Source organism: Ipomoea triloba, chromosome 4 (genome assembly GCF_003576645.1).
Source record: "Ipomoea triloba cultivar NCNSP0323 chromosome 4, ASM357664v1".
Lineage (NCBI taxonomy): Eukaryota > Viridiplantae > Streptophyta > Magnoliopsida > Solanales > Convolvulaceae > Ipomoea > Ipomoea triloba.
Genome location: NC_044919.1, coordinates 29,785,608 through 29,896,714, shown reverse-complemented (window position 1 = coordinate 29,896,714; position 111,107 = coordinate 29,785,608). Strand labels below are relative to the sequence as shown.

At 36.4% G+C, this 111,107-nt stretch overlaps 18 protein-coding genes and 1 long non-coding RNA gene across 31 annotated transcripts; 12 read left to right on the top strand and 7 right to left on the bottom strand.

The window, feature by feature from the left end:
- Nucleotides 1-8,624: 8,624 nt before the first annotated feature.
- On the top strand, nucleotides 8,625-12,054 carry LOC116016912 (40S ribosomal protein S15). The gene is made up of 4 exons (XM_031257362.1): nucleotides 8,625-8,704; nucleotides 8,785-8,930; nucleotides 9,014-9,071; nucleotides 11,519-12,054. Exons 1-4 carry the CDS (start codon nucleotides 8,702-8,704, stop codon nucleotides 11,765-11,767), a joined length of 456 nt encoding a protein of 151 aa, XP_031113222.1. The 5' UTR covers nucleotides 8,625-8,701; the 3' UTR covers nucleotides 11,768-12,054.
- Nucleotides 12,055-17,941: 5,887 nt separating this feature from the next.
- Nucleotides 17,942-18,745, top strand: LOC116016359 (ethylene-responsive transcription factor 3-like). Its single transcript, XM_031256594.1, has one exon. It carries the CDS (start codon nucleotides 17,996-17,998, stop codon nucleotides 18,512-18,514), a length of 519 nt encoding a protein of 172 aa, XP_031112454.1. The 5' UTR covers nucleotides 17,942-17,995; the 3' UTR covers nucleotides 18,515-18,745.
- Nucleotides 18,746-18,943: 198 nt separating this feature from the next.
- Nucleotides 18,944-19,706, top strand: LOC116016358 (PRA1 family protein F3-like). Its single transcript, XM_031256593.1, has one exon. The coding sequence runs from the start codon at nucleotides 19,052-19,054 to the stop codon at nucleotides 19,637-19,639; it is 588 nt and encodes a 195-aa protein (XP_031112453.1). The 5' UTR covers nucleotides 18,944-19,051; the 3' UTR covers nucleotides 19,640-19,706.
- A 59-nt stretch (nucleotides 19,707-19,765) lies between these two features.
- On the bottom strand, nucleotides 19,766-25,057 carry LOC116016356 (E3 ubiquitin protein ligase DRIP2). Of its 3 annotated transcripts, XM_031256591.1 has the most exons (8): nucleotides 24,881-25,055; nucleotides 24,496-24,737; nucleotides 23,891-23,990; nucleotides 22,759-23,083; nucleotides 22,207-22,652; nucleotides 22,043-22,093; nucleotides 20,587-20,659; nucleotides 19,766-20,264 (listed from the first exon to the last, which is right to left on the bottom strand). In XM_031256591.1, the coding sequence occupies exons 2-8, from the start codon at nucleotides 24,608-24,610 to the stop codon at nucleotides 20,094-20,096; spliced, it is 1,281 nt and encodes a 426-aa protein (XP_031112451.1). In that variant the 5' UTR covers nucleotides 24,611-24,737; nucleotides 24,881-25,055; the 3' UTR covers nucleotides 19,766-20,093. The 3 variants fall into 3 exon arrangements, with proteins under 3 accessions (XP_031112451.1, XP_031112452.1, XP_031112450.1); XM_031256592.1 differs by having other exon boundaries at nucleotides 23,891-24,045; nucleotides 24,496-25,057; XM_031256590.1 differs by having other exon boundaries at nucleotides 24,496-25,055.
- Nucleotides 25,058-26,287: 1,230 nt separating this feature from the next.
- LOC116014682 (magnesium transporter MRS2-I-like) lies at nucleotides 26,288-30,755 on the bottom strand. The gene is made up of 11 exons (XM_031254623.1): nucleotides 30,347-30,755; nucleotides 30,224-30,253; nucleotides 29,986-30,130; nucleotides 29,757-29,878; nucleotides 28,564-28,638; nucleotides 28,092-28,319; nucleotides 27,951-27,995; nucleotides 27,767-27,811; nucleotides 27,538-27,567; nucleotides 26,798-26,917; nucleotides 26,288-26,690 (listed from the first exon to the last, which is right to left on the bottom strand). Exons 1-11 carry the CDS (start codon nucleotides 30,596-30,598, stop codon nucleotides 26,604-26,606), a joined length of 1,179 nt encoding a protein of 392 aa, XP_031110483.1. The 5' UTR covers nucleotides 30,599-30,755; the 3' UTR covers nucleotides 26,288-26,603.
- Nucleotides 30,756-42,265: 11,510 nt separating this feature from the next.
- Nucleotides 42,266-43,093, top strand: LOC116016135. Its single transcript, XM_031256298.1, has one exon. It carries the CDS (start codon nucleotides 42,266-42,268, stop codon nucleotides 43,091-43,093), a length of 828 nt encoding a protein of 275 aa, XP_031112158.1.
- A 1,575-nt stretch (nucleotides 43,094-44,668) lies between these two features.
- Nucleotides 44,669-49,800, top strand: LOC116015965 (probable galacturonosyltransferase 6). Of its 3 annotated transcripts, none has more exons than XM_031256133.1 (10): nucleotides 44,669-45,103; nucleotides 45,203-45,237; nucleotides 45,673-45,714; nucleotides 45,806-45,938; nucleotides 46,038-46,087; nucleotides 46,819-47,051; nucleotides 47,319-47,685; nucleotides 48,130-48,651; nucleotides 48,799-49,661; nucleotides 49,730-49,800. In XM_031256133.1, exons 1-9 carry the CDS (start codon nucleotides 44,992-44,994, stop codon nucleotides 49,072-49,074), a joined length of 1,770 nt encoding a protein of 589 aa, XP_031111993.1. In that variant the 5' UTR covers nucleotides 44,669-44,991; the 3' UTR covers nucleotides 49,075-49,661; nucleotides 49,730-49,800. The 3 variants fall into 3 exon arrangements, with proteins under 3 accessions (XP_031111993.1, XP_031111991.1, XP_031111992.1); XM_031256131.1 differs by having other exon boundaries at nucleotides 46,014-46,087; XM_031256132.1 differs by having other exon boundaries at nucleotides 44,670-45,103; nucleotides 46,014-46,087; nucleotides 47,328-47,685.
- On the top strand, nucleotides 49,547-50,034 carry LOC116016134 (photosystem II reaction center W protein, chloroplastic). Its single transcript, XM_031256297.1, has 2 exons — nucleotides 49,547-49,640; nucleotides 49,730-50,034. Exons 1-2 carry the CDS (start codon nucleotides 49,547-49,549, stop codon nucleotides 50,032-50,034), a joined length of 399 nt encoding a protein of 132 aa, XP_031112157.1.
- Nucleotides 50,035-51,690: 1,656 nt separating this feature from the next.
- On the top strand, nucleotides 51,691-56,593 carry LOC116016635 (glutathione reductase, chloroplastic). Of its 7 annotated transcripts, none has more exons than XR_004097771.1 (11): nucleotides 51,691-52,146; nucleotides 52,652-52,877; nucleotides 52,963-53,241; nucleotides 53,325-53,501; nucleotides 54,419-54,472; nucleotides 54,582-54,730; nucleotides 55,022-55,085; nucleotides 55,160-55,330; nucleotides 55,434-55,568; nucleotides 56,003-56,097; nucleotides 56,262-56,593. XR_004097771.1 is itself a non-coding variant. In XM_031256990.1 (10 exons), exons 1-10 carry the CDS (start codon nucleotides 51,770-51,772, stop codon nucleotides 56,042-56,044), a joined length of 1,674 nt encoding a protein of 557 aa, XP_031112850.1. In that variant the 5' UTR covers nucleotides 51,692-51,769; the 3' UTR covers nucleotides 56,045-56,593. The 7 variants fall into 7 exon arrangements, 1 of the variants encoding a protein (XP_031112850.1); XR_004097766.1 differs by having other exon boundaries at nucleotides 56,249-56,593; XR_004097769.1 differs by having other exon boundaries at nucleotides 56,242-56,593.
- Nucleotides 56,594-58,058: 1,465 nt separating this feature from the next.
- Nucleotides 58,059-63,438, top strand: LOC116017259 (F-box/LRR-repeat protein 17-like). The gene is made up of 11 exons (XM_031257807.1): nucleotides 58,059-58,749; nucleotides 59,003-59,104; nucleotides 60,489-60,633; nucleotides 60,719-60,903; nucleotides 61,025-61,129; nucleotides 61,412-61,509; nucleotides 61,597-61,811; nucleotides 61,921-61,987; nucleotides 62,102-62,187; nucleotides 62,914-63,018; nucleotides 63,189-63,438. The coding sequence occupies exons 1-11, from the start codon at nucleotides 58,151-58,153 to the stop codon at nucleotides 63,255-63,257; spliced, it is 1,776 nt and encodes a 591-aa protein (XP_031113667.1). The 5' UTR covers nucleotides 58,059-58,150; the 3' UTR covers nucleotides 63,258-63,438.
- Nucleotides 63,439-66,438: 3,000 nt separating this feature from the next.
- On the top strand, nucleotides 66,439-67,561 carry LOC116015229 (auxin-induced protein 22D-like). The gene is made up of 2 exons (XM_031255256.1): nucleotides 66,439-66,791; nucleotides 66,908-67,561. The coding sequence occupies exons 1-2, from the start codon at nucleotides 66,604-66,606 to the stop codon at nucleotides 67,299-67,301; spliced, it is 582 nt and encodes a 193-aa protein (XP_031111116.1). The 5' UTR covers nucleotides 66,439-66,603; the 3' UTR covers nucleotides 67,302-67,561.
- A 558-nt stretch (nucleotides 67,562-68,119) lies between these two features.
- LOC116016938 lies at nucleotides 68,120-71,350 on the top strand. 3 transcript variants are annotated; one of them, XM_031257406.1, is made up of 6 exons: nucleotides 68,120-68,470; nucleotides 69,012-69,136; nucleotides 69,457-69,534; nucleotides 69,999-70,083; nucleotides 70,458-70,507; nucleotides 70,615-71,350. In XM_031257406.1, the coding sequence occupies exons 1-4, from the start codon at nucleotides 68,252-68,254 to the stop codon at nucleotides 70,009-70,011; spliced, it is 435 nt and encodes a 144-aa protein (XP_031113266.1). In that variant the 5' UTR covers nucleotides 68,120-68,251; the 3' UTR covers nucleotides 70,012-70,083; nucleotides 70,458-70,507; nucleotides 70,615-71,350. The 3 variants fall into 3 exon arrangements, with proteins under 3 accessions (XP_031113266.1, XP_031113265.1, XP_031113267.1); XM_031257405.1 differs by having other exon boundaries at nucleotides 70,612-71,350; XM_031257407.1 differs by lacking the exons at nucleotides 69,999-70,083; nucleotides 70,458-70,507; nucleotides 70,615-71,350 and having other exon boundaries at nucleotides 69,012-69,128; nucleotides 69,457-69,677.
- LOC116016937 (transcription factor UNE12) lies at nucleotides 70,831-74,294 on the bottom strand. Its single transcript, XM_031257404.1, has 6 exons — nucleotides 73,718-74,294; nucleotides 73,076-73,195; nucleotides 72,937-73,002; nucleotides 72,285-72,350; nucleotides 71,661-71,738; nucleotides 70,831-71,529 (listed from the first exon to the last, which is right to left on the bottom strand). Exons 1-6 carry the CDS (start codon nucleotides 74,048-74,050, stop codon nucleotides 71,296-71,298), a joined length of 897 nt encoding a protein of 298 aa, XP_031113264.1. The 5' UTR covers nucleotides 74,051-74,294; the 3' UTR covers nucleotides 70,831-71,295.
- Nucleotides 74,295-77,850: 3,556 nt separating this feature from the next.
- Nucleotides 77,851-78,985, bottom strand: LOC116016753 (protein ELC-like). The gene has a single exon (XM_031257142.1). It carries the CDS (start codon nucleotides 78,983-78,985, stop codon nucleotides 77,903-77,905), a length of 1,083 nt encoding a protein of 360 aa, XP_031113002.1. The 3' UTR covers nucleotides 77,851-77,902.
- Nucleotides 78,986-79,195: 210 nt separating this feature from the next.
- On the bottom strand, nucleotides 79,196-82,624 carry LOC116016752 (pyruvate kinase isozyme A, chloroplastic-like). The gene is made up of 6 exons (XM_031257141.1): nucleotides 81,878-82,624; nucleotides 81,637-81,727; nucleotides 81,358-81,551; nucleotides 81,118-81,239; nucleotides 80,444-80,922; nucleotides 79,196-79,719 (listed from the first exon to the last, which is right to left on the bottom strand). Exons 1-6 carry the CDS (start codon nucleotides 82,373-82,375, stop codon nucleotides 79,418-79,420), a joined length of 1,686 nt encoding a protein of 561 aa, XP_031113001.1. The 5' UTR covers nucleotides 82,376-82,624; the 3' UTR covers nucleotides 79,196-79,417.
- Nucleotides 82,625-86,147: 3,523 nt separating this feature from the next.
- Nucleotides 86,148-88,534, top strand: LOC116016939 (probable histone H2A variant 1). Its single transcript, XM_031257408.1, has 3 exons — nucleotides 86,148-86,304; nucleotides 86,671-86,794; nucleotides 88,013-88,534. The coding sequence occupies exons 2-3, from the start codon at nucleotides 86,672-86,674 to the stop codon at nucleotides 88,310-88,312; spliced, it is 423 nt and encodes a 140-aa protein (XP_031113268.1). The 5' UTR covers nucleotides 86,148-86,304; nucleotide 86,671; the 3' UTR covers nucleotides 88,313-88,534.
- Nucleotides 88,406-89,487, bottom strand: LOC116016940. The gene is made up of 2 exons (XR_004097823.1): nucleotides 89,267-89,487; nucleotides 88,406-88,968 (listed from the first exon to the last, which is right to left on the bottom strand). It is a non-coding gene; the product is annotated as an uncharacterized LOC116016940 (long non-coding RNA).
- An 11,025-nt stretch (nucleotides 89,488-100,512) lies between these two features.
- LOC116016133 lies at nucleotides 100,513-101,270 on the top strand. Its single transcript, XM_031256296.1, has 3 exons — nucleotides 100,513-100,517; nucleotides 100,570-100,643; nucleotides 100,780-101,270. Exons 1-3 carry the CDS (start codon nucleotides 100,513-100,515, stop codon nucleotides 101,268-101,270), a joined length of 570 nt encoding a protein of 189 aa, XP_031112156.1.
- An 8,115-nt stretch (nucleotides 101,271-109,385) lies between these two features.
- Nucleotides 109,386-110,091, bottom strand: LOC116016132 (pentatricopeptide repeat-containing protein DWY1, chloroplastic-like). Its single transcript, XM_031256295.1, has 3 exons — nucleotides 109,828-110,091; nucleotides 109,725-109,731; nucleotides 109,386-109,456 (listed from the first exon to the last, which is right to left on the bottom strand). Exons 1-3 carry the CDS (start codon nucleotides 110,089-110,091, stop codon nucleotides 109,386-109,388), a joined length of 342 nt encoding a protein of 113 aa, XP_031112155.1.
- Nucleotides 110,092-111,107: the final 1,016 nt, after the last annotated feature.

The following is a 111,107-nucleotide window of genomic DNA, read 5'->3' as shown; positions in this document are numbered from 1 at the left end:
TATATATATATATATATATATATATATATATATATATATATATATATATATATATATATATATATATATTCATTCATGTGTACAGTACGTGTACACATGAATATAAATATATATAATTTTTATATAAAAAAATGGCGGGTCGCGGACCTTAGCGAGCTAGTTTCGTTAGGCCCGCTCCTTCGCGGGCCATCTTTTTTGTAGCCTTATCCTACCCCACCGCGGGGCAAGTGCGGGCCAGCCCGCGAGTTCCGACCCACTTTGACCGTACTAACTAGGGTTTATCGAACCCACAACCTCAAGCAAAATAGAATAAGTTCCAAATCACAAAACAATTCAAGATCTTGTGTACTAAAGGGCAGGAAGCTCCACTTATGCATGAGAGTGCGCTGGAAACAAAGTAGTGGGGGGACACGTATGTGGCCAAGAATGAAGGTTGTTTGATGTCGTCCATTTGTCAACCATCCATGAATACTTCAACAATATAAAAGGCATCATTCCCTCCTTTTAAAAGGCATCTCTTGGCTCACCAAACTCCTTCTAGTCCATTGGTCTAAGTCTTCTCTAGGGATAACAATGGGTTGGGTGGGTCGGGGAGGGTTACATTCATCATCCGACCCACTTTATATTTTCTCCACCCACCTCCACCAACACACCCGCATCGGGTGGACTTTTCAAAATCCACCCCACCCCACCGAATGTGGGTGCCCACTACGTGTATCCGCCACTTATCATCTTATTAATTTTTTAAAAATAATATTTAAATTACTTACACATAATAAAATCATAAAATACATTAGTTAAACTAAAAACAAAAAATAATAAAATATCCAAATATAATAACTAAATTGTTAATTTTTAAAAATAAACTTAGTAGTTTAAATATAAAAATAGTAAAAAGCCACCTAAACTTATAGAAACTTTTATAATAAAGTACATACTAGTACTTGTTTTACTATTATATATATACATGTACACACATGGTGGGTCGGGTTTGGTTCTAGACGAGTTTTATGCATAGGACATGGATCCAACCCGACCCACTACGGGTTTACTCTTTTTAAGACCCACCCGACCCACCACCCACTATAATTAAAAAAAAAAATTGATGTAAGGGTGGATATCCACGGGGTGAATTGAAATTGTCATCCCTAGTCTTCTCCCTCCTACTATATACCAGGGTTTGAGTCATGTTAGTAACATATTTAATTCCCTAGCTTGTTTATTTATTTATTTATTATTCAGGACGTCATTTTAGACCATATTCAATTCTTTAGGGTTATACTATTTATTATTTATGTATTATTTGGGTTGCCGTTTTGGGCCTAGCGCCTTAGATAATAAAGCTGCTATTTTCCTACCCCCATTATGTACCTCTATACTCAATTTATGGTGGACTTGGTTCCAACAAAATCATCATTAATTGGCGCCATCTGTGGGAAATTCTACGAAAAACATATGATCTTAGCTTATGCCCATTGTTTGTAGCATGGAAGAATTATTATTCTTGAATACTCTGGCTAAGACGATGGTTTTTAAGTAAACCTCGGTTTCACCATTCTACTTGGGAGTATATATTTTAAGAAGTAGGGTGTTGATCATGCAGGCTAGTTGAAGTGCCACTTGATCCTCACCTGAAATGATTAAGACTTTCACTTTATGTTAAAAATCATTTGTTCCTAGTTCCTACCCGTTTTACTCTTTCTCTTTATGTAATCAAACTCCGAGATACGCTAAAATGGCCGAGTCACAAAGCCAACATTCCATGGATCCGCAATAACACCTTAGTAAGCAAGCCGAGACTCAGTCTGATTCACGAAGGCCGGTTCCACATCCAAAGCACATGAGAAATCTCACCAGCACATTTGTCGCCGCCGAAGACCCTACAATCGGTGTGACCAATTAGGGTCCCTCGGCGGTCAGACCTAATGTCCAGCTCCCATGAGATAGCTAATGTCATTGGCAACTAGGCCAGCCACCCAACAGGAGGCGAGACGCACCCATGACCTGGCCCGATAGCCGACTGTTGGTCCGAACACTCGGGCAAACCCTCTTCTCACTTGGCTCAACACTTCACAAGCAAGGAAAAGAGCGCCACTAGCGATAGGGCATCAAAATGGAGTCCGCGTAAAGCCGTGGTTAGGGGCAAGATGGAAAGATCTATAAGGGAGGAGCCAGAGCCCATCTTCAAAGAAGCCATGAGCGAAAGTACTAATCACAACCAGATCATGAAGAGGCCATGGATGAGAGTATTGGTCGTACCCCCGACCATAAAGGGTCTATAAGTGGCCCCGGACCAAATAACAGCACCTTTGTGAGCTTGCAAGCAGTCCGAGGAAATAAGAAAAATATTTCTACAATGGAAAAATGTTAGCATATATTTTTTGTTGTGCTTGCAGGCTAAGCAAGCCGCTAAAAAAAAAAACTAGATGCGATAGTGGACTTGTAAACATGATAAGCGGTTCTGACGCGAGTTGGAAGCTCCGTAGTTAAAATAAGAAACGCTAAAGCAAACAACAACACCCAAATTTTCTCACAGGCTTGGTAAGCTATTTGAGGAAGTAAGAAAACAAAAACATTTATGCATTTTTTTGGGCGCGCATGTAAAGGCTGCCCAACGAGGAATCACGCCTCAAGAAAAAAAAAAGATGAATAAAAGAGAGAAAAAAAATAGTCTTACGGGACTGCATGTAGAGAAGGCGGCCAAACACTATCTATTATGGGCCCGAGAGTATGGAAGGCGGCCAAACAAGGCATCACGCCTCAAGAAAAAAAGAAAAAAGAAAAAATCATACGGGCCTGCATACAAGGAAGGTGGCTTATCATCCCGTAAGTAGAGAAGGAAGCCTAGCAAGGTATCATGACTCAAGAAAAAAAAAAGAGAAAAAAAAATTATACGGGCCTGCATGCAGGTAAGGCGGCCCAGCAAGGCATCACACCTAAAAAAAAAAAGAAGAAAAAATGTGGGCCTGCATGTAGAGAATGCGACCCAATGAGCCTACATTTAGGAAAGACAGCTCATCGGCCTGCATGTAGGAAAGGCGGTCGAGCACTATCTCTTCTAGGCCCGCAAGTATGGAAGGCGGCCCAGTGAGGCATCGCGCCGCTAAAGAAATATCTTTCCTTTTTGTAGAAAGTGCGGGACATTGGACTCCGGGAGGCGCATTTTATTGGGAAAGTCTTGACCCAAGCGGGGTGTCCTTTTTATTGCCAAGGAAAGAAGGAAGTTTGGAGCTTTTATTGCCAAGGAAAGAAGGAAGTTTGGAGCTTTTATTGCTAAGGAAAGAAGGAAGTTTGGAGCAAAACATTAAAAAAAGTGTTATTAGGGGATATTGAACCCACAACCTCAAGCATAACAACATAAGTTCCAGACCACCAAACAACTCAAGATCTAGCAAGGCATCATGACTCAAGAAAAAAAAAAGAGAAAAAAAATCATACTCCACTTATACACGGGAGTGCATTGGAAACAAAGTAGTGGGGGGGGGGGCGAATACGTGTGTAGCCAAGAATGAAGGTTGCTTGATGCTGTCCATTTGTGAACCATTCGTGAGTCCTTCAACAATATAAATAAGCACCCTTCTCTCCCTTTAAAAGACATTTTGGCTCAGCAAACCCCTTATGGTCCATTTGTTTGATTCTTTTTCGTCCTACTAGTATATTAGGGTTTGAGTCATGTTGGTAATATATTTGGTTCTATTTTATTCATTAGTTCCCTAACTTGTTTATTTATTTAGTATTCAGGCCGTCATTTTGGGCTCTATTCATCGCGATTTGGGGTCAATATCTTGGGTTTTGTACGTATTATTTTGGGGCTAGTGCCCCGGGTAATAAAATTGTTATTTTCCTACATTCGTTCTGTACATCTATACCCGATTTATTGTGGACTTGATTCCAACAAAACCATCACAAATAAACAAAAGAGCATAACATTGGAGATTATAACCAAACTAAAGTGGAAGATGAAAATGGATTGCAAATGTGATTTTATTGAATATTATAACCTTTGTCACCCAATTTTATTTCTACAACTCATCTTCAATTACGAGATTTAAAAAATAGCGAATATTATATACAATTTGGAGTATTTTTAATCATCAATAACTTTCTACTTATTCTCATTATCGTGTTCTCTAATTAAAAAAAACAATAGCATTTATTTTTATTGAAAAAAATAGATTTTTATAACAAATTGAGAAAGTTATCAAATTTAGTTTACCATCTGCAATTTAAAGTATCAAACACGTCAATGTTAAGCTTTAATAGATATGTAGCGCGACTCTTAATGGCGAAGTGTTGAGATATTATGATGAGCTTTTCACGACTGCTGCCCCTACGATATCTTTTTTCTTCCAAAATGTCCAAAGTCGTATTACTGAGGAGATGAATGTGCGTTTGCTCAGACCTTTTACAATGGAGGAAGTAAAGTTGGCAATATTTGATATGGCTCCAGATAAGGCACGAGACCGGATGGTATGACCCCTACGTTTTATCAGCGACTTTGGTCTGTGATAAGCCATGACTTGTCTTGTTTGGTCTTGAATTGTCTGCATAACACCTCTATTCCCCAAGGATTGATTGACATAAATATTGTTTTAATTCCGGAAAAAAAAAGTGTCGGAGAGGGTTTATGACCTTCGACATATAGCATTGTGTAATGTTGCATATAAAGTTTTGGCTAAGGTTGTGGCAAATCGAATGAAGGAGGTGCTGGATTGTATTATATCTCCGAGTCAGAATGCTTTTGTGAAAGACAGACTTCTGTCTGATAATATTATTGTGGCTGGGGAGATAAGGCATTATCTTAGGCGTACAAGGCAAGGGAATGTAGGGTGGGTTGCTTTAAAGTTTGACATGTCCAAGGCTTATGACAAAATGGAGTGGAAGTTTCTGGAAGGAATGTTAAATGCACTTGGCTTTCATCCTAATTGGACTAAGCTTGTGATGCTTTGTGTAACAACAATTCGGTATAACATAATGGTAAATGGAGAGGCAGTGGGAACAATTGTGCCATCAAGGGGTATTCGTCAAGGCGACCCCCTTTTACCTTATTTATTCATTATTTACGCTAAAAGGTTTTTCGATTTTGTTGAACAAAGCTGATAATAGGGGTGATATTCATGGGATTAAAGTGGCGAGGGATGCTCCAGCGGTCTCGTATCTTTTATTTGCTAACGATAGTCTCATTTTCTTTAAAGCTAGTCACAGGGAGGTGCAAGTGATTAAAGATGTCTTGGATTTGTATTGTGGGGCATCAGGTCAAGCAATTAATTTTGACAAATCCAGTATTATGTTCAGTTCTAGTACGACGACCAACACAAGGGAGTTTGTGGCAGATTTCTTGGGTGTTCGGTTGGCTAATGATATGGGGAAGTATCTCAGTTTGCCATTCTTCTTGGGGCGTAATAAATCAGTTACGCTTCGGTACATTTAACAAAGAATTAGTGAGAGGCTTCATTCATGGCGTAATAAATTCATATCTAGGGCGGGAAAGGAAATTCTTTTAAAGTGTGTTGCTCAGGCCCTTCCCATTTTTACTATGTCAGTGTATTTGCTGCCAAAAGCCATGTTTGATAGGTTGGAGAGGACGATGAATCGATTCTGGTGGGAAAGCAGTGGAGGGAATAGTAGAGTTGTTCATTGGTTGAGCTGGGACCGAATGTGCTTGCCTAAATGCTATGGGGGACTGGGTTTTAAAAAGTTACACGAGTTTAATGTTGCCCTACTAGCTAAACAGGGATAGCGGTTGTCACTGCATTCGGAGTCAATGGTGGGCAGATTATTGAAATCACGACATTTTCCTAATTGTGATTTCCTGGATGCACAACTCGGGGCCAATCCAAGTTATATTTGGAGGAGTATCTTAGCAGGTCAACCATTGCTTAGAGAGGGTGTTGCGAAGAAAATCGGGGATGGTGCGGATACTGCGATTTGGGGCTGACATTGGCTTTTTAACAATGTCAATCCAGTCTTGGACACGCAATGTGTGGACTGTTTGAGAGAGGCAAAGGTATGCAGTTTACTTGATGGGGCAGGAAACTGTGATGGAGAAATTGTGAGGGATTTATTTGTGGAATTTGATGTCGCTCGTATTCTAGCTTCATTTAAGGGACAGGTGATCTGAGAGTTGTTTATTCGGTTAGACATGGTTATAGACTTTTAAATTCTTCAACTTCTTCTGCAGATCCTCGGCTGGAATTTATTGAATGGCGTAAACTCTGGAGATTACCAGTTCTCCCTAAGATCAAAAACTTCTTATGGCGATGCATGCGTAATGTCCTTCCTGTTCGTGAAATGCTTAAAACCCGTCATGTTTGGATAGGAGGTGGATGCCCTTTTTGTGCTTCTGATTCGGAAACCATGTAGCATCATTTTTGTGCAAGTCCGGTGACAAAGCAGGTACGTGATGACTCATTACTATTATTTGACGGTAGCTTGTCTTTTTTGCTGAATAAAATAATAGGTGGTGGTTGTTTGATCACAGCAGTGCATGCTACTGCTAGCTTGTGGGTTATTTGGTCTACTAGGAATGATGTGATCAGGAAAGAACTCAAAGAAGTAACATGGTCTATTATTGGAATGCAAAGGCAAATTGCTGGTTTATGTGAATTGTGGCATGCGATGTACTCACGAACTAATCATGTGCATGAGGCCTCTCCTTCTATTGCTAGTTGGTTTCCAATGACGGCAAATACCTTCAAGGCTCACGTTTGGAAAGCAGGAAAATGACTTATGGAAAATGAGTCATTTTCGGGAAAACAGTTTCATTTCTAGTATTTGGATGTGTTATGGAAATCTGTCTTGGTGTGTTTGGTTCATTTTCTGAAAAATTGATAGAATTTTATAATTAAACATTGTAATTATTTTATTTAAAATATAAACAATTATAATAATATTAAAATAATGTTATTTATTAAAAAAAACAGAGTTTATTAAAAAAAAAAAAGCGTAGCAAAGGTTTCACGTGGTTTCCCCAACTCCTTGGTCCATGGTCATGGGTAATATGACTTGGTTTTGGTCGAGAACATGCGAAACGACCATTTTGGCGATTCCGGAAAATGACTTACGGAAAAAAATCCCGTAAGTAATTTTTCGGAAAAATGAACTGATTTTTCTTGGTCAATGGAAAATATTGACCACATTTTTTTTTATGTTGCCAAACACCGAAAAACTCGGAAAACATTTTCAAGAAGCCATTTTACGGGTTACCAAACACACCCTAAATGCAATGATGATGCTGCAGTCTTTGAAGATGTGGCTGGTTATGGACTTATGGTTTAATTGTTAGGGACCATGATGGGAGGTTTGTTGCATCGTGTAATGGGCGAATTGGGGTTGTTCGTGATCCGTTGTTGGCTGAAGTTATGGCAGCAAAGGAAGCGCTTTCATGGTTGAAGTCTAATGGTTATTCTAATTTAATTATTGAATCTGATTTTCTTAATTTTTGTCATAGTTTTAATTCGAATACTTTGGATCTTTCTTATGTGGGTTTGTTAGTTAAGCAATGTCGTGATATTGCTAGTGACATTGGAAACGTGTCTGTTCGCCATGTCAAGGAGATCAATGAATCATGTGGCTCATATTCTTGCAACGGCAACTGGTTCTTCGTCTGTCTTAGGGTCGTGGTTGTCTGTTCCACCAGCCTGTATTTCCCATTTGGTTGTTTATTAATGCAAATATGATGTTTCCTTTCAAAAAAAAAAAAAGAAGATATGTAGCACGAGAGACAAAAAATAACCATCATGACACCACACAAACGATTCAGAAACGAAATGGGGCAACAATTATAATTAATTGATTGAGTTTTCTATTATGCCAAGTTCAGCGATTAAAAATTTAATTTTTAATTGTAAAGATATCTTAACATAATAAATTTTTTTTAAAAAAAAAAAAAGGCAAAAAATATCCCTTAAGAGAGGTCAGGAGTTCAAACTCTCCCTCCGGTATGAAAAAATCAATTGGTCATCACTTTTCCTCTGAATTGGGTCGACTCTTTCTTTTTTGGTGGGGGAGAGACCCTACAGGTCCCAACTATTAATGCCATCTACTATGGGAAACACCACGCGCATCACGGGTAAGGAGAACATTCAACCCTTCCTGAGGGTGATCCAAAATCGTCGTACCCCAAGTAGTATTCTGCCCGAGGTTGGCGAGGAAATCAGCGCATTGATTCCCTTCCCGAAAAACATGCATGATCTTGACCACTTGAAAAGCCCGCATCAACGATTTGCAATCAGAAATAAGAGTGGAGTCGTTAGGATCCATACTCATCCCGCTAGCGAGCACTTGTACCAAGGATTATGAGTCAGATTCGGCAATGACATGATTGAACCCGCGGCTTTTAGCTATACGAAAATCCTCACGGAAACCCCAAAGTTCAGCCATGAAGCTATTGGTATGACCAATGTTAACAACAAAGCCGACGATCCAGTTCCCTCTTTCGTCCTGAATACGACCCATTGGGTCGACTCTGTGCGAGTGGGGTAGTTAAGATATGCTCAAGACACCCCATGGTTTGACAAAAAACCGAGTGAAAATTTGTAGGCTTGTAGCAGACCGCCGGTCGAGACTCCCGGTTCAGTCCGGGTAATGTAAGCTACAAAATCACCCGCGCTCACCGAGGTCTGTAAAACCCTAGTACAGTGCAGTGTTTAGCAGGGGAGAACGATCGTCTATCTGTCATCTTCACATCTGCAAAATTACCATGGTGAGATCATAGCAAGCGTTGTTGCCAAAAATTGGTTTTACTGTAATCATTTAGCTTACGATTAACCTCACGATTGTCAGGTGGACGTTGAGGCTGATGTTGCTACTGGACAGCCGAAGAAGAGAACGTTTAAAAAGTTCAGTTACAGAGGCGTGGATTTGGATGCTCTCCTCGATATGCCGACCGATCAGCTTGTTAACCTCTTCGTGGCTCGTGCTCGCCGGAGGTGATCTTCTGAGCAGACCGATTTTCTCTTAGTGTATAGTTCTACATTTCTGTTTATTTATAAGTGGATTTATTTAATGATAGGTTTCGACGAGGTCTGAAGAGAAAACCAATGGCTCTCATCAAGAAGTTGCGCAAAGCCGTATGTATTCTCTATAACCTTTTCATTTATTCACAGATCTTCAGGAGTATCTGTTTATATAGGTATGTGTATGTGTCATGTGTGTATGTATATCTGTACGCTAAAACATGCATTTTCAAATTATCATGTTGTGCAATCTCTTGAATGTGGTACTTTGTATTGCCAGAGGTTCCTATATGGACCAGTGAGTGTGCTTCACTTCTAGGTGTAATTGTTCTGTCAATACAATTATGGTGGATGCTTTGCCATTGATTTTTAATTTCTTCAATGGATAGTCTTACTACGTCAATTGGAAATTTTGTATTTCTTACTTTTTATTTATTTATTTTTATTTTAGTACAGAGTATATAAAATGCTAGTATTTGCATTTCCATTAATGATACTATAAATTTGGTGTTGAAATATTTCACAAAATTCTTATGTTGCATTCAATCAATCCATTGGGTTTCACTTATAGAATGAGTAGAGAAGTGTATAATTTATAATAATCTGTCTATACCATTTCTTCTTTCTCACATATATCCTTTGAAAAACAAAAGCACGAATTCATGGCAAGCTATCATTTTTGTAATAGTTCATGAGGTGATAGGGATATTAAATTACTTTGGATGTAGTTGACAGTAATTTCAACAACTTGTTTCATTGGCATGAATTCAACTATGAGGTATACTAGAACTGAATATTGTTCACTTAAACTGGCATTCACTTGATTGCTTTCCTAATTTATTGTTTTCAACTTAGTGAACGAAATGGCATTAATGGAACTTGATGTAGTCAAGCCTGTTTTATGTTCTTAGTGTGTTGACTTTGACCTGGCTATAGAAAACTAGACGAGGCTTTATCGAGTTGTTAATCCTGTCTACTTGGACGAGAAAGAAATGAAAGCAAATGATTACGATGATTTGAAAGCAAATGATTATGATGATTTGAAAGCAATAATATTACCTACCAAATATTTTCCCCCTCCTCAAATGGGAATAACATGAAGAGAGAATTAGCAGTCTATTCTTTAAAGCACATAGTATTTGGAAGCCTCTCTTAATGCAATTTTGATTCTCTATATTCCATTATTTCCATTTCCTTAACCATTATCTCCACTCTCTACTCATCGACTGCTTTAGATAATCTATAGTAGGTAGTAATTGCTATTAATCTTAATCTTGGATGATTCTATGTGGTCAGGTTCCATCTTTTGGTGTGTTGTAATAGAAACTCCTAACTTATCTATGGGAAATCTTTCAAACAATCAAACATGATGATATTCAAAATTACATTGGTGGACTGGCTCCATGTCCATGTGTATAGACCATATGAATGAGATTCAACCACATTAGTCTTTTACTATAAAAATATTTTATATTCTTTCTATATATATATATATATATATGGGTCCGGCTCTCATGAGAACCATGCCCTAGGTGAGAACCTGTGGACAAATCCAAATCATCAATCTAGTACATCTAACGGTTGAAAATAAAGAAAAAGAGAAAAAACGGTTTGGATTTGTCCACAGGTTCTCACATGGGGATTGGTTCTCATATGAACCGGATTCTATATATATATATATATATATATATATATCGACACATTTGTTTCCAAATTTTAATCACAAAGTCCACATGTTTCATTTTCAACCGGTCTACCCAAGATCAATGATTTATATGGAAGCTTTATATGATTTAGATTCATATGAGAATAATAATATTAGGGTCTATGATGCAAACTCATAATAACTAACCAATAGCTATCTAGAGCAGAAAGTGAAATGAGATGGCGATCAGATAGTTGATCTCATTAGTCTTTTTTGATACCTAGTTTGGCTGGCTTCAAAAATAACATTGTTGGGAGCTTATTTGTTAAAAATATAAATACAAAGTAGTATCATAGCAACATCAAACCATGCTCTTGCTTGGAACAATTTAACACAGGCTTGTGTGTTGCGATACTTGAGACATGATTAAGCTGGCAAATCGTTAGCTCAGTTTATTAATCTCCATCTCCATCCTATGGCCAGAATAACTGAGCCAAACCTAGATCTCAAAGACTTTGACTCTACTGGTGTTTGTCAAATAGTTTTCTGTTACTTGTGTGTTTAGCTTTGCAATATAGCTACATGATTAATATTAACTTGAAAATGAGATGAGCACTGGAAGATTTGACAGTTTTCCACTACTGTCCTTCCACAAAAGCACAATATGCTGTAGAAAGTAAAAACATCATTTTTCCAGATGGGATGCCAATGCAAGACTAGTTACATTGTATTTAGAGTGTCTAGTAGTTGCCTAAATGCTTCCTTCCAAATTTTGGCAAGATGGCCACTTGGATGCAGAGTGGCAACTAATGCCGACAATTAGACACTCCTATGTTTTGGTTACTTTTGTTGTTTATCTGAATATTCATTCTTCTAGTACTTTAGCAATCATCTCTAATATTGTGGCTCCATGCAGAAACTCGACGCACCACCTGGTGAGAAACCAGAGCCTGTTAAGACTCACCTCCGGAACATGATCATTGTTCCTGAAATGATTGGAAGTATCATCGGTGTTTACAATGGCAAGACCTTCAATCAAATAGAGGTGAAACCTGAAATGATTGGTCACTACCTAGCCGAATTCTCCATCAGTTATAAGCCTGTGAAGCACGGCAGGCCTGGTATTGGTGCCACCCACTCTTCCCGGTTCATCCCTCTCAAGTGAGATGCATTTACTCCATTATATACTTATGCTATAATAACATGCCTGCCATTCGAACCTTCCTTTTTGCAATTTGTGATTTTGAGCTGTTTTTACCTAATCTGAATTCAGGAAAGACTTTAACCCTTTCGTTTTCTGTTGGGATGGTTATTGTACTTTGATGTTGGAATGTTGATCTTTTGATTAGTGTAGGATTCACAAACCGCCATGAGTAGAGGATTAATGTCATACAAAAAAGATATCGAATTTATGAAAGCTAAACTATAATGGTTACGTAGAAATTTGCTATTTAATCTACGGAAGCTGTTTTCACTATTAATGTGAGGTTAACTATATCATGCTGAATATTAATATGTATTAAGAGTAGGTAAAAAATGGATTGAAAGAGAGTTTGTAATTAAAGATGTGAAATTAATTTTATAATTATACTTTTAACATATTTGTACATGCCATTTGATTTTTAATAATTTTTCAAAGTACAAATCAGTAATATTAAAATGACTTGCATTTTAATCTGACATATCCATTAACTAATTTGATTTGATTGGAATACGAAATGACATAAATTTTCTGTTTTGGTGCTCTAAATTCTCTAAAATTTAAAGAAGCATGTCCTTGGCCATTGGCCTAGTGGATGAAAATTGGATTGAATTTTTTATGTTTTTTGTGCAAATCAAACTTTTAGTTAAGAACATATCTTTCTAAAGATGTGTTGATAGTTTGACTACATATTTATATTTTATATTATATTATACTCAATACATATCATTTTAATTGTAATTTGTGACTATTTTCTTTATATCTCTGATTCTCCGCAATTCCGGATTACTAAAAAAATCTTCACATTTAAAATAAAATGTTAAAATAAAAAATAAAATTGGGTCCCACATAAGATTGAAAACAACATCCTTAGAAGGGGTGCGAATAACCTAACATACATTTTGAAACGTGTTTGTGTACCTTTTTTTTTTTTTGGTTTTGTTTTGTTTTTTCTTTTTTCTCAATTGAATTGAAATTTAGTCACTAGCTAAATTGATAATTGTATTTTGACAAACTAAAATGCAATATAAGTGTGTGAAGGCATGCTTGCTAGTAGACAGGGGCGGACTCATAATTTATTTTTTTTCAATGGGGTCAAATATTAAAACTAAAGAGATAGTTTAAAAAAATAAATAAAACACTTAGAAAGCATAACCATAAATATTGTTGGATATGGACAAAAAATCAAATACATCAAAACTTTATAAAAATCATAACAAAATATGAAATATAATTTCTTTGATAAAATGATTCGAATATAAAATACATTATAAATAACACATATCATTATTAATATAAATATTAAAACAAACGTGATATTTTAAAAATAAATAAATAAATAAAACACTTATGAAACATAGCCATAAATATTGTCAAATATAGATAAAAAATAAAATACATCAAAACTTTATAAAAATAATCATAACAAAATATGAAACATAATTACTTTGATAAAATGGATCGAATATAAAATACATTATAAACCACACGTCTCATTATTAATATTTAATATAAATGTTAAAACAAAAGTGATAGTTTAAAAAAATAAATAAAACACTTATGAAGCATAGCCACAAATATTATTGAATATGGATAAAAATAAAATACATCAAAACTTTATAAAAATATTCATAACAAAATATGAAACATAATTATTTGATAAAATGATTCGAATATAAAACACATTATAAATCACACATCTCATTATTAATATATTAAAAAATAATAATTGTTGGATATATGTGAAAAAATATTAATATATAATTATTGATTTTTTTTGAAGATTAATATATAATTATTGATAATTATTTGATACGAGTGAAAAATAAAATACATAATAAATGAGAAAATTTGAACCTAAAACTTTCCATAAACTACATGCATGCTTTACCAACTTAACTAGCTCAGCTTTTTTTCTTCTTTTTATTTTATATTTATACCTCTCTCTCTCTCTCTCTCTATATATATATATATATATATATATATATATATATATATATATATATATATATATATATATATATATATATATATATATATATATATATATATAGAGAGAGAGAGAGAGAGAGATTTCTATTCAAATGTGGTCACGCCTTCCCGTGCGGTCGGTGCGGTTTACACCACTCAATGTTAAGAAATGCACAACTCAATGTTAAGAAACGCACCACAATAAAAATAGATAAAAACACCTCATAACTCCCCGGCTTGTTTATAATTATGCATTTCTGAACACTGTGTGGTGTATTTTTCATATCTAGTGGTGTGTTTTTTTGTGATGTGTACCTAATAGTGCATATCTTAACATTCAATGGTGTATTTCTTAACATTCAGTGGTGCATTTTTTAATATTGAGTGGTGTAAAACGTCCGACCACACGGGAAGGCGTAGTCGCACCTGAACTTTACTCTATATATATATATATATATATATATATATATATATGAGGTGGAGTGGGGAAGGAAACGGTTGTCCCCAGTGTGGCTCCACTCCTCGGTACTAAAGTAGGGTGACATTACACAATGCTGGGTAGACTAAAGTAGAGGGACATTACACAATGTTGGACTCAAGCTTGTTTGAAGCCGCCATTGACTCGTCCCCGGAGTGTACTTTGGGGTGGGAATCTTTCTTTTTTTCCTCGTGCTCTAATCTACCAATATAGCCCACTTATTCAATTAATAAATAAATAGTGCATGGAATGACTTGTGTCAGTTGTGTGGCAGAAGAAATAGATGCCCAACCTACTTGATTGAATGACTTTAGAGCGAGACAATTTTTTTTTTTAAACACGTGATCAAATTTTAGAATATATTAATATTGAATTAATTATGACATAAATAACAAAGATAAAAGATGGGAACAACCGCAACCAAATTAATCAGACAATTAACATAATAATTATAAAATTTTATGTTAAATCCCTATAAGAGCTTCTTGATTTGAGTCATGTACCTAGTTGGTTAGTTTCAACCGTTTACCATTCCGTGATAAATTCACATGTTGATTGTAAGTTTGTAACTATAGAATTAAAAATGTCATTTTTCTTTGAGAAATTAATTTGTGAAATCAATCATGTAAACACATCATCTATCTGGCATACTCAACGTTTTTGAGTGTTTGCTCAGTCTTTGGATCTTTAGCAGAATTTGTTAGATGATAAGGTGTGCGTCTATTGACTGTCCGAAGATTTTACTTTTTAAGTTACTAGTTTAGTTTGAGTATAATCTTTCCCCTTTACGGCTCTACCCATTCAAAATTAAATAAATAAAAAATGAAAAAATAAAACAAAGAGTCAAAACATATATATACATACAAAGAATTATATAAATAATTTAACTTCATTTCCACAATAAGATTTTAGTAACTTTAATCTTCTCCAAGTTTGATTATTTTTAACATGCCATGTTTAATTATTATTTTTAATTTTATTTTAAAATAAAAGTATTTGGTTTTGTTAAAAACGTGACAGAATGAGACTAAAGCATCTACTTCTAATGCCATTTATTCCTTCTATATCAGATTATATTAAGGCACTTTGGATGATCTAAATTCCAAACTTTTACGTAAATGATGACGCAATTCTATACACGTCCACGTCTGTTTTTTTTTTTTTTTTTAATAAAAAATTATTTGTTGGATGACAAGGCAAACACTCTATCATTATTTTAAGGTGTGAAAAATATGCTACTACTAATAACTTTGAAATCATACAAAAACATGTAAACTGCACTTAAAAGATCATATGTGTCAAACTTAAAAGATATGAGATTCATATCACACATGCTCGATAACTCTTTCATTACTTTTTTCAAAGAATTTAATGTACACTTATTAATTTTATGGTGGGCCATCACACACATTGACCGGTACCTTCAAATTCATTTGTGTGTACTTTGTACCTGCACATAAGTAGACAACTTCTTTTCTCCCACATTTTAAAAATTTGTATGACAAAACGATAATATTATGTTGACTAAATAATTATAAAAATGTTATTTAAAAAAAAATTAAATTCACTTCTTGATGTTTACCGATATTGATAATGTTAATTAGGTCAACATCGAGCTACTTGTGGGAGGTAATTGTGACATATCTTACCTACCGATATTGATAATGTTAATTAGGTCAACATCGAGCTACTTGTGGGAGGTAATTGTGACATATCTTACCGATTGTATGTAAATTGTAATAATGCTTATTTATTTTTAATCCGATCATTTTATGTTATCATTCTATACTTCTGCTCATAAATATAAATAATAATAATAATAATAATAATAATAATATTATTATTATTATTATTAAGCAAAGAAAATTATCAATTCTTATGGCATGTTTGGTTGTTAGCGGATTCGTCAATTTTTTACAAATTTGAGCATCTTTAATAATTTGATTGAATCGTATTATATTAGTGTTATGTTGCATGTGAAACTAGTAGAATGTAGGTAGAATTTGTCTAATACTTAACTTTTGTGCAATTAGATGGTGTTTTTTTGGGAGCAATGAAGGAAGTCTATTGTCGGTCATTACGAAAAAGTATTCACGAGATAAATCATGTTCTATTTAATAGCTTATCAAAGAGTTTATTACCAAAATGGTCCCTCGACTATTGCGAAATTACCAATTTGGTCATCGACAATTTTTCGTGCCCAATTAAGTCCCTCGACTTTGAAAATTTTAACCAATTTGGTCCTCCATTTATTTTGCCGTTAAAATCGGGACTAAATTGGTAATTTTGCTATAGTCAAGGGACCAAATTGATAATTTTGCTATAGTCAATGGACTATTTCAGTTAAAAATTAACTACCAATTTGGTCCCTTGACTATGGAAAAATTACCAATTTGGTTCCTTGACTATAGAGAAATTATCAATTTGGTCCCAATTTTAACGGCAAAATAAACGGATGACTAAATTGGTTAAAATTTTCAAAGTCGAGGGACTTAATTGGGTACGAAAAATTATCGAGGACCAAATTAGTAATTTCGCAATAGTCGAGGGACCATTTCGATAATAAACTCGCTTACAAATTGCATAAAATGAATAAAATGATATAAGCACAACAAATCAATAACTTGACCACAAGTTCTTTAACATATATCAATTATCTAATTTGATTAGACCACCACCACTTTATATGCACTTTAGACAAACTTGCTTAATACCTAATGAAAGATGTTACATTTATTAAACGTGTCATGAATGGATTAGTTAAAATAATAGACCAAAATTGATCCCCCCCAGCCCAGTTTTGATTTAACACGGAAGTAGACGAAATGGATCAAATTCGTCGCACCAAATAGAAATGAAAAAATCGAGGCATTTTGACAAAATTTCGCAATTGGGATATATATGGATTATTCTACGACTCACCATTAATGCTTCACTGAACGACGACTGCGTACTGACAAGACAAGAGTCACTGCCCCCAGTAAATTGACTTCCTAGCTGTAAGTTTGACTAAAATAGTATTTTATTAATACAATTTAAGTGAAATACATTAGAACATTATGGAGTTATTTCGCAGTTTTTGTAAGTATGATTAAGAAAGAGAGAATGAAAGGGGATGAAAAAAAAATAAAAATAAATCTAATTAAGAAAAAAATAAAAAAACAGGTTGGGTTAGGTGCAACAGGTTTACTTTTCTTTGGTATAATATTACTGTACCATAAACTCTATTTTGCATATGCTTCTTCCCCTTCTCTCTCCTCCAACTCATATGGTATTGTTTCAATAACCCCACAATATGCATTGCTATGGATGCTCTTAAACAGGATCAGTATAATTAGCATACGAACTTGATCAAAGCAATGTAATCAAAGTGCAAACTTGGTTGAAAGAATATTGACGAGAATTAAATAACTTCACTCACTCAATCATATTTTCGGGACTAACTCAAAATTTTATTATTCAATTGTTTTATCACATTTCATTTGTCAGGTTTATTATTCATTTACAAAAATCAATTTTTTTTGTTTATTTATATAATATTTTTAATTATTTTAAAATATATAAATTTATATATTAATACTAATCTAAATTTAATATAACTTAAAAATAAGTTCAATTAAAAATAGTATATAACGAACTTTTTCCCGTCTATAAATGCACACCATAACCGCACTCACTCCTAACTCTCTCTCTCTCTCTCTCTCTCTTTCTCTTTACACCTCGTTTTGCGGTTTGTCAAACCAATGGTGGGCGGTAATACAACCGAACGAGGAACCGTTGAGGGAGTATCTCCGGCGGGGAGATCGGCGAAGGAGTCTCACTTTCGAGGCGTGCGGAAGCGGCCGTGGGGAAGATACGCCGCAGAGATTCGCGATCCTTGGAAGAAGACACGGCGGTGGCTCGGCACCTTCGACACGGCGGAAGAGGCCGCTCGCGCCTACGACGAGGCGGCGAGGAGTCTCCGCGGTCCCAAGGCCAAAACTAACTTCGACTACCTCGACGCTCTATCCTGCTTCTCTCCGGTGCATGCGGAGCCTGCAGCTTCCGTCGTTCCAGACTTCATCAGCTCAGCAACCGTGCCGCAGTGGCTCCCGCCGCCGTGGTTTCCGAGCGCCGCCGAGGATACGCCGCGGCGTTCGGAGTACACAGGATATAAACTGGAGACCGTAGTCGGTGTGGTCACGAGTGAGCGTGAAAAGCAGCTCAGAACTGAGAAGAAACCGCTCTCGTTCGATCTGAACTCGCCGCCGCCGCTCCTATGATGGGCCGTGCAATAGCCTAAAATCTAGGCCGTGGGCCGACTTATTTTGTCACATGTTGGGCTAAAGTCTTGTATAGTTAATGGGCCTGGCCCTTCTTATAGGTTTGTCAATCGAGTTCGGCCTATTTCTGCTCACTAGCCCAATAGAAAATTTGCATTAGCTTTTGTGTTTTGCTCAAATAGGCATGGGAAATTGCCTAAAAAAACAATTCAAACACATGAATCTGAATCAGTAGAAAAAATATTATTTACTTTTAAAAATGATATCATAACATTGTAATCTTTTTGGTGCCCACAGGATATGGTAAACATTTGCATAATCATGTTTATATATTACTGTAGACTATAATTTACCTTTTTTAATAACATTAAAAAAAAATGTGAAAATAAGTAATATTGTTGTTTTAGTTTGGTTTCTTTGAGTTCCCTCTCTCGCATCCACCTACCACCAGCTTATTCAGAGACTTTAACAACCGTAACCAGTGGTACTTTTGTTGCTCAGTTACATCGAGCGGAAGAAAGTTTTCATCTGCCTGCAATGCAAAGCGGTTACCACTCATTTCCGGCTAGCGGCGCCTCCCCAATCCTCAGCCCTACCAAGTCCAGGACGCAGTCGAGCTTCGCGCCGCTGCGGCCGTGGCGGCAGCTCATCGGTAACCTATCTTCGTATTCTCGTCCGCTCTCGCTCCCCGATCTCGCGGCGAGGCTCCGACGGAACCTCTACTACTTCCGCGTCAACTACGCCGTCGTAATGCTTTTCATACTCTTCCTCAGCCTCATCTGGCATCCCGTCTCGATGATAGTCTTCTTAGTCGTCTTCGTCGCCTGGCTCTCCCTCTATTTCTTCCGCAAAGAGCCGCTGGTTATCTTCAATCAGACGTTTGAGGATAGGGTGGTGTTGAGCGTTCTCAGCATAGTCACGGTGGTGAGCTTGGGGATGACCGGCGTCTCGCTCAACGTTTTCCTGTCCGTTTTGATTGGGGCGGCGGTTGTTACCCTGCACGCGGCGTTTAGAGCCACCGAAGATTTGTATCTTGAAGAAGAGGAAGCTGCCGGCGGCGCAATGCTCCCCTCCTTCTTTGGTACCACCTCTCGAGGGGTCTCCACTAGGGTAGTGTTGGTTTGAAAAGCTTTTGTAACACTTGTTTTGATCATATTTCGTATGGAAATACTGAATTTGGGTTTTGCGCAAATTATTAACTGTTACTCTATATATCCTTCTACAGTATGAAGTAATCAAAAGTAGGGAAAATACTCGAAATAGTAGCACTACTAAGATTGATAGAATGATAGCTAGAGAGTACAATAGGGTACAATTTATCATACAATACCACAGTAAACACAACACACACATATTGAGAACCTATCCTAAACGCCTCTGTGCTAGTTCAATAGGCAAATCCATATTTCCATACTTTGTTGGGTGCAAACGCAATCAAGATTATTGAAAGAACAGAGAGAGCAGGAAAATGAAAATCGAGTGTCTTCAAGACGAAGGAACTCTCGGACCATTGGCTAACACCAATTCTTCGCCGTTGTTGAAACGGCAGGAGAAAGCGGGAAAAATAATATGAATGGCTTCAAGAAGCTGGAACTCTGCGAGCATAAACCAACACCATCACGAACTCTTTTGCTGATGTACCAATCTTCGCTGGTAGCCTGTCTGAACTTGCTGTTTGGAGCCATAAATCAACTAAATTATTCAGCTGTAATGTTGGGACTATCGACTGCCCCATGCATCTAATCTCAACCTGTGTATCAATCAAATTGTTGTTGTCAGCACAGTGTAAAACTGAAAATTTGATGACGATAGTATCTGCACTTATTGTACTCGTGTCTCCTAGTAAAGACATGATCTTTTCAAGACGAGCTACTAATGGGTGATTGGAGGTATAGACGATGCTGAAGCCCATACATTCATTGTGAAAACAAACAACCCATTTGACTACTACCAAGTAACAAAGATACCTCTAATTACAATGAGTTTCACATTCCCAGATTGAATTAGTTAAGATCACACATGATTGCTAACAAAAATCCAAAAAATAAATAACCAAATGATGAGGGACATACCTCATCATCACTCATGAGGTCCAACTTCCGCACAAGGTACTTTTGGATGAAAGAAACTGGAATGCTCCCATCCCTGCCAGAAAACAACCAAATAAAGACACAAGCCATCATGAATCACTCAAGTAATACCATATCACTGAAAAAAAGAGTCAGCATGTCACCAGGTTCCCTCATCCCCATTTTAGGGTAATGGATTTCAATTCCAATACTTCCTCAGTTTTTATTCTATATTATTTATTCAATTGATGTTATATGTATTTCATTATTATCTTGTGCAGCTTCAACTTAATTGGAATCACTGAAACTGAAATCTAAATCTTGAACATATTTATACAAGAAATCACTTAATTGTCATCAATTTCCTCCATTTCAAGAAAGTGAAGGCACAAGAACTGATATCAGTTTTGATAGCTCACTGATAACAGTAATAAATATGGTACTTCAAATATATATAAAGCAAAGGCAAACTGAGTTGAGTTAAGGCATTTTGAATTTGTCTGGAGATTGAAACAAGCCTAGTATATAACCCAAGAGATTGTGGGAATTGGTAAATAGTTTTACAAATGTGTAAGATGATGGTCCCTTTGCATGAGAATTCTCTCAAGCACATAGCATGATAATGTGAGACTACACCAAAGAAGTATGCTGATGACCCAAGAAATACTTGGTTTTTGTTTTCCAAAACAATCTTCTCTGCGGTGTTACTTGCCCTTCTAGTGTGTTCAGCTTCCTTATCAGATGTGTGATGGTCTGTACTAATTTTGGGGCCTAAGAACCCAACTGACAGAAACAGACCCCGGTTTTACAGCATTGGAGCACTGTAAAGCTGATTTTCAGCAAGAAACTAATACTCCGCATACAGAGGCAAAAGATTACAAGAATTGTTTTTGCTGAATATTTAAAAGTACATAGAAACTGATCCTATGTCAAAATTTCAGCATAGTCCACAATAGACACTGACTACTGTGAAAAGAAACAATGCAGATTTGGGTAACAAAACAAACACTGACAAGAGTAAAATAAAAATAGTACATCAAATGAAATTTAAAAAGATCTACTTTGTGGGATACTCACCAAACTAATTTTGTCTACAAGAGAACAATTTGAGTCAAGAGTGTACAGACTCTATAGAGCAGCCTACATAATACTAAAACAACTTCACAGAGCCGCACTGGGGTATAATGCACATTTGGAGTTCTTTTTATTTACCCTCTTATGGGATCTTAGAACACCATATAGATTGCACCTAATCAATTATCGACTTGATGATCATTGGATCAAGGGTATTTCCTTTCTAATGAATATCTAAAAGTCAAAGAAATTAATCCGGAAAAAAAAAATCACTGTAAAATGTATGTTTAAACCTCAAAAGTCAGGCATTGCAATGGAGTATAAGTTTTGTCAAGTTAGCATCACCAACCTAGCTATGAAAAGAACAGAATAAAAAGGTACTCACTTAATTCTCAAGTAATTTGCAGAGATCTGAGGCAAGGGTGCATCTCCTTCCCTGAACAAATGATTGGAGAATATGAGAACAAGCAGGAGATGACATGAGTAAATGTATAATGCTGTATCAAAATTCAAAATTAATAAATTAATAGAGATAAAGCAGATCCTCACTGGTCTTGAGATGCCACTAACGAGAACCAAATTGGATTAATCCTTCTTTCAAATTTAGCACTTGCATTATCAATTACAGCATTAGGGAATATATTAAAGTCCCCAAAACTTGGTGCCTTCTTTCGAATTCTTCGCAATTTTTTAGGTTTTTCTGATTCTAGAGGAGTAGAACCACTGTTGGTCTTTTCATCTTGAACTTTCAACTTGTGTCCATGCTCTTTAACTTTAGTTTTACGGGCATGACCATCAATGTCAGCAACATGTGAAGGTTCTGATTTTACAGCAGAACCCTGTGGCATAAACCTTGAAGATTTACTTCGATTTGCAGCCTCCACCAAACAATTTAACGGTCTCCACATATCGACTTTCCCTTTCCACTGTTCAGCATCATTTTCTGTTTCTTTATTGGGTGTAGGATGGTTATCTGGCTCAGCATTGGTAACATTCTAGAAAAGGAACATGAAAAAAGTATAAACATATTGCTGAGAAAAGGGAAACACCATAAGAAGCACAATACAGTACATGCCAAGTATCAAGACAACATTATTCTACCTGTCTCACATTCTGGGTGAATTTGTCCAGAGTCTCAGGTGACGAGTTCTCGGGCTGATCTTCAGCAGAGCCTTCCTCTTTGTTTATAAGCTTCTCAATAGAAAAAGTGGATCCTCGTAATGGTTTTCTAGCAATAGATTTTGATCTTCTTCCAGTCATCCCAGACTGTGCAGATACTCTGGGTGTGCTAACCACTAATGATGACAGTGATCTCTCCTTTCGCCTCACTGGTAAAGTAACTGAAGGCACAACTTCAGGTGCCTTCACCTTTTGCCTCTTATAAGGGAAGACCTTGGCCCTTACATCTTGCAAATTATGATCCGGCCTGGAACCAAAAAGAGCAATTGATTAATTCCAACCATCATATTCCATATATGTGAATTTCGTACCAAAAAAAGCACGTGCATACATGCATGCAAAAGGAGGAAGAGCTAATGTTGGTAAATGGACATTAAAAGTCAAGTAAAGACTGATGCAAAAGGAGCGAGGAAAAAGACTATACACCCTATCTATTATCAAGTTCCTCCTTAGTGGCTATTTATATACCCTATACAAAACTTTCCATTTTAATTGAGAAATCAACATAATCACCTAAGCGAGTCTCTCACTCTCTGACACATTCAAGATCTCAGTACAAAATTTTGTGGGAGTGTTAAAATCATAGTTGATCACTATGGTCTTAGCTCAGCTTCTTATATTTTTCCAATCAATAGATTTCATCTCATCACATCATCATAAAGGGCATACTGTCATTCCTTTTACCTCCTACGCTGCATTGTCAGTAACTCCTGTACTAAAGAAACTACAAGGGCACCAAAATTTGGTTATTATTGGAATCCAAACAAATGAACATCAAAGTTTAAAAAAGAGTAACTTGGTGGAAAGAACTTGAAAACCACAGAGGCACAGAAATACCTATCCGCATCTCCCCTGAATTTTTTTTGTATATTACCATGTTAAGAGTCATAAGTTCTGCTTATTTATTTCAAATTGCTGTTAGATTTGAATATGGTTGGCAGTAGATAAAAAGTGTCTTGACAAAATCCCAAGACCACATTGAGCATGCATTTTGATGTTTAAGAATTAGGAAGAAAAGTGAAGAGATGGTGAGGAGTTATGGAAAGAGTCTGACCTCAGTTTCTCCACTGGGACACAACCCAAGTCAATGTTGCATATTGGGCAACATTCTGACTCCTCATCTGAGAGCTTCTTATATATACATTTCCTGCAAACTGGGTAAAGTTTCACCAGGTGGACTGTCAAAGGATTTCTATCCACAAGACAAACCTTACCAATTTCAAATATATGTCACGTAGCATTCATTGCAGCTTGATTTTTCAACCATATCAAAATGAAGAACAATAAAGCATTAAAAAAAATTATTAGACATTCAAGTTATTGGACAAATACTCAAAATAAAAGAACAAACAAATTTAGCTCGTTGACCTATATTTTCAAACTGAGATTTTAGTTCTTCAAAAGTAAGCATATTGAAATACACTCAGTTCATCAAAAATTAATACGGGTGAACAGATACCAAACATCCAGATCACTAAAAGGGAATCGAAGTTTAACACAATGCAAATATAGCAACCCCAGATCGTATACAACACACACATCAATTCACCAGAAAATCCACGACAAATCGAATTCAAATAATATCGAATCACGAACTCAACGAAAATTGAATTGAAGTAAAAGGGAGAGAAACATAGAGGGAGACAAAGAGAGGCTCACACGTATGAAGGCATTCGGAAATGGTAGTCGCATCTCTGAAGAGCTTATTGCAAAGAGGGCATGTCATGCATGCCGCAATCGTCTCTCTCCTCACCTTCACCACTTGATTCGACATCTCACCTTCTCTCTTTCTCTCTCTTCCTCACTCTATCAGCCTCTCGGCTCTTCACTCTCAACTGTACCTTCGAAAACCCCTCTCTCCTCAGAGGCCGTCAAATCTCGACGTAGTCAAACGGTGCATGCTAGCAACAGCACATGAAACATGCGATTTACGTCCGAAATTCCCCCCATCCGATACATACATTACACGCTCAAACACAACACACGAAATTATAATACGATACAACGAAATGCAATAGATTCGAGTCTACACAGGTGAAAAAACCTCGGAATATGCGGATTGAGGATTGGATCGATTGCGGTCGGTGAGTCGGCGGGGGAAGGAGGTCGCGCCGGAGATGATCTCTGTCCGTTTGCGGATTTTTGGAGACGAAATCGAGAGAGGCGTCTGCTCATAATGGCATGAGCTCAAATGCAGTAAATTCTTCCCATTTTATCTTGTACGAAATTTATATTTTTTTCTTCTCTATTTTCCGCTACCTAATTTAATTTCCCCTTTTTTTAAATATATTTTCCGGACGGAGATAGAATGCGCCGCTTGTGCGCCGGTCAATGACTTGCTAGACGGGCAGACGGGCAGGGGAGGTGTGAACCTGCGCGTGGACGGCGCATGTTAGCTCAATGATGGGGTGCTGCTGATTTGGATATTTATTTATTTTTCTTTTTTTAGGAAGTAATAAATCCGCCGCGTCACCCAAACGACGGCTTGCGAGGTCACACTGGCGTGAAACACACTCGTCGTTTTTGGGATAAAATTTTTTGAAGGGAATGAACCAAACGCAAAGTTAAGGAAGAGGGAAAAAGTACAGTCGGAGTGATAAAGCGTGTTAGCTGGGTTCGACGTTAGGTACAATGATGTGGGAAATGATGAACATCGCATAGAAAAATAATGAACCTTTTTTTTAGAACTAATGATTATCCGTCATGTTAATTGGGTATAAATCCAATCGGTCAATAATTTTAAGCTACTCCGTTCAAAATAATAAGTAGCATTATTTTTTTAAATTCTATTCAACCTCTTATAATAAATTACTTTCTCAATTCGCTTCACTGAGTTCAAACCTATGATCTCACATTTGAAAAAAAATCACTTTATGCAGTCATTTGTAAAATTCATATTAGTTGCAGTCATTTGTAAAATTCATATTAGTTGATACAATATTGTATAGTTCAAAAATAGCACTTGATGGGATTATAGGCAAATCAATTACTTAAATAAAGTATCTAAGAAAATTGTTATACAACACTTGACCAGTCAATGGTGATCGAGATTCAAAAGGATTGATCTACGACTACAAGCATTTTGCATTGAATTGAATGGACTAACCTATGCACTATCTAGTTTTATGTATTACTACTCATGGCATAAAAAATTTATTAAACCACACATAATAATGTGTTTGGTTAAGGTAATATATGAAAATGTATGGTATGATGTTGATTATTATTGAAAGTCCTTTGTGACATTATTTATTGGGTTTGAATTTTGAACCAACAAAATTGTCAATATAAATGGCTTTATATAATTCTATAGGCTTCTAAAAATGTTGAGTAACAACTCAATTTTTTATTCTTATTTCAAAAGACAAAAAAATATTATAAGATCCATTCATGTTTTTTGGATTATATATATATATATATTGTGGTAGGTCAAGACATGAATTTCACATGGTTGAAAGAAATTGTAAGATGAATAAATCATTATTTTATATACGATTTACCTTTCTTATGTAATTACAGATTATTATATAATAGCGGAATTTACGTACCTTACCCTCACTGACTAACCTTGAGTTTCGGTCTTACAAAAAAAAAACACGTGGATTTCACATGCCTGATCAGATTGGCTAAAAATTCAATGATTGCTTCTTCAATTATTATACGCTGAAGTGGTACAATCAAGAAACGGATGCAGAACAGTAATCTGGAATTATGCAGAGATGAATTGACGGCAGAAAGAGATGCATTTGCATGCGTACGTGTATATATCAAGATCCCACCAGACCCCTGTGTCGCGCGTATGCGATTATGGATATGAAGAGGGAAACACAGATCATGGAAGTGAAGATGACCACCTGCACAGAACTTCAATCATGTTACATCGGAATCCCAGAACTACAGATGCAAAACCACTGTCGTTAATGGCGGCTAGCTGTTTAAGGATGCATATATACATACGTACCCATTTGAAAAGGTAACCGTGATTGTCATTCCATTGATATGGGATGTTCATGCCGAAGATGGCGGCCACCATTGAGTACACTGTCAAACAGACAGTCCCTGAGCTCAGGAACAGCTCTAGCTGCAGGAAGGCCACCACTTATTAGGGGAATCCAAGAAAATTTTATCAAAGACAAATACAAGAAATTCTAAGGTGCACATTTGCATAGTCATTACCCGAATGTGTACATTGGGTGACCTGCCTTGTGACCGGACAAAAGACTAGAAATAGATAAAGTAACTTAGGTTGCCCATAACTTACCCGCTCAAACCAAGAAGGTCAGATCAACTTTGTGACCCTAGCTAACAAAATACCACAAATAGATAAACTAGTCCAGTTTGCTCATAACTGATCAGCTCAAAGCCTCAAACTAATAAAGTTAACCTTGTTGACCCTAGCCAACAAAAGACCACAATATAGTAAATCAACCTAAGTTGTCAATAGCTAACCGACTCAAACCAAGAAAGCTAATAGACAGCTCCTTGTGAGAGCCAAACATGAAACTTGCGGTTGCCAAACCCATTGTTTGCCCAACTTGGTTGAGGGTTGCCCAGTACAACCTTGTATACTATTTGGTTGCGGGACACTTGTCCCCGAGTTCCATATATGTACAACCGGTTAGTGGTTGTACTAGTATAAACAGACACGGTGTTGATGGACACCTTAAAAATTTCTAATTACTATTGTGTCAAGAATGGCACCTGGATCAGCTGATTCCGATGATTGTCTAGCTGCAACGAAGGAAGCATATATCAATCATCACGAACATATTATATACATTCAGTGTATCCAAATGAGTTATTTTCTTCACCCAAAATGCAATTTTAATTCCAAAATCTGTCTATAATGTGATGTACGGAAATTCTGCATTCTGGATGAAGCTATTTTACATATTTTGCTTCAATAATGCAGACTTGTTCAAGTGGTTACCTGTATATTAATATAGTCCTCTGTGTCATCAATGTATTCTCGCAACTGCAAATTAAGCAAGAAGATCAGACATATTCATCAATTTAGCCATACTGATTCATCAACTGAACTGAAAATTTGTTATATATGCATTCATGTTTTGGCTCAAAACCATAATTCAAGCATTACATATTGAGGTTTATACCGTGGTTAACTTGTTCATAGTGCTTTCGATTTGTACAAAGTAAGCCTGCATGATACACATCCAATGCACCCATCAAGAAACATATATAGGTTTCGAGTCAAGATATATAAAATGTAAAGTGTAGTTGTGTTATGCAGAAACCTCGAGCAGCATTTCGAGTTCCTCAACATCAATTCCCCCGTGGCTTGTTGTCGTGCTTTTCCTGCTCGCTCTCGATAATTTAGAGCTTATAGTTGGAGAGTCGAGGAACCAGTCATGAACCACATTGCAGCTCACGGGCGAAGAAACAGCTGCAGCCAGTTTCCTGGATAAGTAAAGATCTGCCATGTCGTCGTCATCATCAAGAAGCTGCTCGAGTTCATCCCTCACCTGGAAGATGTGAATAGCCTTTCTGTGAGATTATAAAGCAAATTAAGTAGGAAAGAACGGGCACAAGAAGAATAATGATCACCGAATTCACGGATCCAATTGAATTATATTCAGCTTAGCCTAGCTTGTAGAGGCACTCAGTGGCAATTGGCAAGCCAGTTCATGAATAGGCTGAATTATGGTGCCTATTTTGCTTTCAAATGCTGAATTGCTGATGAGCATACTTAGAAAAAGAAAGACGTACTTTCTGGACCCGACTAGTCAATCGTGTCATCCCACACTTGAGTTTACGCACTCGATCAAGATTACGACTACTAATCTGCACATAATTGTCACATACACCTTGAGAAATAATCCTTAAAGAAGGCGATTTCAGAGCCAATATGCCAGCAAAATAATGAAGTTAATTGGCACTTCAAATATTCAGTTCTTATATTCACATATAGAACCAAAGCAGGAGATATAGACAGTAATAATACACTAAACCTATTACAGCCATTTCTCGTGTTCAACACGCACTGCAAAGTTCATCTATTGCAGACAATATAATCAATGCAATATTAGCAGTCTTGCCACTTAACTTGTTTGAAACCAAAGATCTATAGCAATCATTTTTTATCCAATAAGATGGTAAAAAGGGCCATTAGCGAGAGTTATGAGCTTTAATGAATAAACGGCTCGCACATGTGTATACATGATTGGTAACAATAACATTTCAATGACAGCGAGGGTCCACGGCATTTGGCCTTTTCTAGTAGCTGATTAATTGCAGGCTCTAACTTGACAACTTGACAACTTCAGGACAAATTGCACTAAAAAATCAACTTTAATGTCTTACCTACTTTTTACATTTATTTATTTATTAACGAGGTAAACCCCACTCCTCACTATGTGAGTATGTGGGTAAAGCCCTCGCCCTGTGACCCTAGCCGGCAAAGAGCCACAAGGAGGTAAATCAGCCTAGGTTACCCATAGCTGACCGGCACAAACTCAAGGGCTTGAGGTTCGAACCCACGACCTCTCGGCTGCAGGTGTAACTCTCTTACCACTTGAGCTGCCCTTACGGGCTACTTTTTACATGACTACATATATTATATACAAAAGCAGGACCCCCAATTTAGTGGTTTCTTTATCAATCTCCATCCACTGACCTTTATCTTAATTTATTTACATATAATCTTTATAAGAAAGCATGCTACAGATGGAGTGTTTCATACACTAAACGCAGTACATAGTACTTAATAATTTTAATATGAACTACCTTGCAGGGACAACCTACCAAACAGCAGAAAAACTTGGGTGATGACTAATTCAAGAATGCACGAATAAGCACGATTAGTGAAAAGACCGAGTTGAAGGTATAATAAAGATAACATTTCTGCAGCTAGCAGGTCAATTAGCACTCAGCAAAATCGTAAAAATTTGGGTATCTGTTACCTTTGCAGTCAGTTCATCCAAAGCCGGGTAGGCAGCAGTCTCCAAATCTCTCGTCTGTGTGTCGAGAGAGCTACATATGCCTTCTAACGCTACTTCTAGAGCTCGAAATTCGAAGGGAAACTCTGCATTTCATAACATGGAAAATCACTTCAATTCAAGTTCATTAAAACAATTATCATTAATCTTGCCAATAGAGATATATAGCATAACTAGAATAACTGTTCTGTACCGGTTTGCTCATTATCAGGTCTTATCCCAGGTTGGGGTTGTTCATCATCTTCTCCTTCACCTAGGCCAGTAGCCAGGGGCAACCTTCTTTGCAGTTCTTCAACAATCGGGATAACATTATCCTCCAGTGGGTCACGAAGTAATACCTACCTCAATCATTTGATTACAAACGGTAAACTAAATCATTAACCAGACAAAAACAAGGATAAGGGAGAAATGGAGAATTGTATATTAATTACCTCTTCTGTTGTAATAATTGCTTTAATGTGCTGAGAAAGAACAAAAACTGAATCAGAAATTCATAAGCAAATTCCAAAACAAACAAGAAAAAGGAGGGGAATTGAATTAATGGAGTTCAATACCTCCAAGTTGAGAACAATGACTTTTTCTCTTCCAAGAATTATAGAGGGATAAGAGAGGAGAGGGTCGAGGATTCTAAGATCTCTGGTGTGTATCGGAACCCGGTTCATTATCCCCTGCTTATCCAAATCCAGGATAGCGCTCTGTCCTCTCTTGTCAAACAAAATCCAGCTTCTAGACACAGAACTTTTCATCATCTTCAGTGCCACACAATTCTCCACTGGGATAGCAACGGAATTAGTAGAACCCCTCATCTTCTTGGCTTAATGTTGCAGAATTATTTTTTTTCACTTGAAAGAAGCAGAAAGTGAAAATTTTTCATTATTTCACACGAAGAATTTTCATATATACTGAGGTGGGATGAGTGGTTTTTTGAATGGGACAGGATGTGGAGTACAGAAAAGGGGCCATTGATAGAAACAAGTGGGATTGGGTTTATGGAGGTGAGCGTATGTATATGTAACTTGAAGGAGTTTGTTTGCATGGCTGGTGCGCTCTGATTGTGGCGCTGTCCGATGGCGTTAAACGACATGCAACTAAAAACAGGTAAATTCTTCTGTCTCTCCACGCTCCAGGGACGGGGCGTATGGTGCACGATCCCTTCTTATCTTTGGTCGTCGTGGTTTCTTCTAGCGGTGGTTTATCGTTTCTTGTTAACTTCTAGAATTGTGCAATTAATTTTGTTATATGGTAGTTGAATATTATTTTTAAAATTTTATTTTCACTTCAATCAGCTGACTCATACCTCTGACTCAGATAATTAGTGAAAAATATGTTCTCTAGTTGCAATGATTATATAACAACTCGAAGGGATATGATTTATAGTGAACAAAGGATTCAAGCATCACCAACCATATGCTACGACGGGAGATTAGTAAATGATTATTTAGATTGTTATCACGTAATTGTGTATATACATGAATTTAATCTATGTATAGTTAAAAATTATGTTTCATCCACTCGATAATTTATTTATGTGGTAGCTAGTTGTTGGATATTAGGTGTGATTGATTCATGACACATAAACACATTGAGTGATATTGTCAGCTTAGAATGTTGTTGTGTAGCTAGAGGATTAATATTGTTAATGAAATTTAAAATGAAAATGCTTATAATTTTATAAAAGTAACATTTCCGTTACATGTTTTTTGCCAATTGAATGAAAAGGAAAGAAAATAAGAAAATAAAATATGTGTTGCTTATATAGAAGTTGCGTGAAAACTCAATTTATTGATAAGAAGGAATCAGACTATAAATAGTTATACAACGAGATAAAATAGACTAGGAAAAGTAACATCCCAAAAGTCGCAAATCTATTCTAGGAAATAACCAATAAACACTAAGTCAAAAATAATATAAATGATTAATCCTCAATAGCCTAGTAGTCTTTTTGAGTAGTACTAATTCTGTGCAATGCAGTATCAGTTTATAACTACTTTCCCAACCTATTGAAGCACAAAGATTCAATACTATATATATATATATATATATATATATATATATATATATATATATATATATATATATATATATATGCGTTTTAGGGTATTGGTTTAATAGATATGAAATCTCACTTATAACTATTTTTCAACGGCTCCAATGTCAGGCAGGATCTTATACCAACTTCCAAGATTGGATGAGCACTATGTCAACCTCCCTCTCAGGATCTTATACCAACTTCCAAGATTGGATGAGCACTATGTCAACCTCCCTCTCCAACACTCAGGCTTGCACTCTGTATATTGTCTGTTGGAAAATTTGGGATTTGCGGAACAGTATTTTATGGAACAACCAATCCCTTAATGCTGCCCGTTTCACAGTCCAAAGTGCTCAAAATTATCTTAATGATTGGTTGGAGGCCAACAAAGCTGGGCAGTTTGGAGATGAATTAGCAGTAGCTGAAGAGCCTAAATGGTCTAAACCTCAATTGGGATTATTGAAGTTGAATGTTGATGCGGCTATTGACAAACCGCACTCGAAAATGGCTTTGGATGTGTTCTTAGGAATGATCAAGGTCACTTTGTTGCTGCAAGAGGATCACAATGGAGTGGCGCCTATAATTCTAGAGAAGCCGAGGCTGTCGCCATAAGAGAATCACTAAGCTGGGTGAAAAGCCATGACTTTGACAATATTATCATTGAAACTGATTCTTTACAGGTGGTGCAGGGACTCAACTCTACTTTAGGTGATTCTTCCTTTCATGTACGGCTAGCGGAAGTTAAAAACTTGATGAGTATGTTTACTCATATTAGTTTATCTTTTACTAAACGATCTGCGAATCAGACGGCTCATATACTTGCCATGCAGTCTGTTTCTTTGTCTGATTATTCGGAGTGGTTTGTTAACCCTCCCATCTTCCTTTGTAATGTTCTTTCCTCTGATTTGATCTAATGAAGTTACCTTTCTCAAAAAAAAAAAAAAAAACTATTTTTCAACGGCAAGTGGGGTTCAATTGTTCCCACAAATATAGGGGATTTGAGTTGGGTTTCTTGTACACATAAGTGTACAAATAATTGATGTTGAGTTCTGAAATTAGAATAGTTCAATTTATCTTTTTATAAATTTGGGGTAGATTTATGAAGTTCAATATATATTCGAACGAAGCCGAAAAAAACTTGAATTATTATCAAATATATTTAATATATATACGTGTGCCGAACAGCACATAACGAGTACAAAGAGTACTAGCTAGTGAGTGTATTGTGTTGAAAAATGAGCAGATATATTGTGTAGGTGATCAAGTCATTTGGCATTGTATTGGACCATCGGTGGTCCTCTCATACGAATGAATAAATAACATTAATGATATACATGTGGACAGAATTCATAAAATAGTACGTAACATTATTTCAAGTGTTTGCAAACGACTTAGATATTATATACGGAGTATATTTTTAGTTTATCTTTGAAATTTATATGTTCATTGACCATTGATTATAACAAAAAATGCACATTTAATTACTGCAAGTTAGGTGACAAAGTCCCAAACTAACATTTTTGAAATCTTTTTTTTTTCTTTTTTTTTTTTACATTAAAAATACAGGGATTGGGCTAAATTGGATTTCATGCTCGATGTGCACCACAGTGAAAGCAATCATTATTGGGTGGATCATGCTGTCAAATAATGTAAATTCAGTATATAAATAATGTACTTTTAGTATATTAAAAATGTATATTATATGCGGGGGATGTACACTATTTAAGTACTGAAAATACATTATTTTGTATAATGTATATTACACAAATAATGTACTTATAGTACATTAAACATATATTTTTTATTATGCTCCACACAACACTATAATTTGCCCATGGCATGACAAGTTTTAGTTCATAATATTTAGTGAAAATTATACTTTTGGTCCTGTGACTACTGGGATTTTGCTAATTTTAGTTAACGGCTTTAAAAACTAACAATTTAATACCCTAACTATGCAATTTTAACACATTTGGTCAAGCGGACCAAATGTCGCTGGAAAAATATAAACCATTTTTTATGATTTAATTATGGGGCAATCATTTTTTTTTTTTGCTGTGATAACTTTGTACTATTTTACTTATTGAAATATAATTGAGAGTTTGTTCACTAAAACTAAATGTTGTTCAATAATTATTGTCATTCCAGAATTATTTAACTATAATAATAATAATAATTGTGGAAAGTGTAGAAGTTGTTTGGCTACTTGACTATTTAGTTTTTATTGCGCCTACAAAATTTGAGCTACTTACATTTGTAATAAATGTGTCTGCGACTCTGTGTATGTTGTATGTTGTTTATACCAAAAGTGTATTCATATTTAATAATTAATTTGGTAGTAATTTTAAGATTTACTAAAACTTTTTTTCAAGAAAATGGCAGATGATGACATTCATAGTCTAATGTTTCATAAAGTTTTACTTTCCAGGAAAAATCTTTCATAATTGAGTTTCAAGAGCTTTTTTTTTGGTAAATCTTTCTCTCCTTGGCCCAGGGGAATCGTCACTTGTAGGAATTGAACCCAGGTTCTGCCAAAATTCCTCCCCACAAAAAGAGCTCACTTGCCACTTGAGCTATCTCATTGGATTGAGTTTCAAGAGCTTTAAGCATATGGTTCAGTTGCTTTCAAGATGCTAATAATTCCGAAATAAAAAATTAATATAGGTGATAAAGTATATAATTAAAGAATTTTTTTTTTTTAGTTTTGTGTTAATAATTTATATTGTAAATTTTGTTTCCACGCAATTGTGTTCCAGTTCGAGTTGCTGTATTTTTTTTTAATTCATATTCCTTTTTCTTGGTGATGGTATCCCAGTCTGCATGATGTTTTTCTTTTTGGGGTGGAATATATATAGGAGGTGTTTTTCATGACCAACCTAATATAGTAATTAGTTGTGTCATGCTTCATAAGAGATCAACAGACCTTACTATAAAAGGGCATCAAATGCAACTCTCAATACCACCTTCAATTCATTACTAGAGTTCTTATCCCAACAAAAAAAAAATGAATAGGTTTGTGTTAGTCTTGACCGCTCTTCTTCTTGTGAAAATGAGCTATGAAAATGAGGTGTTAGTCCCCCTCCCCCTCATGTAATGGTTCAAACATTCTTCGTAGTATTTTTTTTTTTTTTTAAATATTTGACATTTGCAAATTGACTTGCCAAACATATTACACCACAATTGGTCAAACTAGAAAGGTAATTATGATAAAGTGTTATAGGAACATGAATGGAACACTCACGGGATTATTTCCAACGATTTACTGAACGAAGTAGACTATTTTGAAAGAGCACTACAATTGTACCTTAATTGTAACGCTCTTTCAAAATAGTCTACTTCCTTCAGTAAGTTGTTGGAAATGATGCCATGAGTGTTCCATTCATGTTCTCATAACACTTTATCAAAATTAGCTTTGTAATTTGACCAATTGTGATGTAATATGTTTCGCAAGTCAACTAGTATTTATGCATCACAGATTCACGTATGGGGAATTTAAGTATAATTTTTATGGCCTCATATCAATTGCTATTTTGATTATAAAAAAGTTAATAAGTAAATTATTAAAGACTTCTTGTAAACCACATTAGTCGATGATGACTTACAACATTTTCTTAAATCACTACAAATTAAAACTTTTAAACGATTTGGAATGTGTAATTAATAAGACATAAAATATTTATTAACATTTGAATATAACGAGAATGAATATTACATATTAAAAACTTATTTGTAAATCACATTAATGGTTGAAGTACATATCTATTCTAATTCATTTCTTAAGTAACAAACCTACATGAGAAAGTGTTTGTACTTCAAATTCTTTTTTTTTTTTTTTTTGTGTTTATAGTCATTACATATGAGAGTGCAAACGAGCCGAGTCGAGCTCGAACCTAGAGTGACGAGCTCGACCGAGCTTGAGAACTGATGCTCGAACTTGAGCTCGTCAATTTTCGAGTTGCTCGAGTTCAACTCGAGCAGCTCGATTGTTCGAGCTCGAGCTCGAGTTTGAATTCGAGCTCGAGTTCATGCTCAAACTCGAGTTTGAGCTTGATTTTGGGCTAAATTGGATTTGATTACTCAAATAATTTTCAATGCAGAGCCCAATCTTTACAAAGGCCTCGATCTACACCTATGGAATGGGCTTTGTCACAAAGTTTTAGTTCATAATATTTATCACTTTGTACCTTGAATCAAATATTTCATCCATACACCCCAGCCTAATCAAATTAGTATTAACAAGTTATAACTAGAGAAACTATGATGTGTGAATGAGATCGCATGCATTTCTTCTAGTATACTTAACCCTTGAGATCATACTCATAACAAACATGATTATTGCGTTATTTTATCATACCGTCAAATCATTGTCATTTTGAGCATATAGGGCGATATTGGAGCAGTCAAATTTGTCATATGTGCGCACACACATGAAGGCTAATTAATTAATTGATTGGGTTAGTATGTTTGACTAATTGATAGCATTAACTGATTGTATAGAGATGTTTAGTAAATTGACAGCGGATTACATGCAAAATGACTTTCTCAATGAATTTTAACGTTTTAGAGCAATAAATTGACATAAAAAACTAATTAATCAAACATCCATATTCATTGTTTAACCAAGTCAAACAGTTAATAGTGATCAAATAAGTTAAAATTAACACTGTTTCAGTGCAAAAGTGTAGGAAATAGCTAGAATTCTCGTACAATTTACGGAAACGATGATTTAAAATTTCTATAGTGAATACAAAAATGATTGTGAACAGCGATTACAAGGACTGAGCTCCAATAGTTACAAGGTCGTAGTCCAAATGTCATCAGCCAGACGTTGAAAATGGGTGCGCGTGCCAAGGCAGTAGTCGCAAACTTCAAAGCTGGCGAGAACTGACAATTACGAAAACGATAGCGCAACGCTAGCTCCCAACTCGAGCCATCGCCCCGCTACACGGCATAATGTAAGGGTCAACTCCTATCCCATTTAATACTGCTCCATGGAATCAAAGTAACTTCTCTATGGATGTATTTCACTGTTGAAAATTTAAATTTAAATTTTACTATATTTCTCTGTGTTGGAGTTATACGATTGACTTGGCCCCAAATATTTCGATTTATGACCCGTTTGGTTTGCGAACAAATTATTTAAAAGGAGATGGAATTGAAATATTATGAAACAACAATTATTAAGAAGATTGATGTAATTGTTTGTTTAGGAAAAAAATAAACTATTTAGAATATTGATTTTATTGTTTTGTTTAATTTAGAATTGTAATGAATAATAAATATAAAGACATATATGTTACTACACAATAATAATGATAATACTAAAAAAATTGGTCTCTCTCTCGCCTCTTTCGCGAGCCTTGACCATACTTGTGTTGAAAGTGTGGCAATGGACTGTGAAACTTCTGGTTCAAAAAACGCGTTGGGGGCGGGTCTTGCGGAGCAAGTCCGTCTAGGATTATGAGTCTGTTATCATGGAATTGCCGGGGGCTTGGCAACCAGTCGGCAATTCGTGTTCTTGCGGACCTTGTTCGCGATAAGAGGCCGGCAGTAGTATTTTTAATGGAGACTTTTGTTGATAAAGTGGTATTAGATGAAGGAAGCCCACAATGGGCAAGATACTATTATTGGACGAGATCCTTGGCTGCCATCTGATGAAGGTCCGTATATACAAACGATTCTGCATGAATCCATTCGTAATGCGCCAGTGGCTTCCTTACTAAATGAACAAGGTACGTGGTGGGATGTTCAATACATTAATGATATTTTTGATGAAGGCGATGCAAAGTTAATCTTGCAAATACCTGTTAGTGTTCGTAAACCACCAGATTCTTGGATTTGGTTTTGGGACCATAAGGGAAAATACACTGTTAAGTCTAGTTATAGACCTCAAATGAGGGTCATGCAGGATAACCGCCCGTGGGGGAACATTTGGCATATTAATGTGCCACCAAAAGTTAAAACCTTTTGTTGGCAACTGGCGTCATCTTTCTTGCCAACCCGGGATGCACTAATGAGAAAACATGTTGACTGCTCCTTGGTTTGCCATATGTGCAGGGAGGAGGATGAGGATTAAGGTTTGTATATATTCAATCTTGACTGTACAATATGATCTGTAACACCTATATACAAACTATAGAAGCATAACAAGAATAGAAGTATCTAACAATAGGAGTCCTAACATGACTAACACTAGGAGTCCTAACACTCCCCCGCAAGCTCAGGAAGGCGCAGCGACCTGAAGCTTGTCACGAAGAAAGGTAAAACGAGGAGCCGCCAATGGTTTGGTGAAGATGTCAGCCAACTGATCTTTGGTGGAGATGAAATTAACCTGAAGCTCACCTGCAGCCACCTTATCACGAACAAAATGATAGTCTATCTCAATGTGTTTCGTGCGAGCATGAAACACGGGATTAGCACACATATACGTGGCACCCAGATTGTCACACCACAGTGTCGGCGAAGAGGACGGGGGCAAGCCAAGTTCACGAAGTAAAGAGACAACCCAAGTGACCTCAGCACAAACATCCGCAATGGCCTTGTATTCGGCTTCGGTAGACGAACGAGCTACAGTACGCTATTTCTTGCAGACCCATGACACAAGATTAGACCCCAAGAACACAGCAAACCCACTTGTAGATTTCCGATCCACAGGACAGCCAGCCCAATCCGAGTCACAGTAAGCATGAATAACCAAAGGAGAAGACTTACGCAGTTTCAAACCCATATGAGTAGTGCCCTTCACATACCGAAGAACTCGCTTAAGCTGAGCCCAGTGATCCGCCGAAGGAGAATGCATATGCTGACACAATTGATTCACCGCAAACGATAAATCCGGACGAGTAATAGTGAGATACTGCAAAGCACCTGCAAGACTCCTGTATCTCGTGGGATCTGCATATGGTTCAGAGGACACACCAGAAGAACGAGATACAGGAATAGGGGTTGCCAAAGGCTTGCAGTCAGTCATACCTGCGCGCTTGAGAATATCAAGCATATACCGCTTCTGAGAAAGCAGTAAACCGCCATCAAGAGCTACAGTCTCAATTCCCAGAAAGAAAGACGGGCTACCAAGATCCCGAATTTTAAACGCCACGGAGAGTTTAGATATCAGCACAGATACCAAATCTGAGTCACTCCCCATAACAAGGATATCGTCCACATAAACAAGCAGATAGACACGCAAGTCCCCTTGAGAGTAAATGAACAGAGACACATCGGTCTTAGAAGCCCTAAAACCAACCGACAAAAGAAAAGCATGTAAACGCAAGAACCACGCACGCGGAGCCTGCTTAAGACCATACAGAGATCTCTGCAACAAACATACATGGTCCGGAAAATCCGAATCAGCATAACCAGGCGGTTGAGCCATATACACAGTCTCAGCTAGATTCCCATTTAAGAACGCATTGTGCACATCAAGCTGCCGCACAGCCCAGCCTGAAGAAAGTGCCAAAGACAGAAGGAGACGTACCGTAGTTGGCTTCACAACAGGACTAAACGTATCAAAGAAATCCTGACCTACCACCTGATTAAAGCCTTTGGCCACAAGTCTGGCTTTGTGCCGATCAACCGAACCATCCGCCTTTCGCTTGGTGCGAAAAACCCATTTGCAGCCCACAACATTCATGCCCTGCTTAAACGGAACAAGTCTCCAAGTCTGATTCTGCAGCAGGGCATTGAACTCAGCGTCCATAGCCTCACGCCATTCAGGAAACCGAGCAGCCTGAGTATAACAAGTAGGCTCTGACGGGCTCAACTCAGCAGACAAAGCAACCAGAACCGCACCTTCCTTCTGAGCCCGACTCCGAGTCATGGGACCAGGACCCTGGGGCACTGCACGAGTACGACGACCCCGAGACGGGACCACCTGCTGAGAATCCAGAGTAGACAACACCTCCGTGTTAGGGGAAGCAGGAGCTAACCGGGCAACTCCCCATGGCAACGACTGAGGACTCACATCGGGCTGCACAACTGGCTTAGTGGCAAAAGGAAACACATGCTCATCGAAACGAACATGCCTACAGATGAAAACTTTGTTAGTGTTTAAGTCCATACATCGATACCCCCGAAAAGAATCAGGATAACCAAGAAAAACACAGGGAGCAGACCGGAAACTCATTTTATGACGATTATACGGACGTAAGTGTGGGAAACACAAACAACCGAAGACACGCAGAAAAGAATAGGAGGGCGGTGACCGATATAAGACAGCATAGGGACTCTTATTGGCTAAAACAGAAGTAGGCATACGATTAATAAGATAAACCGCACACTCAAACGCATAATCCCAGAATCGAGAGGGAACAGAAGAATGAGCAAGCAAAGTAAGACCTGTCTCAACTATATGACGATGCTTACGCTCAACACGACCGTTTTGCTCGTGAGTGTAAGCGCAAGACTGCCTATGAAAAATACCTAGACGAAGAAACTCAGAATGCAACTTCTTGTATTCAGCCCCAAGATCGGACTGAATAGACTTAATACGACAGCCAAAAGAGCGCTCAACCAAAGCACGAAATTGGGCAAAAACAGCATATAAATCAGATTTTAAACGCATAGGATAAAACCAAGTAAAGCGAGTAAAATCATCGACAAAAATAACGAAATAGCGGTATCCATTAACAGAAGTAACCGGAGCAGGGCCCCAAATGTCACTATAAACCAAATCTAAGACATGAGTACTAGAAGAACGAACACTAGAAAGAGGGAAACGCGCAGATTTCCCAAGCTTACAAGCAGTGCAAATAGAATCTAATCTACTAGACGAACTAACTAAGCAAGACTTCAATATGTGACTCTGAGCACGATGATGAGGATGGCCAAGGCGTCCATGCCACACCGAAGACGATGCCCGGGCCGAAACAAAAGCAGAAGGTGTAGAAACCAGCAAAGAATATAAACCACCCGAACTGTTACCCCTGAGGAGGACCGCTTTGGTGCGGATATCCTTCACAACAAAATAAGTGGGGTAAAACTCAAAAAACACAGAATTTTCAGAAGCAAATTTCTGAACAGAAAGCAATGACGCAGACAAATCAGGAACATGTAAAACGCGAGACATCTTAAAAGAACGGGATGGGGTAGTAAACGATGTAGAACCAACACTAGAAATAGGCAGAGCCTTACCATTACCAACCCGAAGGGAGTCAGTACCAACATAGTCCTCAGCCGCTGTGAAAGAACGAGCATCCGGAGTGGCATGATCGGTGGCCCCCGTATCCGGGAACCAAGTCTGAGAAGCCAACGAGCCCGAGTCAGTAGAGTCCTGGTAAACCATATGAGCCTGCGACCCAACTGAATAGCGACGATAGCACGTCAAAGCCGAATGCCCGGGTATATCACAAATTTGGCAACGTAAATTTGACCTCGAGCCGCCACGACCACCACGCTGCTGCCCACGACCCTGGCCTCCAGAACCAGAACCGTGCCACTGCTGCGCGAACTGTCCAGACGCTGCAGAACCACCACCAGATCGCGACTGGCCACCGCGCCACTGCTGTGAGCCGCGACGACCTCCGCGACTCGAACCACGCCGAGCAACATGAGCAGCCGACGGCGACTGCATTCCAGCGGGCGAGAATTCAGCAACATGAGCAAACTCCTGAGCCCCTAACAAATCCGCCATCTCCTCCAACGTTAAGGGCACCGGCCGAGTGGACAGGGATGCCGCAAAGGAACGAAACTCCGCCCGCAAGCCTCGGAAGGCGTAGATGTTCATCTCATCATCAGTCACCGGTCGACCCGCAAGCACAAGGTCTTCAAGAAGAACCTTCACACGACCTAAATAGTCCACAACAGAGGCTTCACCCTGCTGCAAAGTCTGAAGTTGGCCGAGTAAATGGACAGCCCGAGCGCGAGAAGTGGAAGCTAGGGCGAGTTCGAGGGCATTCCAGGCTGCCATTGAAGTTTGCTTGCCGAGAACAATTGGAATAACTTCCTCCGAAAGCGATGAGATGATCATCGACAGAATCGCTTGGTCTTGGTGGAACCAAGGCGCGTACGCCGGGTTGACGGCAGGGGCAGCAGTCGGCGTAGCAGCCGGTGGCGGAAGCAGCATAGGCGGAGCAGGGATTGAACCATCAATGAATCCCATTAAGCGCTGACCGTGAAGAAACGGAACCAGCTGAGCTCTCCAAAAAAGGAAATTACGTGAAGTTAATTTAATACTAACGTAATGATGAGCCGACGAGAGAGCATTCGACGCCGGCAGAGGTGACGGAGCGCCGTCGGAGACCGTCCTCTCCGATGAAACAGCCGTAGACGCAGCGTCGGCCATGCAAAAAAAAAAAAAAAAAAAAAAAAAAAAACAACGCCTGGCGATTGATACCAGATTAAGGTTTGTATATATTCAATCTTGACTGTACAATATGATCTGTAACACCTATATACAAACTATAGAAGCATAACAAGAATAGAAGTATCTAACAATAGGAGTCCTAACATGACTAACACTAGGAGTCCTAACAATGAGAGTGCTTGTCACCTGTTTGCATGTTGCCGAGAAGCGAAGAAAGCATATAGCATGGTTGGTCTGCCGAACCTTCCTGTAATGGGTAATAATGTGCAAGACTGGTTTTTTGATTGCCTGAATGCATTGCATAATGAGTTGATTGCTAAATTTGTAATTATTTGCTGGGGTATTTGGTGCAGCCGCAATGAGTGTGTGTGGCAGGGAGCTTCTTTTGACTTGAGCTTAATGTTGAGACATTCTTTATTATTCCTTGAGAATTGGAGTGCTGCTAATACTAGTCCAATTGTGAATCAAGGCCCTAGAAGTGTTGTTAGATGGGAGAAGCCGCAAAGAGGAAGGCTAAAAATGAATACAGATGCTGCAATTAATCAGACCAAAGGGATCACGGGATTCGGTTGGCTCCTTAGAGATCATGATGGTCATTTTCTAGGTGCGAAGAATCTGCGTGGGCAAGGTATTTATGGTCCAAAGGAGGCCGAGGCTATTGGAATGAGAGAGGCTCTGAGCTGGTTAAAGGATACATGTCTAGGCGAAGTTGACGTGGAAACGGATTCCCAACTAGTTTTTAAAGCAATATCTGGTCATGACTTTACTTCTGCTTTTGGTTTAATAATATGTGATATTAAAGAATTAGCATCTCAGATTAATGATGTTGATTTTTGTTTTGCTAAGCGATCTGCGAATCGCGCCGCCCATACTGTTGCTCGGGAGGCCGTTTATGAGTCAGATTGCGGGGAGTGGTTTGATACTCCTCCTATTTTTCTTAGAGATTGTATTCTTGATGATTTAATGAATTAATCTTTTACTCTAAAAAAAATGATAATAATAAAAAAATCATAATGATAAAATAGTCATGTCGGTTTTTCTCTTCCCAATTGTTATTGAAAACAAAATACCATATAATACCGTATATTTTGTTTTCTTCAAATGTGAGAAATTCAATTCCCATTGAAAAGTGAATTCTATGAACCAAACAACAACAAATAACATTATCCTCAACTTGTATGAAACCTTTTTCCTTGTGTTGGTGACCATATAGAGCGGTGAGATTATCATCTTTAATAACAATTAGCACAAAAGATTTTAGTACTACAAATTATCTTTAAGGCTATAAAATTTGGACGGAATGACCTCAACCTAAAAAGGTTATTTAGTCCTCTTACGGTAGTTTTGAGTGGATAAGTTTGGCCTAGTCAGATCAATTGGGCTCTATAAGGTTCAACCATGAAAATTATTGAGTTATTAAACATAATTTGTGATTCTCATTAAACAAAACCAATAATTATATCAGATATTTTAATAATGAGTATAAAAGAACCAATAAAAAAATTCACATTTCAGATATTTTAATAATGAGTATAAAAGAACCAATAAAAAAATTCACTTTTTTTAATGACCGAATCTAGATGCTCAATATGTATAGAGTAATACTTTATTTACATCTAATTTTTTTACTTCATATTGACGTATCATGCTCAACTAATATAAAAATAAGTGAGTTACAATCTTTTATTGATTTGTTCTAATAAAATTAAAACATCCTCCGTATTGTCTAAATGCAATTAGAGTTCAGATACCACTACACTAATGCAATATGAAAAATTAAAACAAAATACTCCGTACGATGATACAAATTTATTATTGAATAATGCATTTACCATTTGTACAATAGCAGGGCCGATTTTTTTATTTGCGTGACTCTGTGCTGGTAAATATGTGAAGCCCTACCAAAGTATAAATAAACTGTTAATTGAAGAAAAATTGTAAAGAAAAAAATGCAAAAAAGCTGAAACAGATTCAAATTTTATTTATTATGAACAAAATTTTAAATATAATGCAAACTACAAATATTTTATTTAATAAGTTTATCTAAACATAACACATGTAAACATAACCAGGGCTGGACTAGGAGGCTCAAAATTTTTTTGGGGCCCTGTGCTATTGCTCATCTTGCACGCCCTAAAATACGACTCTGTACAATAGTGATGACTTTAAAAAAGAATGTTATTATAGGCTTTGAAAAATATAAAGCATGTTGAAAGTGTCTATTGACATTTTTTATTTGAATTAATTAATTTTAGACAAACTAAACTAATTTCTCTTTGTAATCATTTGAAAACTAAAATTATACGGAGTAATATTTCACACATTTGAATAATTGTTAGTTTGTTACCGACTAACCACGAAATGTAATTTCATTACATAAGTTACCGCATGTAGGTGTTTCCAAAAAAAAAAAGTACCGCATGTAGGTATACCCCATTGGCCCATGAGCTCGTCATTACATATGTAGTCTTAGCATTTTCAAATCCCCCTCCAAAAATAACTCCCAACTAAAAATATATATATATATAAAAATTCCCCCAAAAAGAAAAAAGAATTAACTACTTCCTCACCGAGCCGAATCACGTTCCTTGCTTGCCAATACGAACATGGCACCCTCTATCTCTCCGTCTTCATCGCTTTTCACATTCGAACAAAATCTACACTAGTTTGTTGGAAATATAATAATCGGAGATCTTTTTGGCTGACCTGATAGAGAAAATCCAGAAAAAAACCCTAGTCAGACGGGCAAGGAGACTGATCTTATTTATACAGGATCGCAGTTGCGAAGCGGATGCGGAAAAACCCTTAGTTCGCACCTCGTGAGTGGGAGTTGGGATCAGCCAGCATGCGCTTAGGGTAGGTAGATGTAAATGAAGAAATTCCATCGGTGCACGAGGATTTTCATCCTCTCTTTGCTCTTCATCTCCGTTTGTGTTCCTATCTGCTTCCTGTCTCACAGGATTAAAAGCGTTCATAGTGATGGTAGGTATCATTTCCAGTGGTTCATTTCACTTCTGGAATTTGTGATTGAGCTTGTATGCAGTTTAATCTTATTAATTCCGTTTTATTGATTGGATGCAGAGCCGGGAGAATTTGTTGAAGATTTATCGATTATTGTAAGATTTTCTATACCTTAAGTAGGATTTACATTTATTTTTTGATTTCTGATCGTTGTATGATAGATTGATAGCATGTGGACAGAATAGGGAAGAGGATTTGGACGAATTTTGTCTACGTGTTGTATTTTTATTTTTGGTGAAATAAGCAAATATGATTTGCTTATTTAATAGGAATTTACATTTTATTTGCAATTGTTGGACCACGAAGCTATTACATCTACATTTGCTTCCTTGGTCCCACCTCTTTGAATCCAGAGGGAGGAAAAGTGAAAAGCTCCCTTTATGTTCTGTGATTTGTTTTTGTCAACATCCATAATTACAGCTTTTATAATGTGCACCTCTTCAATCTTTTGCTATAAAATAGTAGTACACTGCTCTTACTGAGATTGATTAAAACATTGATTTAAATTTTTTTTTTTTTGGGTGATTCAGAAGCATAGGACAGAGGCTCATATTGTCAGTGCATTAGAGGAGGTAACTGAAATTTCTAAGTTTGGTCAACATGTGTAACGGGTTACTTGGGCTAATTACTTATTTGTGCTGAATTTTATGTGATATGGTATAGGAAGAAAGCGAGGATGTGAAAGAGCCACTCATGGTTGTTTACAAAGATGACAAGTTTAGTTCTGATTCTTTAATTGAGAGTAATAGGACCTATGTATCAGAAAACACAGAGAATGCTACCTTGGGAGAAAGTGGTTTGTTCTATTCCAATATTATTATATCTTTTTCTTCTTATCTTCATTGGCCGCTCAGTTGTTAACTTGTTTCAGGAATCATGCAAAATGTCGAAGAAGAGAATCAACATAGTCAGCATGAGGAAGTTGTACGAAATTCAAAGAAAAATGTATGACTTCTCCCCCACTCCCACATGAAGTGATGCAATGCACCTAAATAAAGAGGATATTCTTACACCAATACCCTCTAATCGTTGTACTGGGTAGCAATATACTTAAGTTTTATTTGAGGAGCTTTGTGATTCAGAAATTTCGGAAGCTTAAATAGATTTTTTTCCCCTCTGTGTCATAAACTATAAGAAATGTTGATTGCATTCTTGAAATTTACTCACAGATGCAATTGTTGAATTCCACACTTTTGTTTTGATCTATCACCAATGATTATGATTTTTATGTGCTTTTCCTTTCCAAAACATAAAAAGATAGAGTTGTCTAAAGTCTGTTTACTCAATACACTGCAGAACTATAATTGAATACAGTCTTGATTGGGAAGTATGATTAGTGGTGTTTAAAATAAAGGTAACTTTCTTCAAAAAAATATAAAATAAAGGTAAATATTGCAGGGTAGATTTATTAGGATTACATTTGCATCTTAGATTTCAATGTAACCCTGTGATAGTGATATTAGTCAGGATAGAAACTTGCTTTTCAGTTGAAGATCTAAGATTTCTGTTGTTTTTATGGGAAACACTTATTCTGAATTTATTTTTCTTGTCTCACTATCTCACTGCTGTTCACTTTGAAAGTACTGCGAAATTACTCTTTCCTTTGGCTCTCAGAAATTTCAAATTTATTATCAACTTTGCTGTTTATGCCTATTTTTTTTGTGGTTTTATTGCAGGCACAGTCTGAGCCTAAAAGGGTTCAACATGATCAGAGTAGAATCTCACATTCCCAGAAGACATCAGATGTGAAGTTGAAGGAGATGAAAGACCAGATTATTAGAGCAAAAGTATACCTGAGTTTTTCTCCACAAGGTAGCAAATCTCATATTGTGAAAGAGATCAAGATGCGAATCAAAGACCTGGAAAGAGCTATGGGTGAAGTTACTAAGGATTCTGATTTGTCTCGGAGGTAAGATGAAGATGAACTTAGGTCCTTTCCCTTTCCCTTTCTAATACCCCAACATTTACAAATAAACTCCATATTTTGTCTGAGTACTATCACATTTCTACAAGATTCTGTCCTTGGTGAACTTAATAAAATGTTGACTAGGTGCTTATATCATCCGGCAGAGGTGATTTTGGTTTATCTCAGAACAAAATGTTTTCTGGGTATTCTGGGTAATCAATTTGTTTTATGGGCTTCAATACATTTCATTTTTTGCCTACAAACTATTAGCCTTTTCAGGGCTGTGCAGAAGATGAAAGCCATGGAGGCAACCTTATTAAAAGCTAGCCATATGTTCCCTGAATGCACACCTATGGTGAAGAAACTTCGCGCTATGACAGATAGTGCTGAAGAGCAGCTCAGAACACATAAGAATCAAGTTGCATTTCTTGAAGAGCTAGCTGGAAGAACTACACCTAAGGGCCTACATTGCTTCTCCATGCGGTTGACAGCTGAATATTTTGCCCTGATGCCTGAAGAGCGGGAATTCCCTAACCAACATAAGTTGCATAATCCAGATCTATATCACTTTGCTGTTTTCTCTGATAACATTTTGGCATGTTCTGTTGTTGTCAACTCAACCATTTCATCTGCTAAGGTATGCTGTTCTTGTATCTGCTCTTTCTTTTCAGCCTTTCAGGTGCCATTATTTGTTCCACATCTCTTCATTTCTTTTATTTTTATTCATCCTTTCCACTTTTGGGGAGGCTTAAAATTGGTCATATGCTCATATTATATCAATTTTTCTTGGACATGACTTTTTTTTAGTAAAAGGCTGAGGTTATGAGTGTATGAAAATGATGTTGGAGACTTGGAGAGTAGTTGTTAATGTATGCAGCACTGTGTTCTCTTATATGCATGATTTTAGTGTGTTTATCAAATGAGGTTTAGATGATCAAGAATATTTTCAACTTTGTGTTAACACGCATATGGCAAGGTTGATGGTCAAGGATATTTACTCTTGATTTGTTTTGAATACTTTTTTTTTTTTTTTTTAATCAGTTATTTATGTACTGAATATGATGTTTGATGCATTTGACAGGATCCTGAGAAAATTGTCTTTCATATAGTCACAGATTCAGTTAGCCTCCCTGCAATATCAATGTGGTTTTTATTGAACCCTCTGGTCAAAGCAACAATTCATATCCAAAGCATAGACAATATCAAATGGTTATCCACCAAATATGATGCAAATTTGCAGAAGCAAGAGTCACTTGATCCAAGATATGCATCTGCATTGAACCACTTGCGGTTTTATTTGCCAGATATTTTTCCTTTGCTCGACAAGCTTGTGTTTCTTGACCATGATGTAGTTGTCCAAAGGGATCTCTCAGCACTTTGGAGAATTAACATGAAGGGTAAAGTGAATGGTGCTGTGCAGACTTGTAAGCAAGGAGAGCCTTCATTCCGTCGGATGGATGCGTTTATTAACTTTACTGACCCCATGATGGCAAAGAGGTTTGATGTGGAAACCTGCACATGGGCATTTGGGATGAATTTATTTGATCTGAAGGCATGGAGGCAGCGTAATTTAACCGCAGTCTATCACAAGTACTTGCAGCTGGTAATGGTTAATGACAACTTAATCTTTCTCTTTTCTAATTTATTGCCTGTGGAATTAGTATATATGTGTAAAGACCTAGTGCATTTTTGTTGCATTCTTTATTGTTTTTCTCACTACTGCCAATTTTCCTCTCTGGATGATATACAGGGAAGTAAGAAGCCATTGTTGAAAGCTGGTACTTTGCCAATTGGTTGGATAACATTTTACAAGCACACAGTGGCTCTTGACAGAAGTTGGCATGTCCTTGGTTTAGGTTATGATTCCGGTGTGCCGCGGGGCAATATTGAGCAGGCTGCAGTAATTCATTATGATGGAAAAATGAAACCATGGTTAGATATTGGGGTCGAGAAGTATAAACCTTATTGGAGGAAACATGTGAACTATGAACAGCCCCATCTGCAACAGTGCAACATACACAGTTAATCACATATCCAACAAAGGAAGCTTAATTCAGTCCTCCCATACTATTTTTTGTTGACACTTATATAGATCATAGTTTATGTAAATTTGAACAAATCATTTTCCGGCCAAATTCTTACGGGAACTGAGCGCATTCATGCAATAATATAGGGTACCAAATACTGCAGTGTCCCTGGGAGCACAGTTTAGAGTTTTCTTTTCTTATTTACTTTTGTCTGGACTATACCCTGGAATCCAAAATCAAATTGTGGTTCACATGAGATGTCATGCCACGTGGCCAAATGTGGTTGGGTTGGAATGGATGAGGTGCTATCCATATAATCTTGGTTTGTGGTTGTTCATTGGTTATTGTCTCGGCTAGAGAATACATTAATTTGTAGATTGCTCCCATATCATATCAAAATCAAATAAACTGGAACCCAGTACCAGAGAGAGCTCGATCACCTCATCTCAATCAAACTAGAATACAACAGAAATGGCCACCATCTCTGCGTGCTCTCCGACCTCCACCGTTGCACGTGCTGCGCTCGTGCCCAAGGCTCCGGCACCACGCCCCTCCGCCGTTCTCGGTACTAGTTGTGCTTATGAGAGTATGTGTGTTTGGCTTGTGATTAGCTTTTTTTTTTTTTTTCTGCTTCTGATGACAATTGCTTTTCAGGGTTGCCGGCAATGAGTAGCATGGGCAAGATGAGATGTTCGATGGAGGGAAAGGCAGCGAGCGAGTCAAAATTGGGGATGGGTGCATCTATGATGGCGGCGGCGGCTGCAGCCGCCATGTCCAGCCCAGCAGCCATGGCTCTGGTGGATGAGAGAATGAGCACGGAAGGGACGGGGCTCCCATTCGGGCTGAGCAACAACCTTCTTGGTTGGATACTGTTGGGTGTCTTCGGTTTAATCTGGTCTCTCTACATCGTCTACACTTCTGGCCTCGATGAGGACGAGGAGTCTGGACTCTCCCTCTGAGCTTCAATTTGTACTGTGTCAATTGTGTTAATCATGATGTAATACTTTACTGTCATCATGCCGTTTCTGTAAACTTAATTGTGCTCTTAAAATTTTTCCCTTTAATTCCTCTTCCCCATATACACTCCATCTTTATAATCTCCTTTTATTTCTTAATTGATCCACCAACTTCTAACTCAGCTCAACCAACAATAACTAATAATTTACTGCAAATACCTTTGTTGTTACGCACCGGTCTTAAATCTCAGGGAGTTTCAGACGTACGTAGAGATGAATAAAACTATAAAAGAGAAGATAGTTGTAAGGTATAGAGAGAAGGAAAGATCAAATAAAAACAAGTACGAAATATATGAATAGATACCAAAGAAACGAAGAATAAGACGATGAAAATGGCAAAGGGAAATTGAGGAAGAAGATCATGCTCTTCTGCCTTTTCAATTTTTGTTTCAGATTTCTGCAAATACAAACAATAGCCGATGGCTCCTCTTTCAACTAAATATACGGGTATAAAAATATTTTAATAATCAAATATTTATAACATTATTTTAACCAGCAGCTTTGAAGTTGGAACATATTGTTAATGTAACTACAGAATAGAATACGAAGTAGTTAATAAATAGATTGTTAATACAAATGGTTAATTAAATTATTTATTTACAATATCATTTAAAATATAATATAAAAATAGTTAAATATGTCACTAATTTTTTTTACAATTAAATCATTGAACTTACAAAAGTGTAATTTTTAGACACTATTTTAATTTTTTTTGGTAAAATCCGATCATATTACTTACATAATATTTTCCTTTATCATACTAGTTTGTTTTTTTTTTTTTTTGGAAAACCCGAACATTAGAATGTTTNTTTTTTTTTTTGGAAAACCCGAACATTAGAATGTTTTAAACTCAAACTGGATTAAAATAAATTAGAAAAATATTTTAATTACACATATTTTACTTGTTTAATGGTTAAATTGCACATTTTTTAAGTCCAATGACTCAATTACACAAAAAGATAAAGTTCAATGACCTATTTAACACTTTTTATATATATAATATTATTTAATAATTGTAAAAATTGGAAAAAGTGTCAAATAGGCCACTGAACTTATCGCTTTTGTGCAATTTGGCCATTGAACTTAAAAAGTGTACAATTCAACCATCAAACAAGTAAAATTTGTGCAATTGGACCATTTTTATAAAAATTTTCTAGTAAAATCCAATTATATTACTAACATATATGTATTAAGAGTGGCATTTTTTTTCTATCATACTAGTTGGGAGTCAATATTGAAATGTTTTTAACTCAAATTGAATTAAAAAATTTTGTAAAAATGGTCCAATTGCACAAATTTTGCTTGTTTGATGGTTGAATTGCACATTTTTTAAGTTCAATGGCCCAATTGCACAAAAGCGATAAGTTCAGTGGCCTATTTGACACTTTTTCCGTAAAAATTTGTTTCGAAAGAGATGATCAAATAAATAAATTATGATTCTAATATTTGAAATCATTTCTTGCCAATATACTTTCAATCAAATTTATTGTATCAATATACACTTTCAACTAGTGATTACAATATTGTTGTCCAAATAATAATAAAAATTTACTGAGATATAGTGCATACTTTGCGTGGAATGACAGAGAGAATGATGCGTACAAGGGCGATTTGTAGTAGTTCATATCGCTTTTGCTACATACCCGGTCGTACAACTCGGCTGCTCCTCCAACGTAGAATGGCGGCCACGTCTCTGAGCACACCTAAGCTCAGCTCCACGCTTTCTTCTCCGGCTCTTTATGCTCTCTGCAACCAACTCCCGAGATTCTCGCCTCTCTCGCTCCGCAGTAACTCTGTAAACTTTCCTTCTCTCCATCTCCGCCGTCAATCCTTCTCCTACGGCCGCCGATTCTCCACCACTCGAGCCGAGTCCTCAAATGGCGCTGCTGCCTCCGAGCCGCCGAGCCACTATGATTTCGACCTCTTCACTATCGGCGCCGGGAGCGGCGGCGTTAGGGCTTCTCGCTTTGCCGCGAATTTCGGGGCTTCTGTAGCTGTTTGTGAGCTTCCTTTCTCCACCATTTCGTCCGATTCCACCGGCGGTGTTGGCGGCACGTGAGTTTCCAATTCCACTATTTTGTTGCCGGCTTTATATTTTGATAATACTTGTCTGTTGTTTGTCCTCTGTATATACCATCGTAAAGGGGAAAAAGAGAGCAGATTTTGCTCTTTTAGGCTGTGAATTTAGCATGCTAGCTTAAATTCATCATCTTTACAATCATAGCCGGTACTGAGTTCATAGTGAATTGGGATGAAGGTAGAGCTGTTTCCGCGGGTGGGATACAAATTGTTTCCTTAGATGAAAAAAGAAGTTCGGTTTGTGCATTAAGCTCTACTAACATGTTATTCAATTTATTTTTTTCTTGTAAGAGTATTGGGAATTGGGATTCAGTGAATTCATTTACAGTGGGGTTAATTTTATTTGATTTTGATAGTGTTTTGCTCACCCAATAACATGAAAAAGCTTTGTGAAGACAAAGGATAAATCTATAAAGTGCTGGTTAATCTTGTGTGTGCGCGCTTTTTAATTGTTGTCATTTTCATGAATCCTTTATTTAAGGTGTGTGCTTCGTGGCTGTGTACCCAAGAAACTACTTGTGTATGCTTCAAAGTATTCGCATGAATTCGAGGAGAGCTGTGGGTTTGGATGGAATTATGAGACAGAACCAAAACATGATTGGAGCACTCTTATTGCAAATAAAAATGCTGAATTGCAACGTCTCACTGGAATCTACAAGAACATTCTTAACAATGCTGGTGTCACTCTTATTGAAGGGCGTGGAAAGGTCTGTTAAGTTTTCAGCAAAAACATTTAAAGATGAGTCTTTAAGCGTCTGTTATACATAGCATACCCTTTTGCTGCATCTTCAGGTTCTTGGCCCACACACAGTGGATGTGGATGGGAAACTCTACTCGGCTAGAAATATACTAATTTCAGTTGGAGGGCGCCCATTTATTCCAGACATTCCTGGAAGTGAATATGCTATAGATTCTGATGCAGCACTAGATTTGCCCACAAAACCAAAGAAAATTGCAATTGTTGGTGGTGGCTACATTGCACTTGAGTTTGCTGGGATCTTCAATGGGTTGAAAAGTGACGTCCATGTTTTTATAAGACAGAAAAAGGTTCTCAGAGGCTTTGATGAAGATGTGAGTTAAGTACTTCTCTTGTTCAGTTAATGTGCATTTGGCCAAAACGATTTTCTTCATGCAAGTTCTTACAAATTATGCAGATTAGGGATTTTGTTGGGGAACAAATGGTACTAAGAGGAATTGAGTTCCACACGGAGGAATCACCACTAGCTATTACCAAGTCACTAGATGGCTCACTTTCTCTGAAAACTAATAAAGGAACAATTGAAGGTTTTAGTCACATCATGTTTGCAACGGGGCGTAAACCAAATACTAAGGTGTGATGCTTATCCTTTAAAACTTTTCCTAGCTATAACATAAAAGCACTTCCTACAATGTTTCCTAGTTATATAGGTGGTTATGGTTAGTGTATCGGTGTTGATCAGGGGCGGAGGTACGTGTATGGGGAGGGTTGGCTCCCCTACCCCTACCTCATCCCAACCCACCCCAAAATTCTCTTTTGGCTTCCCTCAATTTATTTATTTATTTTTATAAAAATTCTACTATGTATATATTAAATAAGCTCAAAACATATATTGAAGTCCAAATTCACCAAATAAAAAGAAATAAATCAAGTAATTAATTAGTTAGTTATTATATATTTTTATTATTTATTTACACTTTTAGGATGCACATTTGCTAATTCAAAAGATTAGTTTTGAAATTGGAAAAACTAATTTTAATATTGGTTCTTTAATTCGTGATTTTGAGTTCCGTTATCATCCCTCAAATTTTGAAATATCAAGTTAATTAGTAAAATGAATATCGGGTAATTATGTTTAAAAAAAAATGTTGCCAACAAAATAATTGACAACTTTTATTTGATAAAAGAGTGACAAGCAAGATTATTATTATATATATTTTGTGTCATGTGGAAAATTATAGAGTATTGATTGCCATCAATGCCAATCGTTACATAAAGTATCATTAAAATTATTATTGATAATACATTGTATAATTATGTATGGTATATATAATGATATCATGTATGATCGGTACTGATGTTGATTGGCAATGTAAATTTTTGCTATAATTTTGGCCCCCCTAACATAAATTTTCTGGCTCCGCCCTTGGTGTTGATGCATGTTTGCTCTGTTTTTTCTAAGATAGACTAGCTGGTTGTTGAGATGCTTCTTCATGTCAGAGTTAGAGAGATGGCTAATTTAGTTTGTTGATATTTTGACTTTGTTGGCAGACTTTAGGACTGGAGACAGTGGGAGTGAAAATGACAAAGGATGGAGCCATAGAGGTCCTTTATCTTCTAAATATCTTCTTACCCTTTACTAATTAGCCCCTCCCTTCCGAACTACTTGCAGTTATTTACACAATGAAAGTTGTAACTGAAATTGTTTCATTAGGTTGATGAGTATTCCCGTACGTCAGTCCCATCGATTTGGGCAGTTGGTGATGTTACTGATAGGGTGAATTTAACTCCGGTTGCTTTGATGGAAGGAGGAGCATTGGCAAAGACTCTTTTTGCTAATGAGCCTACTAAACCAGACTACAGGTGCTTGCTCTTTCTTGCACGATACTTTTTGATGCCTTGAAGGCTTTGATTAACCTTAAGATCTGCTTATGGGCATTCAGTATAAGCACTGTAAGTATGGGTAGAAAAAGTTTCATGAAAATAAATATAGAGAATATATGATAAATCATATAAAGGAATAGTCTATATATATTATACATTTACATCTTCCCCCTTGTAGAACAGAAGACTTGGAAGAAAATCTTTATTTGGCTTTTGTAGAAGATTCAATAAATTTCATCCAAGTTTGTTTGATATTCTTCTCTTGGACAGGGCTATACCTTCTGCAGTATTTTCTCAACCCCCTATCGGGCAAGTTGGTCTGACTGAAGAACAGGTGAACTGATAACAACATACATCAGAAAGTGCTAGAATTGATCTTCATAATTTGATCTTTTAATCTTTTTGCAGGCCATAAATGCATATGGTGATGTAGACATTTTCACATCAAACTTTAGGCCCTTAAAGGCTACACTCTCTGGCCTTACAGATAGAGTTTTCATGAAACTTATTGTTTGTGCAAAGACAAACAAAGTTCTAGGCTTGCACATGTGTGGAGAAGATGCACCAGAAATTACACAGGTAGTTGCTCTCTTTCATTTTTCAATATGCCCATTTGCAACTTGATTACTGCCGCCTTACTGGCAAAGCTTGCATGTCATACAATTTTATGTCATTTATCCAGGGGTTTGCAGTTGCTTTGAAAGCTGGCTTAACAAAAGCAGATTTTGATGCCACAGTTGGTATCCACCCAACATCAGCAGAGGAGTTTGTCACCATGAGGGCACCTACAAGAAAGATTCGGAGCAATCCATCTGAGGTTTCTCCTCAATTCAAATCTTGATTAAACTGGATTGTTGTTTCATGATGGATTGACCTTTCTTGTGTACAAGAACATGAATTCAAGAAGTCTAACTGTGTCTCTGTCTTCTTTCTTGATAAATGCGCTTTTATTCACCTTATTTCCTTGCTTTACTTTCCTCCTACATGCATATTGCATATTACTACATATCCAACAATTCTGTAGTTTTACCCAATGAACATCAACTATTGAATTCTTACCGTCAAAAGATTATAAACCTAGATTTATAAGGATGTGCATCTCTATGCAAGATTATGCTTTAGTATCTGTGAATGTACTTTAGGTCTTAATTGCCGAGCTATAGAATCATACACATTACACACTCTTATACTCTATAATTTGTAGGCTGTGATCTTTTTATTTAGTTTGTTTAACCACATATATTACTCCAGGGAACAGCTGAGTCTGATACTAAATCCGCTGCTGGAGTTTGACATTGTGCAATGAAGATCAATCTGATGCATAAGCAATGCCCAGATGAAATTGGGTGAGAGCAGTTGGTAACTCCCTCTCTACATCGTGCTTCAATACGGAAACCAAGGGAAAATGGTTGCTTTGCTTGGTTTTCTCCTCGGTATTTTTTCAGTTTTTGTGCTAGCTTGATTTGATTTTTGGCATGTGCAATTTGGAGATTGAAGCCTGCATGAACAGATTAACCAGGGGAAGGACATGGATTATATAACATTTCGTCTACAACAGCCAGCAGGCATGGAACCTACAAATCAGAAGGATTTACGCACACAAGATTTGCCTATTAGAGGAAATAAGAGAGCCCATCCATGTGGAATGTTAAGTTTGTGTAGACTTCAATAAAATGTGCATTTTTTACAGACTGCTATTTGCGTGGTTGGCTTCGATTAATTTAACTTAATAGGGTTTCTATTTTTATTTTGAGCCTTTGATCTCTAGGTTGTCGAACACTCGAACTTCATTCACACCTTTTTGCAATGCTTTAATGATAAAGTTGAATAAAAGTTGAAATTTGACAGGAGCATCGAATAAATACTTTTAAGAAAGCATAAATTCCCCGAAAGGAAGTCTGCTTGTGACAACATTCTCTTAATTTTAATGTTGATATTGTGAAAATCGTTTAACCTAAATTTTTATAATCTTCAAAACTTTAAAAAAATCAGAGGTAGAGAATCCACAATAGTGGATTTTGAAAAGTTTTGGCAAATTTTTAGACATACGTGGAGAAGAGAGTGTGAAGAGCAGTTCTTATATCGTGGACCACGGTCCACGATATAATTTGCGGTGTGAAGAGTCTTTCTGCAAAGTCTTAATTTTTATCAGAATTATATGACTCACTAATAATAAAAAAAAACTCCAGTCCTGATCGAGTGAAGTGCAGTGCCTTGTGTTAATCTGATTTTTTTGTGTGTGTGTTTTTCAGATTTGTTTTTTGTTATTATTATTATTATTATTATTTATAAATTCCAAGTTCTTTTTTCTAATTATACACGTAGGCTGTGTTTGACATAGCTTATTTAGGAGCTTATAGCTTATTTTAAGCTACTAATAAGCTATAAGCTTTGTTTGGTAATGCTCTCAAAATAAACTAGTAGCTTAAAATAAGAGCTTATTTTGAAACGCTACTTCAGGTAACTTTTCAAAAATAAGCTACTAACTTCTTAACTTTTTTCCATCTTTATCCTTATTATTTTAAATAAATGACATCATTTATTCCTCCCAATTAAAACTCTTTTGGCATTTTTTCTTCAATATGTTTCGTTGTAATTTTAATTTGATATTTGTGTTTAAACAATAATTTTTGTATGAACTAATTTTATGAATTATAAACATTTTGTTTTACTTTATATATTTTTAAATATATGTTCTTATTTATATTTTACAATTATATTGATTTCATTATTTTATATTTTAATATGTAAACAAACCTATTTAAATTTAAAATTATTTAACTTTTATGTAGATGTCCTTTTTAGTCTTTTTACATTTATCAACTTATCAAAAAGCTAATTTTACTAAACACTTTTAAGCATAACAGTTAGTTTAACAGCTTTTCAGATTTCAGCTTCGAGCTTATAACTTTTCAGTTTTCAGCTACTTTTCAACTTTCAGCTACCATTTCAGTTAGATTTGCCAAACATAGCCGTAAAAACTTCTCAAAACTTATGCCTAATGGAGATACTATAATAACATAACATGCTGAAGATATTTTACCAAATTTATGGATATTCTCATATTCCACCACGAATGATTTACCAAAAGTTAATTCTTTAACCAAAATGAAAAATAGAAATTAATTTTCCTCCAAATTCTTGGCATAATATATGGCAGCAAAAACTAAAATCCAACCCAACGGTACAGTAGACAGTCAACAGAACCGCATCGCGCCTACTACGACTGTAGTGCTGTCCCCTATATAACGCTCCTCTTGGTCTCGGATTAATAAAAATAATTTAAAAAACATCGGCGCCAAAACCACCAAATATCCCGCCGCTTCCTCAATAATTTGATGCTCTTTCTGTATCGGTTAGGCATTTTGGCGGAGAGATTTCTGAGAAGAAAAAAGCCAAATGCAAATGCAAGGCCATCTTCCTCATCCAGCTACGCCGATCTCCGACGTCTTGGCGCCCAAGCGCGGCGGCAAGAAGCGTGGGAGCTATAACTGTGGCCGGTGCGGTGCTCCCAAGAAGGGCCACGTTTGTCACTTCTCCAAGGACAAGGATTCCTCCCTCTCCGTCTCCGTCTCCGTTTCCAACTCTCCGGCCATCGGTGACTGCTCGTCGTCAGCTTCACCTTCCCCTCTCCCCGCTGTCGTGTATCCTCAGACGCGCCAGCCTTGCTCCCGCCTCCCTCGAGCTCTGTCGTTCGACGATTTTGACCTAGGTGACTTGGCCGGATCGGAAGACGAAGGGGACGATGGATTTCCCGATCTAGGCGGGTCAGGGAAACTGCCGTGTGCTTGTCTTTGGGAGGTGCTCAAGAGGCTGCCGCCGCCGGCGTTGTTGTCGGCGGCGGGCGTGTGTAAGGGATGGAGGGATACTGCTAGGCTGCTGTGGAGAGCGGCGGAGGAGCTCAGGCTTAAGGTTCCCGCCAAGGCCCAGGTTGGACACGTCAGATCGTTGTTGCAGAAATGCCCTGGACTCGTTACACTTTCCCTTAGAATGGAAAGGTTAGGTGGATCCCGGCTGTTTATCTACTCAATTGCTTGATTTGATGGAAGACATAAGCTCAATTAAAATGCAAATATGCAATGATATATACCAAGCGAAACTCGTTTACGCATTGCAATCTTAATTAGAATCAAAATCTCCAGTACAAACATGATCTGAAGGATTGATTCTGTATGCTGATCGTATAATGATGTAACGGAACTTTATCCTTGGAAGCTGATCTGTTATATATTTCTGGTTTTGGTGTCACAGTGATATTGATGCTACAATGCTGGCCTGCATTGCATTTTCATGCCCTAACCTGGAGTCCCTGGAGATATTTACATCCCACACCTCAGTAAATAGTATCACTGGGTATGCTTTCCGTCCCGATTATAATGTCCTTAGTTGATTTGAGCATATGTAGGTCAATTGGTGAGTGTTCTGTTATCTGTCTCTTTAAATGCAACATGCCAAAGCTTGTTTATGTGTCAAGAAATGCTATTACCTAGTGCATTCACTCAAGTAGTGGCTTATGGTTTTCATCGTCATCCAAAAAAAATGCTATTACCATGTTGCCATAAGCCATACTCTATTTTTTGTGCACTTATCATGTTTGTTATTGTCTAAAATGAGAGAGGGCTTATATCTTTGAACTTCAATTCTCTTTCACGAAAAGATAGTGATTTGGTTGTTTGGCATTCTTTATCCTTGCTTAAAGTGCAACTATGATGTACCATTCTGCTAAATGAAGTTTTCTTTGCTTAGATCGTTTTGGTTGATTGATCTTGTCATGGTTATCAAGTTGTTGCCTAGGTGTCTGGTCGGTGGAGACCTGACGCCTAATGATGTCGCCTTGCCCAGAGAGCTTAGGCTGTCACGCCGCACCCTTCCACCGCCAACGGGCCTTCTTTCTTCCTTCTTGCCCAATTGGCCTTTCTTTTTTCTTTTTCTTTCTAATTTCACTCTTCTTGATTTCAAAGTAGAGAAGAGGGGTTTATCTTATTCATTACTTAGAACACTCCAGATTATATACCATATATATAGGCCTAAAGAACATTGGAAAGATGCACAATAAATACTAGACTTCTCACTACTCTAGGAAAAACTATTACTCTCCTTAAGGCAACTTAGAGTAAATCGGGCTGCCCAAGACGAGATATTTTCAATATATACATACATACATATATATATATATATATATATATATATATATATATATATATATACATACATACATCTCCTCAAGGCAACTTAGAGTAAATAGGGCTGCAAAAAGGCTGCCCAAGACAAGATATTTTCAATATATATATATATATATATATATATATATATATATATACTCATCGCCTAGGTGGTTGCCTAGTCGACTAGGCGGTCGGTGGCATCTCGCCTAGAAAGTCCGCCTTGATAACCATGGATCTTGTCTTGTGATCTTTGCCCCATTCGCTAACCAGCATAGTGGATATACATTTGAGCACTAATTGTGCAATTTACAATAAGAATGCCACATTTTGCTCTGTATTTTAAACCATTTCTTTATGAACGCATTTTATCATGTCATTAGACTTTTGCTCATTTAATGTTAATTTCCATGTTACCATTACAGAAATCCCTATTCTCATTACTTCAAATGATATTTTTAAATATAAAATTTTTTGGTGGGTGATATTTTGAACTTCTGGCAATGAACCTTGCTCACGTGCTTGCCCATATACATATTTTATTTATTTGTTTGTTTATTTATTTACTTATGCAGGGATGAATTGAGCCATTTTCTTGCTGATAGAAAATGCCTTACCAATCTCAAGATGGAAGGATGCTCTAACCTTGGAGGTTTCATTCTTTGTTCAAGCAAGCTATCTACTATTTGGCTTTCAGATCTTCGTTGTCTCTCTAAGATGGTATGCACTAGTTCATCCCCATTGTTCCATTGCAGCGTGCTTCTCACATCACTAACCTCTGTTGTGATATGCCATATTTACATAGGTATTCAACTGTCCCAGTTTGAAGGAAATTTCATTGGAGTTTTCTCGTCAAGATAATGACAACACTGATATTGCCACCATGGTCGATGGTTTTGGAAGAAGCTGCCCAAGACTACAAAACATTCACATTGCTTCTGCTCGGCTTTCACATGCTGTTGTGCTTGCTCTTGCAGCAGCAAATTTGAGGTTTGAATGTGTGGCTTTGGTTGTTAAGTTCCTGGAATTGCAGAAACTCTTGGAATAATGCTTCCCTTTCCCTCCTTGACAAGAAGGTGAATGAAATCAATGTGACTGCTTTGATCTGCAGGGGGTTGAGAATGCTTTCCCTTGTTCTTGGGTCTGAAATAACTGATGCATCTGTTGCAGCTATTGCTTCAAGCTACCCAAGGCTTGAGTTACTTGATCTGAGTGGGTGGGTTTTCATTCTAAGTCCTGACATGCATTTTTTTTTTTCAATTTATTTTCCTTTATGAAGGGACAGTATCCTGATCATTGCTTGACTTGTAAGAAAAAACCTGAACAGAGAAGCAAAATAATAAATTTAAGTATGCTGCAGCTGGTTGATTGGTAACAGAAGCAGTTTAGTCTGAATTCAATCATGCTTCTGGGGGAATTCCAAGTTCTATGAACATATTATTGTATTTAGTTTGCATGACTGTCTGTTTTGATTGATGTTTTTTCCTTTTTATTTCAGGTCTAGTATAAGTGACAGTGGCATTGGAATGATATGCAATGTTTTTCCTGAGACAATGTCCAAACTTCTCCTTGCCCTTTGTCCTAATATTACATCAAGTAATGCTTAAAATGCCCTTCACTAAGTCTTCCTGGGACCTATTTATCTGCACTTCATATGATAACTATGACATGCTTGTTCTTTAGGTGGTATTCAATTTGCTACAGCTCAATTGCCTCAACTAGAGATTATGGACTGTGGAATGACCATATGTGATCCAAATTTAGACAGCCCAGAGGAGAATGGTGACTCTGACATTCAAAAAATACCCAACAGCGAGTTACACCGTGCATATCAAAAGCTGATCATTAAACACAGCCGGTTGAAGAAATTAAGCTTATGGGGCTGCTCTGGCTTAGATGTGAGCTTTTATATTCAGTAGTTGAATACTTGAATTATAGGTATTGAGGTATTCAACTGATCTAAAATTTGACTCATTTTTTGCCTTGATTATGTTAAATTCAATGCAGGCATTATACTTAAATTGCCCGGAGCTTGTTGATCTTAACCTAAATTCTTGTAGAAATTTGCAACCAGGTAGCATTTGAGTTTTGAATCTTGAGTCTGTGCGTCTACATTTACCTAATGAATTGTTCGAAAATGAAATATTTGTTGCATTTAAAGTTTAACAATGTGTCCTTGACACTGCAGAGAGATTGTTACTTCAGTGCCCCAATTTGGAAAATGTTCATGCGTTAGGTTGCCATGGTGTTTTGGTTGAGGGCATTCAGACCCAGGTATTTCTCAGTTGTGCTAGCTATCCTCTCTTCTGGAAATAATGCTTTTTAGTTTTTACATTGTGCTCTCCTAAGAGCTGGCTACTTCCATTATTGATACAAACATGTGTCATTAACATAATCACAATGGCACTGACTTTCTTTTCTCATTTGGATCCATTTCTGCCAGTAATGTACAAGATGCTTAATCAAAAAAAAAAAAAAACTTTCCACCCAGCTACCCTATTGGGTTGTAAGAAATACTTTAAGAACACATCTGCTTCATCCTCCGCTGCTGGACATTATGTTTTTTCATTGTTTGAGTCTTAATAGCTGGTTACTTAGCTTCTATTACTTGTACAAACAAAATAGATAGTTGATTCTCCTTTTGGTATCTTTTGTGTCTTCCAATAGATTAGCACACAGATGCTTAATAAAGTAGAGAATAGAGATGTAAAATATTTTATAGTTTACGATGTCAACTTAACTGAAGTTTCTGAACAAGTCTGTAAACACTTCTATATACCTATAAAACGTCCTCATCCCAATCACCAGAGATTCATTGAGCGACTGTGATGTGTTGTTTAATGCTGTGACTTGAAGCCTAAAATAGCAGTGAAGGAAGTTTTAGAGAAAATTAAAGTTCTGTCCTTGAGAAACCGAACTCCACTACTTTTTCTTTAAGGGAAGTGAACAAGCTAGGTTATATAGAAGAGTTTTACTGAAGCAATCATGATGCTTTTGCAGGTAAATAGCAGTGAATTTGCAGCTGTAGAGACTCAGTTTCCTTGCAAGCGCCTCCCTGATGGCTCCAAAAGGATACAGATGGTTCCTGGTTTGTTCAACCCACAGGTAATATACAACTCACCATAATATACATTATTGTGTAAACCCCTTGAAAGTGATTCTTGCTCCAATTATTTGCCTCTATAAACCCCATGAAAGTGATCTTTGCTTTCAATTGTCTCCACAATATTTCTTATTCTCTACTAGAAAATAATATGTTAATTGCCATTCTGCAGCCATATGATGATCAGAAGAAAAAAAGAAAGCTTTCAAGTCTCAGTTCTGCAGTTAGTGTTATCTTCTGAAGCAAATAATCTTGGCCAATGCCTGAACTTTCTACTTGTCCCCCAGTAAATGATGTTTATTTATTATTAAACTATAAATACATATTATTTAAGTGTAGGAAGATATTTGGAATTTTATTACATTTTCCTTCTAAACTTTCTTAATACAATATTATTTTTAGAAGAAATTATTTGAAAATTATATATATTCTGATCCAATAATTCTATATATATGACTTTACAATTTTATACAAGGTTGTGAAGTGCAGTGGTACTTAGGAAATTAGGGTTTTCAGGACTGAATAGAATATGGAATTGCAGGAAGACTGAATGAGTCAATGGTATGTGATATGAATATGGTGGGACGATGGAGTTATTAGTGGACAATAGTACTAGGGAGAGCACGTGTATAGAGATTCATCATAATTAGTGTCCATGTGAACTTGTTGGCCTTATGCCACCCTTGAGTCAATTACCGGCCCCCTATGTATTCCCTGTATAGTATGTGCACCGTTTCATGGCATCCATCCATCCATCCATACATGCATGCATCTGCCCGTAAGGGCAGCCTGAGTGGCAAGACCAAGACGCTCGCGGCCGTGAGGTCCTGAGTTCGAAACCGTCTGCCACCCGGGTTTGAGCCGGTCAGCTATGGGCAACCTAGGCTGGTTAACCTCCTTGTGGTCCTTTGCCGGCTAGGATCACAGGGCGAGGGTTTACTCACATACTCGGAAGAGGAGTGGGGTTTGCCTCGATAAACCCAATACATGCATGCATCTTGAAAGCAGTAGTCCATGCCACTCCATTCTTCAGCTTGTATGCATGATGTATATGTGGTCATCATTGTTTAGACGTACGATGCATGCATGCGTAAGTACGTATGCGGCCATTGCCAGCTAATTTAATGATGGGGGCATAGAATTGAAGAAATGGGAGCATGAGGGCATGCTTGGTGTATAGTGATGGGAATGGCCAACCGGCCGGACTAGAAGGCTTGCAGGCCGGGGCCAGAAATGATGAAATGAAACTTCATTCCCAATTCCATCCCATCCACGTGTGGCATCTCATTTTCATATCATTTATCACATCGCACATGTGCACCGTACCCATCCATCCCCCATCTCTATCTTCATTCCCATACAATATGCTTCATTTCCTTTCCTATCTAGCTTGGCCTTTTGTGCTAGCTCTCCCCACATCATATATCTTATCTTCATGCTCCAATATTATTCCCTCTCTATACACCCGTTTCATAATATTTATCACATCAGCTATTAACATTTTTAACTGATAGGAAATAGTGAACCGTTGTAATGGTTGGTGTCAAGATTGACAAATAATGCATGTATTTGTTTTGGATGACCCACAGGTGTTAAGAGTTATCTTAACACACCGACCCCATTGTAAGGGTGTGGTTTAGGTTAAAGGGCTTTCTCAATCTTGATACATTCGTACGTGGAATATTAATATCCATGCTTCCTAAACCACAAGATGATGCATGCATGGATATACATTGGCTAAGCTAGCTGTGGCTGGCTCCTTCATTCTTAATTATATGATGAGAATGTGCATTATGTATACGTTGAAACTTTATGAACCAGAAGTTGATTGATGTTATATATGAATTGAAGGAGAACAGCTAAGAGGCATATATATCACTAAGTGACTCTTCAGTCTTCACCCGGCCATGCTCACTAATTATCCCATATAGTTATATCATTATTATCATGAAAATTTTTAAAATGTATATTTGTACTGCTTACAAACTTGTATGATGTTTGGATTATATTAGGTTGGCGGGTTAAGTAACATAAGTGATAAGTTAATATAAGCTTTTGTAGAGTTAATTTTAAGATTCAAAAGATTCATTATCAAAACATTATTATGACTGCAATACGGGAAGTTATTTACCAGCCAAAAGATAAGTGCTCAAGCAATTAAGACCTTATATATATAACATGGTGTATTGTTGTAATATTCAAACGATCCTCTCAAGTATAACATAAAATATTTTAATTGAATAGTAATATATTTTATACACTTATTAAAAACATTACATTTTAACTGAAATATATTACATGACTAACGTACTTTATTTTGCATCTACAAGTTCCATTCTAACCATTTTATTACCTTATACAACTATATATTTTTGTTAATTGTTCCTTGTATTAACTTACATTATGAGTAATATTAACAATTCGTTTTTACAATATTGATCCAATATAATCAAATGTATCAGGTGTAATTATATATTGTACAAATCGAAACCATATGGAATATTGTGAGTAATATATTACACTTCCAACCCAATAAATAACTATAAAATATATAAAAGCAAAAGAGGCAATCAGTCAGTTAACTGTTGATGACACTAATTATCGCGACATTAGATGCCCATGCTTGAACTCATCAACCGACAACGTTGGACCCACGTCACATTGGGCTGTTCCTCCAACTGCCGTGATCCAACGCTCCTCGATTCCGTCGGTAAGGCCCGGTCAGCAACAATCTGGTCCGTCCATTCCCGGACCACCGTATCAATTCGGGCGGCTCTTCTTGTCCCTCCCTTGTTCCCCAGCTCCACTTCAATAGACCCGCAACTGCCGGTCTTCTAATCAACACCCTAGCTGTATCTAATATCCCTTGTCCCCGCACCCAATCCCACCCGCCACCACTTTTGCAACACGCGCGTCATTAAACCTTGTCGGTCTGCACGTTAAATCTGTACATATTCATGATCACAATTCGTTCATAAATAAAAAATAATATACGTGACGATAATCAAACAAACAACACAACTACACAAGTAACAAACACTAAACGAACTTGTTCATGAACATTAATAAACGAGCTTATTCATGAGCTCTTAACAAATGAGACTACAACTATTCAGACTCAGTTCGTTTATGAATCGAACTCTAAAATTTGTTCATTTATGTCCGTTTACCTTAATAAACGAACATCGGATGTTTACTGAACACGAATACGAATATAAACACGAGTAATTTACGAAAAGCTCTGTTCGCTAACCCCTATGCGTGATTAAACAGGAGGTGAGGATTGGTTGATTTCATCCGCGTAGCGTGATGCGCGTGAGAGTGCTTACATCGTTTGCTACGAAATGCATGCACAGAGGGCATAAGTCGCCCAGATATTGTCCCACCTTACTTATCCTATAAAACTCTTGCGTTGTCATCCTCCATTTCCACACCAAACCACAACTTGCAATTTGCGTATTGTATTCCTCATCCGATCGAGAGAGAGAGCAGTCAACAACTCACCGGAGATTCGCCGGAAAACTCATCAAGTTAATTTCAAGCAGTTAGTTCCGATCCACGTCTTTCCTATCATCTCATCATCGAACATGGAGAGGGCGGCAACCTACGACAACGACGATCTCAACCTTAAAGCCACCGAGCTAAGGTTAGGATTACCGGGCACAGATGAACCAGAGAGAGAAACATCCCTAAACTCAAGAACCAAAAAGAGATCATCATCGGAGATGGGATGTTCTTCCAGCGACACCCAAGACGACCCCGCCCCTGCAACAAAGTAAGTTCAGATCAAAATTCCCAAAACATTCTTAATTTCCTCGCACCACTTTTCGCGTTTATTATATTGATCCTGATCTATATACTAACCAGATCATTTTTACTCAAAACTTTCAGGACACAAGTTGTGGGATGGCCACCGGTTAGGTCCTACCGGAAAAACGTAATCCAGGCACACAAGTCGCCGGAGACGTCGACGGAGATGGGCGGTGGGATTTACGTGAAAGTGAGCATGGACGGAGCCCCGTATCTAAGAAAGATGGATCTAAACGTATACAAGAGCTACCCAGATCTAGTGAAGGGGTTGGAGAAGATGTTTAAATGCAGCAGCAATATCTGCGTTTACTCCGAGAGGGAAGGCAATATGAATAACGGATCTGACTATGCTCCCACGTACCAAGACAAGGACGGCGACTGGATGCTCGCCGGAGATGTGCCGTGGGAGATGTTCGTTAACAACTGCAAACGCCTCAGAATCATGAAACTCAAGGATCTGAAGCTAAAGGCTTAAGATGATCAGACGGCAAAACAAAACAACATATATATATTTTATATATATAAATATTTTCTTCAGTTCTTAAACTCGGCAGACTCTTTGTAAACATATGTTCAAACTGTATTGATATTGAGAAATAGATAGTGAAAAGAATAGTATATTACAATATTTAGTGCAAAGCTCAATTATAGTTCGTTCTTTGTAGGGTTGAACTGATGATCTGAGTTGTGACCCATAATATCAACAAAAACAAAAACAAAAACAATTCTCTTCAATTGTTGTCCATCATCATGGAACTTATCTCTCCATCTCATTTTAAACTAATTAATTTAGTATTAACAACAAAAATTATGAAAAATTCTTACATATACAGAATGCTAAGACGGTCTAGAATAGTGGTAGCCTAAAGTTATAACTACAGTAATTTTATTTTCTTATAAACCGCATCACATTTTTGAAAGTGTTAAACTTGACCCTTTACCTACCCATACTTAACAATCCTCTAACCACCAGGTGCTAGGTTTGGCTTTTACCCGCGGCCTCCCCCCAACGCCTAGAATTTTCTATAAGTTTATATTTTTAGTAACTATATCAAAAAGTGGGTCAAACTCAACCAAATTGGTCGAATTGTTAACTTTGTAACTACAATGTTTCAGTTCAAATTCTGGTGGGAGGTGATTTGCCTCTTGATTCTTTATTGGGTTAGGATCACAAGATAAGATTTACTCAAATACACACTTTTAAATAGGGACAGCTAATTTTTGTTGTCAGTCAAAACGCTATATCAAAAAGTTTATTAAGTATAAAAAAAATTAGAAATAAAAAATAACGGAAAACAAGTGAAGTCCATAATATGTATAATGGGCCAGAGAAAAAATGGTGTTTATGGGCTTATGGCTACAAGCAAGGGGAAAGGGAGTAGGCTAAAGCCCATATTAAGCTTGGGGGAATAGTTTTGTGGCCCAATGGGCTTTATTATTGTGGAAGAATGCATTGTTGAAGAATTAGACAAGACTCAAGAGAGTGAAGTCGTGAAGATCATGTCCAATTCCTTCTCTCAGCTCCAAACTCTCCAATTGTTACTGTCGAATAAGCTCGCTCCGTTGCCGGAGAAGGAAAATGCTAGCTCGTCTAGCCGTCCGACGCCGGCAGATGTACGCCAAACTTTCCGCCATATATATCGGGTATCTTCTCTCACATTTTCTTCTATTTGTCGGTACGTGTCTAGTTCTTTCATAAAATCCGTAGTGTTCCTTTGATTTCTTGTAAGGCTTCGCGATCGTTCACTGCTGCAGTTAATTATGTGAGTTTAAATCTGATTTGTTTAGTGTTTTGTTTTGTCGATATGAATAATTGAATCCGTAATTGCATTTTTGTTTTTGTTTTGTTTTTGCATCCTTGCACCTGGATGCTCCTTCGATTTCTGTTAAGGCTTGGCGATCATTTTCTGCTTTAGTTAACTATGTGATCTTAAATCAGCATCTGTGTTTAGTTTTTTTTTTTTTTTTTTTTCTCGATATGAATAATTGAATTCGAAATTGCATTTTGTTTTTGTTTTTGGCTAGTAGCATCTAGATGCTCCAGATAACTACCTCGATGCGTCTTGGGAGTCTTCAGGGGCAAACACTAGAATGTTAACCTTCTTAGAACCCTGTTGAATGTAATGATACTCTCTATGTTAACATTTTATCAGCACATTGTCGAACCTTGATGTTATTTTTTTAGTCAGGTGAAGGTGATATTACCTTGCTATACATCCAATTACAAGTGATCTGCAGTGATTTGTTTGCTGGATCCTGCACATCAGCAACAATGGGGATGGCTTCCTCTGCAATGAATGCAGTATGTTGGTATGTTTTATATTGTAATCAATGTTTAGTATCATGCATTCTTATTTTAAATGCTACTTCGTAATTTGTCTATAGTTACGTTTGCATTTAAATGGAATCAGTGCTGCTGTGCACCTGTGCCAACCGGAAATATGTAGCGTATGCTTGACTAAGACTGATATTTAACGAATATTTGTTCATTAGAAGCATTTTGCTTTATTGTTCATGTTAAATGGATTGTTTCTATTGCCTCAATTTTAAGAGATTAATGAAGCTGATTATATTTACATGAAAATATAAACATTTCTTCTTTTATTTATTTATTCCTTGGAATGTTTTAGGTGGCTAAGGTCATTGAAGTTACTCCTATTGGTGTATATTAGGCTGCACCCTTCTATTCCATTTTCTACAGATCAAAGGTGATTACACTAATTAACTTGTTGCTGGTTAAGAAAGCTAGTTTCCTTTTTGCTACTTGAACTCACTCTATTCCTTTATTATCCAATTTTTGCTCTCTCATTTGCTTTCCCCTAATTTTCTACTCACCCAAACACAGAATTAGTCTGGGGTCCCCTTCTTCACCTCTGCTATGAGCCTATATTGTATTCTGTTTACTTATCGCCAGTATATTGTTGGCCTGAATACAGGATCATCCTTTTTATGTTTTATTTTTATTTTTGCCATTTATTACAAAAGTGCCGGATCCATATATTCATTTCTCATATATTCTGGACTTATGGCTTGTTAACAAGAATGCACTAGTTTTTTCCCAGTATTTGAATAACATATTGATTCATTATCTTGAGAGAGCTGGTTGCTATCTAGCATTTGAGGATTTGGATCTAAGTTCTTGATTTTTAATTTTTATTTATTTATTTTGTAGGGGGGTGCTTTAAAAATGCTCCAATGATATATGCCATAATGGTTGCTGACTACTCGGATCTGAAGAATATAACTTGAACAATTATGTAAGTAAATATTATGCTGTGCTATTACATAATAGTTCTAATTTGAAGTTGCTTAGCTGCATTTTTGGAGCTTGTTCTTGTAAAGTCATAATTATGTGGCTCATAAATATTAATCCATGTTGATATTCCAATTGCCACGTACTGCATGCAGATTTCATATCCTTATGGAGGACCGAATTTCCCTCATCTCCAAACAATGGCATAAATACCTTGTCTGATTATTACATTTAATCATCAATTCATTCATTATCTTATTACACCTAGCATAGTTTTCTCCCTTATGGAATATCTTTATTACATTATTTTTATTACAATGATCTTGTCCAAAAATTAAATCTGTCTTTTCCCTTATTTATATTTTTCAACTTCTCCAGAACATCCAAAACGTGCTATACACAAATTGGTGATTGGTGAAAAGCCAGAGGTTAGGATTGTGAACTGAATTGGATTATTCAGAAGATTAGAGACTCTGTTCATAATGGTATTATCACATTACTAATTGAGATGCTATGCTTATCTATGTTCCAGCAGGGCACACAAAACCCGCAACGTATGAATTCTGAAGCTGGAGGTGGGAATACTACATTATTAGGGGGATGACGTGACGCAGATCCTTACTAATAATATGGCTTTCTTCATCCTCTCCCCAATGATTCGATTTCAATAATAAAACCCACTCATAAGCCAACCACGCACGCTTGAAGAAAACAGAGGATAGTTGGTGCCTGTTGGACTAAAAAATCCAACTTTTTGGGACTAAACACATTATCTATTCGTTCTTACACTATGAAATACATTACAACTTTTGCAAAATATATGTATGTAGGCATCCATCCCTTTTATCGGGCCCCAACATCCACTAACAGAACCAGAGTCCCCACTACAAAAGCGCTTTCTATCATCCACCACTACAGCCCCAGTCCCACCACGGACTATAAAATTTTTTAAAAAAATCGTGCAGCATATCAAGAGTACTTTTGACAATATTTCCTCCACTTAAATCTATAGCAAGCAACATATTTTGTTATTTTTAAAATACGACATCGAACCATGTCTTGAATAAAGGTGAAAGATAAAGGCAAAGGTTGGGGCCCTGGCATATCTGACTTTGATTTCCATTTTGAAACGCTCAATAAGGGCACAGGGTAGCAGACCTGTTGGGTTGGAGCAATTTGTGATAGGACATCCTGGGCATCTTTTGTTTGTAAGGATTCACGAGGGGGGATTTGTTTCAGGCTTCACGAGTGGTGTAGTGTCGGGTGGCTGAGAATGGTAGATTGCTGACGCAAGAGAGATTGGCATGATGCACAGTGCCTTGGATTGAAGAAATTGCATTGCTGCTCCAACGTTTTCTTCCATCAGTTTAGCAACCTGCCGTTCTGTGCCATCATTTGACCATTTCTCCCAGGCTGGTTGAGTCCTTCCTGCTTCACTGCCCCCCTCTTCCTGCAAACATATAAGTTGTTGGTAAGAGTGGATACTATTAGTTCAAATTTTTAATTGAGACTGGAATTCATTCTTCAATTCATACAGCATATAAAGTGTGGAAATTTATTTTAAACTCTTGCGAATATTACCTCAACCAATGATATTGGTATGTCAGTTACAAGTGGTGCAACGGCACCAGCTCCCCCCAATCTGCTCATGCTCAACACCTGTAATTGTACGATAGATTTAATACAAAGACAAGTAGTACGGTGTACTATATTTCCACAATGCAAAGCACATTCCTTTTTCAAGAGAGTGCAGATCCTTCAAAGCAAAGCAAAATATTATTGTAATCATAACCATCTCTTCCATTTTAAGAGTCACAACCGATCTACACCATCCATTTTCCATTTTAAGAATCACAATGTATCCGTACTGTCCGAGACAGTACATAATTAACATTAACAATCCATCAAAAACCATCAAGATTTTGAAAATCAATATTAAACTAGAGGTACAAACTTAAAACAATGGAAATCCAGTGCTCAATTACAAAAGGAATCTAGCGCAGAACCAGCAAGTTTGGACCAAGTAGGAAAAGAATAAGGCAGACCCAACAAATGAAATATCATTAGATCAAAGCAAAGAGCATATTCTTCCATTATAGACGAGAGAGAGAGAGGGGAGCACCAAAAAAGAACTAAATAACTTCTCATTAACTATAAATAAGTCACATGAAAAGATCTTGGGGAGAGGCAAGTGGGTTGGTTTACCTTGACTTGAAGTCTAAGGAACTTCACATAATCCACGATTTCATCAAGCATGACTGCTCTATCAGTCTGCACATGGAAAAATGAATAAATCTATGAATATATAAATATATTCAAACTAATACTAAACAGAAAATAAGGCAGGATTATGGTGTTTTCCGTTAGACAAAATACAATGGCCATTGCACACGTTTCCAGAAGATGCAGGTGCCCTTGTGTGCATATGAGTAAGAGTAGGCAGGTCAACGTATGTATTAAATTAATGCCCAAGCAAAAAACTTGATAAAAAGTTACTCTCTAATGTGATGGTATGAAACTAGAAGACTGGAACAGTAATCTCAAATAAGGCTCTATCCATATCAAAATGTGAAGGAGGAACAGATAAAAATACAGTTTGATCCTGCATCTTGTTGCCTCAGAAATGATATCAACCACCTGGAAACATACTTGAAATCTGGAAGGAACCAACCCTAATGTGTAAATCTATAAAACTAAGGTACGGAGTAATATTTAAAAGTTGACATCTCCAATGATTGAGTTTAGGAATATAGGGTTTTGAAGTTAGAAGTTCCCATCTTCTAACCTCTCCTTTCATAACAAGACTTTAACACAGTTGAGCTTGATTGAAGTTATCAAAAGAAAGAGAAAAGCTGACCTTATTAACACTGGGAACCAAATCTTGCAACGCTCTAATTCTTTCTGCTATTCTTTCCCTGCGTAACTGTGGAAAAAGAATAAATACACAAGTCATAAATATACATGAAATACACAAGTTGTCTTTCTAGGAGGCATACCCTCTCAGCAATACTATGTGGATCAGTTGCCTGTCCTCTTCTTGCCCGCACTCTTGGTCGAATTGCAGGTGGATGAGGCATAGCAGGAACCGAGCTTGGCATCAGTTGGCCATGGAAACCCTGTACAAGTTATAGAAAACCATGATAATTTGGACAATTCCTTGGAAACTGTTAGTATTATCACCAGTTAGACACATTATTATTGAAACAAACCCCCTTTTTCCCTAAAACCTTGCGTCTTTCCTGATGCAGGTCTCAGAGCGGTCACACAACTTTTAACAGTTGAATTAAGAAAGAAATATATAGCAAAGTTCCACCTATTTTCTTTCTAATTCTAATTACTTATTAAGACAGAAAATCCTATTTATAATTCAGCATATTATGATCTTTGTTTTAATAAATAAATACCGATTTGAGTAGTTACACTGGCGGCAGAATAGGTGAAATTTTAGTAAAAGTCGAATTCCTATCGGTAACCATGAAAGATGAAATAAGTTCAATTTTAACTCTGTTTTCTTTATGAGCCAAAACTGAAAACTCCACCACAGAACAATCAACAAAAGGAAATTCAGTTTTGTCCAATTCTCACGGCAATCAAGCTGAGGTAAGAAGCATGAAACAAGACGGATACTTATTACTTACAGGTTTCATAGAAGAAGAAGCTCTGATATCCATCTTCATGCTCGCTGAGGACTCGTCCATCTTCATAAACTCTCCTCTCCCCTGCTCCAAACTCAGCCCCAGCGGAAACGGCGCAGCTCCAGTTCCGTGAAAAGGTCCCCCGAGCCCGCCCAGCCCCATGCCGATTCTAACACCGCCGAGGTGAGCCGAGCCGTCTCCGGAGCTGAGCTGGAGCATCATCGGAGCCGCGGAAGCCGTTCCCGCCAAATTGGCATCGGCCGCGGCATATGCCGGAAACCCTAGGATTTGGTCGAAGAAGTCCTCGGAAGATCCGTCCGTAGGATTGTTAGACATTCCGGTGACTCGAACGTGCAAATGTCTCCTGGATCGACGAGTTCAACGCGACGTGTGCCCCCAAAAGCATCGACCGATGAAGTTTAACCGCACAGTCTATGTATATATGTATATATGCGCGCGCTCTATATATACATATATAGAGAGAGAAAGAGAGAGATATGAAGGTCTTGGTTTTTCAGTTTCCACAGAGCAGTGAGAGCAGGGAAGAAAGGAGTGCAAATGGTGTCGCCAAAAGCTTGATGGCTCCTTTCTCTCCCTTAAAAACGACTTTTTCCACTTTCAGCTAAAAAGTTTGTGATTTTACTGTTTTCTCCCCGGACTTATTTTCTATTGTGCCCAATTCAATTAATAAAATTGTATTCATTTATTTATTTTCATGTTAATTTAATTTAATAATTATATTAAACATGAAATTATATTTAAAATTTTAATAAAATTATTTCATTTCTTAAATAATAAATATCGCATAAAAGTATTTATTCTGTTTCAAAATATTTTTGTTATTTGCTTTCAAAAAAAATCTTTTTGTTATGAAAGGCAAAAGCTTGATGAGATCATTCCACGTCCCATTCTTACATCATGTTACCAATTTTTTTCTTGCCTTTTTTTTTTACCATGACTTTTCAGTTAAACTTTATTTTCATATTACAAATATTTTTGCATCAAACTTTTATTTATTGCACAATATCACCAAATAATTACTTTAGCATTTTTTATTAGTTATTAACAAAAAATTTCTAACACAATAATCACCGCCAATGTATCTTGCATTCGATATAATTTCAAAATAAAATAAAAGTGATGATAATATACAGTGTGTACCAAGGGATTCTCAATCATATCCAACTCCAACAATATATTTTCCAATCTAGGACCTAACCCTACTTGAGGGACTAGCGACCGATGAAACATCACTTTGACTGTCCCATCAGTTTTAATCGACTCAATAAGAACATGTGACATGACTAACCATATTGACTTATGGACAAGCGCTACGCATCCTTGCTTAGCGGGAGTCTTGGCATGTGTCCCTTGCTTATTACTATAAAAGTTGAATAACTCCTTAAAGAAAAAAGATCTTCTTGGTGACTAGTCGACATGTTGAGAGTTGTCATACCAAAATACAGTGATAGATCATTGTACACTAGAACCTCATGCATTAATAACATCATCTTATAATTTGCTTTTAAGATATTTAATTTGAATTTCAATTTTATTTAAACTATACTTAGCATTTCATTGTAAAGACCTTGTGGTCTAGTGTCACCCGATTGCACCTCCACATGGGAAGGGGTGGGCTCGAGCCTCATTTGATTGAGAAAGTAGCTATGAACATATACTACATTGTAACAGAGTCAATAGTACTCAAAAAAAAAAATATTCAGCATTTCATTAAATGATAATTAACATTATCAGAAAGGTTATGGATTTGTGCTAGTATTGTAGGGACAATCCCTGGTACAAGTATAAATTTCATTAAAAAAAAAATTTAAGAAAAAGTGTTAAATAGGCCACTGAACTTAAAAAGTGTGTAATTGAGCCATCAAGCAAGCAAAATTTGTGCAATTGAAACATTTTTACAAAAAATTTCCGGTAAAATCCGATTATATTACTAAAGTGTATGTATTAAGAGTGGTATTTTCCTCTACTATACTAGTTGGGACTTGGGAGTCAATATTGAAATATTTTTAACTCAAATTGAATTTAACAAAATTAGAAAAATGTTCTAATTTCACATATTTTACTTGTTTGATAGTTTAATTGTACATTTTGTAAGTTCAATGACCCAATTGCACAAAAATGATAAGTTCAGTGGTTTATTTGACACTTTTTCCAAAATTTTATAATTTATACTCCGTACAAGTTGCATTATAAATTTTTTTCATTATTAACGAATCAAACTAGAATAATCATAATTATATTTTTTGTTGAAATTTATACTTATGTAGAACCGATATGCGTATAAGTCATAGAAAGTATTATAAACAATATCAAATAGTAATGATTATTTGTAGAATTTGTTGTTCAAGTTGTGTGACCATTAGCGTGGACTCAAATGTATGAAGGGTCACATAATTCAACAAAAGTCGCTCTCATGGGGCAAAAAGTCAATTCATGGGACATAAGCCCTCGCAACTAAAGTCCAGAAGCAATTGATTCCAAGATTTACCAAAAATTATAAAGGTACGATTATGGGGAAAATAATCGAGTTCATACACACAATAATAAAATGCATTTGAAAAATTATGTCAAATCGACTTGGCAAAGAAGATCTTTGTAAAAATCAAACATGTGACTTTCTGGTACGAGAATCATGAATCATAATACACCCACTTAAGTATATTTTTCGGGACTAGATATGAGCAAATTAAAGAATAAGTATTTATAAGGAAATTTTAATATTAGGATGAAGATTATAAGGGTTATGGGAGTTATATTTATTTGAAATCATGAATTCATAACCATCTTTTAGTACAAAGAGCAAGTATTTATACATACGGAAAAAATCTAGTGGTTATGAGCAAACCAATGTTGTTTAAACACATAGGATATGCTAGCTATTGGATGGTTATAACCTTGGTGTAAAACCCATGAAAAGTTGTAACATATTACCTTAGAGTGAGTGGTAGTAGCTTTGCTTTGTCTTCTAATGTATTCGGTTAGGTGATTCGATCCAAATGACTTTAACCTTGCAAGATGACTAAGGCTATCTTTAACTTACCTTAAACCAAATGACATTTGCACTGTAATGATTAAACCTTGCAAGATGACTAAGGCTATCTTTAACTTACCTTAAACCAAATGACATTTGCACTGTAATGATTAGGGGTCTATAGACTTTGAATGATTAAATTGAATCAAAATGATTTATTATCTTTCGACTTAGAGTCAGTCCCAATAAGATATACGAAGTAATAACTATAGCACGCGTTTTAAATCGTTTGGTTGTTTTGTTTGGAAACAAAAGCAGAAGCTGGAATGCACAAAAAAGACTGTTAAGACACAATCCATTAGCTGACAACCCAGAGTGGGACAAGCATATACTAACAAACTGATGAAGACCCTTGACTCCTGGGAGAAGCAAATCTATTGGTTGCCAATATTAGCATTAACTACACAACTATGATTTGATCATGCCTGATTACTTAATCCATGCAAGGCTGGAACCATACTGGAATCCAAAATAAGTATAATAGTTTGGCCCGCACGAATAGATCAGTTGGCTCTCAGGTGACACGCCAAAGATGTAAAATCAAATCTTGTAATTGCAGTGTGAAAATTCACTCTTCACTATGAGTGGTTCCTTGTGGACATCAGACACTTCTTCCCACCTAAAGGGTCACTGAATCACCATAATTTATCCCTACAATCCTTTCGGACTAGGATGTGGGTCCCTGGGGAGGGATTTTCCCCTTTGCGCCAAAGAATAAGGTAGTTTGCATTTCTCCTCATCAAGTCCACATTGGCAATTCCTATGTATCCTACATTTACATGTTGCCAGAAGCCATTATGACAGCAAATCATGTCACTGAAAAACCATGAAGATTAGCACAAACATAGTTGGAATGAAGAGTATACTAAAAGTTTAGGGATGTTTAGCTTTCACATCATCACCAATCATGGTGCAGAACTGAGGGCATATTGCCATATTGCCATCTATATCAAGTTCTTTTCCATAACTACTACGGAACATATTAATTAGACTGACAAAAAGATTTTTGACAATCTGACTAAGTCCAATAGAGGAATTACACAATTTTGTGAGGATTCAGTGAGACCCACTAAAATCAAGATGCCACTGGAGATTTGACGCATTATTTGTTACATGAAAACAAAGTTACGTCTCCACTATAGGTTATAGTCTTTGGTGTAGTGGTAATTGTTTAATTCTGACAAACTTCCGAGTTTCTGCAACTTGGCCCGGTACACAAACTGGTCCCTTGCCAAACTCCTGACCTGCTTAATATACTGACCAGAAGGCACCACCCCAAGCTCAAGTGCCTTGTCTAGGGCATCAATGGAATCCTCCATGGCCATTTCCCCAGCCAGACAATCAATGACTCTCTTAGACCTCTCATCAACACCTTCAAAAGCATCAACAATCGCATCATCCCCGATCACAGCAGCAAAACGCCTTTCATCGTGAACCTTCAACCAGTTCAACAGCTTATCCGCTTCATCTGTCATATTCTTCACAAGTCGCCTCAAACTTATTCTTTCCCGTTCATGTTCAATCGCCATGCTGGTTACCATCTCTGCCCGCTTTGCCATCTCGACTTGAATGTCTGAGAGCTCTGCTATCTCCTTCTCAGCCGTGGAACTAAAGTTCATCACGTCGTAGTAAAGGGAACACACAAGCCGGTCCATGGCCTCCCTCTTTGAGAACAGATTGGGATGAGCCAAACCGGAAGATGGGGAGTAACAGAAAGGATGATAGTGCGAGAACAGCTTAACCAAATTGCGCACAAGGCCTGACAGATTGCAGCCAGGATAGAGCCAGTTCTCGAGGTAAGAACACGTTGTAGCACCAGATCCAGAATCAACAAAAGGATGGTTCTGATAAACCGGACAAGTAGAGTTCAGTACAACGTAGACAATAGGAGCCATTTGAGGGTAATTTTCATGCACCAAAACCTTAAGGGGAACAGCTGGGACTGAGGAAGAGACGTGCAGCTCACCGTTTGCTGTCAGAAGGTTCACAGTGGAGCCATTGTTGTGTATAAAAGCTTCCATGGAAGGTTTGAAAGAAGGGTAATCTTGGAGGAGAGAAATCATGTGTCTTCGAATCAAGCAGATTTGATCTGGATCATAATAAGAGAGTGCACAGGGGCCAGTTGTACTGGTAAGTGCAGCTTCTACAAATTCTACTGAAGATGGCTGAATTGAAATGGTTTGAGAGAACAGTTCAGACAGAGATTTGAGGAACTCCATTAAACTAAAGAGTAGAGACCAAGACTTTAATATACATACTAAAATGGGTTGAGAATTTATGAACATATAAAATGACTTTGAAGGATTCAAGTCAATCTTTTCTGAAGTTGTTAATTGCATATTAGTTGCTTGAGACTTTTCTTGATCTGTCATGGGTTGGACCAACTTGAACTTAGTATAATCAGATTAGATGGATAAGCTTGCTCTGAATAGCTTTAAAAAAGATATTGCTTGCTAGTCAAGAATCAATATTAAAAATGTAATGAAAAGCCTCTGATATACAATACTTTCTGTGGTAAATAACAAACTACGACAAAAACCAAGCAAGAACAACCCTAGGAAACTGCAAACTTAGTACAATAGTACTACTACTTGTCTCTGACAGAAAAAATCAACATGTGGAAACAAAAGCATGATATATCCAGATATTTGTCATGGGGCTGACACAACTTGGATTGACTGCAATGCAGCTGACATGGTAACAACGGTATCACCTGATTTGATCATCCCGCTATCCCTCAGAAAAACAAGAGCCCTACTTAAATCTTTCTCCAGATTGCCTGATAGTGCAAGCTTCAGAGGTGTTACACCCCAGTGCAGGTTCAGACATCTTTGGACAGGTGCTGATTGAGTGAAGGCAAAGATTGGGCAGTTTGGTCGCCCACGGGACAGGAGAGATGCCATTTTACCCGTCCTTGTGAAAACAACCAGTGCATCCGCTTCCAAGCTGTTGGCTGAAAATACAGACCAACATGAACAAGGTATTGTAAGAATAAACAATCATTCAAGAATCGAGTGGCAGACAAAAGATAAAGAAGAACCTTCAAGGTCAGCTGGTCAGGTGATGGCAGGCAAGGATAGGAAAAAGGCAGTCTTATTGAATACTAGACTAATTGCAGTAATCAAAATGGCCAGATCTCTCAGTTAATCAATACAGCTAGTTTGCTACATCTCTACAATATTACTTTTGACTAATATAAGCAAGCAACTGCAACTATCTCACCGAAGGCTATTGGTACCTTTTAACTTGTTTGTTAGTTAAACCTATTCCCCTCAACAGTATAAAAAAGAATTGAGTGCTCTTGACAATAATGTGTGCTGTTTTAGGCAAGCAGTCACCAGAAAGCTTTGGGTGTTGCAGTTCAGAGCATAAAACTATCAATATATATGCTGTTAAACTTCATTCTAAACCATGGCATTACACTTTTTCTTTCATTTCTCAAGTAGGGAGAAAAAAAACAGTGGATCCATGACTGATCAAGCGGAAATAAAAACATGTACAACGTTCCATGCATCATATCAATGCAAGATTAATGGCCATAAATGCCAAAAGGAATATAGAAAGAATAATATGATGGAGTAGGTAATATCACATTCTTCTGGTTGGTGCACATTAGTTTTAGAATGTAATTATGAATTCTTAACAAGCTTAGAGAAGAGTTATCAAGGAATCTTTACCCATATTTACAGCAGCATTGCATAACTCCTCTTGGATGCCACCAGGCAAGAGATGAGCATGGTAAAGTAGTTCAGCAGGCTCCTGTGACTTTTCCTCTCTCAACCATTTCTCAATTCTCAAACTGACACTCTTCAGCACAGATAATGCCTTCATAGGATATTGACCCATGGCTGATTCACCAGAAAGCATCAGAGCATCAGCCTTTTGCTTTACTGCTTCAGAAACATCTGCAACTTCAGCTCGGGTGGGTATAGGGTATTCAATCATCGATTCAAGCAACTGTGAAGCAACAATGACAGGCTTGTTCAGCCCTTTGCAAAGATCAACAATCTCCTTTTGCACTGATGGCACTTGCTCCAATGGTATTTGAGCACCAAGATCTCCTCGGGCTACCATAACTCCATCAGATGCCTGAATGATATCTTGTAGATTCTTCAAAGAGTCAACACTCTCTATCTTTGCAATTACAGCAACATTGCTGCAGTTATACAACCAGCATAAAGGAATTTAGAGATAAATGGCTCCATATCCATCAAATATTCTAAAGAACTTACACAATCACCAGCATGATGATGACGGAGTACTATCATTACCAATGAATTATCAAATCATAAAGAATGTTTAATAAACTAAATCCATAAAAGTTTTCACTTAATATAATCTCCATGCTTACTTCTTGTCAGAGTGTGCAGCAACATAACTCTTCAAATCATTGACTGCATCAGCATTTCTCACAAATGAGACTGCAATGAAGTCAACCCCTTCTCTGATCCCAAAATCTATGTCAAGCCAATCCTATAAATGCCAGAAAGATTAGAAATTAGTGGAAGAAATCCATCTTCTAGGTGTTCCGAATGTTCAATATCCATTGCCCCTGCTTTAAAAAACATAAAACAAGGCATGTGTCACTTACTTTGGAAGAAATTGTAGGGAGCATAGCATTACGCTCTTGAACAAGTCTACCTTCCCTCCAGATAGTAAGATTGGCACATGGTAACAACAATCCAGGATCAATGCAACGGCATTTTACATCTGGACCAATCTTTTCAACCACCTCAAACCCCGCCATTCCACCATCCACAACAATTTCATCACCAATTTTAACATCTGTATTTTCAACCAATTAGATGATTAGCTTGATATTCATAATAGCTCTTATTACATGTTACTACTTGATTCTTGGCACACCAACCTTCTGAGAAGCCATCATAATTCACAGTGACAGTATATTCCGGCAAAGATGAAGTACAGGATCTCACAGTGAAGGTCCATATATCACCATCCTAAATGTATAAAGATCAGAATCATCATTCCATAATCAAACCAAATTAGTTTTTAACGTAGAGTTCAACTATATGAAGCACCAGAATTTTATTAAAAAAATAAAAATAAAAATAAATAAGAGCCAAAATTTTATATTATCATCGAAGTACCTCGGCCTTAATTGACGTAGCACCACCGAGATCATCCATGTGAATCTCACTGCCCTCTGTATCCAACATGATGGCAATGGCTAAGCCCATCTCCTCGTTAAGCCTCTTAACACTCTCGATCACGCTCCGGTGCCACTCGTGAGTGCCGTGACACATGTTTAAACGAGCAACATTCATTCCACTGGCGGCGAGTGCCTTGAGCTCGCTGTAACCGCACGTGGCCGGACCAATTGTGCAAACTAGCTTCGTCCTCTGCGAAGCATTCTCCGTCAGCTCAGCAGGAGGATCCATGGTCACCGGAACCACCGGCGTTAGAACCAAGGGCACCGTCCCAGCCACGTCATTGGTGACCGACATTTTGCTTGATTGAGCCTTGACGACATCGGATACTCTTCTCCGGGAGTCAAAGATGGGAGAAGGATTCCAAACGAGCCCCTTCGATAGGATTCCGGTGGGTGCCGGAGAAATGCCGGCTGAAAAGCTAAAAGATAGCGACATTGTTTTCTCCGCCGGGAATTTTGAATTTCCCGGGATCACTCGCGGAGAAGACCGGCGCCGAGGGTGTCAGTATACGGTTCCGGCTAGTGATCTGCCGGAACTTTACTGGAATGTGAGAATGCAAGGATGAGGTTTAGGGTTTAGCTATGTCGACGGCGATATATTGGCGAGATTCGAGTACTCCGCCCCTTTAATATTGCTGCGTAGATTCAACGGACTGGTCGATGTTGGACAGCCTAAAAATGTTGACTCATAATTACAGATTGTATGGTTGAGACTTGAGACAATTGTTATACTGTGGACTATGATCGCCCCCTTTTATTTTTACTACTACTTACGCAGTGTAGTATATGTTCATAGTCTCCATTGACTATTATTCATGTGGGAATGTAAACTGGGACACCGAATGTCACTAGATCATAAGGTTTTTACGAAAATGACCCATTTATATTTAATAAATTTTATATTTTTAATGTATTTAGAACAAAATAAAATTATAATATATCTAAAATGAAATTAAATGACTTGTCTCACATATTGTGTTTTTTTTTTAATACTATTGACTCTGTTACAATGCAATATCTATTCATAACTACTTTCTCAACGCAATATTGTAGGCTCGAATCCACCCCCTTCAATATGAGAGTACAACCGGTTGTCATTAGACCACAAGGTCTTTGTCACATATTGTGTTTATATTGTGGTCGTCGCCCTTGCTCCAGGCTTTCGAGGTTCAGATCTGGACCTCATGTTTGACAGTTGTGGTTGTCCTCGCCGAACAACTATGACTATCTGTGAACGAGGCAACCACCGACTGTCCCGCGGATGATACTTTTTTTTTAATTTATTTTTTCATTTTTTTTAATAATTTAATAAAGAGTAAATACCCAAAATGGTCCCTCGACTATAGCTAAATTCACAAATTGGTCCTCGACTTATTATTTAGAGACGATTGATAATGTAATCATAAAATGTATTCACAAATAACTAATATTACGCACATGTTAGTACACTATCAATTATTAACGGATCGGATGTACTATAAAGCATTTTCAAATATATTGTTGTAATTATTAAAGTGACGCTACATTTTTTTCTTAATGTACAATTATTGATCAATCAAAATAGATAGATAAAAGTAATCCATACTTTTTATATGGAGCACATGTTTGTGGTAATAAGACAATATCTATTTTGAACCAAATTGCCATTCCAATACAACGACCATATTTGGTAAATGTCTGTTAGCTGATAACCGATAGCTGTTTGAGTTAGAGGGTATTACCAATTGATAACATTAACTGATTATAGAAAAGTGTTTGGTAAGTTAGCTGTTAGCTATTTAGTATAATTTATTTTCTAAAAAATCTAATTGAAAAAGTTGCTTTGAGCAGCTTTTTGAATTTTAGCATTTTAGAGTTACAAAAAGTTGATTAACCAAACACTTATATTGATTTTTTAATCAACTCAAGCAACTAAGGGTGTGTTTGGTTGGTGGGTTTAGGCATAAGAAATGGGTATGAAAGTGATTGTTAGTGCTTGGTTGATAGGTTTTGAGAATGCTACTATGGGTTTTGAATACCCCATTAATGAGAAAACTCATATCCTTATTAAATAAGGGTTTCATTTCCCTTCCTCATTTCTTCCCCAGCTATTAATAATAATTTCCATTCCACCCAACTACCAAACATGCTAAATACTTCCACCAAAACCCATTACCCTTACCAATTATTTGATACCCATTCCGATTCCGATTCCATGTGCGAACCAAACGAACCTTAATAGTGGTCAAATAAGCTAAAATTGACTGATAGACTATTTTACCAAACAGGACCAACAACTAGTTTCGTGTAATCAATTACAACTCACTAAGGGTGTGTTTGGTTGGTGGGTTTAGGCATAAGGAATGGGTACGAAAGTTATTGTTTGTGTTTGGTTGATAGGTTTTGTGAATGCTACTATGGGTTTGAAATACCCCATTAATGAGAAAACCCATACCCTTATTAAATAAGGGTTTCATCTCCCTTCCTCCTTTCTCCCTCAACTATTAATAATCATTCCCATTCCACCCAACTACCAAACATGCTAAATACTTTCACCAAAACCCATTACCATTACCAAGTATTTGATACCCATTCCGATTCCGATTCCCATGTGCGAACCAAACACACCCCTAAATCTTCGTTATCGTTAAGTACCTGTGTTAAGCGAATTAATACCGTCAATAATAAGCTCGATAATGGATGTAAATTGCTTGCATGGACTGCTCAACTGGTCACAAAGGTGAAGTTTTCTGGCAAAAACCAGGGATCGAGTCTTAATAGCAAAGATGCTTTGTCGGTTTGAGGCGTGAAGGCTCATTGGGATTTAGAATTTAACCTTTTGGGAGCAGAGAATGGATGTAAGGGTATGTGTATCGAATACTTAGTAATGGTAATGTGTTTGGTGAAAGTATTTTGCATGCTTGGTAGTAGGGTGGAATGAGAATGATTAATATTAGTTGGGGAAGAAAGGAGGAAGGGAAATGAAACCCTTATTTTATTATGGTATGAATTTTCAAATTAATGAGGTATTTCAAACGCATAGTAGTATTCTAAAACCTATCAACCAAACAATAATAATCATTTTGATACCCATACTTTATGCCTAAACCACCAACCAAACACACCCTAAGGGGTCGTTTACTTCATTTTTCTGTTTTTCCTTTTCCAGTTTTCCATCTCTCCATTTTCCATCTCCATTTCTCCAGTTTTCCATTTCTCCAATTTTCTGATTTCATATACAAATTTCATAATACGACACACAAGTACTACTACTAATAATAATAATAATAATAATAATAATAATAATGATTTCATTTTTAAATAAAAAATTCAAATGTACAAAAGTAACAAAAGTCGATAAAAACATATTACTAAGTAAATTATAACTATTTCAATCATTTTAGTAAATAATTTGAGTACATAATAATAATAATAATTAATAATAATAGTAATTAAAGAAAAACGATAATAATAATAAATGTGAGAAGCACAAAATGGGGAGAAAAAACTGTAATAATAATAATAATAATAATAATAATAATAATAATAATAATAATAATAATAATAATAAAATCTGTGTGCATAAGATGAATAATAATAATAATAATAATAATAATAATAATAATAATTAAGATAAAAATAGTAATAATAATAATAATATTAACAAATAATAATAATAAATAATGAAAAGGAGAATAATAATCAAATCAAATCAAATAATAATAATAATAATAATAATAATAAAGGAAGAGACAAGCAAAAGGAGAAAAAGAGTGCACAGTAGACGAAAATGGGAAGACAAGCAAGAGGAGTAAAAAAATAAGTCCAAATGTGCACAGCAGGATTCGAAGCATGGACCTCTCCTCACAAGCACTGTTCATCCGTGTAGTTTCCATTCTTCCATTTGGAGAGAGTCAAATTTCCTTTCTCCAAAATTATACATGAAGTGGAAGAATGGAGAGGAGTTAGGCAATTGAAGAGAGAATTTTAGTAAACAACATTTCCATTTTCCATTTTTCTACTTCTCTAATTCTCTGTTTTTCCAGAAAATTCTCCATTTTTCCATTTTGGTAAACAACCCCTAAATCTTTCCGGTTATGGGCTTGTAAAGATGGTCTATAGAATGACTATAGTTGGCCTTTGGGATTAAACGGGCTTGAGAGGCGGACTATATTTGGGCCTGGGCCGTAAGCAAACTGGGACGAATTTAAAGTTAAATTTCACTTTCCCACCTAAACTAACCGCCAAAGATTAAAGCTGTGCAGAAAAGCAGTACCGAAGCAGATCTCAGACAGTCCAGACAATTACCTAGTTACCGCTTTCTCATTCCTCGGCTCCTCGCTCTCCGCTTCTATTCGTTTTCTGCTTCCTATCCTATACTATAAGGTGCTGTTTCTATCTCTTCTTTTGTTGATTTTCCATTGTACTTGGACGTTTTTTCGTTGTGGATTTTACCAAAATTTTCTTGAAATTTGTGATTAAATCTGAAATCGGCTTCATGGTTGTTCCATTTTAAGCCGCTTCTTTCGTGGGATCGGAGAAATTTGTTTCCTATTTCAGTATTTGAACTTGATTGTTTCGTTAACCGGTAAAGATGCTAAATTAGGGAAAATTTCCTTGTTTCGCCCCTCTCACCTACCTACCAATTTCCTTTGAATAAGCCCAAAATTACCAGTGGGAGAGAGAATTTTCGACAAAGAGAAAAACCCTATAGCGTTTTATTGGGCCTTAATTTACTCTTCCCGTTGATAGAATGGCTGGAAAGGGTGGAAAGGGGCTTTTGGCGGGAAAGACCACAGCTGCGGCGGCGGCGGCGGCGAACAAGGACAAGGACAAGAAAAGGCCTGTTTCTCGGTCTTCTCGCGCAGGTCTCCAGGTAAATTACCTGTTTGTGTTTCGTTTATTCTTGTATATAATTTTATTTTAATTTTAATTTTCGTAAGCTCATGGGTTAACTTAATTATCAACGCTAATTGAATCAGTTTGTTGAGTATGATTTGAAGAAAGTTTTTCCCCTTTTTATGAAGGCCAAAAACATATAAAGAAAATTGCTGGGCTGTAGTACTCTGCTGCTTGGTTTAGCAGCAAACTTTACTTTTTTGTTGTTGTTTCCTCCACCACAATATACTATGGTTGTGTTGTGCCTTGATTGACCATACAAGGATTTGAAGTGCAATGTTTCTTTTGCAGTTTTGCTTGATTGATATTACGAATTTATTATCCCATGTTAAACCTAGCATTACTCTGCATAAGATTGGGTTGCTGACAAAACAAGCATATCGGTTGTGATATCATTTTGGTTGGTGTTTTCTGTGATGTAGTTAATATTCACGGGCAGAAATTTGGAGTGGGATGCATTCATTACACTATATACTGCACTATATTGTGTCTTATTGATTTTTTATTTTTTATTTTTTGGGAGAAATTGTGTCTTATTGATATGTACTGATTGAGGTCCTAACTATGCCACAAGAGTGTAGGTTTGACCTAAGTTTGATATATTGATCTGAATTCCTATCAATCTCTGACTTGAGATGCATTACTTACTGTATGATGAATTGATGACTAGAGGCTTCATGAAATTTCAGTACTTCTACTTTTACTAGTACATTAGGTGACTAGTACATTAGGTGATGTGTTCCTTAACTGTGTTTGGATCTGTAAGTCTCATGGGTGAGGAAGCGAATAGCCGCATAAGCAACTGATTAATTGCTTGGTCTATTTCGAGTACTTACTGTATGATAACTAGAGGCTTCATGAAATTTCAATACTTCTACTTTTACTAGTACATTAGGTGATGTGTTCCTTAACTGTGTTTGGATCTGTAAGTCTCATGGGTGAGGAAGCGAATAGCTGAATACGCAACTGGTTAATTGCTTGGTCTATTTCGAGTACTTTTGATGTTGACACTGTCCTATGATGTTTTGGACAAGTTCACATGGGTGGAGCTTATCACATAGCTCATTAAAAGAGTACGCTTGAATGTGCTCAACACCACTACTTCCTTCCCAGTAATCTTCCATTCTGTTATTACAGTTTTACAAGATTATGCAGGGTGCAGAACTAAGTTCTTTTTTTCTTTGTGGGGATTTAGTTTCCAGTGGGGCGAATTCACCGTCAGCTCAAGACCCGAACCTCAGCTCATGGCAGGGTTGGAGCAACAGCTGCGGTTTACACAGCAGCAATCCTCGAGTATCTAACAGCAGAGGTGCTCGAATTGGCTGGGAACGCCAGCAAGGATCTGAAAGTGAAGAGGATCACACCGAGGCACTTGCAGCTGGCCATTCGTGGAGACGAGGAGCTTGACACCCTCATCAAGGGAACCATTGCTGGTGGTGGAGTCATCCCCCACATTCACAAGTCCCTCATCAACAAAACAAACCCCAAGGAATGAATGAATGAAAACCATATGTTTAACTTTAGAAAAAGGCTTCTGAGTAATTAAGACTCTTGTTGTTCTATCTTTCGCTTCTAAGCTGTTCTGTTAGGATGTTGTTTCGTTGGAATGGTACTTGTGCTGTTAAAATACTTTTGGCTGGATAAGTTCAATTTATCTGTAATTTGTGTAGTCTTGGATGTATTAACAATTGTAACGGAAGCCCTGTTCAACAGTACATTAGGATCTGAGTTTGCCTGTCTTCAATCCTTATCTCAACACACTGCTTATAACTCATAAATAAGTGAAGATATAATAGTCAAACATTACTCCTATTTTTGGTTAAATACACTCTGCTTCTAAAGTTTTATAAGTTGACCAAATCAAATTCAATTTTTCTTGCTCTATCTGAGTATACATTCACTAGAAACTGCTCAGTTTGTATCAATTTATGTCAGATTTCAGATTAATTCTAAGCCCCATTTGTTCTCCCAGTCCGTCCTTGTTGCCCAAACAGCTTTCCTATCAATTCTTCTTGTTGATTTTAAGTACAAAGAATCCATCTCCGCACTTCCATGTTGTCCAAACAGCTTTCCGGTCCTTGCTGAGAGTGTTCGGGCTAATATGGCCAGAAGTGTTAGGGATAGGGGTTGGGTTCCCCCTCCCATTATGATCTAAAAAAAAAAACAGCTTTCTAGTCAATTATTATTGTTGATTTTGCGTACAAAGAATCCATCTCCACAAGGGCCCAAACTCTAGTCGGAGAAATCCTAGCTCCTCGAGCTGCGGGCCACCGTGCAATTCTTGCCTCTAGTGTTCTGACACCGAATGAAGTTAGGAGGTACTTATTGGGTTTTCGGTTATACCCCCAAAAACAAAAATTGAAATAATTACTCCACTAGCTTTTCAAGCAATTTAGACTTTAGAGCAACAGTACAAAACAATAACACAGAAGAAAGAGGGGAAACTTACTAGATTAACTGCAATGGACATCCTTAAAACTCTTGGAATCCATGCATCCAACAACAGTTGAAGCTGTCAGATGATCCAATCTTCCCTTATAATATCCGAAGGCAAGTTTAGATCATGCTGGCAGCTTCAACCGCAAGTGGTGCATGCATGATTAGCCACAAAAAAGCATCACGCCCTTGATTTGAATTGGGAGATGAGAAAGAGGAGATTTGAGATGAGCTTTTGTCTTCTCTCTACCAAGGCGTCTCTGATCTATACATGCATCCACATGACACAGATCGTTTATATAAAAGACTCGTGTGAGTAGGTTGAGGTGATTTGATTAATTTAGGGAGTAGTTGTTATTATAAGTGTTGGGGCATGGGTCCCGCACTTGGGTCATGGACCCATAGATCAATTTAGGGTGCGGTTGATGGGCTAGTTGAGCAATGGTAGCAGAAGGGGCTAAGAGCATATGGCTTAAGGAGAGGAGAGCCTGTCCAAGGAAGCCCATTGGTTTTAATTGAGAGAAATCTACGGTCACTATATGAAGGTGTCTAGGTAAATCTTGCGTTGTGATTTTAACCGGCAAATGATCACAATGTGATAAATCAGTTTATGTTACCTATAGCTAACATATTCAAACTAAGAAGATCAAATAAGTTCATCCTACTGAGAGTCAAACTTGAAACTTTGTGCTTGTCAAGTCAATAGTCTGACCAACTTGGTTGGGACTTCCAAGTTATTATTACTTTCTAATCCTTAATCCGGAAACCAATTTGTTGGTTGCTTATAAGTTGAGAATTATCACAATTTCATCTATAATATATTTAATATCTTACATTATTATACATAATGCTTCTTTCTCTAGCACAAACTATTATTATTAAAATGTAAACGTAAATCACTTTAGTACAATTATACGTTATATATAAGTCATCAAAATGTTATACACATGTACACAAGCAATGCACACACGTGTGTGTATGTATGTATACATATAGATCGAGAATAAAAAACAAAAATATTTAGAGTTGTAAACACCATTACTTATGAAGATATAAACGTACGTGAATCACTACTTCAATATAATTATATGTTACAAATAAGTTATCCGGACATTATACATAATACATATACACAAATTAAACACACACATATGTCATATGTGTATATATATATGTATGTACATATATGATGTGGGGGCTGGGGGAATAAAAGCAGAAGTATTGGGAGAGTGGTCCAAAGGGAATAGCAAATTAAAAGAGGCAGAAGAGCATGAGAAGGACAGGGTGAATAATATTGTCACGCCCACGCCATGGCTACCCAACCCCATGCGGACAAACAAGGCCGGTAGTTGAGTTTCTAAATCTTTATATGTATATTTATATGTTTTTTAACGTTAACCCTAGTAAAAGAAAGAAGCTACTTTTCCATTGTTTTGGTTTAATAATACTTTTATTAATTAGCATTGGCCTGAGTAATAAGGATGTGATGATCACCTTTAATCACCTCCTCACACTCGTGCAAATGTCAGTCCCCACCCACTCCACATGTATCTAACATGTAAACAACTTTTTTTTTTATCCACTAAACATAGCCTAACACATGGGTCACTTTCATCTACTTTTCCACCATCCACCATATCATTTACTCTCTCTATCTCTATAAAATGAGAAAGTCTACACTATTGACACATGTAATAATACTATTTGGTTTAATTTATATATCATTCTATCAAGTATTATTAATTTATTAGTACCCATATTTGTTGTCGATCGATGCCGCATATGTTATTAAAATTAGATGATTGGTGTTGGAGAATAGTAAATGGTGCGAAGCAATAACACTTATCTTTGTGATTTGAATTTGAATCGGGTTCACTTAGTGGTACGATACATGGTAATTTTGTAAATATACCATGAGAATTGTTCATAAATATGATATTTATAACAAAAAAATCTCCTTCGCTCTTGAGGGGGTATTAAAAAAAAAAAAAACACACACACACACACACTTGAGATAGGTTCAACCAAATAGGTGTTAGAAAAAATCAAGCTCATGTCCCCCGGGCTAGCATAACAGTTGACCACATGACCTCAAGTCGCATTGGGAGGAGACAGAGTGGGAGTTTGAATCCCACTTCAAAAATTATTGGAGTTGGGTTCCTTAATTTCTAGAGTTGGGCTCTGATCATCAGGCTGGAGTTGGATGTGTTGGACTTCTTGTGCGCATAATAAGGTGATAGGCTGACTGAAAGGTTGCTCATGCAACTCGAATTTATATCCTCTAGTGACTCTTGGGGCGAGGAACTAACTAGAGGCTAGGATTAGCCACATAGCTAAACTAGGAGACTTATATATTAAAAAAAAAATACCTTTATGTATAAAAATCATACTTCACTCATTTAACGTACCTATCCCTTTCAATGCTGGCCACTTCCTATATATTCTTGCTCCATCAATCTCTTAGCTTGCATTCCTCAACTAGATTCCTCAATGCGAAAAATCTTTTGATATGAGTGTGCAATTTTTATTTTAATGAGATCTCAAGATTAATTTTCTTGTATATTAAAATATAACTCAAAATGTTATGTTTAATTTCTAAAAGTTTTATGGTGGAATCATTATAGAAAAACTTCTTTCGCTATAAGTGTTTATTGGGCCAAATAAACACTATGATTAATGCATTCGTTGGAATTCCATAGTTCTAAAATAATTGTTTAATTAATCTATCTCACAAGCATAATTATTCTTAATCGGATTACTTTTCTTCGATGCGAAGCTGTTCGTAATGGGCTTTAATTGATCGATTTACCCTTTTAAAAGGTACAATAACATAATTGGATATGATGATATAACACTAATTAACACACAACAATAAGATAGTTGGATTTATGCTTTATCGATCTCTTGAAGATGTGACCTATAGAGTGTGAATAAAATGTCGTGAATCTTTTTTCAGCTTATTATCTAAAGGTCTTAAATTTGAATTACTTTTTGAGTTCCTATCCAACATGAACATGATTAGTTTTTATGTGTGGACTTTAGGGTGTGTTTAGTAAATCATTTTCCGGAATTTTTGTGTTTGGCAACGTCCGAAAAATGCGGTCAACGAAAATTATTTTCCGTTGACCAAGGAAAATAAGCTTCATTTTTCGAAAAACAACTTCCAGATAAAAAAGTTCGGAGGTCATTTTCCGAAATGACAAAAATGACCGTTTCTCCAGTTCTCGGCCAAAAGAGTTAATTCCAGCAATGGTCCTTCGACTATTGTGATTTTCCAAATTTGATCCTCGTCTTTTAATTTGGACGAATTAAACCCTTGACTTTTGAATTCTTTCCAATGTTGGTCCTTCCGTCAGATAAAGGTTAAGTGAAAGTTAAATTAAGGGGCAAAGTAGTCATTTCAATTGCTTAATGTATAATTCCAAGTCTTTCTCCCTTGTTAGACATGGGCATTTGTTCAATGGTGAATTGGGTGTAGGCAGAGGACGAAATAAAACTGTAGGTAGAGAGAGAATGGAGTGCTCTCTTCTTGGGGATGAAGATGAACTCATTCACTTCTATCACCGCGGGTTTGTCGCAGTTCCGGTGGTTGTTGGCGTTTCAGGTTGACCGACGACGACAACATTTTCAGCCGTGATCTAATGTTGAGCAGCGACGACAACAGAGATTTCAAACGACAGCGCGACGATTCTATTTGGATACTCGGAAAATGTGGCCAAAAACAGCAGAAAGTGGTCAGAAAAGACTTTCCGTCTACTTGACATATATACCACTATGTTGCGCCCGCGGAAGTGGGATAGATCAGATTGCAACAATAATTTGAGAAAGAAAAATAAATGAGGCACAGATTTTACGTGGAAAACCCCTAAACAAATTAGGGTAAAAACCACGGGCAAGGGTAGAAGAATTTCACTATGAGAAAATAGGAGTTACAACCACTCTCTAACTAACAAGGAGAAAACAAGGATAATTCTCTCTTGCTAGGAAGGAGAAATACACTCAACAAACTCTCTAATATCTCTAGTATATGAGGGAAGAATAGAATGATTTGGGATGGCTAGAATGGCAAAATGACCTCCCTATTTATAGTTGAGAAATTGGGGTCATTTTGTAGTTAGCCTAAAATGTAGGGACCCAACAATAAATAGTATGTTCAAAATTTGCAGCTGCCTAACTATGCTTTGTGGCTGTATGGTCTGCTGCCAAACTTCACTGCTACCTTTGCTGCTGCCTGCTGCCGACACACTATAGCCAATCGGTGGACGGAGACGAGTTGCGCGAGTTCGAAACCGCTCTACAGAAGGACTCCTCCAAGACGGTGGTTGCCGGTGGAGAAATTCACTCGCTCATCAATGAATCAGAAAAAGAAAAATGACACGATATAAAATAACAAATTTTAACAAATTAGTGCACAGTAAACATATTTGACTTCAATTATCCAAGCACAGCCCCTCTGAACAGGGATAAAGCCTAAATTATTACATTCAATTATCCAAGCACAGCCCCAAATTCCAGAATTATAACAAAGAATTAGATATATAGGTTGTGCATTTCCACTAACGTCCAGAATATAAGCACACAGGCGTACGAATACATAGTTTTCAGTTTGAGCCCAAGCGGTTAGCGCCGAGAGTTGGGAGAGTGTACGAGAAATGTTTACAGCTATGAAGCCAAATCGGAGAGAGTGAGAACGACGAAGAGCAGCGCCACAGTGATAGCTCAAGAGGAGGAAGAAGACACTTAGCTATGAAAAGACTGTTTTACCCCTAATCTAAATGGCAAACTAACCTTAGATTCACGGAAGGACTAATGTTGGAATGATTTTAATAGTCAAGGGTTTAATTCGTCCAAATTAAAAGACGATGATCAAATTTGAAAAATCACAATAGTCGGAGGACCTTTTGCTGGAATTAACTCCGGCCAAAATAGCCATCTATCCCATTCCGACGGAAAACAAAGCAGTTTTGTTCTAGCTTTGGACGGAAACCAGAGCAGGCCATCTGCTGGAAACCTTGCTATTTTGCTTTTTCTTTCTTTTATAATAAATATTATTAGTTTATATATTTTTATATTTTAAATAAAATAATAAAAATATATAATTATACAATTCTACTCATTTTTCAGAAAATGAACCAAATACACAGACAGTTTTCCAAAATGCAATTAAACACAGAAACTGAAACTATTTTATGAAAAATGACTCATTTTCCAGAAAACATTTTTTAGAAATCATTTTCCTGCTTTCCAAACACACCCTTAGTGTATTCTAGTTGCGAAAACACAAATTTAATCAATCTCAATGTGTGACTATATTGTCTATCAAAAAAAGAAAAAAAAAAAACTCTTTATAATATGAAAAACCAGCCTCCTTCTATTGGACACCTTTGAAGTCATGACTCAGAGGAACTGATTATGGGTTATGTTGTTTATAGACCAATCAATTAGAATCATATACCAAGATTAATGTCATTTCATTTACACTAAAACTAATGTCATTTAATTTTCTATTTGTGCCGAAAAGACGGACCTCAAGTGCTGAAATGATTGAAACCTCTAGTTAAATTGTGTCATTTCACATATATACACATTCACATGTATTCTTTGGCATTTCAATTGTACTTTAAAAAGAATAATAGGACGGTTTGATTTGTTCTTAAATCACCTTCTTGATCCAACAAGATAAATAAATAATAAAATATATTAAAATATCTTTATATATAAGTTGTTTCACATCATAATAGCTAACAAATTAAATTAATTTTATCAAATACATTTTCATAAACATCTAACGCTTCCATTCAATCAAAATAACTAACACAATAATCTATTAGTTAACTACCAAACAAGACCAATAAATAATGACCATAGACTAACATAAATCCAAAACAAATCTAAAATTAAACCCTCGACTTAACTTGAATTATATATAATTTGTTTTTATTTTTACATGTGTTGGGTTCAACTTAAAATATATTAACAACTATTAAACTCATGGTCTTTAAATATATGTGTTATGTTTCAATAATTTGACTGTCTATTGATTGATTGCAGTTGTAAATTTTAATTTTAATTTTAACATTATTATGAGTATTTGATTGAAATTTTAAAACAAGTGAAATAAAAACGATTTTAAAATAAAATCAAAATATTTAATTTGGTAAAAAGGTCAAATCAAAGTATTTTCATTTTGTTTTGTCTTTTACTGTGTATCAAATTGAAAGTTGAAGTAGGGACGATGTCCCATCTCCGAACTTGACAAGTCGACAATTGTCATCCGTAATTAACGTTGCTTCTTCTTTTTACTTATGATCCGACCGTGGCCGGCCGCCAGTCTTTATTATGCATTCAATGAGGAAATTTAAAAATGTTTTTCTTTGCAAACATGCAGTGCCGTTTGTCGGTTCATTCCTCGTTCTATGCATAGAAAAGAAATTCTGTGTCTAAAGAAACAAACCGCGATGTTATACTTGAATTATGAAGTGGACCTAGAAGTCCAGTCAGTACATGTATGTGGCTGAAAACTTTACATGCGTTGAGTCAATTGAAAAAAAGTTTAAATTTGTTATCAAAAATTTAAAATTATGTGTATAATATTGTATTTTTGATAGAGTTATTATAAGACAATCCAATATATTCAATCAATAATCTAAACAAGAAGTCTAAGAAGAGAACATAGGAGCTCAATGTATTGGTTGTACCCGATCGATGGATCAATATAGTAGAATGATTGATCGAGTGAAGTTTATGATTGACGTGCTAGGAGAAGTGCCAGGCAAAGGCTAAAATGCCACATAGCAAGCCTTGTCGAGTAACATGACCAATCGCCACACTCGATTTACTAATAGGAGCACACCACATTAGATCAATTTGTCACCATCTATTACACTAGCGGACAGAATTTCAGACATAAATAGCGCACTCTCAATTCAACATAGGTATCTCACTCTCAACCACCCGCTACACTAGTTTCTTGAATTGTCTCTGGCCGGATAGAAAGATCCCTCCTAGGATCAATGCTATTGACACTTTCTGTTGTTTTATCATTGTTTTGATACCTTTGGTATTTTTGTGAACTTAGATCCAATAACGATGGCATACATATAAAAAAGAAACTTACAATTTAAAATATAAATGTATTATTTACAATTAATAGTTTAACTAATCTTGCAGTGAGACATTGACCCTTCAATGAATGTCAGAATTAAATAAGATCATCAAGACAGATTCAAACTCCCTAGACTAAAAAACAAAACAAGAAGTAATTAGTTAGTTTTGTAGCACTGGGTTGATAACAAATAGTCAAGTTAGCTGTGGAATTTACTTAATAATTATTTGAGTTTATGTAAAAAAAAAAAAAACAATCCATTAACATTTTTAATTTAAACCAATCAAATATTTATTTTATTCTCTTCAAAAAAAATATTTATTTTAGCATAATTTTTTTACAGATTAGTACGGAGTATTATTTATTGTAGTGTTTTACAAACTAGTATACAAGAAACAAGATATATTTCACTGCACTTTCTGTATAGGATCAATAGCATCTAGCTAGCCATCTAGGCCATCTTTTGTTAATTATATTCTCGTATTCTTGTTCAATAAATTATTAGTAATCATTTTTTTTAATGCAACGTTACATTTCTCATAAATTATATATCACAAGAAATAAAATTTGACATATAATCCCTGCCGGTAGAAAGTTCCAAACTCTTCGATCGGATTCTAGATGGGATAACTCTGTTATATAAACCCTAATATGCACAGATCTGATCCGACAGTTCTCTGATCTTTTCGCTGTTTTCTTAGTCACTTGATTAATCATCCAAAGAGCCAAAAAAGCATTTTAACGTTATTAAGCTCGAACGTCGTCGGTCGCCGGCAAATGTGTATATAAGCTTTCGGCGCGGACGTGATATCTGTGTTCATATGGTTTCAGTTCCCAAAGACCAAAACATGCATGGCGACTCGGCGGGGGAGTGTAACCTCGTACCTGCGGCAATTAAAAGCTACGGCGGCGAGGCATTTGAAGTTGGATCAAAAGTTTTAACAGAAAATGAAAGAGGTGTTTAAGCTAGCCCAGATCGAAGACAACACAGTTACAGAGAGACAGAAACAGACAAAAGAGATAAAAGGGCAAAAAAACAAAAGACAACTTACACAGTGAATTTGTTGTTGGAATCTGTGTGTATGCGCTGTCGGAATCCTCGAAGAGGAAAGAGTGAGGCTGTCAGAGCATGACCTAGCCACGGTCAACTAACCCTTTCTTTCTTTCTTTCTTTATTTATTTATTCTTTTCATTACAACAAGAAAGCAGAATTGAGAAGAAAATGGCCAAAGCTAGATCATGCTGGCAGCTTCACTTATTCCTCCCCAGACCACCATAATCCATTCTTCCAACTTCCAACCAAAAAAAAAATAAAAAAAAATCCAACCACACTACTATACAAACCCTAAAACTTTAATTTCTCCCAATATCTTTACATATATAAAGAGAGAGAGAGAGAGAGGAGAGAAGTGAAGTAAGGTAGAATTAAGTAGGAACAAAGAAACCTTAAAAAGGGTAGAAGTGTATGTGAGGATACATGGTGGGGGTTAGGTGTGTGTATATATAGAGAGGGAAGGGGATTAGGGGAGTGTATGTATGTATGTATGTATGTATATGTTGGGATTGTAGGGCGGGGGGTTGGTGAAGCAGACAGGTATATCCATAATGAGGTGAAGTGATGTGATGGAGGAGGACAGATGTGGTAAAGAAACAAACCCACAATGTGTAACAGTGAATTAAAGCCGCATCTGTAGGCATTTCAGCACCTTATACATTTGATTTAAACACCACAAGGAAGGCATCTCCATCTAGCTGTGCCATTTTTTTCTTTAATTGTTTAGACTTTCAAGATAAGCTAATGAGCTAAGCTATATGCTAAGCTTGTAGAGAGGAAATTTAATTTAAGAACAATGAATTATTTTATTTTTTTTTTGAAAGCAACAATGAATTATTATTAATAAGTTGCCACCCACTATAACCACCTACTTACTAGTTACTACAGAATTTACTTTTCTTGTGGTTATGTCTGTTAGGTTTCAACTAGAAGCATTTGCTCAAAATAAAGTGTCATTACACCTTATCAAATATTCTCTTATGACTCTCTTCATACTTGTAAGGTTGGGATTGGATAAAATATTATTAAATTGTAAATGTTACGATGTAACAATAGAGTTCGCTTTTAAAACAGAAAAAAAAGACTACAAGATAAAAATAGCTTTATTCTTTTTACATCACAAAAAAGTATAATATTTTATGTTTATGGTAACGGGTAAGACACATTGGATTTTTTTTGATAATATATAAAAATAGTTATTCATATATAATTATTTTGTTAAATTTTCATTAATTATAAATGACATGCACCTAGTACGAAATTAAATTAAAGTTGTCAATTATACTTTAATTTATAAGAAAGTCTGCTATATATACTCTAAGTGAAGTTTGCTTTGGAAGACTAATTGGCAAAGCGCCCAAATAAGGTAAATCAGTTTAGTTCGTCTATAGATAATTGATTAAAAAAAATTAATAGGCAACAACTAACCAATTCAAACTAAAAAGACAAATAAGCAACATATATAATCAACTCAAATTAAAAAGGTCAATAAATAGCAACGGTAACCATCAAATGTTGACGAACTCATCTACCTATGTTTAGGAAAGAGAAATTAGTGTAAACAAATGTTATTGCGCATTTCTTGCAAGCCAACTATATCAGCTCAAGTAAAAAGAGTAGTTACACCATTGTAACTAAAAATGAATCGTTTATTAAGAAGTGAGAAGAAAACTTGTTATATTAGTGATGAACTACGAGGTTGTTGGGGGAACTAGTCTAGTTAGTTTGTAGTTTAGGTTTTAGGAGGAGGTGAAAAGCGTAGGGAGCTGAGGGGGTTATGTTGGATAGGGTTTGCAGGTTTAGTCTGTCTGAAGCTAAAGCTGGGCTACTGAAGGCCCGTGATTATGGGGACACGACAAAAAAGCCGAATTTAAAGCCCAACGTGAATTAGCGTACTTTTGTCTACCCAGGTCAAACTTTATAGTTTTAGGTCTTTCGTTCATTGACTTTTCAAATCCTCCAGACTTTGCACCAATGATTTCACCTTCACCGACCGGTGTTGTCTCCTCTTTCTCATAGAGCATTGTCAATAATTAAGGGGGGTGTATTCGATCACGACTTTCATGAATTTTTAAATACTTTTATCAACTTTAAAAGTTTGGTGGTATTCAATTTAGACTTTTATAAACTCTTTAAAAGTTTACCTGTATTCAATTCAAACTTTTCAATACTCTTTAAAAGTATACAGGTATTTGATTCAGACTTTTATAGAGTTATTAAAAGTCTACTGGTATTCAAAAAATTACTGACTTTCACAAACTCTATCAGAATAGGATTTCTATAGACTTTATCTTCATTAATATAAATAGATGAAATCCAACCCTCCAACCCCAAACTTTTCAATATTCTCTACAAACTTTTTTTTCTTCTATCTAAACTAGGCAAATTTTCCATCAATTTTACGGTACGTTTCAAATCTTTCATAAATACCTTCTTTTTTTATTTTTTTTATTTTTATGTTCAAGCAAATTTTTTGTTGCCATCACAACAAAATAATTGCTGCGATCGCAGCTGCTGCTGTTTGCAGCAGATTCATGCGAACAGTAGCAACAAGATTGCTACTGTGCAGCAAAAATATTTGCTGCTGGTTGCAGCAAATTTTTTAATTTATAATTTTTAAATTTAATTTAATTAATATATTTATAATTTTATATAATTGTATGTTTATTAATTATTAATTTATAAATAAATATATATATATATATATATATTGTATTAAGTTAAATTTTTTAAGAGATTCTTTATTTATTTTATAGTAATTATAAATGGGAGATACTCATCAAGAAAAAGAGTAAAGGTAAAAATAAAGTTAATGGAAATTATGCATTATGGGCACCTAATGAGACTAACGAGTTGTTACAACTCATGGTTGATGCCATAAAAAATGGATGGCGTGATATTAGTGGAGGTTAAAGCAAGTTAACTGTGGAGAAGAGGATACTTCCTGCTCTGAATGAAAAGCTTGGGTGTCAAAGATCGTATGCACAATACCAAAGCAGATTGAAATGGTTCAAGAATCGTTTTAACAACTTTTCTGAGCTTATGCGTCATAGTTCTGGATTTGGTTGGGATCCAATAACAAAGAGGTTTACATCTAGTGATGAGGTGTGGGAAGATTATTTGAAGGTGAGATTGTTATATCCTTTAATCAACATAGATGCTGCTTAGAATTCATATATGTTCTTAGTGGGTGGGAGGGTTCAACACATGATTCAAAATTGCTAAGTGATAGTTTATCAAGGAGGAATGGCCTTAAAGTGCCACAAGGTCAGTTTAGTTTATTATTATTATTATTATTATTATTATTATTATTATTATTATTAAATAACTCTACATATTGGATAACTAATATGTTAAGTGTGTGTAGGTAAATACTTTTTAGTGGATTGTGGATTTCCAAATCGACAACAGTTTTTAGCTCCATATCGAGGTGTACGTTATCATCTTCAAGATTTTGTCGGGCAAGGTCGTGACCCTGAAAATGATGTTGAGTTATTCAATCTACGACATGCTTCTTTGAGGAATGTAATTGAGAGGATATTTGGTATATTCAAATCAAGATTTACGATCTTCAAGTCAGCACCCCCGTTCCCTTATAAGACTCAAGCAGAACTTGTACTAGCTTGTGCAGGACTTCATAATTTTCTTCGCAAGGAGTGTCGTAGCGATGAGTTTCCAATTGAGCTAGATAGTGATGAATCTCCTTCACCTCTACCAATGAATGATGTAGATAATTTTGAACAACTGTTTGAAACTCAAGAACAACAACGGGAGCATGCAAATGAATGGAGGGATAAAATAGCTTTGGATATGTGGAGAGACACCCAACAAGGCGAAACCAATGCCAATCAAAGATAATTGTACTAACAAGATGAATATTTTAATTCGTACTTTTTTTTTTTGAAGGAAAATTTGTACTTTTTCATTCTAAACATTTTGATAATTATATTACTCAGCATTAGTTGTTTCATTAGTTCAAGAAATATTTTTATTGGTTATATTTATAAAAATTGATTATATTTTCTTTATGAATAATACACTCTATTTTTGTGACATCAATATTTTTTTTTAATTTTTACAATGCACTAATTTATAGATAATATATTAATAGAAGTTATGGAATGTTTGTGAGGGTGTATTCAATTTATAGTTTTAATGACTTTTGTAAACTTTTTAATATAAAAAAGTTTTTAAAAGTCTATAAATGTTTGTTCTATGGATATTTATAAACTCTTACAAAGTTTATAAAAGTTTAAAAGATTCTAGGAAAAAAAGTTTTTAAAAGTCTATAAATGTTTGTTCTATGGATATTTATAAACTCTTACAAAGTTTATAAAAGTTTAAAAGATTCTAGGAAAGTTTACAAAAACTCTACAAAAGTCAATTAAAATCCATCACTTTAAAAGTATTTAAAAGTTCATGAAAGTAGTGATTGAATACACCCCCCTAAGTTTTTCAGAAAATATTGAATTTCAGTAATGTACTATGCTTAATTTTTTATGAGTTATCCCTCTTGTAACGGCTTTGATTATCTGGTTGTCCTATCATACTTCAAACTAATTGGTGAAAATTAGTAAATAACATTAACCATTTAATCACATCCCTTCATAGTAAGTTACAACGCCACGCTTCGAATCGAACAGGGACTAGACTCGACCAACCCAGCCGACACCTAACAGAAAAAAAAAAAAAAAAAACAAAACAAAACAAAGTTGGAAAAAAAAAAGAAGCTAAACATCTTCAATGGGCTAGTGACTGTTGCCTAGTACCATGAAACATATATATTGCGTGCGAGTAAAATGGCGTGTGGCTAGTCGACTCCATCTAATTGATGCGTGTTAGTCACGCGTCAAGCGCCTTTGAGAGGTTTCTCCCGAGGGACATTTCTCTCCAGATGATAAGCTTCTTTCTCCTCCAACCCTTTTCCTCCTGCTTTCTTTCCACTCTTTTTCTTTGGCTTAAGATACCCTAAGTCGAGTTTGTTGCATAGAATTTATCTAATACAATTTGTTTTGTGTGATATATGAGCTATCTTACAAAAATAAATTTTCACTTAGCATACACTCTTGAATGATTGTAAAATTTTTACTTCACTTATATATATATAGATAGGAGTTAAAATAGAAATAATCTTGCGAAAACATATTATAACTGTCTATCAAGATATCTCGATAAAAAACACGACATGTTTATTATTTATGAGTTAGACTAACTCTTTATATTCATGGATCAAACTGAATCAGACGCAAAGTTGATACTGTAAAATTGGGGTGGACATTTCGTTTCGGGCTATCCGACCCGACCCGACCCAAATCGAAATTGAATTGAACAATTAGGTTTTAGTTAATTATTAAAATCGATTGGTTCTATATTTTATAAACCGAATGACTTCAGAAAAATTGAACTGAACCAAAAATTGAATGATTTTTTGATATATATACTAAACCCTCAATTTCTTAATCTAAAATTTCACAATTGTTCTTTGTCCCCAATTTTCTTTGCGAGTGTGTGACGTTGCTGTTGGGCGTCAGTTGCACGTGAAAATGTCAATTCGGTTTGGACTTATTTTAATTTAAGAAATTTGAAATATGCATTGTGGACTTGTTGTTTAACTTTTTAAATTTAAATTATTATTGAAAATAAATAAATAATTATATGTGCGAGAGAACTAGGAAATGTTTTAAGTTTCAAATTGAATCAAAATTCGAACCGAACCAAATCTAATCCGAAATCGAACTAAAATCAAACAGAACTAAAATTCGAAACGACTGATTTTATTTTTTCAAAATCGAAAGTCGAAATCAAACCCAAGCCGAAAACCCGAAATGCATACCCCTATTATGAAATAAGATAATGTATAAATATAACTTTGTGATTAATTAATTGTAGTAGACTGCATGAGAGAGTGGTTAAGAAATGTCGGATCTGGCAAGTATTCCTCAAACAACCACCGTATAATTAGCTGAAACTTGACAAGTGAGCAGTTATTTAAACGCCAGACGAAGATGCAGCAGCGCAGCCAGCTAGCAATTAGTCTAGTGTGGTCCTTCCTACTTGGTTTAGTCACAACCAGCCAGACTATCCCAGCTACTACCTCTACCCCTACACCTCACTACTAATAAAGACTTACTTGCATTCGTTACCCCCGAGGGTATCTTCCACTCTCATTTTAAAATTTGAACGAAAGAATAAATTGTAAAATGTATTTTAATGATTTTAAATTACCATCTTTTTTTTTTTGAAAATATTAAATTACCATCTTCAAATAAGAAAGGGTGAGTTCGAGTTCAGTGGATATGACATTAACTCTTTGTGTTTTAGTATGTGAGAAAGCAATTATATGAACATATATTGCATTGTAACAGAGTCAGTAGTACTAAAAACAAAAAAAAAAAAGATTTGAATGTATATTCTGATGCACTGTAGCTGCCAACGAATCAAGCTATACAAGTCAAATCCAATAACCTCCTCAGCTCCAACTCTTGTCCTACCGTTTTGATGGAGTAAACTCACAAAATGTGTCTCAAACGCTCAACAATTTCAAAATTTTTAAACCATATAAATTTATGCCGCCCCTTAATAAGATACAAATATACACTGTGACGTTTTGAAATAACTTGACTAAGAGCTTAATAGGGTGGAATATAACTATTGTACGTGAATGCCACGAGTTCAATTATTATCAGCACTTACATTTTTAATCAAATCTTAAATTTTTGTATAATTTATGAGTTATTATGCCGAACCGAGTAACCAAACAAGTTACACACCATACTACTAACAAAGTAACTAACAAGTTATGCAGGCAGCAGAGTAGGTGTTCCTAGGGGATGACCAAACAAACCCTAACCTATTGTTTTGTCTTTTGCTCTTCATGTGCTAACAGAATCCATCCAATCTCTTGGGCGCACAAAACTAAACCAAACAGCTCAGGAATCCTGTTCAGAATCACCCTACCCCTCCACCAGTACGGAGTATTAATATTACAGAGACGAAGTTAAAGGATTAAAGTGCACACTCCCAGCAGTATTCAAGCATTCCACATGCATTACCAGCTCATATTCCAATAATGCTAGCTACAAATATCCTATTCCTGTAGTAAAACACTGCTCTTAATAAAGTTTGTGTGTGTGTATATATATATATATAGGTTTATGATCGGGTGCGCATGCTACTTTTGGTGCAAAAATGTGATTAACCATGATCAATGATTCTTTAAAAAAAAAAAAATTCTATACGAAATGTACACTTGAAAGCTCAAAATCATGCACTTGAAGATACAAAAATGTGCATTTGAAGACAAACATTTTGCACTCGAAGGCAAATAGATATGCAATTTAGGGTATCAAAAATGGAGGTTATTCAACTTAAGTATTATATTATTAAAGCAATTACCCATACAAACCGTTTGTAAATCTCACAAATTTCATTAGAAATTTAGTTATATATTATTGAAAAGAATGCACAAGATATAACAAATACTACGCAGAATGTGCACTTGAAGACAAAAAAATGCACTTAAAGACATAAAAATGTGCATTTAAAAGCTAAAAACATGCACTAGAAGGAAAAAAAGGTTCACTTGAATGCTTAGTATTTTTTTTTTTTTAAATTACACAATAGTAAGACACAGATACACTTGTACGCATTAAATTGAGCACTTGAAGACATAAAGAGGATCACTAGAAGGCAAGGGAGAAAAAATACACAAAAACAGAAAATTCAAAGGAAATTAATTGTGCACTCTTAGAAAGAAAAAACACGCACTTGAAGGCTACAAAATGTTCACTTGAAGGCTAAAAACAAGCACTAGAAGAAAAAAAAAAAAGGTTCAATAGAATGCTTAGTGTTATTATTATTTTTAACACAATAGTAAGGCATACATGCACTTGTAGGCATGAAACTGATCACTTGAAAGCATAAAGATGAACACTAGCAGGCAAGAGGAAAAAAAGACACTAAAAGGAAAAATTAGAAGAAAATTAATTGTGCGAAAGAAAAACATGCACTTGAAGGCTAAATTTTTGCACTCAAAGGCACAAAGATGAGGACTCAAAGGAGAAAATAAATACTTTATCCGAGCTGAGTGCACATTTTTTACCTGTAGAAAATACACACACACACGCTCTAATGATCGAGTACAAGCGCCCAGGAGAAAAATAAGTACCATTTACAGCTGTCTATGTGTACAGATGAACGAATTAGATGTAATTTAAAAAAACGATGTGTGACATTTTCGTAAAGAATTAATTACACTTTTGGTCCTATGACTGTACTATTGGGGTCTTGTTAATTTGAGTACGCGACTTTAAAAAGTAACAATTTAGTCCTCCCGGCCAAATGTTGCCGTAAATGTTTTTAAATTGTTTATTGATGGGGTAAAACGGTCTATTTGTGTTTTAAAAAAAGGTGAAAGTAATTTCGGCGTCGACACCTGCCATCTAGTTGAAGGGGCGATGGGGGAGGTTGGGGCGGTGCGGTACGTGAGGTCCACCGTGCCGGCGGCGGAAGAAGGCGGCGAGGTGAAAGTGAACTGGTGCTGGAAGAGGCTGGTGAGGGTGGACCATGGCGGCCGGAGCCTGAGCTACCAAGTTTTGGACAGCAACGTTGAGATGAAGGAGCATGCCCGAAATCAAAGTCGCCGAATTGGAATCATTGCCTAGTAATTTTGCGTTGCCGTCGATGATAGAAAGATTCATTAAGGGGTGAACCCACCGGAGATGAACTGGATGATGGATTATTTTGCGGTGGCACCGGTGGATTATTCTGAGGGTCGGAGCAGGAGCTATGGCCGGTGCTGGTGACGAAGGCTGAGACGGGGGATAAATTGAGGGAAACTTCCATGGATGAAGAAGGTGTTTTTGTTTCTTTTTTAAAAAATAAAAATGCTTACAAAGAATGTGTTTTTGTTTCTTTCTTGCAAAGAAACATCATTGCAGGTGATTTTTTACGGGAGAAGCAACGCAATTCCGGCCAACAGTGCAAGGAAGAAGAAGAAAGGGATTTGAAATGACCAATATGCCCCCATGATTAAATAATTAAATATGGTTTACATTTTTCCGGCGACATTTGGCCGGTGATTTGGTTGGGAGGACTAAATGCGTTAAAAATTGTATAGTTAGTGGACTAAATTGTTAGTTTTTAAAGTCGAGTACTGAAATTAACAAGACCCCAATAGTCACAGGACCAAAAGTGTAATTAATTCTTTTCATAAATAACTCAAACTTTGGTGCAAGTAAGTGTTTATAAGTGCAAGTAGTTGGTACAACTTTGCAAGTAAAAAGTGTAAGTAAAATAGCTTACAAGTACACATATTTTTACTTACAAGTACAAGTAATTTGCCTTGTTAACATTCGTGAACTTAAGTGCACCTAATTATAACGTCAGGTGATGTTTTTTTTTTTTTTTTTTTTAAATCAATGTTTATGATCCGTTGGATCTGGATACGTGGGCGGATGACATGCATTCTGATTTCTCTCTTCGATGGGTGGTTCTCATTTGAATGCAATCATATATATATATATATATATATGGATGCACTCCCATGCAAACTGCCGCCTAGGTAAGAAATGAGAACACTTCACAGCCGTCCACGTGTCCAGATCAACGAATCAGATGCAATTTTAAAAAAATGATGCGGTGGCATTTTCGTAAATAACTGGAACTTTGGTGCACCTAGTTTCACTTACAAGTGCACCTATTTTCGCACATATTTTCATTTACAAGTGCAAGTAATTTACCTTGTTAATATTCATGCACCTGGGGGCAACCTAGGTGCACCTAGTTATAACATAGGTTGCACCTAGTTATAACATTAGGTGCACCTAGTTATAACATTAGGTGCACTTAGTATTGATGCTCACTGTACAATTCACTTGCACCTGTAATACATTTTACTTGCATCTGCATACATTTTACTTGCACTTGTGCAAGTAATTTACTTTGTTAACATTCATGCACCTGGTTGCAACCTATGTGCACCTAGTTATAGCATGCATTAGGTGCACCTAGTTATAACAGTAGGTGCATTTAGTATTGATGCTCATTGTACAATTTACTTGTACTTGTAATACATTTTACTTGCACGTGTGCACCTATTTTCACTTGAAGGTGCAAGTAATTTACCTTGTTAACATTTATGTATCTGGGTGCACCTATGTGCACCTAGTTATAACATGACGTGCACTTAGTTATAACGTTAGGTGCAACTACATTCCGGACACATGGCACGCTGTGATTCGTCCGCATTTCTCTTCTGGGCGGCCAGTACGCATTTGAACGCAATCATATATATATATATATATATATATATATATATATATATATATATATATATATATATATTATCACATAATATTTTTGAAGCGAACATGGACAAAATATAACGTTTACCTTTCCAATATAATAGTCACATTTTATAAAGTGAAAGCGGGATTTCGCAGCATGTAAGTTATGATGCGAATACCATATGCAGACTTCTGCACTCACCCCCTCAGGCTTCTTGCTTCTATAATTGATTATAGTACTAGTGTACTAGCTAGCACCATTTTCCCTTTACCTTTTGGTTGATGGCCAAAACTCAAACATGCAAGAAATCCATTTATGTGTCTGTAATACAAGAAAAGGTAACCACACTTTTGCTTTTTATGGGAACGTGCCTACAATCTATAGATTCTCCATGAAGAAACAATAATATTCCTATCATCATTACTGATCTCGACTATACTCTTCACCCAAGTACGAAGAATATGTCAATTTTAATTCAAGTAATTATTTATAGACTAATATTATGCATGTGTCCTATCAAACAAGATATATCCCACCTAAAGATGCATTTTATTTTCTTATTTTAAATTTGCTTAATCAGAAGTCTCGAGATGAGTCTTGAGAATGCAATTTTAAAATTCATGAAAGAGTAATTTTTCAAAAAAAAAAAGAAGAAGAGATAAATGAATCCATTGGCAAGGTTTTTCGTTAATTAGACAAAGAAGTATGCTTTTATTTATATGAATAAAAATGTCACCTCAACATATTTTTACCTGTCACAATTTGGTAACCAACTAATCGCCTAATCGGCTTAGTTGCATTGATTTGATAAATTAAAGTGTTTACTTGGAACTTTTAATAGCTTGGAACTTAGGGTGTGTTTGGTTCGCATATAGAAATCGGAATGTGAATTAAATACTTGTAATGATAATGAGTTTTGGTGAAAGTATTTTACATTTTGTTAGTAGGGTGGAATTGGAACGATTATCAGTATTAATGTTTGGTTATGTATAATTCTATAATGAGAATAAAAGTTTTAAAAATACAAAAAAAAATAAAAATCAAAGCAATTAATCCTAATATAATTACATCCAATGCACCAATATGAACAAAAAATCAAAACAAAAATATGAGGGATGTAATGCGGATGTGACATATCAGGAGATGACAGATGAAGAAGGATGTATGCCTGTATGGAATGATACTCGTTTTTAATTAGGAAATAGGATTTTTAATTAAAAGGGCAATCAAATTCATAGTTGTGTTTTAAAAAGTACAACTATGAATTTGATTCTCATTCCTAGTGTGTAACCCTGTGAACTAAACACACCCTTCATTGTTATTTCAGATACACTATTCACCCTTTTCCAAAAAAAAAGAAAAGAAAGAAGAGTTATTAGAAAGGTAATTGCTTCTATGAACCCAAATACTCTACATGGATCTTCAAGTAATTCACTCTGCAATGCTATGTAATGTAGAATGCAACTCAGAAGTATATAATGGGTATTAACCTATTTGATTCATAAAGTCGTGAGAGTTAATGTCACAACAGAACTACAGAAGTCATAAAGAAGAGCAATTTACAGATAAGCAAGCAGTTATGACACCCAACAACTGTGAAACAACTTTAGCATAATGGCCTCCATAAAATTTGAACATTATAGTGCTAGAAATTAGGTGGCTGAAAGTTACCTGACTCATGTTCAGTTAAGAACATGACATTCTTTTCCCAGAAAAGAATGGAGTGTCAACTCTTCCAAGATCCCTTAGCTTCTTCACTGCACAGAAAGTTAATAGGAATTTTTGTCAAGAGATGAAACCCTGCACTAAGCCAATTACTTGTTCATTTTTGCCAAGGATGAAAAGACTAAAACCTCTTATATACTATCATATACATAGGAGTTGGATTTTTAGATAGTTACTTGTATATATGCATATAAATAAACAAATGTAGGCTATTACAAACTTGATGTTCATGCTTGCACAAGAATTGGGGTAGCTTCAAATTTGTACCACTCAAGACTGTTGAGATTATGTATGTATCACCATGGAACTGTTATAAAGAATAAGAAATGTCAATCTCTCCAAAAATTGAGAGATATTTGACTGCTAAAATTGATCTTCACAAAAAATCTCCCCAGGAACAGACCCCATTCCTGAAGTGGTGAAATCTTTTGGCATCTCTCACGATAATTTCTCGTTCTAGGAGTTCCGAAGCTAGCTTGATGAAGGTATGGCAATCGCTGCAGACGCGAAGGTTTTTCATGATGCAAATTGGGGTTGTGTCATTTGTAACAAGTAGAACATATGACATGGCCAGCCTCTCACTGTGTCCATTAAGCAGCTTAACCTTTTCATCTTGCTCTACATTTTGCAGGACATATTTGGTTTGAGCCACATAGCCTCCCTCCATCTCCAATTTCTTGGTGATATAAGCTAGTTTTTGGTAAATTGTCATCACACCTTAGATGAGACTTGTCATGGGCTACAAATGTGTGAACCTTGTTACCTGTCTCAGTCCAACTACATGCAGGCTCTTTCTTCATCTGCTGTGGGTTCTGATTTCATTGTTCTCAAAACTCGAAAAGCTTCCTCCAAGTGATTTGCGCGGCCAAGCAAATCAACCAAACAGGTGTAGTGTTCTGGCCAAGGTTCCAAATTATACTTGCTCTTCATTATCTCAAAAAATCTTTTGCCATCATCTACTAGGCCTGAATGGTTGCATGCATGGAGAAGAACCAAGAAGGTGATATGATCAGGAAAGATATTTTCCTCCTCCATCCTGAGGAATAAATTGGCAGTTTCTTCACCGCATCCATGCATTCCAAACGCGTTGATCATGCTCGTCCAAAGAACAGGATCTCTATCGTTTACACTATAAAAGATCTTGAATGAATTCCCAAGTGTTCCACAGCAGGCATACATGTCCAAAAGAGAGCTTGCTATAGAGCCCTGTAAATTGTAGCCTTTTCTAATTGAGTATCCATGAATCTCCCTTCCTTTCCTTAAAGCAGATAGATTAACGGTTGGGTTCGGGTTAATTCGGTTCGAAACAGTCGATTAATCGGAGTTTTTTTAATATATATATATAAATAAGTTTTTTTAATATATATATATATATATATATATATATATATATATATATAAATACTTGTGTGTAATACTAATACCCTAAATCCATAATTCCTATACTTATAGTGTTGCGGTATTATTTTTATATATTTCGTTATGAATTTAATCATTTATTATGATATGTATTTTATTTTAATTTATTTTATTATTTTAGGTGTTATTTTTAGGATTTTAAATTTTAGTTTTAAAAAAATCGGTTAACCGACTGATTAACAAAAAAAAATTTAGTTCTGTTAATTCGGTAACAAAAATTCCGATTCAGTTAACGGTTAAAGGTCTAAAAATTTCGATTAAAAC

Bases quoted from the DNA above. Each gene is read 5' to 3' on its own strand.
- LOC116016912 (XM_031257362.1), top strand. The intron at 8,931-9,013 runs GTGATCTTCTGA...ATTTAATGATAG, and splicing joins GTGGCTCGTGCTCGCCGGAG to GTTTCGACGAGGTCTGAAGA. The intron at 9,072-11,518 runs GTATGTATTCTC...GGCTCCATGCAG, and splicing joins TCAAGAAGTTGCGCAAAGCC to AAACTCGACGCACCACCTGG.
- LOC116016359 (XM_031256594.1), top strand. From the start codon at position 17,996: ATGGTGGGCGGTAATACAACCGAACGAGGAACCGTTGAGGGAGTATCT.
- LOC116016358 (XM_031256593.1), top strand. From the start codon at position 19,052: ATGCAAAGCGGTTACCACTCATTTCCGGCTAGCGGCGCCTCCCCAATC.
- LOC116016356 (XM_031256590.1), bottom strand. From the start codon at position 24,610: ATGTCGAATCAAGTGGTGAAGGTGAGGAGAGAGACGATTGCGGCATGC. The intron at 22,653-22,758 runs GTAGAATAATGT...TTCCTTTTCTAG, and splicing joins TCACCCAGAATGTGAGACAG to AATGTTACCAATGCTGAGCC. The intron at 20,265-20,586 runs GTATGTCCCTCA...ATTGATACACAG, and splicing joins ACCTCATGAGTGATGATGAG to GTTGAGATTAGATGCATGGG.
- LOC116014682 (XM_031254623.1), bottom strand. From the start codon at position 30,598: ATGAGGGGTTCTACTAATTCCGTTGCTATCCCAGTGGAGAATTGTGTG. The intron at 28,639-29,756 runs GTAACAGATACC...AATTATGTGCAG, and splicing joins TGGATGAACTGACTGCAAAG to ATTAGTAGTCGTAATCTTGA. The intron at 26,918-27,537 runs GTGCCATTCTTG...GCCTTCCTGCAG, and splicing joins ATCGGAATCAGCTGATCCAG to CTAGAGCTGTTCCTGAGCTC.
- LOC116016135 (XM_031256298.1), top strand. From the start codon at position 42,266: ATGACTAACACTAGGAGTCCTAACAATGAGAGTGCTTGTCACCTGTTT.
- LOC116015965 (XM_031256131.1), top strand. From the start codon at position 44,992: ATGAAGAAATTCCATCGGTGCACGAGGATTTTCATCCTCTCTTTGCTC. The intron at 47,052-47,318 runs GTAAGATGAAGA...ACAAACTATTAG, and splicing joins GATTCTGATTTGTCTCGGAG to CCTTTTCAGGGCTGTGCAGA. The intron at 48,652-48,798 runs GTAATGGTTAAT...GATGATATACAG, and splicing joins ATCACAAGTACTTGCAGCTG to GGAAGTAAGAAGCCATTGTT.
- LOC116016134 (XM_031256297.1), top strand. From the start codon at position 49,547: ATGGCCACCATCTCTGCGTGCTCTCCGACCTCCACCGTTGCACGTGCT. The intron at 49,641-49,729 runs GTACTAGTTGTG...ATTGCTTTTCAG, and splicing joins ACGCCCCTCCGCCGTTCTCG to GGTTGCCGGCAATGAGTAGC.
- LOC116016635 (XM_031256990.1), top strand. From the start codon at position 51,770: ATGGCGGCCACGTCTCTGAGCACACCTAAGCTCAGCTCCACGCTTTCT. The intron at 52,147-52,651 runs GTGAGTTTCCAA...CCTTTATTTAAG, and splicing joins ACCGGCGGTGTTGGCGGCAC to GTGTGTGCTTCGTGGCTGTG. The intron at 55,086-55,159 runs GTGAACTGATAA...ATCTTTTTGCAG, and splicing joins TTGGTCTGACTGAAGAACAG to GCCATAAATGCATATGGTGA.
- LOC116017259 (XM_031257807.1), top strand. From the start codon at position 58,151: ATGCAAATGCAAGGCCATCTTCCTCATCCAGCTACGCCGATCTCCGAC. The intron at 60,904-61,024 runs GTTTGAATGTGT...TTTGATCTGCAG, and splicing joins CTTGCAGCAGCAAATTTGAG to GGGGTTGAGAATGCTTTCCC. The intron at 61,988-62,101 runs GTAGCATTTGAG...TTGACACTGCAG, and splicing joins TTGTAGAAATTTGCAACCAG to AGAGATTGTTACTTCAGTGC.
- LOC116015229 (XM_031255256.1), top strand. From the start codon at position 66,604: ATGGAGAGGGCGGCAACCTACGACAACGACGATCTCAACCTTAAAGCC. The intron at 66,792-66,907 runs GTAAGTTCAGAT...CAAAACTTTCAG, and splicing joins GACCCCGCCCCTGCAACAAA to GACACAAGTTGTGGGATGGC.
- LOC116016938 (XM_031257406.1), top strand. From the start codon at position 68,252: ATGGGCTTTATTATTGTGGAAGAATGCATTGTTGAAGAATTAGACAAG. The intron at 68,471-69,011 runs GTATCTTCTCTC...TTATTTTTTTAG, and splicing joins CTTTCCGCCATATATATCGG to TCAGGTGAAGGTGATATTAC. The intron at 69,137-69,456 runs GTATGTTTTATA...GGAATGTTTTAG, and splicing joins GCAATGAATGCAGTATGTTG to GTGGCTAAGGTCATTGAAGT.
- LOC116016937 (XM_031257404.1), bottom strand. From the start codon at position 74,050: ATGTCTAACAATCCTACGGACGGATCTTCCGAGGACTTCTTCGACCAA. The intron at 72,351-72,936 runs GTCAGCTTTTCT...TTCCATGTGCAG, and splicing joins TGGTTCCCAGTGTTAATAAG to ACTGATAGAGCAGTCATGCT. The intron at 71,739-72,284 runs GTAAACCAACCC...GTACAATTACAG, and splicing joins TCCTTAGACTTCAAGTCAAG to GTGTTGAGCATGAGCAGATT.
- LOC116016753 (XM_031257142.1), bottom strand. From the start codon at position 78,985: ATGGAGTTCCTCAAATCTCTGTCTGAACTGTTCTCTCAAACCATTTCA.
- LOC116016752 (XM_031257141.1), bottom strand. From the start codon at position 82,375: ATGTCGCTATCTTTTAGCTTTTCAGCCGGCATTTCTCCGGCACCCACC. The intron at 81,552-81,636 runs GTTGGTGTGCCA...TTGAAAATACAG, and splicing joins TTATGATGGCTTCTCAGAAG to ATGTTAAAATTGGTGATGAA. The intron at 80,923-81,117 runs GTAAGCATGGAG...GTATAACTGCAG, and splicing joins GCTGCACACTCTGACAAGAA to CAATGTTGCTGTAATTGCAA.
- LOC116016939 (XM_031257408.1), top strand. From the start codon at position 86,672: ATGGCTGGAAAGGGTGGAAAGGGGCTTTTGGCGGGAAAGACCACAGCT. The intron at 86,795-88,012 runs GTAAATTACCTG...GTGGGGATTTAG, and splicing joins CTTCTCGCGCAGGTCTCCAG to TTTCCAGTGGGGCGAATTCA.
- LOC116016133 (XM_031256296.1), top strand. The intron at 100,644-100,779 runs GTTTATCAAGGA...AAGTGTGTGTAG, and splicing joins TTCAAAATTGCTAAGTGATA to GTAAATACTTTTTAGTGGAT.
- LOC116016132 (XM_031256295.1), bottom strand. From the start codon at position 110,091: ATGGAGGGAGGCTATGTGGCTCAAACCAAATATGTCCTGCAAAATGTA.